General features: G+C 47.3%; 7 protein-coding genes, 2 long non-coding RNA genes and 2 pseudogenes across 22 annotated transcripts; 6 read left to right on the forward strand and 5 right to left on the reverse strand.

Annotated features, from left to right (window-relative positions):
- Positions 1-630: 630 nt before the first annotated feature.
- Positions 631-5,869, forward strand: Prss21 (protease, serine 21). Of its 2 annotated transcripts, none has more exons than XR_003952168.1 (6): positions 631-945; positions 1,047-1,073; positions 1,364-1,529; positions 2,107-2,400; positions 5,119-5,273; positions 5,543-5,869. XR_003952168.1 is itself a non-coding variant. In NM_020487.4 (6 exons), the coding sequence occupies exons 1-6, from the start codon at positions 843-845 to the stop codon at positions 5,780-5,782; spliced, it is 975 nt and encodes a 324-aa protein (NP_065233.2). In that variant the 5' UTR covers positions 820-842; the 3' UTR covers positions 5,783-5,861. The 2 variants fall into 2 exon arrangements, 1 of the variants encoding a protein (NP_065233.2); NM_020487.4 differs by having other exon boundaries at positions 820-945; positions 2,107-2,390; positions 5,543-5,861.
- A 7,547-nt stretch (positions 5,870-13,416) lies between these two features.
- Positions 13,417-15,601, forward strand: Dcpp1 (demilune cell and parotid protein 1). 2 transcript variants are annotated; one of them, NM_019910.2, is made up of 4 exons: positions 13,624-13,657; positions 13,747-13,827; positions 14,119-14,221; positions 15,203-15,601. In NM_019910.2, exons 2-4 carry the CDS (start codon positions 13,755-13,757, stop codon positions 15,540-15,542), a joined length of 516 nt encoding a protein of 171 aa, NP_064294.2. In that variant the 5' UTR covers positions 13,624-13,657; positions 13,747-13,754; the 3' UTR covers positions 15,543-15,601. The 2 variants fall into 2 exon arrangements, with proteins under 2 accessions (XP_017172711.1, NP_064294.2); XM_017317222.2 differs by having other exon boundaries at positions 13,417-13,827.
- Positions 15,602-25,627: 10,026 nt separating this feature from the next.
- On the reverse strand, positions 25,628-31,271 carry LOC115488811 (annotated as a pseudogene).
- A 198-nt stretch (positions 31,272-31,469) lies between these two features.
- Positions 31,470-33,536, forward strand: Dcpp2 (demilune cell and parotid protein 2). 2 transcript variants are annotated; one of them, NM_001039238.2, is made up of 4 exons: positions 31,470-31,498; positions 31,588-31,668; positions 32,054-32,156; positions 33,138-33,535. In NM_001039238.2, exons 2-4 carry the CDS (start codon positions 31,596-31,598, stop codon positions 33,475-33,477), a joined length of 516 nt encoding a protein of 171 aa, NP_001034327.2. In that variant the 5' UTR covers positions 31,470-31,498; positions 31,588-31,595; the 3' UTR covers positions 33,478-33,535. The 2 variants fall into 2 exon arrangements, with proteins under 2 accessions (NP_001034327.2, XP_017173087.1); XM_017317598.2 differs by having other exon boundaries at positions 31,495-31,668; positions 33,138-33,536.
- Positions 33,537-40,941: 7,405 nt separating this feature from the next.
- Positions 40,942-45,600, reverse strand: Gm50059 (annotated as a pseudogene).
- Positions 45,601-45,856: 256 nt separating this feature from the next.
- On the reverse strand, positions 45,857-58,104 carry Gm41545. The gene is made up of 3 exons (XR_876668.3): positions 57,862-58,104; positions 53,890-54,003; positions 45,857-48,708 (listed from the first exon to the last, which is right to left on the reverse strand). It is a non-coding gene; the product is annotated as a predicted gene, 41545 (long non-coding RNA).
- Positions 50,167-52,189, forward strand: Dcpp3 (demilune cell and parotid protein 3). Of its 2 annotated transcripts, NM_001077633.1 has the most exons (4): positions 50,206-50,235; positions 50,325-50,405; positions 50,709-50,811; positions 51,794-52,189. In NM_001077633.1, the coding sequence occupies exons 2-4, from the start codon at positions 50,333-50,335 to the stop codon at positions 52,128-52,130; spliced, it is 513 nt and encodes a 170-aa protein (NP_001071101.1). In that variant the 5' UTR covers positions 50,206-50,235; positions 50,325-50,332; the 3' UTR covers positions 52,131-52,189. The 2 variants fall into 2 exon arrangements, with proteins under 2 accessions (XP_030105796.1, NP_001071101.1); XM_030249936.1 differs by having other exon boundaries at positions 50,167-50,405.
- On the forward strand, positions 55,299-78,351 carry Sbp (spermine binding protein). 5 transcript variants are annotated; one of them, NM_001384098.1, is made up of 4 exons: positions 55,299-55,327; positions 75,128-75,248; positions 75,360-75,465; positions 77,755-78,349. In NM_001384098.1, exons 2-4 carry the CDS (start codon positions 75,194-75,196, stop codon positions 78,191-78,193), a joined length of 600 nt encoding a protein of 199 aa, NP_001371027.1. In that variant the 5' UTR covers positions 55,299-55,327; positions 75,128-75,193; the 3' UTR covers positions 78,194-78,349. The 5 variants fall into 5 exon arrangements, with proteins under 5 accessions (NP_001371027.1, NP_001371026.1, NP_001371023.1 ...); NM_001384097.1 differs by lacking the exon at positions 55,299-55,327 and adding an exon at positions 58,034-58,047; NM_001384094.1 differs by lacking the exon at positions 55,299-55,327 and adding an exon at positions 74,426-74,515.
- A 7,481-nt stretch (positions 78,352-85,832) lies between these two features.
- Positions 85,833-88,021, reverse strand: Sbpl (spermine binding protein-like). Its single transcript, NM_001077421.1, has 4 exons — positions 88,011-88,021; positions 87,557-87,662; positions 87,339-87,444; positions 85,833-86,485 (listed from the first exon to the last, which is right to left on the reverse strand). Exons 2-4 carry the CDS (start codon positions 87,654-87,656, stop codon positions 85,993-85,995), a joined length of 699 nt encoding a protein of 232 aa, NP_001070889.1. The 5' UTR covers positions 87,657-87,662; positions 88,011-88,021; the 3' UTR covers positions 85,833-85,992.
- Positions 88,022-100,012: 11,991 nt separating this feature from the next.
- Positions 100,013-110,464, forward strand: Gm41546. Of its 2 annotated transcripts, none has more exons than XR_876669.1 (3): positions 100,013-100,291; positions 104,130-104,253; positions 109,555-110,464. It is a non-coding gene; the product is annotated as a predicted gene, 41546 (long non-coding RNA). The 2 variants fall into 2 exon arrangements; XR_003952236.1 differs by having other exon boundaries at positions 104,196-104,253.
- Prss30 (protease, serine 30) lies at positions 104,874-113,319 on the reverse strand. Of its 5 annotated transcripts, XM_006524382.4 has the most exons (7): positions 113,186-113,319; positions 107,877-107,976; positions 106,968-106,994; positions 106,689-106,854; positions 106,325-106,596; positions 105,786-105,946; positions 104,874-105,615 (listed from the first exon to the last, which is right to left on the reverse strand). In XM_006524382.4, the coding sequence occupies exons 2-7, from the start codon at positions 107,926-107,928 to the stop codon at positions 105,361-105,363; spliced, it is 933 nt and encodes a 310-aa protein (XP_006524445.1). In that variant the 5' UTR covers positions 107,929-107,976; positions 113,186-113,319; the 3' UTR covers positions 104,874-105,360. The 5 variants fall into 5 exon arrangements, with proteins under 5 accessions (XP_006524445.1, XP_011244786.1, XP_011244785.1 ...); XM_011246484.2 differs by lacking the exon at positions 113,186-113,319 and having other exon boundaries at positions 105,786-105,898; positions 107,224-107,970; XM_011246483.2 differs by lacking the exon at positions 113,186-113,319 and having other exon boundaries at positions 107,224-107,970.
- Positions 113,320-126,060: the final 12,741 nt, after the last annotated feature.

A 126,060-nucleotide genomic window follows, 5' to 3' on the forward strand; every position in this document is an offset into this window, starting at 1 on the left:
AGGCAGATCTCTGTGAGTTCCAGGCCAGCCTGGTCTACAGAGTGAGTTTTTGGATAGTCAGGGCTATGCAGAGAAACCCTGTATGGAAAAACAAAATAATAATATCTCTTCATAATCTTTTGATAGTCTTAAAATCTTTTGATAGTCTTTACGTGTGTGTGTGTGTGTGTGTGTGTGTGTGTGTGTGTGTGTGTGTGTGTGTGTGAAGAAATTCTAGGAGGCACATGTCTGTAAACCTAGTCGAATCATAGACTTGTGTCCAGTGTGGGATGCAAAATAAATCACTGACTCGAAAAGAAAAACAAACAACGACAAAACCAACAAAGATAGAGAACAAGAAAAAAGAAAAGAAACTATATTTAAAAAGACGCGACAAGGAGGAAGGCTATTAAAGAGAAGCAGCAGTAGCCGAAGGCGGCAGGGCTCAGGGCTGGCCTGCTAAGGGAGAAAGCACAGGTGCCTCGGTTTTGCCAATATAGTCCTGTGAAGGAGCAAGTTCTTGGCTGATCCCAACAGGGACAGGCCTCAGAAGTATTACTCATGGACCTAACTGAGGGGATCTCTGGCTAAGCTTGATCCTGAAGGAAGTCGTGGGCAGGGGGCAGAAGGCAACAGGGGAGGCAACCGCCACCCACTGAGCTCAGAATACACAAGGACTGCTCCCGTTCACTAAGGTTGCTGTGCCATACCAACAGCTATAATGGATGCCCTGGAAGACAGTGTTAGGACACCACGGTCCCCAGACAATCCTTGGGCCTAGGGATTGGCGTCTTCTTCAGAGTGGGCGCGGGCCTGGCGTAGCAGGAAGTAAGAGGGGGTGCCAGGTGGCAGGAGAGGTGGCCATGGGCGCGCGGGGCAAGACGTTGGTGCCACTGCTGGTGGTTGTGGCGACTGCGGCGATGGCCTTACAGTCAACCTATTTGCAGGTGGATCCTGAGAAACCCGGTGAGCTGCTCTGGGGGTACTGTTGTGAGACTGGGGGCAGTGACAGGCAGATGGGGAAGTGAGGGCGAAGTGTCGCTTATTCTTCTCTCCCTTCCACCCAGAACTGCAGGAACCCGACCTATTGTCAGGTAAGGTGCTCAGAACGTGTTTTCCTGCGTGGTGGGCCTGCGTCGGGGGTGCACCTCAAGTATTCCTCTCCTTTGCCCCAGGATCGAGAACTCAACTGTGTTTGATAATAACGCACACCCCTGCCCCGGGGTGGGGGTGTTGGGGGCAGGTGCACACCGATCATATGGAGGGTGTCCCAGCAGACCCTCAGGAAGTCCCTCCCTTTCCTTGCCCGTGGCTTAAAAAGTGTCAGTGGTGGTGGGTGGGAGGGGAAAAAAAAATCTCTGCTCCGGTCTGATCCTCCTCACAGGGCCCTGCGGTCACAGGACCATCCCTTCCCGTATAGTGGGTGGCGATGATGCTGAGCTTGGCCGCTGGCCGTGGCAAGGGAGCCTGCGTGTATGGGGCAACCACTTATGTGGCGCAACCTTGCTCAACCGCCGCTGGGTGCTTACAGCTGCCCACTGCTTCCAAAAGTGAGTCTGGAGTCAAGCCTGGGCAGCTGAGGGGTGGGAAGGTTAGTAACCTTGGCCCTGAGTTTGACACCTGGGTAAGCTTTTTAGTGCAGCCTCAGGAGTAGCTGAAATGGGTTAGATCTGTAAGATTTACATTACTGCCCCTGAAAGGGAATCCTCTTCCAGTTCTTCTAGAATGTTCTTTCAGGACATTCTCATTCCCTTTGAGTGCTTTGACTGCTCTTTTTTTCCTTCAAGTCCTTCCCAAATATCCCTACACTAGTCCCCACACTTGCTCAGCTCCTTTGGGGACTACAGCTCCTTTGGGGGCTCCCCTAGGCTGACTCACCTTCTGTCTTTAGGACTACTCCAACAGACACAGGACCACTGGGGTAGCCACTCTTCTGCTTCTTCACTCAGTGCCCGGGAGCAAGGGCTCTCTTGCCCAGCCTCTCTGGGTTCTGTGGCCCCTATAGGAGGCTTTTTGGCCCATAAGGACTGGGCAGTTATGCTAAGGATGAACGTGAGGTAGTCGTCGCCTCAGAGAGAGGCCCAGCTGAGCTCAGGTGGCTTGAACTGCTCTCTCCTTCTCTGTCAGGGATAACGATCCTTTTGACTGGACAGTCCAGTTTGGTGAGCTGACATCCAGGCCATCTCTCTGGAACCTACAGGCCTATTCCAACCGTTACCAAATAGAAGATATTTTCCTGAGCCCCAAGTACTCGGAGCAGTATCCCAATGACATAGCCCTGCTGAAGCTGTCATCTCCAGTCACCTACAATAACTTCATCCAGCCCATCTGCCTCCTGAACTCCACGTACAAGTTTGAGAACCGAACTGACTGCTGGGTGACCGGCTGGGGGGCTATTGGAGAAGATGAGAGTGAGGCTGGGTACAGACGGGTTGGGGAGAGGGGCACTACCCTAACCTTTCACATTAGCCCTCCCTCCCTGGGCTCTGAGGCCCCACGGAGCCCCCTCTCGCTCACTCAACGTTTTCTTGTTTATTTTCCTTACTTCTGCTTGCAAGAAGGACAGGAGCTAGTCCTTTCCTCCCAGACAGGAACTCAGAGGTGCCAGGGAGGCCTGAAGGGGTGGGGACCTCATAGGGCCTGTAGGATGGCTTCTACAACACAGCTTTTATGATCTACCCACTTTGGCAGGCACCAATCAATCATCAGTGAGAGACAGGAAACACACTCACTCTGCCTGCTCCACCCACCCAAAATTCCGACTGTGCACACTCCTTCTTGGTGCACCCCTGAAATCCCTTTGGAGGTCTAATCACGTGCCTGCCTGCAGCTCAGCAGGAACCCTTGCACAAAGCCCCCACCCCCACCCCAAGGAGCACTGAGAACGGTTTCCCTCTAGGTGCCCTAGCTCTTACATCCTGGAGTGACCCTGCTCAGTTCTCTCTGACCTGGTCCATCTCTGCAATGCCCCCTAACCAGCGTCGTAGTAATAGATTCGGCTCCTTCCCTGCAGGTCACGTGCTTGGCTTGCAGGCTTGGGGACCCTGGTGCATCAAGGCAACGGCATAATTTAAAAAAAAAAAAACTTCATTTTATTTTATTTTTTTTTATATATATGAGTGTTTTGCCTGCAGGTGCGTGTCTCAGATTCCCCTAGAGCTGGAGTTATAGGCATTAGTGAACTGCCATACGGGTGCTGGAAATTGAACTTGGGTCCTTTAGAGCTAGCTCCCTAGCCCAAGAGTGTAGGTTTAAGAAAGGGATTTGAAGTATTTGATTTGATTTGTATGTGTGCACGCATGTCTCAGTGATGTGCGTGTGTGTGCAGATGCCCACAGAGGACAGAAGAGGGTGTGGGATCCCTAGGAGCTGAAGTTAGAGGTGTTTGTGAACCTTTCAGTAATACCGGGATCCTAATTCGTCCTCATGATGGAGAAAGTGTTCTTAACTTCTGAACCATCTCTCCAGCCTCCTTTAGAGGGATTGCATCTATTTATTTTGTTTTAAGAACATTTATTTAAAAAGGCGGAAGGGACAGGCAGTGGTGGCACCTTTAATCCCAGCTCTCAGGTGGCAGAAGTGGGCCTATCTTTTTGAGTTCGAGACCAGCCTGGTTTACAGAGTGAGTTCCAGGAGAGCCAGAGCTACAGAGAGAAACCCTGTCTTGAAAAAAAAAACAAAACAACAGCAAAAAATTTATGTGTGTTTGTGGGCTTGTGTGTTTGTGGGCTTGTGTGTGTGTGTGTGTGTGTGTGTATGTATGTTTACCGCATGCATGCAATTCCTGCAGAGGCTGGTAGAGGGCGTTGGCTCCCTTGGAACTGGAGCTGCAGGTGGTTGTGAGCTCCCTGTGGGTACCGGGAACTGAACCCATGCTCTCTGAAAGGGCTGTAAGTGCTCTTCACTGCCGAGCTGTCTCTCCAGCCCTATGCTTTGTAGGTGATGGGGGTACAATCAATGGCCCATGTGGAAGAGTTGTCCTCTCCTTTTACCATGCGGGTCTTGAGGATCAAAATTAGACCTAATGGCAAGAACCATTACCCACTGAGGAAATTGAGAGCGCTATGGAAAGTGTCCAAGGCCCCAGAACTAGTATCGGAGGCAAGACCAGGTTCCATGGCTCAGACAACATAAGGGAGTTCCCCAAGGTCAGACAGTTGGAACTGGCAGGGAGAAGAGGATGCAGTGGTCAGTCTGCCTGTTTGGTAGGAGACCATTTCCTTCTCCTAGAAGGGTGAGCCCAGGACCCTTCCAGGCCTTCTTTGCTGCCCACGTTCCAGGTGCAGAATGGATGGGCATGGCAGTGGTGGTTGTCTCCTTGATTCCTGGCTTCATTCTTAATTTTGGTTCACACGAGACAGGTAGCACATCTCTGGTGTGAATATACTTCTGTTCACCCTGGAACTGGGGCAACGTTTTCTTTGCTGTGTGCTGACTGGGACACTTTGAACAAGACACTTGGCTGAACTGTGCCTCAGTTTCCTCTTCTGTGAAGTAGATAACAATCTTGCTGGCTTGGTAGAGCACTTCTGAGATCTGAGATCTCAGAGGACAGGAAACAGCCACTGTGGCTCCTGTCATCCTCTGCAGAGTTGACAATGCCTGAAGCCTTGACTTAGGGATCCAATGATGGGAGTCACACCAGGAGCTGACAGTTCCCTAGTGCATGCTAGTAATGGGGCTCTCCCCCAGAACTGTTCTTTAAATTAATATGTTCTGATACTGTTGTATTCTAGAGCTGCTTTAGGGCCCTTGGCTCAGGCCTAAGGACATCCCAGAAGGAAAGGGCACCATAGAGCTGATTTCTCTGGTCCCTGGATGTCTCGGCAGGACTTGGCTTGCTGCATCCACTCCAGCTCCTTCCCCTGTACATAACTTGGTTGCCAGCCCAGCAGTGACTTCATGTACATTCTATACACAGCCTCAGTGAATGGTATTGACAATGCCTCCATCCACTGAATCCTGTGATACTGTTGATTGCCTGTGATGTTAGCATGGGGCTGCAGCTGGGAGCTATTGACAGTGATGTCTCAGGCACATTAGGTGCCCCAGGACACCCCTGTTCCCACACCCTATGCCATTCCTCCCAGGAGAGGAGGATCCAGGGGTCTGTCTCTCTGTCTTCCATCCCCCACACAGGTCTGCCATCTCCCAACACTCTCCAGGAAGTGCAGGTAGCTATTATCAACAACAGCATGTGTAACCATATGTACAAAAAGCCAGACTTCCGCACGAACATCTGGGGAGACATGGTTTGCGCTGGCACTCCTGAAGGTGGCAAGGATGCCTGCTTTGTAAGTGTCACCTCATACCACCATGCTCTTCTGGGCCCAGTACCCTAGCTCCAACTTCCACCCAACGGAGTTTTCATATAGGGCCTCATTTCATCTCAGGATTTAGACAATGGCCCCACTTTGCAGATGAAGAAATTGAGGGCCTACTGCTGTCAGGGCTAGGAGTAGTATCCTCACCCAGTCTGTCAGCCCCATAGCACCTCCTTCTCCCCTAGCCCCTCTGCTGGTCCTACTTGTCATCTCCCAGGCTTACCTATGTTGCTTCTCAGGGTGACTCGGGAGGACCCTTGGCCTGCGACCAGGATACGGTGTGGTATCAGGTTGGAGTTGTGAGCTGGGGAATAGGCTGTGGTCGCCCCAATCGCCCTGGAGTCTATACCAACATCAGTCATCACTACAACTGGATCCAGTCAACCATGATCCGCAATGGGCTGCTCAGGCCTGACCCAGTCCCCCTGCTACTGTTTCTCACTCTGGCCTGGGCTTCCTCTTTGCTGAGGCCTGCCTGAGCCCACACGTGTACGTCACACCTGTGAGGTCAGGGTGTGTCTCTTTTGTATCTTGCTTGCTAATAAACCTGTTAATATTTTCCTATCTTTCCTTGAACTCTGATGGCCTCCTGTTGAGGCCCCTCCATTTCTCTCAATCCAAGACCTCTATCTAACAGTAACCTCTACAATCCTGACCCACCTACATTAGCCACGTTTTGGTTGCAAACAGTAGCATCCTCTCTGTTTAGTGCAATTACAAAAATCACTATTTGTGGTTGGGTGTGGTGGCACCTGCAACTCCAGAACATGGGAGACGGAGACAGGAGGATCGTGCATCTTCTGCAAGCACCAGTACCCAGGAGAGTGAGGGGTTGTGGTCCCTGCTCCTAACAGCACAGGCTGAGTTCTCTTAGTACATCAAATGGGCGCTCACAGCTACATGGTGGCTCACAACCATCTGTAATGGGATCTGATGCCCTCTTCTGTCATGCAGGCAAACATACAAATAGAACACTCATACATAATAAAATACATAATACATAAATAATTTTTTTAGATGGTGGCAGGGGCTGGGGAAATTGCTCAGTGAGTCTTTCCTGTTTTCTTTTTGAGACATGCTCTGAGGTTCTCTGGCCACCTCTCCTTCCTGGTCCTGGAATCACAGCACCCACAAACCTCATCTTTTGTTGATGAGGGACCAGTACATAGTGTGCCTGGCACTGCACCAACACAGGACGAACGCTCAGACTCCTCGGGACCCGGCCATGCCTCACAGCACCGATCAATCCCCATAGGGGCAAAGCCAAGGAGGTTCACCTTCTGTTCTGTATCGAAGTGTCTAAGATCAGAAGGAGATGGAAGGCAACAAGAGGGACATGAACTGAAGTCCCTAGGAAATTCTAGGAGGTTCCCTGACTAGGCAACCTCACTCTGACCCATCAACCATCCATGTGTAAGCCAGGGCCTGAGGTCATGGGAAAAGCCAAATTCCCTGCTGGGTGACCACATAGATTAGCCTCCTGCATGTCCATCGCTGACCACCAGGGGACAGCCATGGCCTTGCATATTTACATCTAATAGTTAATTTCTGGAAAAGTTGGTGAGGCCACAGGGGCTAAGTGGAAAAGAGGCAGATGGTGGCTCAAGGGAACATGTCAAAAACAAAAGGAAGATCACAGCTACCAAGTGATCCTTATGTGTACGGTCAGGAGCCAATGGCATGCTGCTGAGAGACTGGAAAGGGCAGCCTTCTAAGTAGAGAAGTTTACGGGAAGCAGAGAGCTGGGAGCCTAGGGGTGGGGTGGGGAGGGCAGGCCCCCACAATGGAGAAGATGGTGATCTGGACGGGGCAGATGTCTGAGGAACCCTCAGTGGATGGGATGTTGGTAGTGAGTCGGGCATGGGGATAGATACATTAACTAGAACAGGGCTTTGGAACTTTCTGCACTTTTGACCTTTTGACTATTTTTCCCTGAATGGGGTGGTGTTTTTGTCTGTTTGTTTTAAAGAGATCTATCTGTAAATTTTAATTATGTGTATGCATGTGTCTCCATGTGGAGCTATGTACGTACATTGGAGGACAATTGCGTGCAGAAGCCGGAAAGAGTGTTGGATCTCCAGGACCTGGAGTTACAGGCAGTTTTAAGGAACTGCCATCTGGTGGAAGTGCTGGGAATTGAACTTCCTTGGCTAGAAAAGCAATTATGCCCTAACCACTGGATTATCTTCCCAGGCCCTCAATGGGAAATGATTATGGGACTCTAGTATATGAGTATGTAAAATAGTTGTACAAATGCACTGATAATAGATAGCAAAGAACCATATTTTAAAACAGTTATTTGGTATATGCAAGTTTTACCATTTAAAACTATTTATTCACGTGTGTTTGTGTGTGTTCTTAGGGAGGTCAGGAGGAGGTCTCAGATCCTCTGCAGCTTGTGAGACACTGATGTGGGTTCTGGGGACAGAACTCTGACCCTCTGGAAGGGCAACAAGAATTCCAGCCCCCTTTCACCATTTAAAAATGATTTATTTGTTTATTATGTATTTTATTGTGCACAAGTGTTCTGTTTGCATATATGCCTGCATGACAGAAGAGGGCATCAGATCCCATTATAGAGTGTCATGAGCCCCCATGGTTGCTGAGATTTGAACTTGGGACCTCTGGAAGAGCAGCCAGTATTCTAAACCACTAAGCCATCTCACCAGCCCCCTTTCACCATTTTTAAAAGAGTGCAAATCTGTGTGCTAATTGAGATACTTATTTCTCTACAATCCAAAGATACAACTCCTGTATACCTAACATGCTGAAGAATGACATGGGAAAATATTTTGTTTCCTGTAATTAAACTATTACTTTTCCATAAGAGCAGAGCACATTGTGTGCACAGCAACAACCATTGCAGTTAAGAGCATACAATAGTCTTGAATCTGAGCCCAGGCACTTCAGGCAGCTTTTCTTGATGTTGTGTGGTACAACATGTGCAGGACTCAAAGCACATTGTGTGTTTAGAATGGAGACTACAGTGAGGTCCCAGGATACGGTGTGGACAAGGGCCGCCAGAGGTCCCAGGATGCAGTGTGGACAAGGGCTGCCAGAGACACTTCACCTTCCTTATGAGTTTCATTATTTAGTCATCACACTCTCAGAAATCTTTTACGTGTGACACCCCCACTCTCACATCCAGTTCCACCTAGCTAGGTGTTTGAATGTGCTAAGCATTGTCCCCCACTGTCCCTTTGTTCCCAGTTGATCTTGGGCGGCTTGGGAGCAGGGAGGTGAGTCTAAGGCCTTGTCCTGAGGATTGGAGACCCAGTTGGGGTGAAAACAGATTAGAAGAAAAATGTCAGAACCTAAAATCATGTTCCCGAGCATCTCCATCTTCCTAGCTGCTGGAGCAGCATCTTCAGAGCTCCTTTTGTCTTATCCTCAGCTGAGCTTCAACACCAAGCACCCAGACTCCCCCTCGCAAGGGTGCAGGTGGGCCTATCCCACCTCTTATAACCTAGCTCTGACCTACATGCGCTCCTCCATTTCATATTTTGAACTGAGGATAGCTTGTAGGAATCAGTTCTTTCCTCCTATCATGTGGGTCCTGGGGATAGAACTCAGGTTGGCAGGCTTGGTGGCAAGCACTATTACCCACTGAGCCATTTCACTGACCCACAAATGGAATTTTAATTATGTTAATGATGATGCAATACATGCGATTGGCACTTTAGTTTTCTAATACAGTGTTTTAAAGAGTTTTCTGGGTCAGAGTGTAACAAAAATGCTTATGACAGAGAGAGGCACCCAGTAGGGATTTTGGCGAAGGTTGCTGGGTTTTTCAGTGATATAGAAATAACTTGCCCTCCCAATCTTCTTAGTGTCTTTTCCTGGCAGCATTGACAGGAGTCTATGTACAAGGATAGCCTCTGTCCCTCACTGTACAGATATGCCATTTGACTTCTGGTCCTTTGCCTTCCCCTCCCATCAGTCTCGTATGGTTCCTGTGGTGCCAGGGATCAGCTGGGGATATGTGGAGGAGCCAGCTTCCTTCTTGGCCCCAGAAATCACACCCTGGCTAGAATTTCCCAAGACCAGAGCTATGAACCGAAGATCTGGCCTCCTAGTAAGGACAGAAGCTTGCTATAGTTGGCTGGCATGGGGTTGTGGATATGGCTCTGAGTGGGTTGCAGATGGAGACCCAGTTATCTAGTGTCTAGAGGAGTCTTTTCTAGCCCTATATCAGGAGAGGGAGGAGACCAGAGCCATGTGTTATAACCATCTCCTACCACACGGACTAAGCAGGCCAAGGCCCACCTCTGTTGAAGGAGAAGGCCCCATTGTTCCATCCCTGGCACAGTGCACCCTGGGTTGTGCCCAGGGCAGTTGATAAATGCCCAGTAAATCCCTCTTTGGGGGAGTCCTGATCCCGAGGGACAAAAGGCCTGTGTTGAGCATTCCTTAGTGTAGGCTCAGGGCCAGCTCTGTAACTGAGGGGTTACAGAGACTCTTTTGAGATTGGACTCCCCCATACCCCGTGTGCTGTGAGGACTATATCTGTCCAATGTGGGTGTAGCTAGGAGAGTGTGTATTTTCAAGTGTAGGTGTATGAATGTGTGATAGCCATTGCTACATACCATCACCATGAAAATGTTCCTTACCTGTGAAGCTGGGCATGTCCCACAATGCCCTCTGGCCAGGAATAAAGTCTATTCCTTCTACCTTACCCTTCACTCAAGGGGTACTTCCTTGAACCTCAGCCAGCCAGACCCTCCTTTTGGCATTTGAAGTGACAACAAGCCCACAAGAGTGCCCTTGGGCTGGGTTGGGACAGAACACAGCCCCCTTTGTGTCCCATTTCAGGCCCTGAGCTCCAAGAGCTGTCTGCCAAGAGCTTAGGCCCTTCCGCCTCCACGCCCCCACACCCCTCCAAGGATCCTCCTGGGGCATCAGGAGGGGATCTGTTACCCTGCCCCCAGCCAAGCCTCCACTGTGTCTGCAGGGTAGAGGTGGAAGGAGGGCTGGAAAGATGAGTGAAATGGGTGCTCCCCTCCACAGCATCCATCCATCAATGGAGCTTGACAGTCTACAAGCCTCCCAGGGAGACAGAGCAGATCCAAGTGCAGGTATTCGTGTCAGAGAGCCTCTTCCTAGCCCCCATTAAAGATAGCTATTGAAGAGAACTCCCTACACTCTATTTTGCCCTGCCAAGCAGGGATCAAGCTGTAATTGCTCCAGGTTAAGGAGTCCATACAGGGTCAGCAGATTGCGTGAGAGAGCAGATAACACCGCCATTTGCTTTGTGAGCCAGAAGCGGTGCAGACAGCCAACAAGTACTCTTCGACTCCTGACCTTGGGACAAGAAAGGCATACAGATTACAGAAATCTTTTTCTTTTTTTCTCTCATGTGTGGTAGTGCAGGCCTTTAATCCCAGCACTGGGGAGGCAGAGGCAGACAGATCTTTGGGAGTAGGAGGCTAGCCTGATATATATAGTGAGTTCTAGACCAGCCAGGGCTACATAGTGAGTCCCTGTATTCAAAAAGGGAAAGGTTTATTTTTAATTACATGTACACGTGCATGCATGTGCGCATGTCTGAGTGTGGGTGGGGTTTATATTCATGTGAGTATAGGTATCCTTGGAAGCCAGAAGAAGACATCTAATCTCCAGGAGCTAGAATTGTAAGTGGTATGAGCCACCTGATGTGGTTTCTGGGAAATGATTCTGGTCCTCTGTAAGAGTGGTTCATGCTCTCAATGGCTGAGGCACCAATCACTCCAATCCTGAAAACTAACATGAGTCACAAAACATCTTTCTGCTTTTAAATTTTTTGATGATTATAATACCTGAAAAACGTTTTCAGCTCAGAAACACATGGCAGGCTAGTGTGGCCTTTGACTACTCTCTAGCGTTCCCATGCGTTGTGTAGGTATTAGTAGCTCCTGGCTCAGGAAATGGAGGTCCCTCCCAATTCTGTAGGCCATCCCTCATGGCCATTCCCTCGAGACCAGTGTCTCTAGCTCCTGGCAATTCATTCACCAAGGATGGAGGCAGTGCATAGAGAATCATGCTCCTCCTTATGACCCCTCAGTGCTCCCGAGCCGGGGATCACCATGGTATTGGCCCTCTGTTACCTAAGATCCATGCATCTGTTATTTCTAGGCTTTTGTCTTTTCCTTAGAATGACCTTGACCTGTTCAGCATAGACATCTGGTACTTAGGGGAAAAATCTCTGTGGATTCTCACAGCAACACTGAGGGTAGAGTCTGTGATTTTTCTAGATATAATAGATGAAAAGCTCAAAGCACAACAGAGACTCAGTTCACCCATCACATCCCTTATGAAGCTGGGCTTTCCATCAAGTCTGACTTCCATACCGTATCAGCAGTCGTGACCTTATACTATTTCCAGAGACCCTGAGGATGCCCTTTCTAACATTGTTCTCTGCCCCAGGTCGGGCAATAAATAGCCTTTATCTCCTCCATCATTAGCCTCCTCCATCCCATCTTCCCAGAACATTCCAACAGGATGCTTTTAGTCACCATTGTGAAGTCTTGACAAATACATCTTTGTGTTCCTTTCATGTGTCTTCCTTCAAGAAGGGGCTGAGCAAGGACAGATGAGAATAGACAGAAGAAAGTACATCAGAAAGACAGAAAGTGGGAAGCTACCCAGGACCCAGCCCTGGAGAATATCACCACCCAGATAAAGACAGGGCTCCTGGGGCTTGAGGAGGGGATAAGGAGATGGCTCAGCTGTAAAACATTTGCCATCAAGCAATAAGGCTCTGAGTTTGATTCCTAGCACCCACATAAAAAGGCTGGGTGCAACAGTGCATGCTTGCAATACTCGTGCAGGAAAAGCAGGAGACAGGAGATCCTTGGGGCCTGCTAACAAGCCAGTCCAACTGAATCAGTGAGCTCGAGGTTTAGTGAGAGATGGTCTCAAAAACATAGGCATAAATGTCTGGAGAGGTGGTTGGGCAACTGTGAACACTGACTGCTCTTCCAGAGGTCCTGGGTTGGACTCACAGCACCAACACAACTGTCTATAACTCCAGTTCCAAGGTATCTGTTGCCTTCTTCTGGCCTCCAAAGGTACCAGGCATAAAAGTAGTGTACAGACATGCAGGCAAAACTCCCATATATACATTTTTTAAAAATTAAAACATAAAAAAATTCCAGGTGTGGAAAACGAGGCCTTTGGTGACAGCATTTGGGAAGCAGAGGTTGATCTCTATGAATTTGAGAAAAATCTAGTCTATGTTGTGAGGTCCTGGCCAGTCAGGGTCATAATACAAAGATCCTACCAAAGAAGAAGGAGAAGGAGGAAGAGGAGGAAAAGGAGGAGGAGGGGGGAGGGGGCAGGGGAGGGGGAAGAGAAGGAGGAGGAGGACGACAAAAAAGAAGACATTTGATGTTCATCAACATGTGCACACACATTCATGTACCCCCGCTCCTCATGCACAACACAGTGACAAGGAGGAAACAGTCCTTAGATAGCTCAGTAGTAGAGCACTTGCCAAATGTTTTGGTAGTCTGTGTTCAATTCCCAGTAATACACACAGACACACACAGACACACACACACACACACACACACACACACACACACACAAGTACGCATACACACACATGCACAAAAATGCAGGAACACACCTCACACTGGTCCTAGGTGCTGCCAGATGAGTTGGCCGAGAGATTTTACTCTCTGCCTTTTATGGCTCCTGTTACATCTTGGATGTCTCTCTCTATCTCATGACCTCTGAGTCCCTTCCCATCTGTTCTATAGCTAAATCCTGCATAGGAGAGAGACCACCACAGATAGCTGAGTGACAGGTCGAGCAACTACTATCAAAGTGCCTCTTCTTTGTTCTTCAAGCAGGGTAGAAGGAGCAACACTTGTCTCTAGCTCTCTGAGGTTGGTAGGGAGCTCACAGGGGTTCTGTGAAGTGTGCCAGACTAAGGACATGCCTAGGCCCCTCAATAAGAGGCCCTGGTGCTCTGGAGTGTTTCTGAGACTAGTACCTGTGCCACTCAGAGGGTTGAAATCTGCCAGGCTGAGCTGGGGAAGGGCTCTCAGCAAACCTCTCTAACTTCTAAAGTCAAGTTCTGACCAGGTTCCCGTGAGAGCCCAAAGGTGACAATGGAGATAATGCCTGTCACTGTCAGCAGCCCTGTTGACGTAGGCTGTAGTGCCAAGTTGGCAAACACAGAGTGTCCGGGAGCCTCCCCAGATGGCTTTGAGAACTCCCCCAGGAAGAGACCCCCTACCAGCTCCTTCCTGTCTCTCTGGTGGCCTGTGGCTTCTGCCTTCTGGACAGGGGCCCAAGAGGCCCCAGAAGCATATAAGGGGAGGGGACAGAGGTCCAGGAACAAGACACCCAAGGCGAAACCTCTCAGCCAGGTAAGCTGTGTGCCTCCCAGGGATGGACATGGCAAAATGCAGCTGGTTCCCTGTCCAAGACTTGGGTGGTCTTTGCTCTTTCCCCTCAGACTTTGAGATGTTCCAGCTGGAGGCCATGCTGGCCTTACTGATTCTTGCCTTCTTGGGCACCCCCACCGTTTTGACACAAGGTAAGTCAAGTCTGAAGTCTGCCTCTCTCTCTCTTTCTCTCTCTCTCTCTCTCGCTCTCTCTCTGTCTCTCTCTCTGTCTCTCTGTCTCTGTATATCTCTCTCTCTGTCTCTCTCTGTCTTTCTCTCTCTCTCTAGTAGCCACCTCATCTCTCACAACCCAGGAGACATGGGGGCTACTCCCAGCCCTTTGCCACAGACTAAATATTGTCACGGGACTATTCTTCAAGGTGGGAAGACATCCTCTGTGTGGCTGAGTGGGTTTTCTCCCTTTGGGTTTTTTATCCACACAGATTATCATGGTCCAGAAGTTGGAAAACATTCCTGCACTAGTGCACCTGAAGGAAAAAATATAACAAGTATCCGGGTATTTCTTAAGGGTAGATTGATTGTTGGGTAAGTAGGATCGGGGTCATGGCCCCTACCACTGGGTCCCAGTTCTTCGATGGCTTCATGGGCCCATGTAGATGCTCTGCTTATATTCTACCCATGGAATACTCACCTGGCTTTTAATGAATCATTAAAGTTATTTGATTAACAGAGTCACAGAGCTACCAGCCAAACCTTTGGCTTGTCCCTGTCTCTAGCCACCTCCCCTGCACACAGGCCTATCCTGGCAGATTCCATTTGTAAATTCCTACTGTTGCTTCTTGGGTTGATCAAAGAAGGTTGGAGATGATTCTCCTTACTGAAGTCAACCACAAAAGGCCCCTCAGGCCTCTAACTTGATAGCAAAATCTGGTCTGTCAGGTTAGAGTCTAAAGAGGCAAGGGTCAGAGTGAGTCTCTAATAAGATATTAGTGGTAAGATATGTTGGAAGCAGAAAACCCAAAGTCAGTCCTTTGATAGTGGGGGAGTGGGGGTGGGTAGCCCTGCTTGAGTCCTGGACTGGATTTCTGCTTTGTACTTAGAGAACACCAGACACACACATAAAAAAACAGGTAGAGTGTATGAACAGGGAAGAGAAAGCTCTGGAACACTATCAAAGATGGGGTTGCTGATGATCTTAGCAGTTGGGCTGGTGAAGTCCTCAAGGGGCATGGAAGGCACCTAGTCTGTGACCTGCTGCTTCTAAGTGACCTAGGCTGAGGATGTCCCAGCAAGGCCAGGGGCAGCTCCCCATGGCAGTCGAGCTCCTTTTGAAGGTCTCAGTGAGCAGCTTTCTAAGGTCCTCCCTGTTGTGATGTCTTCTGTGCTCATGAGGGAACTGGTTCCTCTCATACTGAGTAGTGAGCTTTAGATCACAGTGTCTGAGAGTGGCGTTTTCTTTTTCAGTATGTCTTAAGAAGCCAAAAGAGCGGGGAGGGGTACCAAGGAGCCAGGAAGTTGGGTCATGCACTGTCGGGATGAGTATTCAAGACTTTTCCTCTCTCCTAGAATTCAGCTCAACTATGATGACAACAAGGACGGTCAAGTGTATGGCTCTACTGCCGGGAAGGAAATGGTAGCCAGACTGTCTAAGGAAGAGCACATCATTGCAGCCCAGGGCACATACACTCCTTCGGCTTTAACTCAGATAATCTTTACGACCAACCAGCCTCGCCAGCTAATGGTGGGGTATTATGTGGGCAATTCTGAGTACTCTAGCTTCCCTAACGATCCCAGCCATGTGCTCAAGGGAGCTTGTGTCTCTTGGAGGGCAGGTGGCATAAAGAGTATCTTGTTTTTGTGGGGAAGTGAAAACAGTTCATGTGTGAAATATGGCCACTCAGGCTGAAGTGGTCTGTGTCAGGTACTTCCAAACTGAACCCATGAATAAATACAACATCTGCATGAGCTGTGTGTCCAAGTGCAATCCTTGGGTCTGAGAGGCTTCTGTGATCTGAAATGAAGGGTGGGTAGAAATGGATCCAGCAAGGGTTTGGGGCCTGCCTACAAAGACCCTAAGCTACAATCTCTGAGGTATTAGCTCAGAGACCATCACTGTGCACTGTGCCCTGTACCAGGGCCACACCTGGCACATCTGCTGGCCCTGCATTGCTCCAGACTTCTCTGGTGACACAAGGGAGGCCATTAGTCATCTGCCAATAGCTTGTTCTTATCAGGCTTTTCTTTGCAGTAGGGGATCAAAAAAAGTGGGCCCAGAGGAGTTACAGAGATGGTTCAGTGGGTAAAACGTTTGCTGTTTAAGAATAAGAAGCTATGTTTGGGTCCCCAGAACCTGCCCAGAAGCTGGTGCAAGTCCATAACTGCAGCACAGGGAGAAGGGCGGAGGGGTGGAGACAGACTTACCCTCAGTGCTCCCTGGCCAGCTACTCAAGCCAAATCTTCGGCTCTAGCTTCAGGAAAGAGATCTTGCTTTACAAAATAAGTAATAGAGACCCCCCCCCAAGCCACCCAAGGTCAATCTCTGGCCTCCACATGTATGTATACATATATGAGTGTATGACTTCATTAACATGCATGCATGCACGCATGCACACATACAAACATATACAACACACATACACAACACAGACACACAGACACAAAAAGGGACCAGCAGTTCAGCAGATGGACTGTTTGCCAAGAGGGGTCAATGCAGAAGCTCGTGGTGACTGCTGAAGTGCCCGCGTCCCTGGGCATCTGTACAGGCAGATGAGTGACAGCATCTCCAGGGGGTGAGGCAGGTTGAGAGAGCTTCAGAGATTCTTCCCTGAGGCAATGGGATCTGAGCTTAGGTTTCAGAGAGGAGGGAGAAACAGCCAAGTAGATTCAAGGAGAAGGAAGCTTCAGGCCCAGGATCAAATATAACAAAGCAGAGGACAGGCCTCTCTCTATCTGCACCTCTCAGGTTCTCACAGTACCACTTGCAAAATGAAGGCTTGACTGGGTGTAGTGGCACATGTCTTGAATTTCAAGGTTCAGGAAGCAGAGGCAGGAGAATTTCTGTGAGTTCAAGGCCAACCTGCTCTTTAAAGCAAATTCCAGGACTACTACATAGAGAAATCGCCTCCCTCCCAATGAGGAAACTGAGGCACAGAGGACAAAGGTCACACAGAAGTAGCAGCATTGAGGTCCAGCTGGGAAGTGTGAACCCTGATCCCAAACTAAGGTAAAGATTTCACAAGTAGGTTGGAGAGCTACCAGCATCTATGAAGCCTGGGTTCTATCCCTAATAGCACATAAAACCAGGGGTGACGGTTTGTGTCCATAATCCCACTCTGGAGGTGGAGCCAAGAAGAGCAGAACAGGAAGTTTCAGGACATCCTCTGCTACATACTGAGTTTAAGTATAGTCTGGGCTACATGATATCTGGCTCACACACACACACAACCACACACACACACACACACACACACACAAGAAAAGAAAAAATACTAATAAGCACTGCTCATCTGTCCATGAAATTACAGAGTAGCACTAATTCCATTTATTTTTCTAACATTGGGCATTGAGTCTAAGACAATGCTTTAGCTGCCACTGAGCTATATCTCCATCCTTAGGAAAAAACTTTATAATTAAAAAAATAATTTATTGCTATATATGGTATACACACCTTCAATCTCAGCACTCCAGGCAGGAGTGGCAGGCAAGTCTCCATGAATTTGACACCATCAATGAGATTCAAGTCAGCAAGGGTTAAACTTTGTGGAAAGTGTATATCAGGAGCTGTACAGAAGAAAACAGAAGCCACTGGGGTTAGCTGTGGCTCCCACAGGACCTTAGTGGTCCACCTTACTGGAGTTGTATCTCCTGGCTTGCTAAAGAAGAAACATTTTCTGTGCCCTTTACCTTTCCTTGAGGGTGGCAGTGCCTCCCAGAATCATCATCACCATCATCACCATCATCATCTCCTCTTCCTTCTCCTTCCTTCTCTTCTTCTATAAATTGATTTTACCCTCTCTTTTCAAAAATGATTTATTGATTAATATATTCTATGTATGAAGGCTCTGTCTTCATGTATACCAGAAGAGAGATTTAGATCCCATTACAAATGGTTGTGAGTCACCATATCGTTGCTGGGAATTTAACTTAGGACCTTAACTTAGTACTCTTAACTTCTGATCCATGTCTACAGCAAACCCCACCCCCAGCCCCTTGCACATACACATACACCTCCCCCATGACTATCTTTAGCCTGGTCAAGTGTTATAGGCAGGCCTGGTCTGTAATCTTAGCCACTCCAGAGGTAGCAAGTTGTGAGGAGCTACCATCTTGCACAAGCTCTGAATTAAGCTCCAGTGTGGCTCAAGAGAATAAATATATAAATTAAAATGAAATAAATAGACTATCTTCTCAGGTAGCTTCTGCTTTGTGAGGGAAGATGGAGGCCAGGCCAGGAAGATGGGGAGCAGGAGGTGCCTGGAAAAGGACCTGGAAACGCAAGGGAGGCAGTAACCCCTCACCCCTTTTCAAGTCTAGCTGTCCCCATCTTTGTAAGGCTGTTCCTGCCATCCTTGGTTGTATCTACACTAATCACCTTTCAAGCCCAGCACTGCTTTGAGGCTGTTGATGCTGACCTCAAAGTTCTCAGGACGTTGGAACTTCTGCCTAGTGAGCCTCTAGGGCCCAATGTGAGGGCAGTTAAAAAAGTTCTAGGGAGTCTCAGGTGACAGGAACCACACAGGCTCCCATAAATGCATAAACTTTATTCAACAAAGGGATTCAGAGCCTCGTCAGCCTTGCCCATATTAGCTCAGGGTCATCCTGTCCCCCTGACCCTGCCAAGTGAGCGCTGCTGGCCACAGGACAGGCTTTGCTCTAGTGTCTAGTCTGCTGCCTAGTTAGTCTTCACCTTCTAAGAAGCAGATCCCCAATCTGTACCCAATGTCATTGACCATCATCACCTGCTGACCAGGGCCCGCACAAGACTTCAAGGCGTGCTAACCAGAGCTCCCTGGAGATGAGCTTGCAGCCAGAGCGGGGCACCCAGGGCAGGTACAGCCAGCAAGTGCCTGCTGCCCTGCAAGGTGCCATGCAAGCCATTCTGCAGCAGGAGGAGCACAGGTGGTCAGTAGGGAGCACTACAGTACCTGGAGCTCCAGTTTGCACTACGTGAAGCCATGCCCTGCCCTGGTTCCTAGAGCCAGCCTTTACCAGCCTGACCCGAGACTGTGTCTCCTTCCCTCTTCTTCCCTTTAGGACACAACCCTCAGCCACTTCCTGAAGACATTTTTTTTTAATAAAGGTAATTTTCTGTCTCTAAAGCTTGCCCTGAACAAGCTATGTAACCAAGATGATTGATCATGATCCCAGATTTTCCCCCCTCGGCCTCTTAAGTGTTAATATTACAGATATTCGTGACCATCTCACCTTTTTTGATATGTGTGTGTGTGTGTGTAAGTGTACAATGTCTTGAATGTGGATGTCACAAAAACAACTTTAAGGAGTTTTTCCTCTCCCTTTCCAGTATGCAGTTCCCAGGGATCAAATCCTTTATGTTGGGGGCAGATGCCTTTAAGTCTTCACATGCTGAATTGTCTGTGCCAGTTCTTGATGATGATGATGAGGAGGAGGACGACGATGACGATGAGGAGGAACAAGGAGGATGACAAGGAAGGACATCATGACGATAATGATGATAGTCTGTGGTATACAAGATTGGATCGAGGAAAGCACTGCATTGAACTATATCACCAAGTCTCTCTCTTTCTCTCTTTTTTAGAGATCTTGTTTTAAAAGATTAATTGAATAAAACAAAATTAATCAATTTTGGTTTTTCAAGATGCGGTTTCTCTGTGTAGACTTGGCTGTCCTCCAGTTCTCTCTGTAGACTAAGGCTGGCCTTAAACTCACAAAGATCCACTTGCCCCTGACTTTTGAGTGCTGGGATTACAGATATGTGCCACTGCCACCTGGCTCTGTTTTTATTTTTTATTTATATGAATTCTGGTCCTCTACAGGCAGCAAGTGCTCTTGACTGCTGAGCCTTCTCTTCAGCAACCCTTCCCCAGAATTCTGTCCTTTACTTACTCACTTGGCAACAGGATTCTTGGCAGACACTGGTGAGGACGGTCAAGATCTGCCTGTTAGAACAGCAATCACAGGGAAGTCCATTTCACATCCTGTGACAGTAGGCAGGGACATCTCTCAGCTCACATGAACCGATTTTGTCACTGCCAATGGGCTGTAAGGTCACCAGAACTACTTGGAAGAGGAACCCTTCAAGGCTCTGTGATCCTACCTAAACCAGGAGTCTGTCTCTTGAAGATGAGCCCCACCCTTACCCAAGCCGGGGATTTCAGCTTAGTGGGCTTTCCCAGGTCAGGCTGGGGAAAGCAGAGGCCAAGGGACTGCTAGGTAAAGTTAGGCGTATGAGACCAGAGCCACAGGAAGTGGGCACAACTGGATGTGTTGTGGAGAAGCCCAGGAGCCAAAGTTCTCTCACCAATGAATTGTGCTTGTGGTATCCATGAAGCCTCGAATTCCCTGAGTCTCCCCCTGCTCGTAACCATTATGGGGAAGAAGCAGATGCCCTCATTCTCACCACTCTCTAAGGAATGTGAAGCAACAGCCAACAGGAGAGTTCTCAGGCTAGCCCTGGACCTCTGGTCTTGAACTCCTGTAATGCTAAGGCTGGCTCTGGGCTCTACAGGAGTTACTGGTGAGAAGAGTCAAGGGAGACATGGTTCTAGAAGATCAGTTCTGAAACTGTGGGTAGTGACCACAGAAAAACATGTATTTTCAATGGCCTTTTGAACCCTCAGCCACGAATTTATTTCCTTGCTCCTTGATAACTATAATTTTGCTACTGTGAGGTGTCTCAGTTCCTAAGACCATCTGGAAATATGTTTCTGATGGTCATGACCCACAGGTTGAGAAGTGTAAAAGTAGCTTTTATTCGGCAGCAATATCTCTTATCTCTGAGATTTATTGCCTCTGTCTGCTAACCTAGGCCTTGGAAGCTTCTCCCTCCATACACTCTAATCTAGACCTAGAATGTTTTCAGCCTCTGATACTTGATGTTCAAAAAGCTCACCCTTCCTAGTTCCTTCTGATTCTGGGCAGGCTTGTACAACTCATTTCCTCTGGCTCAAATTCCTCTCCTACCTGACTGGTTCAGTCTTCTCTCTCTCTCTCTCTCTCTCTCTCTCTCTCTCTCTCTCTCTCTCTCTCTCTCTCTCTCCCAGTCTTCTCTCTCTCTCTCTCTCTCAATCTGTTTTATAATCTTCAGGGTCCTTCTCATTCTCTGGCTTTTTCTGTCTTCAGCTGCTTCTAGCTTGTTCTTTCTTCAAGCTGTCTCTGTAAAACTCTCCCAGGAAACCTACCTTCTCCCTTTCTCTCTGCAGTGCTTTCTCAAGTAGCTTCCCTTTCCTCTCTCTTCTCATGAGGGTTGAGCATAGCCTATTCTGTCAAATCTTTCTCTGGTCATCACTTTGTCTGCCACACAATTAGACATCACTTTCAACCATTGGTGCTTCCTGTTACAACCTAACTTTACCTTTATTGTTTGGGCTAAAGGTGTGTGCAAAGGACTGAGCCAAACCACAACTAGTTTTTGTCAGTAAGTAACAATCTCAGGGTTCACAGTGTGATCAAATATTCTGCAACAGAAAACCACTGTTCTAGAGGATTCGGGAGCCATACACAGGTGGCAAGACTTTGTGGCATCTCGGGGAAACATCCGATGTAAAATTGAAGATCACCAAAGGTGGGTCAAGGGGACATTGTGGAAACTTCTTTTCCCACAGGCTTGCTTATATGGCTTAAGAAGGCTCTAGGGCTGCTCTCATCACATGCATGTAACATGTAAAATGCATTGTGGTTCAGACCATGCACCTGTGTAACACTCCAACGTCACTGCTGTTCACTATTCACCAGATAACACTGCGTAGACATGGGTTCAAGCCAATAGAAAGTCTTCATTAGCCGACCTGTGACTACACTACATCAGGTGTTTGAGATCCCAGTGTAGCCCTGAGCCTTTCTCAGGATGAGCTTTTAAGCATAGAAACCATGTTTTGGGTTGACACACTTCAGTTAACAAGTACAGTTAGCCAGAAGCAGACCTACAAAAGCCCCAAAGCAAGGTTAGTATGTTTTGAGAGTTTCCCAAAACTATCTGGACTTTGATGAATTTGACCTTTATTTATATTTCTTTAAATTTTTTTTCAGCAGGTGGTGCTGTCCAAGTGTTGAATGACACTTCTGTTACAGTGTCAGTTGTGCTAAGGTCAGGCCCTGTTACAGTCATGTGAACTGTCTCTGAAAACAAGCAAAAACAGCAAGAGCAGCAGCAACAAGATTTTCCCTCTCTCTGCTTCTGCTTCTTCTTCTTCCTCTTCTTCTTTTGTTGTTGTTGTTTTTCCTTTGAGTCAGGATATGAATGATGTCTGTCTGTCTGGCCTCAGACTTACAGCAATCCACTTGCTTCTGCTTCCTGCAGGGTTGGTATCAAAGTCATGTTCTAGGATGCCCAGCCTATTTAGGCTGTCGTGAAACAGAATCTCACGGACCACAGACTGGCCTTTAACTTGAATGTAGCAAAAGAAGATGGCCTTGAACAGCAACACTTCTCCTCCTCTTCCCAGTGCTAGGATTACAGGGCTTTGATGTCATATCCAGTTTAAAATGTTTAATCTTGATTCATAACAAAGGCAGCACACTACAGATGTTCAAACCTTAGACAGCACATAATTTGTATCAATGTGTATGTAAAATAGCCCAAGGTGAACTTACTTGACTTTCATACCTCAAGTCAGAGATAACTGTTAAACAGAATCTAAAGACAAATGTCAAACCAGGTTAAAGAGAGCAGCAGACAAACTGCCTAAGAAGAGCTGACTTTTCTTGTCACAGACCCAAATAACCACTGGGCCTGAGGTTTGGTCCAGACTTCAAACTAGGAAGCATTTCTTTTTTCTTTTTTAAAAGATTAATTAATTAATGACATAAGTACACTGTAGCTGTCTTCAGACACACCAGAAGAGGGCATCTGATCTCATTACAGATGGTTGTGAGCCACCATGTGGGTGCTGGGATTTGAACTCAGGACCTCTGGAAGAACTGAGCTTTCTTGTCACAAAACCCAACAACCACTGGGCCTGAAGCTTGGTCCAGACTTCAAAGTAGCACGCATTTCTTTTTTCTTTTTCTTTTTCTTTTTTTTTTTTTAAATTTTGTAATTATATTTAGGTACAGAAAATTTAGTGTATATTTAACCCAATTTAGTGGCGAGTTCTTTACCCTTTGCTTTTTTCAGCTTGGCAATGCGAGCCCCAGGCTTAGGACAAGGACGTTGCATCCCCAGTGTCGAAGGATGTTGTCATATCTTGTGAGGAGCAGGTGTGGCAGCAGTCCCAAGATGGCGCCTGGGATTGCAGCTAAGTCTTATGACTTACACCTTATTTCCTCATACAGCTGAATAAAAGCCACAACCATCGCGAGAGCTGCGCAGGTACACCAGGATACTGGCGAATCCATTTTGGTGGAGACATGCCCCTGCTGCCCTGATTAGCTAAAGCTGTGTGCCTGGTGAGGTGACATGTCCTGCCGTGAGTGGATGGGGGCTGAGAGTATATAAGAGTGAGAGGCCCGGGTTAGAGGGAGAGAGAGAAAGTAGAGAGAGATAAAGTTGAATTGAGAGAGATGAAAACTGAAGTTTGCTGAATAAACTGCTGTTAGAAGGACTGGTGGTCGTGTCGTCCTTGCTGGTTGAGAGCAGATGCGACAATTGTTGGCCCTTAATGGGAATCGACTCCCCCACCAACGAGTTCAGAACTTTCAGCAGGCAGTGTTTGCCGGGAGGGTAAGTTCACGGTAAGTGAAACTTATGACCCCAGGAGTTTAGGAAGGAGCTCAGATAAAATAGAGGCGAATATAAAGTTGCCAGGGAGCAGGCACAAAGTAACGATAAGGTTCCAGGTCTTGGGACAAGTTAAGGTTCCTGGTTTTGGGACAAGATAAGGTTCCTGGTTTTGGGACAAGTTAAGGTTCCTGGTTTTGGGACAAGTTGCACCAAGCACCATTGGGACTTGAGGTTTGCAGAGGAACAGAGGGTTTTACTAAAAGGGGTTTTGCCGGTCTGGAAGTTAGTGAGAAATTGCATAGAAGATAAAGATGTGACGTAGAACTCCAGAGAGGTAATGAGGCGCTGAATCACGTGAGAGAGGAGCACTCTCAATTGGTTTGGGTAAGAGGGTTTGTTTCCTCAGGATCACCTACAACAGCTGTGGGTCCCAGAGCGGCTGACCAGAGCAATTCAAAACAAGAGGAGCTATGAGGACGTGGATGTTCCTGTGGCTGGGGGTGCTCCCGCTAGTGAGAACTGAAGAGCTCTGTGTTCCTGAAACCCATGCCATTGACGCATTCAAGTGTTTCCTCAATTCTTTACATCTAATGCTTCACTACAATTGCCTTTTTTCTATGTTGCTTCAGCTAAAGGGATTGTTGTTTTCAGATGATTCGAAATATTTCACAGATGAGTGATTGTGTTCAGCTGTATCTACTAAAGCTAATGCTACCTGGATTTGAGGGGTGTGGCCTGCCAGTATATCCAAAGGCAATGGCACTATACCCTCCCAACCTAGATGGTCCCCCCTTCGTTTTTGTAGGAGTGTTCCTGATTCCCTTCCACCTTGGGCAGTGCCCCTTATATGTATGGTTGTTATGTGGGGTGAATGGTAGTTGCACTGATCTTTCCCCCTTAAGCCAGGTGGCGGGAGGGGCCTGGGGCAATGCAAATTTTTATTGGAATGGTTCTAATGTGTTTGAAACTTCTGTATTTCAATTTGCTGGAGGAAGGAATGTTTCTTTTCCGGCTACCCCTGTTTGTATGTGACCTCCTTTTGTGTTTATTGTTTATAAGATCCCTTGCCTCAGGGCTGATGGGAGCCCTGGGATGTATGCTTGTAATAGTGTGTGTGTTGTGTGTTTGGCGGGTGCAGTGTGTGCAGGCCCGCACATCCTCCATGGTAGAGCAGGCTTTTGCCGCAGTGGAGGTGGGACAATCTCCTCAGATTCGGTTTGCCGCTCTAAAGAAATAATGCTGCGTTATGCCATGGGTTGCGAGGCTAAGCACTGCACAGAGGATAGCTTGCTGTTGGCATCCTGTGGAAGGCACGTCTGATTGCATGAAGGTTCAGTGTCCTAGTTCCCTTCCCCCAGAAAAAACGGCACGGGAGCTGGCCAAGACCTCTCTGGGTGATGAGCCCAAGGGATGGTTTTGTGTAGGGCCCCTATGCTTGCACACTGGGGATCAGACCTCTACCTTCACCCATGAGGCTTGCTTGCAGCAATCAAGATCTGGCCATAGATTAATCAGCATCCTGGCCTTCTGATGCACCTGCCGCATGCAGACAGGACAATCTCCCCAAGTGTGGCTTGGCATGATAGAGAAGTAGTCAGTGACTGATAAGACTCCCTGGGCGTGTCACCAACCTAAGACCGGGATCAAACCAATGCTGTTTGTCTCCCAAGGACAGGTAAGGGGCATTGCTGCAGGGGGCAATCTAAGACAGACATTCTCTCTGCCAAAAAAGAAAAAAGGGGGAGATGTGAGGAGCAGGTGTGGCAGCAGTCCCAAGATGGCACCCAGGACTGCAGCTAAATCTTATGACTTGCACCTGATTTCCTCATACAGCTGAAAATAAGCCACAACCATCGTGAGAGCTGCGCAGGTGCACCAGGATACTGGCAAATCCATATTTGGTGGAGACTTGCCCCTGCTGCCCTGATTAACTAAAGCTGTGTGCCTGGTGAGGCGATGTGTCCTGCCGTGAGTGGATGGGGGCTGAGAGTATATAAGAGTGAGAGGCCCGGGTTAGAGAGAGAGAGAGAGATAAAGTAGAGAAGATAAAGTTGAAGCGTGAGAGATGAAGACTGAAGTTTGCTGAATAAACTGCTGTTTGAAGGACTGGTGGTCGTGTCGTTTCTTGCTGGTCAAGAGCTGATGCGACAATATCTGTCATTATAATTGTTCCTAATAGCTTCCACCAGCTTAGCCAGAGCACCCTTGTCTTCCCAGTTAACCTGTGTGAAGGCAACCGTGGTGCATGTCTTCCTGTGGACCTGGTGCCCCAGCCTGGCTGTTCCCTTGATGATGCAGTAGGGCACCCCCATATTTCGACACAGGGCAGGTTGGAAAACTGCCAGCTCAGTGGGGTCTATGTCATGGGCAATCACCACCAGCTGAGCCTTCTTGTTCTCCACCAAGGTGGTGACTGTATTGACTCCTGCTCAGAGGACAGGCCGTCTCTTAGTTGGGACATCACCTTTGCCAGCAGCTTTCTTCAACACGGGCCAGTAGCCTTTGCTGCTTCTCTTGCTTTGTCTCTGGCCTGTACTTGTGGGCAAGCTTAAGCAGCTGAGTAGCTGTCTGCCTGTCCAGCGTCTGGGTGAACTGGTTAATGGCAGGAGGGACTCTGAGCCGCTTGTAGAGGATGGCTCTTTGCTGCTGCAGCCTGATGTAGTGGGGCCATTTGAAGAAGCGCGTTGAGTCTCTTTTGGGCTGGATGTCCTGTCCAATGCCAAAGTTCTTGGGCCTCTTCTCGAACAGAGGGTTGACCACCTTCTTGGCCTCCTGCTTCTTGACGACAGCAGAAGCCGGGGCCACCTTCTTCCCCTTTCCCCTTGGCCTTCTTCCCTTTGGGCATCCTGCTCGGCTGCAGGAAAGAGCTCTTTTTCTTTTTATAAAGCTCAATTAAGATTAAGCTCTTAACTTCTGAGCCATCTATTCAGCCCAAAAAGATTTATTTATTAATTATATGTAAGTACACTATAGCTGCTTTCAGACACACCAGAAGAGGGCATCCAATCTTACTACCGATGGTTGTGACCCACCATAAAATTTCACGGATTTGAACTCAGGACCTCCACAAGAGCAGTCAGTGCTCTTAACCACTGAGCCATCTCTCTAGCAGTAGCAAACATTTCAAGTAAACCTTATGAACAAATTGTTCCCAGCGGCACAAAAGAATACCTGGACTTGGAGAGTTTATCAGCCAAACAACCTGAAACTTTCTAGGGATCTCACCAGAAACCTCACTTACAGTAAGAGGACCTGCCTTAAATACTCCGTGGCTCTTAGTTGTATTGGTCAGATAGTAATTCCATCCAAGGCACCTCTAAAGCCATCGTAGAATCTCATTGACCAAAAGAGAGAATGAAAAGGAAAAGGAAAATTGTTTTCACCACCCTTTGAGATGCACATTGAGAACCCCAAAATGGAATATGTGGTGGCTGCCTTAGTTAGGGTTTTACTGCTGTGAACAGACACCATGACCAAGGCAACTCTCATAAGGACAACATTTAATTGGGGCTGGCTTACAGGTTCAATGCATTATCATCAAGGCGGGGAACATGGCAGCATCCAGGCAGGCATGGTGCAGGAGGAGCTGAGAGTTTATGTCTTCATCTGAAGGCTACTAGCAGAATACTGACTCATGGGCAGCTAGGATGAGGATCTGAAAGCCCACACACATAGTGACAAGCCCACTCCAACAAGGCTACACCTCCTAATAGTGTCATCCCTGTACTGAGCATAATGAAACCACCATTGATGTATAAACTGATGATGTCACTTCAAGGTGTGGATAAGGGGAAGGAGGGAGAGAGACACAGAGAGAGAGGACAGTCGGAGACATCCAGGAGAGAGAGAAAGAAGCAGACTGAACATGGTCAAGAGAGAAGCAGGTGCAGAGCCCAGAGAGAGGAACATGGAAAGAGGGAGCCCAGGAGGTCAGAGGGAGAGGAGGAGAGGAATACAGAGAGAGATGGGGCAGGGGAGACAGAGAGTCAGAGTGAACTATCCAGAAAGAGCAGGCTTACAAGGAGAAGGAGTAGCTGGGGGAGGGAAACCCTGGAGCTGGATGGAGTTTAGCAGGGGAGGGGATGAGAAGGGCTGGGGGGCCTGCCTGGACTCTGAAATGGGCAACAGATACTTGAGATAGGAGGGAGCCTGAGAGCCAGGTGTGCTTTGCTATGTTAATGGGCAACAAGGGTAGCCATTTGCCCCTTCTGCCAGTGATATTGGAAAGGACTTCTTTTAGTAGAGGGAGCCAGCTTCACAAGTTCCTGAGGAATGGTGACTTTTATCTAACCACCTCCTACAGGCCAGGCCAGGCCAGGCCTTCTAGATGTCTGACTGTCTTCTGCAGTTTTAGGGTCTGCAGTTTCCTTTGGATCTACCTGTGGAGGAAACGGCAGTTAAATGTGACTGTGCTCTGAAAAGTCCACATCCACATTCCCAAGGCGCTTTAGTCTTTCTCTGAGCAGCTCTCTGTTCTGAATGAAGACCGACTCTGCTTCATAGGGACTTCTCCTGAACTTACTTTCTTCACTGAAGCCAAAGATCTGGTTTTATGTGAGTCAAGGTCCCCAAAAGATTAAAGGAACTCTTCAGGTGTGCTTGCCTCTCTCTTTGCTACTCCTGCCAAGGACAAATGTTTGCATAGATTACTTGATGCCACAGAGTGCCTTCAGGGACTTGACGTCTTGATGGAACCAGGTTTCTCATTCAGATGATAGCATCTGGATCCTAGGCATCTCACTGGTGTGGCCTATTATTTCTTCTCTTCAGGAGGATGAGGAAAACCCCACTGTGGTTACAATAACCTTGGAATTATCTGATAGATAGAGACATGTCTGTTTCTTTAAGAGTTAATCCAGTGTGTAAGCTAAAGGCTACTCCTCAGGAAGCCTGGCTCACCTGAAGCTGGATGAAAGAGGTAGGAGGAACATACTGTTCTTTTAATGAGGTGAACTTTTCCTTCCCAGAATTCCCTCCTCTGGGCAGATGCTCCAGGGCTGTCCAGGAGGACTCTGCTGGAGCAGCCTCCCTTTCTGAGTTGTGCCTTCTTTTTCTCTTCTTTTGAATGTTAGCCAGAGCTAAGTACAATTTCCTGGCACTCAGGGGCTTCCTTATGCTTTCTCTAAAGCTCCCTTCCTGGCCATGTGGCCAATCGTCACCATGTGTCTGCTCTCTATGGTGGCTTAACTTTTATGTCTTGGTTCACTATCTTGGATGAATAGACATTTGTTCATGTTCCCCAAGGACACGTCTCACACAATACTTAATTCTCTACCTCCCAGGTTTTTGATTACAGATGTGATACTCTGCCCAATTTATATAGTACTGGGTATTGAATCCAGGTGCATGCTGGGAAAGCACTCTGCCAATGGAGCTGCACCCCTAGTCCAGTAATGGACTCTTGAATTTTATACTTCATCTGGAACTGGCCTTGTCTAGGAACTTTGTATAAGTGTCATAGGGGCAAACAAGGAAATGAACAAACATAACCTCTATATCAGGCCTGGGGATGAGGCTCAGTGGTAGAGCACTTGCTGCACACAGTGAGGTCTTTGGTTTAATCCTGAGTACCAACAAATGAAAAGAAAAGAGGAGAAAAGAAAGGAAAGGAAAGGAAAGGAAAGGAAAGGAAAGGAAAGGAAAGGAAAGGAAAGGAAAGGAAAGAAAACGAAAGGAAAGGAAAGGAAAGGAAAGGAAAGGAAAGGAAAGGAAAGGAAAGGAAAGGAAAGGAAAGGAAAGGAAAGAAAGGCCTCCATGTTGTGGTTTCAGTGATGCTGTTTTCTAGGTCAAGTCTTTATTCATACTTCAATCAAACAGAATTATATATAAAATATTTTCTTACCAGCTGTTTTAAAGTGTCTTAAATTATGTAAAGAATAGCCTAAAGGCTAGCACTCAGGGATATATGTCTGATTATCCATAGCTGTGTGTCATCCCTCGATTTACTTGGATATCTAAAATAAAAATTCAAGTGTGACTTGAGACAGGCTTTTGGGTTTTTTCTTTTTTCTTTTTTCTTTTTCCTTTTTCTTTTTTGTTTTTTAGACAGGGTTTATTTATGTAACTCTGACTTTCCAGGAACTCTCTAAGTAGCCCTCTCTATGTGAAAAATCTCTGGGGATTCTCACAGCAACACTGAGGGTAGATACTGTGATTTTCTAGATGTAATAGATGAAAAGCTCGAGGCACAGCATCGACCCAGTTCACCCATCACATCCCTCATGAAGCTGGGCTTTCCATCAAGTCTGGCTTCCATACCGTATCAGCAGTTGTGACCTTCTACTATTTCCAGAGACCCTGAGGATGCCCTTTCTGACATTGTTCTCTGCCCCATGTGAGGTAATAAATAGCCTTCATCTCCTCCATCATTATCTTCCCCATCCCATCTTCCCAGATCATTCCAATGGGATGCTTTTCAGTAGCCAATGCGAAGTCTTGACAAATACATCTTTGTGTTCCTTTCATGTGTCTTCCTTCAAGAAGGGGCTGAGTAGAACAGATGAGAATAGACAGAAGAAAGTACATCAGACAGAGGGAAGCTACCCAGGACCCAAGCCCAGGAGAATATCACCACCCAGATAAAGACAGGGATCCTGGGGCTTGAGGAGGGGATAAGGAGATGGCTCAGCTGGTAAAACATTTGCCATCAAGCAATAAGGCTCTGGGTTTGATTCCTAGCACCCACATAAAAAGGCTGGGTGCAACAGTGCATGCTTGTAAAACTCATGCAGGAAAAGCAGGAGACAGGAGATCCTTGGGGCCTGCTAACAAGCCAGTCCAACTGAATCTGTGAGCTCAAGGTTTAGTGAGAAAGGGTCTCAAAAACATAGGCATAAATGTCTCGAGAGGTGGTTGGGCAACTGTGAACACTGACTGCTCTTCCAGAGGTCCTGGGTTGGACTCACAGCACCAACACAACTGTCTATAACTCCAGTTCCAGTGAGGTCCTGGCCAGTCTGGGTCATAATACAAAGATCCGACCAAAGAAGGAGACGGAGTAGGAGGAAGAGGAGGAAGAGGAGGAAAAAGAATATGTGTGATGATCATCAACATGTGCACACACATTCATGTACCCTCACTCCTTATGCACAACACAATGACAAAGAGGAAACAGTTCTTAGATAGCTCAGTAGTAGAGCACTTGCCAAATGTTTTGGTAGTCTGTGTTCAATTCCCAGTAATACACACAAACACACACAGACACACACACACACACGTACACATACACACACATGCACAAAAATGCAGGAACACACCTCACACTGGTCCTAGGTGCTGCCAGATGAGTTGGCCAAGAGATTTTACTCTCTGCCTTTTATGGCTCCTGTTACATCTTGGATGTCTCTCTCTATCTCATGACCTCTGTGTCCCTTCCCATCTGTTCTATAGCTAAATCCTGCATAGCAGAGAGACCACCACAGATAGCTGAGTGACAGGTCAAGCAACTACTATCAAAGTGCCTCTTCTTTTTTCTTTAAACAGGGTAGAAGGAGCAACACTTGTCTCTAGCTCTCTGAGGTTGGTAGGGAGCTCACAGGGGTTCTGCGAAGTGTGCCAGACCAAGGACCTGCCTAGGCCCCTCAATAAGAGGCCCTGGTGCTCTGGAGTGTTTCTGAGACTAGTACCTGTGCCACTCAGAGGGTTGAAATCTGCCAGGCTGAGCTGGGGAACGGCTCTCAGCAAACCTCTCCAACTTCTAAAGTCAAGTTCTGACCAGGTGCCCGTGAGAGCCCAAAGGTGACAATGGAGATAATGCCTGTCACTGTCAGCAGCCATGTAGACGTAGGCTGTAGTGCCAACTTGGCAAAACAGTGTGTCCGGGAGCCTCCCCAGATGGCTTTGAGAACTCCCCCAGGAAGAGACCCCCCACCAGCTCCTTCCTGTCTCTCTGGTGGCCTGTGGCTTCTTCCTTCTGGACAGGGGCCCAAGAGGCCCCAGAAGCATATAAGGGGAGGGGAAAGAGGTCCAGGAACAAGATACCCAAGGCGAATCCTCTCAGCCAGGTAAGCTGTGTGCCTCCCAGGGATGGACATGGCAAAATGCAGCTGGTTCCCTGTCCAAGACTTGGGTGGTCTTTGCTCTTTCCCCTCAGACTTTGAGATGTTCCAGCTGGAGGCCATGCTGGCCTTACTGATTCTTGCCTTCTTGGGGACCCCCACGGTTTTGACACAAGGTAAGTCAAGTCTGAAGTCTGCCTCTCTCTCTCTCTCTCTCTCTCTCTCTCTCTCTCTCTCTCTCTCTCTCTCTCTCTCGTTCTCTCTCACTCGCTCTCTCTCTGTCTCTGTCTCTCTGTCTCTGTCTCTCTCTCTCTGACTGTTTCTCTTCTCTCTCTCTGTTCGTCTCTCTGTCTCTCTCTCTGTCTCTCTGTCTCTGTCTCTCTCTGTCTCTCTCTTAATCTCTAGTAGCCACCTCATCTCTCACAACCCAGGAGACACGGGGGCTACTCCCAGCCCTTTGCCACAGACTAAATATTGTCATGGGACTATCCTTCAAGGGTGGGAAGACATCCTTTGTGTGGCTGAGTGGGTTTTCTCCCTTTGGGTTTTTTATCCACACAGATTATCATGGTCCAGAAGTTGGAAAACATTCCTGCACTAGTGCACCTGAAGGAAAAAATATAACAAGTATCCGGGTATTTCTTCAGGCTAGATTGATTGTTGGGTAAGTAGGATCTGGGTCATGGCTCCTACCACTGGGTCCCAGTTCTTCGATGGCTTTATGGGCCAATGTAGATGCTCTGCTTATATTCTACCCATGGAATCCTCACCTGGCTTTCAATGGATCATTAAAGTCATTTGATTAACAGAGTCACAGAGCTACCAGCCAAACCTTTGGCTTGTCCCTGTCTCTAGCCACCTCTCCTGCACACAGGCCTATCCTGGGAGAATTCATTTGTAAATTCCTACTGTTGCCTCTTGGGTTGATCAAAGAAGGTTGGAGATGATTCTCCTTCCTGAAGTCAACCACAAAAGGCCCCTCAGGCCCCAAACTTGATAGCAAAAGTCTGGTCTGTCAGGTTTGAGTCCAAAGAGGCAAGGGTCAGAGTGAGTCTCTAATAAGACATTAGTGGTAAGATATGTTGGAAGCAGAAAACCCAAAGTCAGTCCTTTGATAGTGGGGGGCGGGGGGGCAGCCCTGCTTGAGTCCTGGACTGGATTTCTGCTTTGTACTTAGAGAACACCAGACACACACATAAAAAAACAGGTAGAGTGTATGAACAGGGAAGAGAAAGCTCTGGAACACTATCAAAGATGGGGTTGCTGATGAACTTAGCAGTTCGGCTGGTGAAGTCCCCAAGGGGCATGGAAGGCACCTAGACTGTGGCCTGCTGTTTATAAGTGACCTAGGCTGAGGATGTCCCAGCAAGGCCAGGGGCAGCTCCCCATGGCAGTCGCTGCTCCTTTTGAAGTTTTCAGTGAGCAGCTTCCCAAGGTCTTCTCTGTTTGTGATGTCTTCTGTGCTCATGAGGGAACTGGTTCCTCTCATACTGAGTAGTGAGCTTTAGATCACAGTGTCTGAGAGTGGCGTTTTCTTTTTCAGTATGTCTTAAGAAGCCAAAAGAGCGGGGAGGGGTACCAAGGAGCCAGGAAGTCAGGTCATGCACTGTCGGGATGAGTATTCAAGACTTTTCCTCTCTCCTAGAATTCAGCTCAACTATAATGACAACGAGGACGGTCAAGTGTATGGCTCTACTGCCGGGAAGGTGATGGTAGCCAGACTGTCTAAGGAAGAGCACATCATTGGGGTCGAAGGCACATATAATCCTTCTGCTTTAACTCAGATAGTCTTTACAACCACTCAGCCGCGCCTGCTAATGGTGGGGTATCTCGTGGGTAATTATCAGTACTCTAGCTACCCTGATGATCCCAGCCTTGTGCTCAAGGGAGCTTGTGTCTCTTGGAGGGCAGGTGGCATAAAGAGTATCTTGTTTTTGTGGGGAAGTGAAAACAGTTCATGTGTGAAATATGGCCACTCAGGCTGAAGTGGTCTGTGTCAGGTACTTCCAAACTGAACCCATGAATAAATACAACATCTGCATGAGCTGTGTGTCCAACTGCAATCCTTGGGTCTGAGAGGCTTCTGTGATCTGAAATGAACGTTGGGTAGAAATGGATCCGGCAAGGGTTTGGGGCCTGCCTACAAAGACCCTAAGCTACAATCTCTGAGGTGTTAGCTCAGAGACCACCACTGTGCACTGTGCCCTGCACCAGGGCCAAACCCGGCACCTCTGCTGGCCCTGCAATGCTCCAGACTTCTCTGGTGATACAAGGGAGGCCATTAGTCATCTGCCAATAGCTTGTACTTATCAGGCTTTTCATTGCACTAGGACATGAAAAAAAAGGGGTCCCAGATGAGTTACAGAGATGGTTCAGTGGGTAAAATCTTTGTTTGCTGTTCAAGAATAAGAAGCTATGTTTGGGTCCCCAGAACCTGCAAGTCCATAACTGCAGCACAGGGAGAAGGGAGGAGGGGTGGAGACAGACTTACCCTCACGGTTCTCTGGCCAGCTACTCAAGCCAAATCTGCAAGCTCTAGCATCAGGAAAGAGATCTTACTTTACAAAATAAGTATTAGAGACCTCCCCAAAGCCACCCAAGGTCAATCTCTGACCTCCACATGTATGTATACATATGTAAGTGTATGACTTCCTTAAGATGCACGCATGCACACATACAAACATATACAACACACATACACAACCCAGACACAGAGTCACAAAAAGGGGTCAGCAGTTCAGCAGATGGACTCTTTGTCAAGAGGGGTCAATGCAGAAGTTTGCAAGAGGAGTCAATGGCGACTGCTGAAGTGCCTGTGTCCCTGGGCATCTGTACAGTCAGATGTGTGAGAGCATCTCCAGGGGGTGAGGCAGGTTGAGAGAGTCAGAGATTCTTCCCTGAGGCAATGGGATCTGAGCTTGGCTTTCAGAGAGGAGGGAGAAACAGCCAAGTAGATGCAAGGAGAAGGAAGCTTCAGGCCCAGGATCAAATATAACAAGGCAGAGGACAGGCCTCTCTCTATCTGCGCCTCTCAGGTTCTCACAGTACCACTTGCAAAATGAAGGCTTGACTGGCTGTGGTGGCACATGCCTTGAATTTCATAGTTCAGGTAGCAGAGGCAGGAGAATTTCTGTGAGTTCAAGGCCAACCTGGTCTTTAAAGCAAATTCCAGGACTACCAGGATTACTACATAAAGAAATTGCCTCCCTCCCAATGAGGAAACTGAGGCACAGAGAACAAAGGTCACATAGAAGTAGCAGCATGAGGTCCTGCTGAAACATCTGAACCCTGAACCCAAACTAAGGCAAAGATTTCACAAGTAGGTTGGAGAGCTCCCAGCATCTATGACGCCTGGGTTCTATCCCTAATAGCACATAAAACCAGGGGTGACAGTCTGTGTCCATCATCCCACTCTGGAGGTGGAGCCAAGAAGAGCAGAACAGGAAGTTTCAGGACATCCTCTGCTACATACTCAGTTTAAGTATAGTCTGGGCTACATGATATCTGGCTCACACACACACACACACACACACACACACACACACACACACAAGAATAGAAAAAAATACTAATAAGCACTTCTGATCTGTCCATGATATTACACAGTAGCACTAATTCCATATATTTTTGTAGCATTGGGCATTGAGTCTAGGACAATGCTTTAGCTGTCACTGAGCTATATCTCCATCCTTAGGAAAAAACTTTATAATTAAAAAAATAATTTATTGCTATATATGGTATACACACCTTCAATCTCAGCATTCCAGGCAGGCAGGGCAAGGCAAGTCTCCATGAGCTTGACACCATCAATGAGATTCAAGTCAGCAAGGGTTAAACTTTTTGGAAAGTGTATGTCAGGAGCTGTACAGAAGAAAACAGAAGCCACTGGGGTTGGCTGTGGCTCCCACAGGACCTTAGTGGTCCACCTTACTGGAGTTGTATCTCCTGGCTTGCTAAAGAAGAAACATTTTCTGTACCCTTTACCTTTCCTTGAGGCTGGCAGTGCCTCCCAGAATCTTCATCATCATCATCATGATCATCATGGTCATCATCATCATCACCATCTTCATCATCCTCATCATCACCACCACCACCATCATCATCATCACCATCATCATCACCATCATCACCATCATCATCATCACCACCATCATCATCATCTCCTCTTCCTTCTCCTTCCTTCTCTTCTTCTATAAATTGATTTTACCCTCTCTTTTCAAAAATGATTTATTGATTAATATATTCTATGTATGAAGGCTCTGTCTTCATGTATACCAGAAGAGAGATTTAGATCCCATTACAAATGGTTGTGAGTCACCATATCGTTGCTGGGAATTTAACTTAGGACCTTAACTTAGTACTCTTAACTTCTGATCCATCTCTTCAGCAACCCCACCCCCAGCCCCCTGCAATACACATACACCTCCCCCATGACTATCTTTAGCCTGGTCAAGTGTTATAGGCAGGTCTGGTCTGTAATCTTATCCACTCCAGAGGTAGCAAGTTGAGGGGAGCTACCATCTTGCACAAGCTCTGAACTTAAGCTCCAGTCTGGCTCAGAGAATAAATATATTAATTAAAATGAAATAAATAGACCATCTTCTCAGGCAGCCTCTGCTTTGTGAGGGAAGATGAAGGCCAGGCCAGAAAGATGGGGAGCAGGAAGTGACTGGAGAAGGACCAGGAAACGCAAGGGAGGCAGGAACCCCTCACCCCTTTTCAAGTCTAGCTGTCCCCATCTTTGTAAGGCTGTTGCTGCCATCCTTGGTTGTATCTACACTAAGCACATCTTTCAAGCCAAGCACTGCTTTGAGGCTGTTGATGCTGCCCTCAAAGTTCTCAGGACTTTGTTCCTTCTGCCTAGTGAGCCTCTAGGGCCCAATGTGAGGGCAGTTAAAAGAAGGTCTAGGGAGTCCCAGGTGACAAGAATCAAGCAGGCTCCCATAAATGCATAAACTTTATTCAACAAAGGGATTCAGAGCCTCGTCATCCTGGCCCGTATTAGCTCAGGGTCATCTTGTCCCCCTGACCCTGCCAAGTGAGCGCTGCTGGCCACAGGATATGCTTTGCTCTAGTGTCTAGTTTGCTGCCTAGTTAGTCTTCACCTTCTAAGAAGCAGATCCCCAGTCCGTACCCAATGTCGTTGACCATCATCACCTGCTGACCAGGGCCCGCACAAGACTGCAAGGCGTGCTAACCAGAGCTCCATGGAGGTGAGCTTGCAGCCAGAGCAGGGCACCCAGGGCAGGTACAGCCAGCAAGTGCCTGCTGCCCTGCAAGGTGCCATGCAACCCATTCTGCAGCAGGAGGAGCACAGGTGCTCAGTAGGGAGCACCACAGTACCTGGAGCTCCAGTTTGCACTATGTGAAGCCATGCCCTGCCCTGGTTCCTAGAGCCAGCCTTTACCAGCCTGACCTGAGACTGTGTCTCCTTCCCTCTTCTTCCCTTTAGGACACAACCCTCACCCATTTCTAGAAGACATTTTTTTTTAATAAAGTTAATTTTCTGTCTCTAAAGCTTGCCCTGAACAAGCTATGTAACCAAGATGATTGATCATGAACCCAGATTCTCCCCCCTCGGCCTCTTAAGTGTTAATATTACAGATATTCGTGACCATCTCACCTTTTTTGATATGTGTGTGTATGTGTATGTGTACAATGTCTTGAATGTGGATGTCACAAAAACAACTTTAAGGAGTTTTTCCTCTCCCTTTCCAGTATGCAGTTCCCAGGGATCAAATCCTTTATGTTGGGGGCAGATGCCTTTAAGTCTTCACAGGCTGAATTGTCTATGCCAGTTCTTGATGATGATGATGAGGAGGAGGACGACGATGACGATGAGGAGGAACAAGGAGGATGACAAGGAAGGATGTCATGACGATAATGATGATAGTCTGTGGTATACAAGATTGGATCGAGGAAAGCACTGCATTGAACTATATCACCAAGTCTCTCTCTTTCTCTCTTTTTTAGAGATCTTGTTTTAAAAGATTAATTGAATAAAACAAAATTAATCAATTTTGGTTTTTCAAGATGCGGTTTCTCTGTGTAGACTTGGCTGTCCTCCAGTTCTCTCTGTAGACTAAGGCTGGCCTTAAACTCACAAAGATCCACTTGCCCCTGACTTTTGAGTGCTGGGATTACAGATATGTGCCACTACCACCTGGCTCTGTTTTTATTTTTTATTTATATGAATTCTGGTCCTCTACAGGCAGCAAGTGCTCTTGACTGCTGAGCCTTCTCTTCAGCAACCCTTCCCCAGAATTCTGTCCTTTACTTACTCACTTGGCAACAGGATTCTTGGCAGACACTGGTGAGGACCGCCAAGATCTGCCTGTCAGAAGAGCAAGCACAAGGAAGTCCATTTCACATCCTGTGACGGTAGGCAGGGACATCTCTCAGCTCACATGAACCGTTTTTGTCACTGCCAATGGGCTGTAAGGTCACCAGAACTACTTGGAAGAGGGACCCTTCCAGGCTCTGTGATCCTACCTGAACCAAGAGTCTGTCTCTTGAAGATGAGCCCCACCCTTACCCAAGCCTGGGCATTCCAGCTTAGTGGGCTTTCCCAGGTCAGGCTGGGGAAAGCAGAGGGCAAGAGACTGCTAGGTAAAGTTAGGCATGTGAGACCAGAGCATTCTCTCAGGGCCACAGGAAGTGGGCACAACTGGATGTGCTGTGGAGAAGCCCAGGAGCCAAAGTTCTCTCACCAATGAATTGTGCTTGTGGTATCCATGAAGCCTCGAATTCCCTGAGTCTCCCCCTGCTCGTAACCATTATGGGGAAGAAGCAGATGCCCTCATTCCTACCACTCTTTGAGGAATGTGAAGCAACAGCCAACAGGAGAGTTCTCAGGCTAGCCCTGGACCTCTGGTCTTGAACTCCTGTAATGCTAAGGCTGGCTCTGGGCTCTAGAGGACTGACTCTTGAGGAGAGTCAAGGGAGACATGGTCCTAGAAGATCAGTTCTCAACCTGTGGGGGGTGACCACTGAAAAACATGTATTTTCAGTGGCCTTTTGAACCCTCAGCCACGAATTTATTTCCTTGCTCCTTGATAACTATAATTTTGCTACTGTGAGGTGTCTCAGTTCCTAAGACCATCTGGAAATATGTTTCTGATGGTCATGACCCACAGGTTGAGAAGTGTAAAAGTAGCTTTTATTCGGCAGCAATAACTCTTATCTCTGAGACTTATTGCCTCTGTCTGCTAACCTAGGCCTTGGAAGCTTCCCTCCATACACTCTAATCTAGACCTAGAATGTTTTCACCCTCTGAAACTTGATTCTCAAAAAGCTCACCCTTCCTAGTTCCTTCTGATTCTGGGCAGGCTGGTACAACTCATTTCCTCTGGCTCAAATTCCTCTCCTACCTGACTGGTTCAGTCTTCTCTCTCTCTCTCTCTCTCTCTCTCTCTCTCTCTCTCTCTCTCTCTCAGTCCTCTCTCTCTCTCAGTCCTCTCTCTCTCCATCTCTCTCTCTCTCTCAATCTGTTTTATAATCTTCAGGGTCCTTCTCATTCTCTGGCTTTTTCTGTCTTCAGCTGCTTCTAGCTTGTTCTTTCTTCAAGCTGTCTCTGTAAAACTCTCCCAGGAAACCTACCTTCTCCATTTCTCTCTGCAGTGCTTTCTCAAGTAGCTTCCCTTTCCTCTCTCTTCTCATGAGGGTTGAGCATAGCCTATTCTGTCAAATCTTTCTCTGGTCATCACTTTGTCTGCCACACAATTAGACATCACTTTCAAACATGGGTGCTTCCATTTACAACCTAACTTTACCTTTATTGTTTGGGCTAAAGGTGTGTGCAAAGGACTGAGCCAAACCACAACTAGTTTTTGTCAGTAAGTAACAATCTCAGGGTTCACAGTGTGATCAAATATTCTGCAACAGAATACTACTGTTCTAGAGGATTCGGGAGCCATACACAGGTGGCAAGACTTTGTGGCATCTCGGGGAAACATCCGATGTAAAATTGAAGATCACCAAAGGTGGGTCAAGGGGACATTGTGGAAACTTCTTTTCCCACAGGCTTGCTTATATGGCTTAAGAAGGCTCTAGGGCTGCTCTCATCACATGCATGTAACATGTAAAATGCATTGTGGTTCAGACCATGCACCTGTGTAACACTCCAACGTCACTGCTGTTCACTATTCACCAGATAACACTTCGTGGACATGGGTTCAAGGCAATAGAAAGCCTTCATTAGCCGGCCTGTGACTACACTACATCGGGTGTTTGAGATCCCAGTGTAGCCCTGAGCCTTTCTCAGGATGAGCTTTTAAGCATAGAAACCATGTTTTGGGTTGACACACTTCAGTTAACAAGTACAGTTAGCCAGAAGCAGACCTACAGAAGCCCAAAAGCAAGGTTAGTATGTTTTGAGACTTTCCCAAAACTATCTGGACTTTGATGAATTTGACCTTTGTTTACATTTCTTTAATTTTTTATTTTCAGCAGGTGGTGCTGTCCAAGTGTTGAATGACACTTCTGTTACAGTGTCAGTTGTGCTAAGGTCAGGCCCTGTTACAGTCATGTGAACTGTCTCTGAAAACAAGCAAAAACAGCAAGAGCAGCAGCAACAACAAGATTTCCCCTCTCTCTGCTTCTGCTTCTTCTTCTTCCTCTTCTTCTTTTGTTGTTGTTGTTTTTCCTTTGAGTCAGGATATGAATGATGTCTGTCTGTCTGGCCTCAGACTTACAACAATCCACCTGCTTCTGCTTCCTGCAGGGTTGGGATCAAAGTCATGTTCTAGGATGCCTGGCCTATTTAGGCTGTCGTGAAACAGAATCTCAGGGACCACAGACTGGCCTTTAACTTGAATGTAGCAAAAGAAGATGGCCTTGAACAGCAACCCTTCCCCCTCCTCTTCCCAGTGCTAGGATTACAGGGCTTTGATGTCATATCCAGTTTAAAATGTTTAATCTTGATTCATAACAAAGGCAGCACACTACAGATGTTCAAACCTTAGACAGCACATAATGTGTATCAATGTGTATGTAAAATAGCCCAAGGTGAACTTACTTCACTTTCATACCTCAAATCAGAGATAACTGTTAAACAAAATCTAAAGACAAATGTCAAACCAGGTTAACGAGAGCAGCAGACAAACTGGCAAAGAAGACCTGAGCTTTCTTGTCACAGACCCAAATAACCACTGGGCCTGCAGCTTGGTCCGGACTTCAAACTAGGAAGCATTTCTTTTTTTCTTTTTTAAAAGATTAATTAATTAATGACATAAGTACACTGTAGCTGTCTTCAGACACACCAGAAGAGGGCATCTGATCTCATTACAGATGGTTGTAAGCCACCATGTGGGTGCTGGGATTTGAACTCAGGACCTCTGGAAGAACTGAGCTTTCTTGTCACAGAACCCAAACAACCACTGGGCCTGATGCTTGGTCCAGACTTCAAAGTAGCAAGCATTTCTTTTTTCTTTTTCTTTTTTTTTTTTTTAAATTTTGTAATTATATTTAGGTACAGAAAATTTAGTGTACATTTAACCCAATTTAGTGGCAAGTTCTTTAACCTTTGCTTTTTTCAGCTTGGCAATTCGAGCCACAGACTTAGGACCCAGGACGTTGCCTCCCCAGTGTCGATGGATCTCGTCATATCTTGTGAGGAGCGGGTGTGGCAGCAGTCCCAAGATGGCGCCCGGGACTGCAGCTAAGTCTTATGACTTGCACCTGATTTCCTCATACAGCTGAAAATAAGCCACAAACATCGTGAGAGCTGCGCAGGTGCACCAGGAAACTGGCGAATCCACATTTGGTGGAGACATGCCCCTGCTGCCCTGATTAGCTAAAGCTGTGTGCCTGGTGAGGTGACATGGCCTGCCATGAGTGGATGGGGGCTGAGAGTATATAAGAGTGAGAGGCTCGGGTTAGAGAGAGAGAGAGATAAAGTAGAGAGATAAAGTTGAAGCGAGAGAGATGAAGACTGAAGTTTGCTGAATAAACTGCTGTTAGAAGGACTGGTGGTCGTGTCGTTCTTGCTGGTCGAGAGCGGACAGGACAATTGGTGGTCCGTATGGGGAATCGACTCCCCCACCAACGAGTTCAGAACTTTCAGCAGGCAGTGTTTGCCGGCAGGGTAAGTTCACGGTAAGTGAAACTTACGACCCCAGGAGTTTGGGAAGGACCTCGGATAAAATAGAGGCAAATATAAAGTTGTCAGGAAGCAGGCACAAAGTAACGATAAGGTTCCCGGTCTTGGGACAAGTTAAGGTTCCTGGTTTTAGGACAAGTTAAGGTTCCTGGTTTTAGGACAAGTTAAGGTTCCTGGTTTTGGGACAAGTTAAGGTTCCTGGTTTTGGAACAAGTAAGGTTCCTGGTTTTGGGACAAGTAAGGTTCCTGGTTTTGGGACAAGTAAGGTTCCTGGTTTTGGGACAAGTAAGGTTCCTGGTTTCGGGACAAGTTAAGGTTCCTGGTTTTGGGACAAGTTAAGGTTCCTGGTTTTGGGACAAGTAAGGTTCCTGGTTTTGGGACAAGTAAGGTTCCTGGTTTTGGGACAAGTAAGGTTCCTGGTTTTGGGACAAGTAAGGTTCCTGGTTTCGGGACAAGTTAAGGTTCCTGGTTTCGGGACAAGTTAAGGTTCCTGGTTTTGGGACAAGTAAGGTTCCTGGTTTTGGGACAAGTAAGGTTCCTGGTTTTAGGACAAGTTAAGGTTCCTGGTTTTAGGACAAGTTAAGGTTCCTGGTTTTGGGACAAGTTAAGGTTCCTGGTTTTGGAACAAGTAAGGTTCCTGGTTTTGGGACAAGTAAGGTTCCTGGTTTTGGGACAAGTAAGGTTCCTGGTTTTGGGACTAGTAAGGTTCCTGGTTTCGGGACAAGTTAAGGTTCCTGGTTTTGGGACAAGTAAGGTTCCTGGTTTTAGGACAAGTTAAGGTTCCTGGTTTTAGGACAAGTTAAGGTTCCTGGTTTTGGGACAATTTAAGGTTCCTGGTTTTGGGACAAGTTAAGGTTCCTGGTTTTGGGACAAGTTGCACCAAGCACCATTGCGACTTGAGGTTTGCAGAGGAACAGAGGGTTTTACTAAAAGGGGTTTTGCCGGTCTGGAAGTTAGTGAGAAATTGCATAGAAGATAAAGATGTGACGTAGAACTCCAGAGGTAATGAGGCGCTGAATCACGTGAGAGAGGAGCACTCTCAATTGGTTTGGGAGAGAGGGTCTGTTTGTTTCCTCAGGATCACCTACAACAGCTGTGGGTCCCAGAGCGGCTGACCAGAGCAATTCAAAACAAGAGGAGCTATGAGGACGTGGATGTTCCTGTGGCTGGGGGTGCTCCCGCTAGTGAGAACTGAAGAGCTCTGTGTTCCTGAAACCCATGCCATTCACGCATTCAAGTGTTTCCTCAATTCTTTACATCTAATGTTTCACTACAATTGCCTTTTTTCTATGTTGCTTCAGCTAAAGGGATTGTTGTGTTTTCAGATGATTCGAAATATTTCACAGATGAGTGATTGTGTTCAGCTGTATCTACTAAAGCTAATGCTACCTGGATTTGAGGGGTGTGGCCTGCCAGTATATCCAAGGGCAATGGCACTATACCCTCCCAACCTAGATTGTCCCCCCTTCGTTTTTGTAGGAGTGTTCCTGATTCCCTTCCACCTTGGGCAGTGCCCCTTATATGTATGGTTGTTATGTGGGGTGAATGGTAGTTGCACTGATCTTTCCCCCTTAAGCCAGGTGGCGGGAGGGGCCTGGGGCAATGCAAATTTTTATTGGAATGGTTCTCCTGTGTTTGAAACTTCTGTATTTCAATTTGCTGGAGGAAGGAATGTTTCTTTTCAGGCTATGCCTGTATGTGACCTCCTTTTGTGTTTATTGTTTATAAGATCCCTTGCCTCAGGGCTGATGGGAGCCCTGGGTTGTATGCTTGTAATAGTGTGTGTGTTGTGTGTTTGGTGCATGTGTCGGGTGCAGCGTGTGCAGGCCCGCACTTCCTCCATGGTAGAGTAGGCTTTTGCCGCAGTGGAGGTGGGACAATCTCCTCAGATTCGGTTTGCCGCTCTAAAGAAATAATGCTGCGTTATGCCATGGGTTGCAAGGCTAAGCACTGCACAGAGGATAGCTTGCTGTTGGCAACCTGTGGAAGGCACGTCTGATTGCATGAAGGTTCAGTGTCCTAGTTCCCTTTCCCCAGGAAAAATGACACGGGAGCTGGCCAAGACCTCTCTGGGTGATGAGCCCAAGGGATGGTTTTGTGTAGGGCCCCTATGCTTGCACACTGGGGATCAGACCTCTACCTTCACCCATGAGGCTTGCTTGCAGCAATCAAGATCTGGCCATAGATTAATCAGCATCCTGACTTTCTGATGCACCTGCCACATACAGACAGGACAATCTCCCAGTTGTGGCTTGGCATGATAGAGAAGTAGTCAGTGACAGATAAGACTCCCTGGGTGTGTCACCAACCTAAGACAGGGATCAAACCAATGCTGTTTGTCTCCCAAGGACGGGTAAGGGGCATTGCTGCAGGGGGCAATCTAAGACAGACATTCTCTCTGCCAAAAAAGAAAAAAGGGGGAGATGTGAGGAGCAGGTGTGGCAGCAGTCCCAAGATGGCGCCCGGGACTGCAGCTAAGTCTTAAGACTTGCACCTGATTTCCTCATACAGCTGAAAATAAGCCACAACCATCGTGAGAGCTGTGCAGGTGCACCAGGATACTGGCGAATCCATATTTGGTGGAGACATGCCCCTGCTGCCCTGATTAGCTAAAGCTGCATGCCTGGTGAGGCGATGTGTCCTGCCGTGAGTGGATGGGGGCTGAGAGTATATAAGAGTGAGAGGCTCAGGTTAGAGAGAGAGAGAGAGAGAGATAAAGTAGAGAAGATAAAGTTGAAGCGAGAGAGATGAAGACTGAAGTTTGCTGAATAAACTGCTGTTAGAAGGACTGGTGGTCGTGTCGTTCTTGCTGGTCGAGAGCTGATGCGACAATATCTGTCATTATAATTGTTCCTAATAGCTTCCACAAGCTTATCCAGAGCACGCTTGTCTTCCCAGTTAACCTGTGTGAAGGCAACAGTGGTGCATGTCTTCCTGTGGACCAGGTGCCCCATCCTGGCCGTTCCCTTGATGATGCAGTAGGGCACCCCCATCTTTTGACACAGGGCAGGTAGGAAAACCACCAGCTCAATGGGGTCTACATCATGGGCAATCACCACCAGCTGAGCCTTCTTGTTCTCCACCAAGGTGGTGACTGTATTGACTCCTGCTCGGAGGACAGGCCGTCTCTTAGTTGGGACATCACCTTTGCCAGCAGCTTTCTTCTCAGCACGGGCCAGCAGCCTTTGCGTCTTCTCTTGCTTTGTCTCTGGCCTGTACTTGTGGGCAAGCTTAAGCAGCTGAGTAGCTGTCTGCCTGTCCAGCGCCTGGGTGAACTGGTTAATGGCAGGAGGGACTCTGAGCCGCTTGTAGAGGATGGCTCTTTGCTGCTGCAGCCTGATGTAGTGGGGCCATTTGAAGAAGCGCGTTCAGTCTCTTTTGGGCTGGATGTCCTGCCCAATGCCAAAGTTCTTGGGCCTCTTCTCGAACACAGGGTTGACCACCTTCTTGGCCTCCTGCTTCTTGACGACAGTAGAAGCTGGGGCCACCTTCCTCCCCTTTCCCCTTGGCCTTCTTCCCTTTGGGCATCCTGCTAGGCTGCAGGAAAGAGCTCTTTTTCTTTTTTTAAATCTCAATTAAGATTAAGCTCTTAACTTCTGAGCCATCTATTCAGCCCAAAAAGATTTATTTATTAATTATATGTAAGTACACTAGAGCTGCTTTCAGACACACCAGAAGAGGGCATCCAATCTTACTACCGATGGTTGTGACCCACCGTATGATTTCTGGGATTTGAACTCAGGACCTCCCGAAGAGCAGTCAGTGCTCTTAACCACTGAGCCATCTCTCTAGCAGTAGCAAACATTTCAAGTAAACCTTATGAACAAATTGTTCCCAGCGGCACAAAAGAATACCTGGACTTGGAGAGTTTATCAGCCAAACAACCTGAAACTTTCTAGGGATCTCACCAGAAACCTCACTTACAGTAAGAGGACCTGCCTTAAATACTCCGTGGCTCTTAGTTGTATTGGTCAGATAGTAATTCCATCCAAGGCACCTCTAAAGCCATCGTAGAATCTCATTGACCAAAAGAGAGAATGAAAAGGAAAAGGAAAATTGTTTTCACCACCCTTTGAGATGCACATTGAGAACCCCAAAATGGAATATGTGGTGGCTGCCTTAGTTAGGGTTTTACTGCTGTGAACAGACACCATGACCAAGGCAACTCTCATAAGGACAACATTTAATTGGGGCTGGCTTACAGGTTCAATCCATTATCATCAAGGCGGGGAACATGGCAGCATCCAGGCAGGCATGGTGCAGGAGGAGCTGAGAGTTTATGTCTTCATCTGAAGGCTACTAGCAGAATACTGACTCATGGGCAGCTAGGATGAGGATCTGAAAGCCCACACACATAGTGACAAGCCCACTCCAACAGGGCTACACCTCCTAATAGTGTCATCCCTGTACTGAGCATAATGAAACCACCATTGATGTATAAACTGATGATGTCACTCAAGGTGTGGATAAGGGGAAGGAGGGAGAGAGACACAGAGAGAGAGGACAGTCGGAGACATCCAGGAGAGAGAAAAAGAAGCAGACTGAACATGGCCAAGAGAGAAGCAGGTGCAGAGCCCAGAGAGAGGAACATGGAAAGAGGGAGCCCAGGAGGTCAGAGGGAGAGGAGGAGAGGAACACAGAGAGAGATGGGGCAGGGGAGACAGAGAGTCAGAGTGAACTATCCAGAAAGAGCAGGCTTACAAGGAGAAGGAGTAGCTGGGGGAGGGAAACCCTGGAGCTGGATGGAGTTTAGCAGGGGAGGGGATGAGAAGGGCTGGGGGGCCTGCCTGGACTCTGAAATGGGCAACAGATACTTGAGATAGGAGGGAGCCTGGAAGCCTGGGAGCCAGGTGTGCTTTGGTATGCTAATGGGCAACAAGGGTAGCCATTTGCCCTTTCTGACTGTGATATGGGAAAGGACTTCTTTTAGTAGAGGGAGCCAGCTTCACCAGTTCCTGAGGAATGGTGACTTTTATCTAACCACCTCCTACAGGCCAGGCCAGGCCAGGCCAGGCCTTCTAGATGTCTGACTGCCTTCTGCAGTTTTAGGGTCTGCAGTTTCCTTTGGATCTACCTGTGGACGGAACTGCAGTTAAATGTGACTGTGCTCTGAGAAGTCCACATCCACATTCCCAAGGTGCTTTAGTCTTTCTCTGAGCAGCTCTCTGTTCTGAATGAAGACCGACTCTGCTTCATAGGGGCTTCTCCTGAACTTACTTTCTTCACTGAAGCCAAAGATCTGGTTTTATGTGAGTCAAGGTCCCCAAAAGATTAAAGGAACTCTTCAGGTGTGCTTGCCTCTCTCTTTGCTACTCCTGCCAAGGACAAATGTTTGCATAGATTACTTGATGCAACTGAGTGCCTTCAGGGACTTGAAGTCTTGATGGAACCAGGTTTCTCATTCAGATGATAGCATCTGGATCCTAGGCATCTCACTGGTGTGGCCTATTATTTCATCTCTTCAGGAGTATGAGGAAAACCCCACTGTGGTTACAATAACCTTGGAATTATCTGATAGATAGAGACATGTCTGTTTCTTTAAGAGTTAATCCAGTGTGTAAGCTAAAGGCTACTCCTCAGGAAGCCTGGCTCACCTGAAGCTGTATAAAAGAGGTAGGAGGAACATACTGTTCCTTTAGTGAGGTGAATTTTTCCTTCCCAGAACTCCCTCCTCTGGGCAGATGCTCCAGGGCTGTCCAGGAGGCTCTCTGCTGGAGCAGCCTCCCTTTCTGAGTTGTGCCTTTTTTCTCTTCTTTTGAATGGTAACCAGAGCTAAGTACAATTTCCTGGCACTCTGGGGCTTCCTTATGCTTTCTCTAAAGCTCCCTTCCTGGCCATGTGGCCAATCGTCACCATGTGTCTGCTCTCTATGGTGGCTTAACTTTTATGTCTTGATTCACTATCTTGGATGAATAGACATTTGTTCATGTTCCCCAAGGACACGTCTCACACAATACTTAATTCTCTACCTCCCAGGTTTTTGATTACAGATGTGATACTCTGCCCAATTTATATAGTACTGGGTATTGAATCCAGGTGCATGCTGGGAAAGCACTCTGCCAATGGAGCTGCACCCCTAGTCCAGTAATGGACTCTTGAATTTTATTCTTCATCTGGGACTGGCCTTGTCTAGGAACTTTGTATACCTCTCATAGGGGCAAACAAGCAAATGAACAAACATAACCTCTATATCAGGCCTGGGGATGAGGCTCAGTGGTAGAGCACTTGTTGCACACAGTGAGGTCTTTGGTTTAATCCCGAGTACCAACAAATGAAAAGAAAAGAGGAGAAAAGAAAAGGAAAGGAAAAGGAAAGGAAAGGAAAGGAAACGAAAGGAAACGAAAGGAAAGGAAAGGAAAGGAAAGAAAGGCCTCCATGTTGTGGTTTCAGTGATGCTGTTTTCTAGGTCAAGCCTTTATTCATACTTCAATCAAACAGAATTATATATAAAAGATTTTCTTACCAGCTGTTTTAAAGTGTCTTAAATTATGTAAAGAATAGCCTAAAGGCTAGCACTCAGGGATAGATGTCTGAGATGTCTGATTATCCATAGCTGTGTGTCATCCCTCGATTTACTTGGATATCTAAAATAAAAATTCAAGTGTGACTTGAGACAGGCTTTTGGGTTTTTCCTTTTTTTTTTGTTTTTTTGTTTTTTTGTTTTTTTGTTTTTTGGACAGGGTTTATTTATGTAACCCTGACTTTCCAGGAACTCTCTAAGTAGCCCTCTCTATGTGAAAAATCTCTGGGGATTCTCACAGCAACACTGAGGGTAGATACTGTGATTTTCTAGATGTAAAAGATGAAAAGCTCGAAGCACAGCATCGACCCAGTTCACCCATCACATCCCTCATGAAGCTGGGCTTTCCATCAAGTCTGGCTTCCATACCGTATCAGCAGTTGTGACCTTCTACTATTTCCAGAGACCCTGAGGATGCCCTTTCTGACATTGTTCTCTGCCCCATGTGAAGTAATAAATAGCCTTCATCTCCTCCATCATCATCTTCCCCATCCCATCTTCCCAGATCATTCCAATGGGATGCTTTTCAGTCGCCAATGCGAAGTCTTGACAAATACATCTTTGTGTTCCTTTCATGTGTCTTCCTTCAAGAAGGGGCTGAGTAGAACAGATGAGAATAGACAGAAGAAAGTACATCAGACAGAGGGAAGCTACCCAGGACCCAAGCCCAGGAGAATATCATCACCCAGATAAAGACAGGGCTCCTGGGGCTTGAGGAGGGGATAAGGAGATGGCTCAGCTGGTAAAACATTTGACATCAAGCAATAAGGCTCTGGGTGTGATTCCTAGCACCCACATAAAAAGGCTGGGTGCAACAGTGCATGCTTTTAATACTCATGCAGGAAAAGCGGGAGACAGGAGATCCTTGGGGCCTGCTAACAAGCCAGTCCAACTGAATCAGTGAGCTCGAGGTTTAGTGAGAGATGGTCTCAAAAACATAGGCATAAATGTCTGGAGAGGTGGTTGGGCAACTGTGAACACTGACTGCTCTTCCAGAGGTCCTGGGTTGGACTCACAGCACCAACACAACTGTCTATAACTCCAGTTCCAGTAAGGTCCTGGCCAGTCTGGGTCATAATACAAAGATCCGACCAAAGAAGGAGACAGAGAAGGAGGAAGAGGAGGAAGAGGAGGAAAAAGAATATGTGTGATGATCATCAACATGTGCACACACATTCATGTACCCCCAATCCTCATGCACAACACAATGACAAAGAGGAAACAGTCCTTAGATAGCTCAGTAGTAGAGCACTTGCCAAATGTTTTGGTAGTCTGTGTTCAATTCCCAGTAATACACACAGACACACACAGACACACACACACACACACACACACACACAAGTACGCATACACACACATGCACAAAAATGCAGGAACACACCTCACACTGGTCCTAGGTGCTGCCAGATGAGTTGGCCGAGAGATTTTACTCTCTGCCTTTTATGGCTCCTGTTACATCTTGGATGTCTCTATCTCATGACCTCTGAGTCCCTTCCCATCTGTTCTATAGCTAAATCCTGCATAGGAGAGAGACCACCACAGATAGCTGAGTGACAGGTCGAGCAACTACTATCAAAGTGCCTCTTCTTTGTTCTTCAAGCAGGGTAGAAGGAGCAACACTTGTCTCTAGCTCTCTGAGGTTGGTAGGGAGCTCACAGGGGTTCTGTGAAGTGTGCCAGACTAAGGACCTGCCTAGGCCCCTCAATAAGAGGCCCTGGTGCTCTGGAGTGTTTCTGAGACTAGTACCTGTGCCACTCAGAGGGTTGAAATCTGCCAGGCTGAGCTGGGAAAGGGCTCTCAGCAAACCTCTCTAACTTCTAAAGTCAAGTTCTGACCAGGTTCCCGTGAGAGCCCAAAGGTGACAATGGAGATAATGCCTGTCACTGTCAGCAGCCCTGTTGACGTAGGCTATAGTGCCAAGTTGGCAAATACAGAGTGTCCGGGAGCCTCCCCAGATGGCTTTGAGAACTCCCCCAGGAAGAGACCCCCCACCAGCTCCTTCCTGTCTCTCTGGTGGCCTGTGGCTTCTTCCTTCTGGACAGGGGCCCAAGAGGCCCCAGAAGCATATAAGGGGAGGGAAAGAGGTCCAGGAACAAGACACCCAAGGCGAGTCCTCTCAGCCAGGTAAGCTGTGTGCCTCCCAGGGATGGACATGGCAAAATGCAGCTGGTTCCCTGTCCAAGACTTGGGTGGTCTTTGCTCTTTCCCCTCAGACTTTGAGATGTTCCAGCTGGAGGCCATGCTGGCCTTACTGATTCTTGCCTTCTTGGGCACCCCCACCGTTTTGACACAAGGTAAGTCAAGTCTGAAGTCTGCCTCTCTCTCTCTCTCTCTCTCTCTCTCTCTCTCTCTCTCTCTCTCTCTGTCTCTCTGTCTCTCTGTCTCTGTCTATGTCTCTCTCTCTCTCTCTCTCTCTCTCTCTCTCTCTCTCTCTCTCTCTAGTAGCCACCTCGTCTCTCACAACCCATGAGACATGGGGGCTACTCCCAGCCCTTTGCCACAGACTAAATATTGACACGGGACTATTCTTCAAGGTGGGAAGACATCCTCCGTGTGGCTGAGTGGGTTTTCTCCCTTTGGGTTTTTTATCCACACAGATTATCATGGTCCAGAAGTTGGAAAACATTCCTGCACTAGCACACCTGAAGAAAAAAATATAACAAGTATCCGGGTATTTCTTCAGGCTAGATCGATTGTTGGGTAAGTAGGATTGGGGTCATGGCTCGTTCCACTGGGTCCCAGTTCTTCGATGGCTTCATGGGCCCATGTAGATGCTCTGCTTATATTCTACCCATGGAATCCTCACCTGGCTTCCAATGGCTCCTTAAAGTCATTTGATTAACAGAGTCACAGAGCCACCAGCCAAACCTTTGGCTTATCCCTGTCTCTAGCCACCTCTCCTGCACACAGGCCTATCCTGGCAGATTCCATTTGTAAATTCCTACTGTTGCCTCTTGGGTTGATCAAAGAAGGTTGGAGATGATTCTCCTTACTGAAGTCAACCACAAAAGGCCCCTCAGGCCCCAAACTTGATAGCAAAAGTCTGGTCTGTCAGGTTAGAGTCTAAAGAGGCAAGGGTCAGAGTAAGTCTCTAATAAGTTATTAGTGGTAAGATATGTTGGAAGCAGAAATTCCAAAGTCAGTCCTTTGATATAGGGGGAGTGGGGGTGGGTAGCCCTGCTTGAGTCCTGGACTGGATTTCTGCTTTGTACTTAGAGAACACCAGACACACACATAAAAAAACAGGTAGAGTGTATGAACAGGGAAGAGAAAGCTCTGGAACACTATCAAAGATGGGGTGCTGATGAACTTAGCAGTTCGGCTGGTGAAGTCCTCAAGGGGCATGGAAGGCACCTAGTCTGTGACCTGCTGCTTATAAGTGACCTAGGCTGAGGATGTCCCAGCAAGGCCAGGGGCAGCTCCCCATGGCAGTCGAGCTCCTTTTGAAGGTCTCAGTGAGCAGCTTCCTAAGGTCCTCCCTGTTTGTAATGTCTTCTGTGCTCATGAGGGAACTGGTTCCTCTCATACTGAGTAGTGAGCTTTAGATCACAGTGTCTGAGAGTGGCGTTTTCTTTTTCAGTATGTCTTAAGAAGCTAAAAGAGCGGGGAGGGGTACCAAGGAGCCAGGAAGTCAGGTCATGCACTGTCGGGATGAGTATTCAAGACTTTTCCTCTCTCCTAGAATTCAGTTCAACTATGATGACAAGGACGGTCAAGTGTATGGCTCAACTGCCGGGAAGGAAATGGTAGCCAGACTGTCTAAGGAAGAGCACATCACTGGGGTCGAAGGCTCATACTCTCCTTCTGCTTTAACTCAGATAGTCTTTACAACCACCCAGCCGCGCCAGCTAATGGTGGGGTATCACGTGGGTATTTATCAGTACTCTAGCTACCCTGATGATCCCAGCTTTGTGCTCAAGGGAGCTTGTGTCTCTTGGAGGGCAGGTGGCATAAAGAGTATCTTGTTTTTGTGGGGAAGTGAAAACAGTTCATGTGTGAAATATGGCCACTCAGGCTGAAGTGGTCTGTGTCAGGTACTTCCAAACTGAACCCATGAATAAATACAACATCTGCATGAGCTGTGTGTCCAAGTGCAATCCTTGAGTCTGAGAGGCTTCTGTGATCTGAAATGAAGGGTGGGTAGAAATGGATCCGGCAAGGGTTTGGGGCCTGCCTACAAAGACCCTAAGCTACAATCTCTGAGGTGTTAGCTCAGAGACCACCACTGTGCACTGTGCCCTGCACCAGGGCCAAACCCGGCACCTCTGCTGGCCCTGCAATGCTCCAGACTTCTCTGGTGATACAAGGGAGGCCATTAGTCATCTGCCAATAGCTTGTTCTTATCAGGCTTTTCATTGCACTAGGACATGAAAAAAAGGGGTCCCAGATGAGTTACAGAGATGGTTCAGTGGGTAAAATCTTTGTTTGCTGTTCAAGAATAAGAAGCTACCTTTGGGTCCCCAGAACCTGCAAGTCCATAACTGCAGCACAGGGAGAAGAAGCACATGGAGGGGTGGAGACAGACTTACCCTCACGGTTCTCTGGCCAGCTACTCAAGCCAAATCTGCAAGCTCTAGCTTCAGGAAAGAGATCTTGCTTTACAAAATAAGTATTAGAGACCCCCCCAAAGCCACTCAAGGTCAATCTCTGGCCTCCACATGTATGTATACATATATAAGTGTATGACTTCATTAACATGCATGCATGCACGCATGCACACATACAAACATATACAACACACATACACAACACAGACACACAGACACAAAAAGGGACCAGCAGTTCAGCAGATGGACTGTTTGCCAAGAGGGGTCAATGCAGAAGCTCGTGGTGACTGCTGAAGTGCCCGCGTCCCTGGGCATCTGTACAGGCAGATGAGTGACAGCATCTCCAGGGGGTGAGGCAGGTTGAGAGAGCTTCAGAGATTCTTCCCTGAGGCAATGGGATCTGAGCTTAGGTTTCAGAGAGGAGGGAGAAACAGCCAAGTAGATTCAAGGAGAAGGAAGCTTCAGGCCCAGGATCAAATATAACAAAGCAGAGGACAGGCCTCTCTCTATCTGCACCTCTCAGGTTCTCACAGTACCACTTGCAAAATGAAGGCTTGACTGGCTGTGGTGGCACATGCCTTGAATTTCAAGGTTCAGGAAGCAGAGGCAGGAGAATTTCTGTGAGTTCAAGGCCAACCTGCTCTTTAAAGCAAATTCCAGGACTACTACATAGAGAAATCGCCTCCCTCCCAATGAGGAAACTGAGGCACAGAGGACAAAGGTCACACAGAAGTAGCAGCATTGAGGTCCAGCTGGGAAGTGTGAACCCTGATCCCAAACTAAGGCAAAGATTTCACAAGTAGGTTGGAGAGCTCCCAGCATCTATGAAGCCTGGGTTCTATCCCTAATAGCACATAAAACCAGGGGTGACGGTTTGTGTCCATAATCCCACTCTGGAGGTGGAGCCAAGAAGAGCAGAACAGGAAGTTTCAGGACATCCTTTGCTACATACTCAGTTTAAGTATAGTCTGGGCTACATGATATCTGGCTCACACACACACACAACCACACACACACATACATACATATACCAGAAAAGAAAAAACAGTACTAATAAGCACTTCTGATCTGTCCATGACATTACAGAGTAGCACTAATTCCATTTATATTTGTAACATTGAGCATTGAGTCTAGGACAATGCTTTAGCTGCCACTGAGCTATATCTCGATCCTTAGGAAAAAAAACTTTATAATTAAAAAAATAATTTATTGCTATATATGGTATGCACACCTTCAATCTCAGCACTCCAGGCAGACAGGGTCAGGCAGTTCTCCGTGAGCTTGACACAACCAGTGAGATTCAAGTCAGCAAGGGTTAAACTTTTTGGAAAGTGTATGTCAGGAGCTATACAGAAGAAAACAGAAGTTACTGGGGTTGGTTGTGGCTCCCACAGGACCTTAGTGGTCCACCTTACTGGAGTTCCTTGTCCTGGCTTGCTAAAGAAGAAACATTTTCTGTACCCTTTACCTGTCCTCGATGCAGGCATCACCTCCCAGAATCTTCATCACCATCATCATCATCTCCTCTTCCTTCTCTTTCTTTCTCTTCTTCTATAAATTGATTTTACCCCGCCTTTTCAAAAATGATTTATTGATTAATATATTCTATGTATGAAGGCTCTGTCTTCATGTATACCAGAAGAGAGATTTAGATCCCATTACAAATGGTTGTGAGTCACCATATCGTTGCTGGGAATTGAACTTAGGACCTTAACTTATTACTCTTAACTTCTGATCCATGTCTACAGCAAACCCCACCCCCAGCCCCTTGCACATACACATACACCTCCCCCATGACCATCTTTAGCCTGGTCAAGTGTTATAGGCAGGCCTGGTCTGTAATCTTAGCCACTCCAGAGGTAGCAAGTTGTGAGGAGCTACCATCTTGCACAAGCTCTGAATTAAGCTCCAGTGTGGCTCAAGAGAATAAATATATAAATTAAAATGAAATAAATAGACCATCTTCTCAGGTAGCTTCTGCTTTGTGAGGGAAGATGGAGGCCAGGCCAGGAAGATGGGGAACAGGAGGTGCCTGGAAAAGGACCTGGAAACGCAAGGGAGGCAGTAACCCCTCACCCCTTTTCAAGTCTAGCTGTCCCCATCTTTGTAAGGCTGTTCCTGCCATCCTTGGTTGTATCTACACTAATCACCTTTCAAGCCCAGCACTGCTTTGAGGCTGTTGATGCTGACCTCAAAGTTCTCAGGACGTTGGAACTTCTGCCTAGTGAGCCTCTAGGGCCCAATGTGAGGGCAGTTAAAAAAGTTATAGGGAGTCTCAGGTGACAAGAATGATGCAGGCTCCCATAAATGCATAAACTTTATTCAACAAAGGGATTCAGAGCCTTGTCAGCCTTGCCCATATTAGCTCAGGGTCATCTTGTCCCCCTGACCCTGCCAAGTGAGCGCTGCTGGCCACAGGACAGGCTTTGCTCTAGTGTCTAGTCTGCTGCCTAGTTAGTCTTCACCTTCTAAGAAGCAGATCCCCAGTCTGTACCCAATGTCATTGACCATCATCACCTGCTGACCAGGGCCTGCAAGGACTGCAGGGGATGCTAACCAGAGCTCCCCGGAGCTTGCAGCCAGAGCGGGGCACCCAGGGCAGGTGTGGCCAGCAAGTGCCTGCTGCGCCCGTGCGTGGTGCAAGCCATTCTGCAGCAGGAAGAGCACAGGTGCTCAGTAGGGAGCACTGCAGTACCAGGAGCACCAATTTGCACTAAGTGAAGCCATGCCCTGCCCTGGTTCCTAGAGCAAGCCTTTGCCAGCCTGACCTGAGACTGTCTCCTTCCCTCTTCTTCCTTTTTAGGACACACTCCTCAGCCACTTCTTGAAGACATTTTTTTTTCTTTTAAATAAAAGCAGTTTTCTGTCACTAATGCTTGCCCTGAACAAGCTATGTAGCCAAGATAATTGATTGTGAACCTGGATTCTCCCCTCCACCTCTTAAGTGCTGATGTTACAGATATTCTTGACCATCTCACCTCTTTTGATGTGTGTGTGTGTGTGTGTGTGTAAGTGTACAATGTCGTGAATGTGGATGTCACAAAAATAGCTTTAGGGAGTTTTTTCTCTCTCTTTCCACTATGCAGTTCCCAGGGATCAAATCCTTTATTTTTGGCAGCAGATGCCTTCATGTCTTCACATGCTGAATTGTCTGTACCAGTTCATGATGATGATGATGATGATGACACCGATGAGGAGGGAGAAGAAGGAGGATGACAAGGAAGGACATCATGATGATAATGATGATAGTTTGCCTTACACAAGATTGGATCGAGGCAAGCACTCCATTGAACTAAATCACCATTCTCTCTCTTTCTCCCATTTTTTTCTCTCCAACTTGACTGATTCAATCCTCTTTCTCTCTCTCTCTCTCTCTCTCTCTCTCTCTCTCTCTCTCTCTCTCTCTCTCTCTCTCTCTCTCTCTCTCTCCTGAATTGCTCTGACTGACTTCAGAGTAACTCTAATAATCTGTTCTAATCTTCTAATCTTTAGGCTCCTTCTCATTCTCTGGCTCTTTCTGTCATCAGCTGCTTCTAGCTTGTTTTCTCTTCAAACTGTCTCTGTAAAACTCTCCCAGGAAACCTACCTTCTCCCTTTCTCTCTGCAGTGCTTTCTCAAGTAGCTTCCCTTTCCTCTCTCTTCTCATGAAAGTTAAGCATAGCCTATTCTGTCAAATCTTTCTCTGTTCATCACTTTGTCTGCCACTCAATTAGACATCACTTTCAAACATGGGTGCTTCCTGTTACAAACTAACTTTACCTTTATTGTTTAGGGTTAAAGGTGTGTGCAAAGGACTGAGCCACAACACAACTAGTTTTTGTCAGTAAGTAACAACCTCAGGGTTCACAGTGTGATCAAATATTCTGCAACAGAGAACCACTCTTCTAGAGGATTCGGGAGCCATACACAGGTGGCAAGACTTCTTGGCATCTCGGGGAAACATCTGATGTAAAATTGAAGATCACCAAAGGTGGGTCAAGGGGACATTGTGGAACCTTCTTTTCCCACAGGCTTGCTTATATGGCTTAAGAAGGCTCTAGGGCTGCTCTCATCACATGCATGTAACATGTAAAATGCATTGTGGTTCAGACCATGCACCTGTGTAACACTCCAACGTCACTGCTGTTCAGTATTCACCAGATAACACTGCGTAGACATGGGTTCAAGGCAATAGAAAGCCTTCATTAGCCGACCTGTGACTACACTACATCGGGTGTTCGAGATCCCAGTGTAGCCCTGAGCCTTTCTCAGGATGAGCTTTTAAGCATAGAAACCATGTTTTGGGTTGACACACTTCAGTTAATTAGCAGATTTGGACAAGAGCCATTTCAATTGGTTATATCTGAATAGAGCACACCATAATTTAATGGCAGTAGCAAAAATCATTATTTTTCAAGATAGGGTAAGAACGAAAATTTTAAGTAACTTTGACAGGTTGTGTAAGTAGAGAAAAACACATTTTGCATTAGCAGAGAAATATTTGGCCTTGTATTAGTAGAGAAACACTTGACTTAGAGTTGGTGTGGATCAGAATAAGAGAGCTGGCAGCAGTGGCATAAGGTCATGGTGACAGAAAGTGAGTTTGTCCAGGCGGGTTCAGGCCTGAGACAGGAACTGAACAAGCAAGCCAGGCAAGCCGTGGGAATGGATGGACTGTGGAGCTAGAGACAGGCGCATGCGCGAGCGCTTGGGCGGGAAGCGTGTGGAACGAATGCAGCAGCTTGCAGCCTGAAGAGAACAGATCACTAGGAGCCGCAATAATGGCGTGCACCCCCAGGGAGCGTGGGGCTACAGAGCTGCTGAGTGGCTGAGGCAGCGGCGGCCTCAGCGGCGGCGACAGTGTCAAGCGGTGGGGGTGGTTCTGTGGCGCTCACGGCTGGGACACAGGCAAGTAGGGCAGAGCTTCCTCCTAGTAACCAGAAGCCCTGGACCAGTGTCTCTGGCTGCGGGCCGGCGCTGCCCCGCCCCGCGGTGGGCAGGGCTAGAGCACTGGAAGTAGAAGTGTTCTGTGTCCCAGCAATGCGCACACTATTCTTGCGGCAGCAGCGGGGCTAGCTGCTCACTTCCTGAGTCCCGGGGGGAAGGGTTTGGGGGGGGGGGGCGGGAGACAGAGACAGAGAGAGTGAGAGACAGAGACAGACAGAGAGGCAGAGAGAGACACAGAGAGAGACAGATAGACAGAGACAGAGAGAGGCTTACTCACGGGCATTTGCGAGCGTGAACAAGCACAGGCAGATAGTCGAGCCTGTGGGAAAAATGGCTTCTCAGTGAACAAGAGTCCACAAGGGACAGGGCGAAAGCTGTTTTTCTTGTGCCTGTGGGCAGGCAGCCAAGTAGGAGCGGTGATGGGCTGAACGCAGGAGCCCGGTGCACAAGAGAGAGAGCACACGTGTAGGGGCAGCAGATGGCACACTCGTGGAAAAGCAAGTCTCACAGAGTCCCTGGAGGACACAGGGGCGGGATCAGACCCGACATACCAGTGGCTGCAGCGATGGGGCGGGCAGGAGTGAGCAAATGAGGGAGGGAGGAGTGGGAAGCATAGCTAGCTAGCAGTGAGCTTTTTGCTTACTGTGAATTAGACCAAGACATTCCAGAAAGTAGGGACAATGAGGCCAAGACAGACCATGGGTGAGAGAATAGTCATTAACTGCCTGGGCCAGTGTCCTGGGGGACATTATCAATAACCAGAGATTTCTAGCATCGGCCAGACCACCAGGTTATCACCTGATAGGCTGGGAGCTAAGCTCTGGACCAGTGCCCTTGAGCTACAGAATACAGTTTATCCAGGCTCGGTCTGGGATTCTCAGCAGTGAGAAAGAAACTGTCTCAAAAGGAAAAAGGAAAATCTCACCCAGGGGAAAACGTCCTAGAACAAAAGTCGGTGAGAAGACTGAACGTCTCCATTCTCAAGGGTAACACCGGTAGCTCCGAGCTCAAGGACTCTACCCTGGGACCATGGGGATGTTTACACTAACCAGTCGGGAAAGGCTTTACCAGTTCTCTGAAGTTTAGGCTAGTGAGCATTGAATCTCCATATGATAGTCTACTGCCCTCTTAACTCCCCTCCCCATGCCCTGAATAAACTCTATTCTATACTATACCATTGTGTGGCTGGTCCCTCAGGAGGAAGGGATGCCTTGGATTTGGGTCCGCTGAGACACCCCCTTCCCCCACACCTCACCACACCTCCATAGAACATATCCCCCCTCCCTTTATCTTTTTTATAAACACATCAGGCCACATTCCTCAAAGGTCTTAATTTACAACATGTTTTAAAGATTATTCAAACCTTAAAATTTAAGTAGTGTTTAAAAGTTAAGTAAAACTAGATGACTTGGTCTGTTTATTTGTTTTTTTTAATCTTAAATAATTTTTTAATGGTAAATGTAAGGTGGTTGTACTTGCTAATTTTACATGAACATGACACAGGCTAGAGTCATTTTTGAAGCCAGAACTTCAGTTGAGAAAAAGTCTCTAGATAATTAGCCTGTAGGCAAGCCCATGGTACATTTTCTTAACCATTGGTGTGCAAGGGCCCAGCTCTTTGTGGGAGGGGCTGTCCCTGAGCTGGTGGTCCTGGGTTCGATAAGAAAGTAGGCTGAGTAAGCCATGAAGAGGAAGCCAGTAGGCAACACCCTCTGAAAGGACTCAAGCAGGCAGGAGCATGGCAAACACAGCTCTGGCAGGCTTTCTCTTCTTCTCCCTTCTCTCTTCCTTGTTAAGAACCATTGGATAACATTTCTAAAGCTAGCTGCCAAAGTCTATTCCCTTATTTGCCCACTTCCCTCTCCTGAGGCCAACCACCCAGGTCCAGCTATCAAAGCATTGAAGTCCAGCAATCAAAGGCCCCCTTTGGCTCACCTAATTAACATGCCCAGTTAAAATTAAACACCTCATCCTAACACAAGGGGTTCTCTCTTGTTCCTTCCCCTTCTCCCTCATCCTGTCTCCTGTCTTTGCCTCTTATTCCCTGTCCTCTGTCCCTCTGGGGCAAATCTCCTTTGTTCTGAGAACTTGGTCTTGGGGTGTCCTGTGCTGACTCTGAACATGGTCTTGGGGTGTCCTGAGAACTTGGTCTTGGGGTGTCCCATGCTGACTCTGCTCCCCCCCCCCCATGGCCTCTGCTTTAATTCCTGCCTCGAGGTTACTCCCCTGAGTCCTTTGATACTGGACCATGAACTGAGCATTGTGGGACGGGATAAACCCTTTCCTTTCCAATCTGCTTTTGGTCACAGCAATAGAAACCCCAATTAAGAGTGGTTTTATGAGATGGACTGTTTAGACTTAGGGTTCAAAGAGGAATGCTAATAGGATAAAACTCAGGGTTACAAACATCCTGTCCCTGAGTAAACATAGCTTATTTGTTGTTTTAGACATTCTGTTTGAGAAGATTTTAGGAAAACATACATTGTCTCTATGGGCAGTTGTGATATTTATTCAAGTCTCTGGAGTCTCAGCAGGGAAAGTTGACTTTTGACGACCTGTGCAGATCCTGTCTGCTGGAATCTGAAAGAACAGGGCAGGCTGCTGTCTGATGCTGTAGACAGTCCTCAGTTTCAGCAAACTTTTATCCTTCCAATTTTGGTATATGTGCTGCACTTTTATATACGAGTGTAGCAAAGAAAGTAATGATTCAAGAACAGCTGTTTGAGTTTAGAAAAATGTGACCATTAAAAACATGTAAATAAATCTGAGTAAGCACATACTAAACGTTTACAGAGCAGAACTTCTCCAGAACGGAGCAATCTAAACACAATTGGGTGCCGCGTACTATAAATTATATCTGGGAAAGCACGAAAGCAAGGCAGAAGGCCATATCCAGATTCAGGGTGCACTGGCTGTTGGCATTTAGTCTAGGCTCTACCCCACAATTACTTGGCAACAGCCAGGTGTGCCTGACTCACTATAAAAGGGGATGCTCACGCCCTCCTCTCTCTCTCTTGTTCTTGTTCTATCATCTTGCCCCTTACCCCCTTTCGCTCCATATGCTCATGGCCAGCCTCTTCTCTCTCTCTCTCTCTCTCTCTCTCTCTCTCTCTCTCTCTCTCTCTCTCTCTGCCTTTCTCTGCCTCTACTCCCTCAGCTCCCCTCTCCATACTCTGAATAAACTCTATTCTATACTATACTGTCGTGTGTGACTGGCCCTCAGGGGGAAGGGATGCCTCAGCATGGGCCCGCAGAGGCACGCCCTTGCCCCACACCTGACTGCACATCCACCAGACATACTCACTCTCTCCTTTTCTTTTTATAAAACACAACACTGTCCAGATTGGGTTCTGTAGATATGTTCTGGCATCCAACAAGAATAAACGTGTCTTATAAATTGAATGTAATGTTTGTCACAGGAGGTACCAAATCACATGCAAGAACAATCCAGGGAATGAAATGTACCTGAGATAAAAGGCTAGGCTAGTCAAGCACTTGCTATGTAGCTCAGGCTGGCCTTGGACTTTAACCCTCAAGTTAGTTTTTAATTATTATCTTATGTGTTTGGGTGTTTTTTTATGCATGGAAGTCTGTGTGTCGCAAGTGCACCCGGTGTCGATGGCCTTGACTTGTGGGTATTCATACTCAGGGTATGAAGAGCTGAGGTGACAAATGTGTGCCCCCACATTTGGCTTTTTAACAACTTTAGTCAGCAAGGTTGTCCCGGAGGGAAGCTTCTGTGTTCCTGGAGTTTTTTAGGATAAAAGCCTGGTCTTGCACCCTTCCCCAGTATGCCGAACAGAGAAGTGATAGCAAGAACAGAAACGGGACATTTAGTCTCTGTCACTACACCGGCCAGACAGAGGTCCAGTGCTGACACCAGGACGTGTCCTACTCTTACCCCACAGTGTGTGAAACAATGGTTCTCAGGCCATTCTTTACCCCGAGAGACCCTGCTTAAGGGCAGATTAAGGTTTTTTAAAGAATTTCATGCCTGTATACAATGTATTTGGGGATTATCCATCCCTACTACCTCTCTCCAATTCCCAGGACCGTCAACCTGTCTCCCTCCCGATGACGTCATGTCCTTTATTTAAAAAATTATGCTCTCATCAATTACATCCCAATCTCAGCTTCCCTCCCTCTTTTCCTGCCAGCACCCCTCCCCCACTCCATCTCTGTTTCCCTACAGAAAAGGGCAGGCCTCCCAGGGATATCAACCGAACTTGGCATATCCAGTTGCAATAAACTAGGCATTACTTTCATTGGCCTTCATATTAAGGCTGGGCGAGGCACCACAGTAGGGGGACAAGGGTCCCAAAAGCAGTCAAAGGCATCAGAGAAAGCCTTCAATGTGGGTTCATGTTCTGCTTCTCCTCTTGGGGTGTCAGGGCGCCAGTACACCAGCTCAGAGAGGACAGGGTGGAATAGTTCCAGAACGGGTGGGTCTGTAGTCCCTCTTTTCTCTTCAGGGCATCAGATGCTACTGTCTGCCCAGCCAGGAGGGGATGAAGCAGAGTCCAGGAGGAGCAGGATCCCAGTGGGGAGCAAGTGGGGAAGGGGGAGGGGAGAAGAGGCCTTCTCCCAGGGTCTCAGTGTCAGGACCCTTTTACATGAAGACCTTCTCCGATGATCTTTAATCAAGCAGAGCTCTGAGATGACCCTAGCTTTTTTGCATTTCTTTATTGGAGGTGGGTTTGAACACACACACACTTTATTAATGATGAACCAAGGATTTTATAGTTTTGGGGGAAGGAGGTGAGACTATCCAGGGCGGGAAAGATCTTTGGCTAAAGGATAAGGCTCTGAGCTGCCTCATTAGCATGAAGAGGCATTCCAGGTGCTGGGTATGTGACTGACTGCTTGTGACTACCTAGTTGGAGGACTTGTTCTGAGGCAGGCACAGAAACAGGGAAGGGACTAGTTCTGCTCCTGTCAGTCTCAAGTTTGAACTTGCTCAACATCACCAGTTCTGTGCCAGTTTCTTTGGTGGCAAGGTCCACGTGCCCTATGCCTAATCCTTCTGTTAGGATCCCACAAAAGCACCAAGCTGTAAAACTACAATATATATGTCGAGGGCCTAGGTTAGACCTATGCAGGCTCCCGAGTGTCCATTCAGTCTCAGTGAGCCCCTACGAGGCGAGGTTTGTTGAATCTGTGGGTGTGCTTGACCCTTCTGCCTCCTAAATCCCTCCTCCCCTCTTCTACCGGATTCCCTGAGTTCCACCTAAAGTTTGGCTGTGGGTCTTTGCATCTGTTTCCATCAGTTGCTAGATGGAGCCTCTCATGATGATTACAGAGTTATAGTACAGAGCATTGGCTAAAAACAAAGAGGTTGATCAATGGCATTGAGTTAAAGACCCAGACATAAGTCCACATATCTATGGACACCTGGTTTTTGATACAGAAGCCAGAATTATACAGTGGAAAAAGGAAAGCATCTTCGACAGATGGTGCTGCTCACACTGGACGGCTGCACGCAGATAGCTCCACCTCTATCATCCTGCACAAGACTCAACTCAACATAAACCAGATACACTGAACCTGATAGGAGAGAAAGTGGGGGACAGCTTTGAATGCATCAGCACAGGAGACCACTTCCTGAACAGAACACCAATAATGCAGGCACTAAGGTTGACAGTTAGTAAATGGAACCTCATGAAACTGAAAAGCTTCTGCAAGGCAAAAGACACTGTCAATAGGACAATACAGCAGTCTACAGATTGGGGAAAAGTCTTCACCAACTCGACATCTGCTAGAGAGTTAATTTCCAAAACATATTTCCAAAGAACATATTTCTAAGAACTCATCAACAAACCAAATAATTTATTTTAAAAGCAGGGTACAGAGCTCAACAGACAATTCTCAACAGAGGAATCTCAAATGGCCTGAAAGCACTTGAGAAAATGTTCGCCATTTTTTTTAAAGACAAGGTTTCTCTGTGTAACCCTGGCTTTCCTGAAACTAGCTCTGTAGACCAGGCTGGCCTCCAATGCAGAGATCCTCCTGCCTCTGTCTCCTGAGTGCTGGGATTAAATGCAGACACCACCCCTGCCCAGATTTAAGAAAGGTTTTCTTTAAAAAGAAAATCAGGCTGGGTGGTGGTGGCACAGACTTTTAATCCCAGCACTTGGGAGGCAGAAGCAGTCAGATCTTTGTGAGTTCAAGGCCAGCCTGGTCTACAGAGTGAGTTCCAGGACAGCCAAGGCTACACAGTGAAACCCTATCTGGAAAAACCAAAAGTAGAAGAAAAAAAGAAAAAAAAAAAGAAAGGAAATCACTGTTATGATTAGTAGTAGACCCCTGCCTCCAACTAGTACACATAGGTGTGAGGTCACACAATGAGGCATGAGCAACCTCCAAAGGCCACACTCCGAAAGAAAATGGACACTCCCTCCCTCCCTCCCTCAACCATCACCAACTAGCAATAGCTCTTCAGCTAGGGCTGGGGTCTGGAAGCCCCTCCCCCATCCTTGCTGGACTGTGGTCTGGCTTGATCTTGTGCAGGAAACCACAGCTGCTGCAGATAAATTGTGTGCCAGTCCTATCCTGTTTACAATACAGCGCTTTGCAGTGTTCCTGCCCGTCCTCCAGCTCATATGTTCTTCCAGACCCCTCTTCTGTGATGGTCCCTGAGCCGTGGGGACAAGGTTGCCATAGGTGTCCTATCTATGGCTGAGCTCTCACGGTCCCTAATTCTGAGCCATTTTGACCAGTATTTTGCTCATTGTAAAGTGAAACTCCTCAGAGCAAGGTTGAGAGTCACCTAAATTTGTGGGTATAAATATAAATATTAAGTAGGTAGTTAGTCGGACGGTGATGGTGCACACTTTTCATCTCAGCACTTAAGATTGGCCTGGTCTACATAGTGAGTTCTAATACAGTCAGGATTTCATAGCGAGACCTTGTCAAAATATAAAATAAAATAAAGTAAAATAAAATAAAATAAGAAGTAGTGTCATTTAACAAAATACCATTAAGTTTCCCCAATGGACTATGGTCTCTTTAGTCATGGGACTCTAACCAGGTTTATACCAGATATGAAATTCCTTCAGTAGAACAGACTTCAAATCTAATTAGAAAATGACTGGCTACCCCAATAATCATAATGGCACTAGTGAGCCCAACTTGCCTCTCAAGTTGGTATTAGTTTTAGTGAAGAGACAATGCAACCATGGCAACTTTCAAAAGAAAGCATTTTGTTCGGGCTTGCTTAAAGTTTCAGATTCGGATAACGGTGCTCTCCACCATTACCACCAATGGTGGGGAGCATGGTGGTGCACAAACAGAGGTGATGAAGCAGTATCTGAGAGTTCTATGTCTGGATCCACAGGCAGCAAAGACAGAGCTACTGGGCCTAGCTTGGGCTTTTGAAACACGAAAGCCCACTCCCAATGAATACTTCCTTCAACAAGGCCACACCTCCTAACCCTTCTCAAGTAGTACTCCTGATGCTTAAGCATTCAAATGTATGAGCTTATGGGGCCTTTCTTATTCAAGCCACCTCAGTACTGCAGCATCCAGTGCTGGTTAGGACTGCTGATGTCTTTGTTTTCATTGAAGCACACATAGCACCATCGAGAACTATGAAAGGTAGCCAGCAGATGGTTACCAGGCTAATTTGTAGTTGTAACAAATAGCTTTTGACACCATTTTGAGGATAAAATTGGCTCTAAACCCAGAAGGACACCTTGTAGCATCATCTGGCACAACTCATGTAACATAGACATACAAGTGACTTATCCATGGAAGGAGAAAGATGCCACCCATCCATTTATTGAGGTAAATTAGGATGGTAGAAGTACATGAGTTCTACGTAAGTTGACCCTAAACACTAACACTAACCCTAACCCTAACCCTAACCATAATGCTAATCCTAACCTTAAACCCTAAACCCTAATTATATCAGGAAAGCCAGGCTCACAAATTTATCAGACACACCAGACCAAGGAAAGGATACAACTCCCTCGAATGAAGAGATGGGTGTCTAACACTGCAATGAGAATATTCCCACCAACCTGTCTTCTAACCACCTGATGTGCACACCTGAGACAGAAGCAGAGAACTGACTGGCCCAGGGCTTGCTGTCTGTGTGGCCCTCCCAGCTCCCATCTGCTCGTTCGTCTCTATGAACCTGTTGTCATTTGTTCACATGAATCATGTCCTGCTGCTTACTCTTGTATCCTCCATGGTCTTTCACCTCATCTCTGCAGCTCTGCTCAAGTGATCAGGCAGCAGCCTGGGTCCTCAGCAGCATTTCTCTAACTACACCCTCTTACTTCTGCAGAGACTCTCTTTGCTTCCCTAACACTTTGCTTGCCTTTCAGACCTCTGAAACATCTAGAACTCTGTTGTAATCTTTTGATCCTTTGAAGCAATTTAATAATGTGTGTGTGTATATATTTTTCCATATAAATATATATGGATTATCTATTGTATATAACAGGTATATTGTGTATCTATTCTATATCTACATATAATATATTACATATAATAAATATATCTATATAATCTCTCTATCTCTCTATCTATCTATTTATCTATCTATCTATCTATCTATCTATCTAGAGAATAGAGATTTACTGTGTGGTATATAATAATTTATAGTCTAAGAGGTAATTTTATAATTAAAATTGGAATGAAAAAGCCTGTATTGACTTGCACAGAACTATCAGGGTTGGAACTACCTGGGAAATTGCTGCCAATGAAGCCACTGTACCTTGTGAAGTTTTTGTTATTCAATAAATTCTGACAATGTGGAAACACAAACATATTTACGTTTATGACCTAGCATACTTATGACATCAGTGGCCCCATTTCCACCTTCAGGGCATTGCCATGAGTTTTAGATCTAAATAGAGAAAGAATGGAGAACTGGTTGAATGTGCTTGCTGTGCAACCATGAGGACATGAGTTCAGATCCCAGCACCCACATAACACGCTGGCATGGTCACAGGTACCTGTAACCCTTGTGTTGTGTGTGGGGGTTCGGGGGAAGGGCAGACATAGGAAAATCACTGGGGCTTGTTGGATGCCAACTTAGCTGGATAAACTGAGCTCCAGGTTTGAGAACAGGCTCTGCCTCAAAGGAATAAGGAAGACTGTGGTAGACAACGTATGATGCTTTTGCCTGGCCTCTGTAGGCACACACACACATGCACAGAGCACATACACAAATGCCCCCAGCTACCCACACATACTAACACACACAGGACCACACACACACACTAACACACACAGGAACTGAGGTGTCTTGGTGCTTAAGGTTTCCACTGCTGTGAAGAGACACCATGACCAATGCAAGTCTTCTAAAGGCAAACATGGGCTGCTTACAGGTTCAGAGGTTCTGTTCATTACCATCATAGTGGAAACATGGCATCGTGCAGGCAGACTTGGTGATGGGGGAGCCAAGAGTTCTACATCCCTGCTTGGAAGGCATCTACAAAGAGACTATGTCTTGGAGGGGGCAGATCTTAAGCATTAGGAGCCCTCAAAGACCACCCCACAATGATGCCCGTCCTCACACACACACACTAACACACACAGGAACTGAGGTGTCTTGGTGCTTAAGGTTTCCACTGCTGTGAAGAGACACCATGACCAATGCAAGTCTTCTAAAGGCAAACATGGGCTGCTTACAGGTTCAGAGGTTCAGTTCATTACCATCATAGTGGAAACATGGCATCGTGCAGGCAGACTTGGTGATGGGGAGCCAAGAGTTCTACATCCCTGCTTGGAAGGCATCTACAAAGAGACTATGTCTTGGAGGGGGCAGATCTTAAGCATTAGGAGCCCTCAAAGACCACCCCACAATGATGCCCATCCTCCAAGACGGCCACACCTCCTAGTAGTAGCACTTTCTATGGGCCAAGCATATTCAAATAACCACACGAGGCAGGCATAATTAAGTCCTCCTTGTCCAGTATTGGTCAGCAGTATCCTGCAAAGTACTGGGAAATTTTTCTTGTTGCTTTAAGGAAAAAACTAGTTCCTTGGGGAAATTTTGCTACAGGGTGCGACCTCATCAACATGAATCCTTATTGGGAACAGTCTGTCCTGTGACATTTCTGGTAACACTGGAATCCAAATTTAGGACCAGAGCACTCCAGGTGCTTTGCAGGGGAATGGAACACCATGAAAACTAAGAAGAGGCCCACTTACCCTTGCGCCTGTATCCTTGGAGGAAGCCATGTACCATTTGCATTTAGAGACAAGCTCACTGAGTGTCCTGGGCCGATGTAAAGAAGTCAACAGGCAATGAGAAGCAAAGGCAGCAGAGAAGCAGAGAAGCCAGGCTCTCATCTTGCTGTTAGTTATTTTGTACACAGAAGTGAAGAGGCAATGTTTTTTAGTAAAGCAACTTCTAAGTGCCTGTTTCAATAGGACAAGGGTGCAGACATCTGGCTACATAGCCATTGGATGCAGAGATATGCCACATATCCCAGACCCAGAGCCACCATGGCTCCTAAACTCTCGCCCCTGGCCCTGGCACAAGTTGCCTTCCTTGTCTGCCACATTAACCTTGGGGGTTATGGACTTTATGAGCAGCAATTCCCATCTTCTGAGCCATCTACAAATACCATCTGAGGAGGGACACAGAAAAAGAAGAGACATAGGGGGTCATAGTCATGCATAGTCAGCATTAGGTTGTAACCACTCTGGAGTGGTTTTGGCTGTGTCAGCCTTTCCCTGTAATCATTGGTGGCAGAGGAGGAAGGTAAGTGAAGAATTGTGTGTTGGATGGTGAAGTCCAGTGTTATGCCTTCTGCTGGGGAGATAGTGATGGGCCCAAGGAACTCACATAAAAGAGACATCACAAGCCAGGTGGTGGTGGCTCACACCATTAATCCCAGCACTCAGGAGGTGGAGGCAGGTGGATCTCTGAATTCAAGGCCAGCCTGGTCTATAGAGCAAATTCTGGGACAGCCTCAGTTACTCAGAGAAAATCTCAGTCCCCCCCTTCCCATCTCAATAAAGAGAGACTTGCAAGCACATACAGATGTGTAGAGATGTAACTGGGATGTAACTGGAATCTTCGGTCCTTGTTATCCTCAGAAGAATCCAGAGAAGACACACAGACCACAATGGAGAAGATAGCTAGAGTTTATTACAGAATAAAGAGAAAGATAGAAGAGTGGACAGTGCCCAAAAGGATTGCTGTCCTGGTCAGGCTCTGTACTATTTCTGTAATCTCTAAAGCAAGCAGCCTTTCCCAAGGGTTGTTTTCTGTGCAGATGGCTGGCAGGCCTGTTTGGTGTGGTTGCATTCGAAGGGGTGATGGTATATCTCCAGCTGTCAGACTACTGAAACAATTGAATCCCAAAGTTAGCAGCCCCCTATGATGGGAACAGCAGGCCCATTCTCATGCAGTGCATTCCAGGGGGCCATGAAGATTCAGACTATGTTGGGTGGCTCCTACTGGCACCCCAGGAATCCTCGGGTGGGAGAACAGACAGGCTGAAACCCTGGTGCTGGCCAGAGGAAGAACTTACCTACCAGCAAGTGATTTTACAGTTCTAATGACCCATTAAACAACCTTGCAAAACAAATCAGAACTGAGGCCGTGGGCTACTTTGATCAGGACTGTTTAATTATGCACACAAATTGCTCTCTCCTTAGACCTAAAACTCATGTCAGGATCCTGAAGATTGACTTGGGGTTGAGGTGCCTCTGGGGCCCTTCATTTGTCCCTTATCACAATGTGACCACGCTGACTATGCATCTCTTCTCTGCTTTTCAATATTACTGCTCTTTTACGTTAGCATCCTAAGAATGGATGGCCTAGTTTGTCAGGACAGAAAGAGTCTAAGCCTTTGTCTTAAAAACATTGGTAAAAGTCATACTCCAAGCTTTCTGAGCATATTCATGGAGAGTCTCAGCATACCAAATGGCATCCTCCAGTCCTATAGGTAGAATAAAAATGAAAGCTGGTGACTGTCTCCGTGGAAAACACAACATCAAGTGGTGTGGTAGCTGGGACAACAGCCAGGCTTTCACTTGTTGTTCCTGGCACCCAAAGCAATTCTGGTTTGGGTCTGTCTGTCTGTCTGTTCTGAGGCAAGCAAGGCCAAGGATTGTTAGGCAGCCATTTGCTTCCCCCAGGAGCTGTCCAGTGTATGCCCTGCCTGATCATGCTGATGGATGATACTGCTTGATGTAACGCAGGAGAGATCTAATTTAGCTGCTGAACATGGCAGGGAGGCACAGGCTAAGGAAATGAGTGTGGTTTTGTTCCCAGTTTAAGGAGATGGGCTGACTGGTGTTTGTTGGGATTATTTGTCCCCTTTCATTCTGGATTTGAAAGCATCGATCCTGATTGCAAGGTTAACTGGCTAATAAGTGAAGGGACTCTAGCCGGCTTGGGCATAGCACACGGGGGTGAAGGGAGTAAATTGGATTCATGTTTGGATGAAGCGTTTCATTTTAATCAGGCATGTTATTAAGAGAGCCAAAGGGGGCCTTGATTGCTGGACTTCAGTACTTTGATAGCTGGACCTCAGTAGTCAGCCTTAGGAGAAAGTGGCCAAATGAGGGACTAGACCTTAGTGGCTAGCTTTAGGAACATAATCTAATAGATTTTTAGCAAGGCAGAGGGTGTTGGGTTCAGATAGAAGCTGGGAAAACTCACGTCAGAGACAAGCTTCAGAGAGACAGTCGGCTTGAGAGCTGAACCTGTACTGCATAGTTAAAGGGAGAAACTGCAAAATGAGAGGGGCTTAGGTGAGCTGTGGGGGTCACCTGATCATATTTTGACATTAAAGGTTAAGCAAAGGCATATCTGGTGGAGACTTTACCAGGAAACCTGGCTTCAATCCCTTAGACACATGGTCCAGAATCCAAGGCCCCTAACTCATCCTCCTAGACACTTGGTCTGCAGCTCAAGGTAGTCAGGGAGAAAAGGAAGCTGCTGAGCTGTGTGTAGTAAATGAGGGCTTGGCAGGCACTGGCAGACATATTTTTACAACTCAGGTACCTTGGCTAAGATAACAGTAAGCTTTATATTCTCTTACCAGTTTAACAGAAAATATTTGGAGGTTCAAGGTAGGATCAGGTTCCAAGCCTGGAAATGTGAATCTAGCTTGACTCTGTTAGAAAAATGGGAGAGTTGCTTTTGAGAAGGCTGGGGTCTGGTGCCTTTCTCCTTACAAGGAAACTGGGGAGAAAGGAGGGCCTGCCAGAGCTGTGTTAGCCATGCTCAGGCTGGCTAGAGCCCCTTCACTTATTACACAGCTAGTCTAGCTGAATCAACAAGTTCATGGTTGGGTGAGAGATCGCTGCCTCCTCACACATATATGCACATGCTCACACATCTACATAAGTACACATAACACATGCAAAACGATGACAATGATGATAACAGTAATACCAAATCTGCTTGCCTGTCAATTTAAGTAACATTTTTAGAGTTGTCAACTATAATTTGTACAAGTGTGTGAAACTATGAGTCTCTGTTCTCTTGATGGCTCCTAAGGGAAATTCTTACTAAATAACCTTTTTATTTATTATTTTATTTATGTATTTATTTATTTATTTTTATATGAGTACACTGTAGCTGTCTTCAGACGCACCAGTAGAGGGTGTCAGATCTCATTACAGATGGCCATGAGCCACCATGTGGTTGCTGGGATTTGAACTCAGGACCTCTGGAAGAGCAGTCAGTGCTCTTAACCACTGAGCCATCTCTCCAGCTCCTTATTTTTTAATTGACACATGAACTCAGGTAGTCCAGGATGGACTCGAACTTGCTATATCGCCAAAACTGAACTGTTTCCATCTCTCAAGAGCCAGGACTGCAGGCTTGAGACACTGTGTCCAGTTTATGTGATGCTGGGGGACCAAACCTTGTGTGTGCCTGGCATGCTCTACTCTACCAGATGAACAAATCCCCAAGCACCACATAGTCTTTTAATGATCTAAGTGTGTGTCCAATGTTATTGTTCCTGTGTCGCTTTGTGTTTTAATGTATGACAATTGCCTGATAGAGGCAGACAATTAGATGGCTGTACCATTAGTGCCAGCACAGATTTATCAATGTGAAGATTCTCAACAAGAGAAGCATGTGCCCCTTGTGTCCCACAGTAGGTGACAAGGGGCTTAACTGCGGTGTTAAGGTGTCTACGCAATGAGAACCCTTTTTTGTGGTTTTATGAATGACTTTCCTGTTGCTATGATGAAACGCCATGACCAAGACAACTCCGAGAAGGAAGAGTTTATTTGGATTAGAGGTCATAATGTGGTGGACAGTGTGACATCAGGCCTCTGGAGTAGCGAACTCAGAGCTTACATCTTCAATTGCAAGCACACAACGAGAAGAATAAACTAGAAGTGTTTTGAATCTTTAAACTCTCAAAGCCCAGCCCAAGGAGCATGCTTCTTCCATCAAGGCATAGCTTCTAAACCTCCCAAGCAGCGTCACCAACAGGGACCAAGTGCGCAAATACACGACCCTCTGGGGATACGCTTATCTAAGGTACCCTAGTGGTAAACATTGCTATGTGACTGGGTATTTTAATATCTACTTTGGCATGCATGAACATTACAAGATTATCAAGGTTTTATGTTTTATTAGAATAATTGCTTATGGGGCTGGAGAAATCACTTGGTAGTTAAGAGAGCTTCCTGCTCTTCCAGGGACTGGGGTTTAGGTCTCGGCCCCCATGTGCAGAAAGAAGCTCTCACCGTCTATCACTGCAGCTGCAGGAGAAACGCCCTCTTTGTGGGCCCCTGCACGACTCCACATATTTACACATAATTAAAAATAAAATAAGTCTTTTAAAAAGATAGTTACTTATGTTTTCTGAAGTTTTTGTAAGGCTTTTGGATAATCAGAAAAGGCTCAAGTACGTATCTGTTTATGTTGAAGTCTTTTAAATGACCACTTTATAAACAACTATAATTTCAAAGAGATTCATGTACATTTAACACCCAGTATAGCTATAATTAAAAATGTATGCACCCATGGAATAAAAATAATAATAAATGAAAAATAGCTTTAAAATGTGTGTAGGGCCAACAAGATGGCTCAGCAAGTCAAGGTGCTGCTGGCTGAGCTCGGAGTTCAGTTCCTGGGACTCGCATGGAGGAAGAGGTTACTGGACTACTGACTCCTGTCAGTTGTTCTCTGACCTGCATACATGCACAGTGGCACATGTGCAGCCTCACGGGTTAAAAAAATAAATTTAAAATATATGTACCTATATGTCTAAAGTCTAGATAAATGCTATATAACACTTTCAATTTAACGGAATTGAAATCTAATACAATTAAAGCATAGGAGAAATGGTCTCTCATACAATATTCCTGGATGGTCAGCATGAAAAATGTAAGGAAAAAAACAGGGGCTGGGCAGTGGCGGCGCATGCCTTTAATCCCAGCACTTGGAAGGCAGAGGCAGGCAGATTTCTGAGTTCGAGGCCAGCCTGGTCTACAGAGTGAGTTCCAGGACAGCCAGGGCTACACACAGAGACCCTGTCTCGAGTTTTTGTTTTGTTTTTGTTTTATCTTTATCTCTATTATATCTAACTAACAACAGTCAGATACAGTCATGCATTTGGAAAATCATAGTAGTTAAAACTTGTTCTGTGTCTATTTTCCATGACTAAATTAGAATTGAGTTATCATATGAGCTACACATGTATGCCAGGAATCGAGTGCTCCAAGCTGTCTTCAATTGATAAGAGGTCTGAAAGCTGGATTTCTGTCTGTGCTGTAGACATATGACCCTAACAAGCCAAAGATTATGAATTTTGCTTTAAAAGAAAATATATATGTACACACACACACAGGTACATGTTTCTTATTCCATAGTAGGACATAAAAAGAGAGCCAATGCCTTGTTAAGGAGTCTGAAGAGAAGGATGTTTACAGCTTAGAGGATGGATTTATAAGAAACATCAAATATTAGTCTTTTTTATCAAATACTATAAAACTTGTATTTACTACAATGACTGTATATATATATAATTCAATCTCCTCACATTGTAAAATATTTACATAAACCTTTTAATGGTCCTCACCTTGTAAGATAGTTATGAAAAATTTTAATTTCCACCATTTGGTAACATGTTTGGAAAACTTAAAAAATAACTTGAGCTTTACGTAAAATGCATATGTGGGTTTTGCCTGGGTGTGTGTATGTGTACTACTTGTGTGACTGGACTCCACAAAGATTAGAAGAGGGCACTGGCTATCAGAGAACTGGAGTTACAGAAGGTTGTGAGCCACCATGTAGGGCCTGGGAACTGAACCCTGGTCCTCTTTGAGTGGCAGGTGCTGTAAACCTCTGCAATCTCTTCAGCACTTTTGCAAGACCTACTAAGAGTTTTGTTTATACAAATGTTGGTACATTCCCAAGACTTGAACACTCACCTGTTCCCTCCTTCCTTCATTTCTTTTGCAGTAATTCTTTAAAAACTAACCAGCCAACCAACCAACCAACTAACCAACTAACCAACCAACTAACCAACCAACCAACCAACCAACCAACCAACCAACCAACCAACCAGGAATTGCACAGATACAGGAACAAGGGAGGGGAAAGACATATGGAAATTTTGTCTTAAGTATCTCTTACCAGACTTTTAGTTTAACAAGGGAAGACATTTCTTTACTGGCCCCTACTGACCCAGTATAGCATCATCATCAACAACAACAACAACAACAACAAACAAACAAACAAACCCTAAGATCATCTACCTGGATTCACAGGTAGTTCCAGCATTTATGATAGATACTTGTTATCTTCAAGGTTGCCTTGAAGCTGCTACTCTTGGCCTTTGAAGATATCAGGACAGGCAAACACACACACATAGCTCTGGGCAAGGGGATGAAAGGGCCCTGAGGGATAAGCAGAAAACAAAGTTCAAGATTAAAACTACTTGTTCAGTTTAGCTTGTAAAACCTGACTACTTGGGAATCCAAGGCATAGTAAGGTTGGTTATATTGTTTTCTTAAAGGCAGGATAAATTTAAACAAGTTGAGTACACAGCAGGAAAGCGGCTGAGTACATTGTTTTAAATGTTCTCAAAGCCTTGGGGGCAAGGTTGGGCAAAGTTAAGGTTCTGAGGACCAGCTGACGAGGCATTGCCAGAAACCATTCCCATAGCAGCCATGGCTCAGTGGCATCAGGATATAAAGGGACAAGCCAAGGGGCTCAGTCCAGAGAGCACAGGTAAGGAAGGAGCCCAGAACCAGTCTGGTGCAGTCAGGGAGGCCAGGACAGAAAAGGGAGAATGGGTTGAGCCAGCTAGAGACTGAAGCATGAAGGACGGATGGAGGGCTTTGGAATGCGTGGTTTCTCCAGGTGCACCTGAAGACTTTGGGAGCCCAGTGTTATATAACAACATGGAGCCTACTGCTCAGAGATTAATCAGAATGTTAGCACAGTGACATTATGTCAGGAAGGTCACAGTGTGGGCATGTGGGTGAAGCCTTCTGTAGGCTCTTCTGAAGTCTCAGGAGCCGATGGGTAAAGAGGGTCTCTGAATGTCCTCTTGTCTCAATCTGGGGTTGGGGATCTCTTACATCTAATGTCTTCTTCTCAGAGTGTCACTGAAATCTTACCATTGTGGCATCTAAGTGCCAGATTGTACCACAAACCCTCAGGAGCCATGCTGCTGTTGCTGACTTTGGCTTTCCTGGCCAGTCCCACATGCAGAGCCCAGAGTGAGTACCTGAGCCACCTTGTGGCCTTCACCTCCCATATCCTGTCCTAAGCATAATGGCCTCTGAGAGAGGGAGTGGTCCTGAACACTCTCCTAATGCTTCACTTTTCAGATGTCCTGGGGAATGCTGCTGGCAAGTATTTCTACGTTCAAGGTGAAGATCAGGGGCAACTCAAGGGCATGCGGATCTTCTTAAGTGTTTTCAAGTTCATCAAGGGGTGAGTAGGGCTTCCTTGCAGGAATGGCAGGTGGTACTCATCTCACACTGGAGCCTTAGAGGACTTCCTGGATTCACAACCCCAGCCAGTACTACCTAGTATCCTCTTGGTCTCTGCTTCTCTAGCTCCATCTCAGTCAGTGTACTCAGGGCTGGGATGCCCAGGCTGGATTAAGACTGGACAGTCCTCAAGGAGACAGGTGGAGAGGGACCTCCAACTTTCTTGTTCAGAAAGAATCACAGAGGCTTGAAGAGTCCCTCTTCCAGGTGGTTCTGGTGGCCTTAGTGCCTCTTGGTAGTGACAGAAACTGCTCACATGTCTGAGAGATCACCCTGTCTTCACAGGGCATAAAATGTGAGTTCTCTCTGCCACTCTGTACCTCTGCTCTGCTCCAGAAAGGCAGGCATTTCCTTGGGACAGGCCAGGTCTTGACTGCCCTCCCCAGTGTCTCCCTCTTGAGATCTGTTGCTCTCCTAGAGTGTCGCTAATTGCCCAGCTTGGTAAACACAAATACAGTCCCCCAAGACTAATAGAATTCCACGGAACAATGAAAATTCTTTTAGTGCACCTCCTGTGCAATTGAGGTTATCTTTTTTTTTTTTTTGTTTTTTTGTTTTTTTGTTTTTTTGAGACAGGGTTTCTCTGTGTAGCCCTGGCTGTCCTGGAACTCACTTTGTAGACCAGGCTGGCCTCAAACTCAGAATTCCACTTACCTCTGACTCCCAAGTGCTGGGATTAAAGGCGTGCGCCACCGCGACTGGCTTGAGGTTATCTTAATCCTTAAAAAAATTTGATGTTGGGTGAGTGGGGAGAAGGCTCAGTGGATAAAGTCTTTTCTGTGTGAAAATGAAGCCCTAAGTTTAGATTCCCAGAGCCCATGTGAGAGCAGAGAGCAGCAGCACAGGACTGTACCCTCAAACTGTGGAAGCAGAGACAGGGGCATCTTGCACCGCCCGCTGGCCAGAGTCTTACCCAAAAGGCAATTCCAGGCTCCAATGGAGACTCTGTCTAAACACATGAGGGGCGTGGCCTGGGGAAACGGCAGGGACAGTAAGAAGGAACACCTGCTCTGCAAACATGAGGCCTGGGTTCAGATTCCCAGAAGCCATACAAAAGGAGAAAGAGCCTGGAAGGATGGAGGTGGTTGTCAGGTAAGCACGGGGGTCAGCGACAGGGAGGTCCCAGGAGTCCTGGACAGCCAGTCTAGCTGTAACACTGAGCCTTCATTCAGTGAGAAAGCTTGTCTCCAGGCAATAAGGCAGGTAGCCACAGAGGAAGATACTCAGTGCCCAGCTCTAGCTTCTACATGCTCACACATGCTCACACATGCATCACAGACAGGCAGACAGGCACATGCAGATACACACACACACACACACACAAACAAACAAACACAAGCACGTACCCCACGTGCACATAACCAGGTGGACAGTGAACAAGGAAGACACATACATACAAGGGCAAGCACACACACACATGCATGCATCATTTACACACACAGTTCATATTGACAACATAGACACACTGCTTATTATTTTATCTTACTGGGGGTTGAACCGACCAACTTTCCACCTCTACTAAGAACTTGGCACATGTGGTCCTACATGGGTAAACATGCACAACTACATATACATACATTGCACAAAATTAATAATAAATCAATGTCAAAAATGAATTAAAAAAAACAGGTAACACACGGTATAGTGTACTGAAAATGACTCATGGTTATCTGAAATTCTAATCTTACATCCTTCCTGCATCCTCTGTCTGATTTGATAAGCAACTTAATATGCAAGAAAGGAAAGAAGCTGGCATTAGGAACAATCCAGAAGATTTGGGGTGGTCATATCACTTCTTTGCTCAGTAGAACAGATTCCAGGGCTCCCGTAGTCTCCCCTGTTCCTCCCTGACTACACAGAGAGAAGAGCCGGTCTCTCTGGTCTCTGCTCATAAGGTCTGTCTCAGGTATACTGATCTTAGCAGTGTGGCTCCTGCCTCATTTGGGGCTGATAAGGTAGAGGGCTCTAGAGGGGAAGCTATGAGTTGAGCAGAACCTGAAAACATTCCAGCTCAGGGTGGGTGCAGTAGCACACATAGCTGCCCTGGTACAGATGCCAGACTCTCTGAGGTCCTATGAGGAGGGATGTTTCTAGAAGAAGAAGGACTGCAGGCTGCCCTGTGAGAGCTGGACACTTCTGGAGCCTGAACTGTGAACTAGGACCAGAATAGGATGCAGATGTGAGAAGGAGCTGGCACCCCTGAGTTTGTGCTGACTTGATTTCTCTCCAGCTTCCAGCTGCAGTTTGGCAGTAACTGGACTGATGTCTATGGAACCCGGTCAGATAACTTTATAGACTTCCTTCTGGAGGACGGAGAGCACGTGATAAAGGTAGAGGGCAGTGCAGTGATCTGCCTGACTTCCCTGACCTTCACTACAAACAAGGGGCGTGTGGCCACCTTTGGTGTTAGAAGGGGTCGATACTTCAGTGACACTGGAGGTTCAGACAAGCATCTAGTGACTGTCAATGGAATGCATGCACCGGGCCTCTGCGTCAGAGGGATTGGCTTCAAATGGGGAAATATCAATGCTAATGGCAATGACCATTATAATAACAAGGAAGATAAGGCTGACAACAAAGATGCTGACAACAAAGATGCTGACAACAAAGATGATGGAGATGAGGATGATGATGGAAACGATGATGATGACCAGAAAGATGAAAGCTGAGTAGCATGCTCAGAGCTCAGTCCTGCATCTCCACATGGCAGCGCCTCCTCTCAGCCAAGCTCTCCCACTGGAGGAAGTAATATACCAGGAGACTCCAGGCTGGGGGGAGCAAAGCCCAAATGCCTTTATCTCTCTGTCTAATAAACTATGTGCATCTATGTGAGCCTGAGTGGTCCTCACCAAATAGGATTCCCCAAGAACTTCCTTTAACCCCACCCCCTTTGGATCTAAACCCACATACTGAGTTACAGTTAGCACAGAGACCCTTGGCCAAACCAGTAGGACCAAGATCCCCAGAATGAGGGCAGTACCAGCCACTGCCTGTCTCAAAGCAGCCCAGGGCTGCAAGGAGAGCTCAGTGTGTGCTGACCAAGCTGTCAGCAACTGGCTCTGCAGTGGTCCTGTCTAACTGTGTTTGAGCAGGTGTCATAGACTCCTGCTCCTCTGCAGAGACATCTGTTCTCCAGCCTCCTCCTCCTCTCTCTAACTTCCTGCTCACCCTCTTCCTTTACACCTCTAGGATGCCTGGAAGGGGTTCCTCACCCAACTAGGGATTAAACCCAGGGCCTCCTGCATGCTAGACAAGTGCTCTACCACTGAGCCACATTCTTAGCTGACATCTATCTAGTTGTTTGTCTGTCTGTCTGTCTGTCTGTCTATCTGTCTGTCTATCTGTCTATCTATCTATCTATCTATCTATCTATCTATCTATCTATCTATCTATCTATCTATGAATGAGACAGGCTCTCACATAGCCCTAGCTGGTCTACAAGGAAGAATGGCAAGCCTGCTTAGCAAGAAAGCAAGTTTCAACAAGTCAGGCTCAGGCAATCATCAAAGCCAGTGCTAGGTGCCCTGCCAAGGTCAGAAGAGGTCTCCAGCCAATCGCCATGGCTTCCTTTCTCCCTGCACAGCAGCAGGTCCACAGGTTGAAGAACGTTAGAAATGAGTCTCACAGATACTCCAATTTTGATTATAGTATCTCTGACAGCAAGTTGCTGGGGCCATAGATTTCAGGTCAGTGAGTATAAATCTCAAGTGCAGCTGTGACAGATGTGGCACCTTTGTGAGAGGTGTGAGGTGACATTCATGGCAAGGGAAGTTTGCAGAAGAGGGTGAGTCAAATGAGAGGAACTTCCTTCTCCATCTCAGTTAAGTGTATTCCCTGACTGCTGTCCACAGACTCCAGGCCACTTCAAACCTTCAATTGGCATTTAAAATTCAATGACCTGGGCAAGGCAGCACAGGCCTATATAAGTCCAGGCTACTTGGGAGACTGAGGCAGGAGGATTCAGAGCTTGCTAAGCATCTTAGTGAGTCCTTGCCTCAAACATGGTTTTTTTAAAAAAACATTATAATTTTTGGCAGTTTAAAACTCTTAACTTTTATATTGCACGCATGATTGTTGCCTGGGTTCATGTAAATATGCCAGCTTCAATTTTTAAGTTTTTTTTTGTTTTGTTTTGTTTTGTTTTTTGTTGTTTGTTTGTTTGTTTTGGTTTTTTCGAGACAGGGTTTCTCTGTTTAGCTCTGGCTATCCTGGAAATCACTCTGTAGACCAGGCTGGCCTCAAACTCAGAAATCTGCCTGCCTCTGCCTCCCAAGTGCTGGGATTAAAGGCATGTGCCACCACTGCCCTGCTCATTTTTAAGTTTTTGTTTAAAGTGACAAAGAGAGAGAGGGACAGACAGACAGAAAGACAGATAGAAAGAGAAGAGCTGGATAGATGGTGGACTCGCTAGGAGAGCTCTAACTGCTCCTGCAGAAGACCTGGTGTTGTTGCAGCGCCCACACGGGGCAGCTCACAGCCTCTGTAGCTCCAGCCCCAGGGCACCTGACACCCTCGTCTGGCACTCGGTGTGTATGTGCTATATATACATAGACACGTGCAGACACATGCTCATCCACATGTTATAAAAAGAAAGGAAACAGCCTGAGACAGCTGGGCATGCTGGCCCAAGCCTGCAATGCTGGGATTTGGTAGAGGTAGGAAGGTCAGGAGTTCAAGTCTATTGTAATGCTCAGGGCACTCTAGAGTAGCAGAACTTACAGAATGCATCTCTCTCTCTATGTATACATATAAAATGGGGATTTCTTAGAACAAGTTAGAGGCTATGGTGCAACTAATTCAACAATGGCCATGCAAGAGAAAATCCAAGAATCCAGAAGCTGCTCAGCCCACGAGGTTGGCTGTCTCAGTGGGTCTTCTGTAGATCTTGGAATCCCAAAGAAGTAGGCGCAAATGCCAGTGGAGGAAGGGACTTGGCAGGCGAGAGAAAGCAGGCAATGAGCAGAGGCTTCCTTTCCCCATGTCCTTACATAGGCTCCTACCAGAAGGTGTGCAACAGAACAACGTGAGTCTCCTGCCTTAAGATCTGGATCAAAAGTGTGTGTGTGTGTGTGTCTGTCTGTCTGTCTGTGTGTTTGTGTCTGTCTGTCTGTCTGTCTCTCTCTCTCTCTCTCTCTCTCTGTGTGTGTGTGTGTGTGTGTGTGTGTGTGTGTGTGTCTTTCTACCTCAAAAATCTGGAACAGAAGTGGACTCATTACTTCAAACTGAGCAAAAGAGTCAGAGATGTGGCTACACACTAGGCAGTGCCAGGCTCATGCCAAACCTCACATGGCGAGTACTTTCTAACATCAGGAAAGACGGCTGCCAGCCATGGCCCTGCTTACATCCTTGTGAGGTCATCAGACGGGATGGAGGAGAGCTATGGGTTTGCTATTCAAAACATCTGTTTTCCTAGGAGAGCTGTAATTTTTTTAACGAATGAGAGTTGAATCCAAGTCACACACACACCCCCACACACATACATGCTAAAGAAGAGTTGAATCATAGATTTATTTATTTATTTATTTATAAATCTTTTGTTATACGTTTAAAACCAATTTTGTTAAAAATTTTATAGATTTTGAACCATACACAACTGAACTTGGGAATCCTGAGACAGAATTTATAGCATAGTTTAAGGGATTATTTTTGAGAGACGCACACAGAGAAAGCATAAAGATAAAATATTTTCAAGAGTGAGAAGCAGAACCTTAGAGATAAGCATCTTTGGGATCATTCATTTATGTGGAGACAGAAGTTGCCAGAATCTTTGAGAATTTGGAAATCAAGTGTGTCAAGTTTTTGGCTATTGATCTGCATTGAGGCCAAGCTGCAGTAATAAAACTGGAGTTTCCATGGAGGAACTATACACACACACACACATGTGTGTGTCTTTATATATGTCTATATACATATATATGTTTATATATATAAACCATATATGTGTGTATGTGTGTATATATATATATATATGTATATATATATATATATATGGCTGGGTATGATGGCTCATGCCTTTAATTCAAGCACTTGGAAAACAGAGACAACCCAGTCTACAAAGTAAGTTCTAGGCCAAACCAAGGCTACACAATAAAATACTATTACAGCTGGGCAGTGGTGGCAAATGTCTTTAATCTCAGCACTTGAGAGGCAGAGACAGATGGATTTCTGAGTTCGAGGCCAGCCTGGTCTACAGAGTGAGTTCCAGAATATCCAGGGCTACACAGAGAAACCCTGTCTAAAAAAAAAAAAAAACAATAAGAAAAAAGAAAGAATAATATACTATTACACAAAACAACAACAAAACCCCTTAATTTTACTTCCAATACTAAATGGAGCCAAGCAGTAATAGAGAAACAGCTGTGGAGCGTGGGAATCTGACCTGTCTTCCAACTCTTTCCTATTGTTATCAGAGGTTTTAGGGTCAAAGCCTATACTGTCAGGTCCAACAGCTGGCTTGGCTATCTGTCCCCATGGCCAATTAAAGAGCCAACCAATGGTGGAGAACATGGAAAGTGTGTGTGCAGACACCTACTTAGAGCTGAGGGGAAGGGAAGGGACTATCAGTAAGGCTTCCCGGAAGACTGGACATCTGATCTTGTCTTCAAGGAGGAGAGAGGATCAGCTGTGTCAGGGAGGAGAGTGTCCCAAGCAATGCTAGACACAGCAAGGGCAGAGGCAGACAGCCATGGAGACGGGCCTCCACATCACACTTTCTCACAGTTACCCACCAGCCTGCAAGCAGGAGATTCTGTGAGAAGGAAGCAAACTAAAAACATTTTAAATAAAACTTCCTTTTTTTTTTTAAAGATTTATTTTTTATATCTAAGTACACTGCACCAGAAGAGGGCGTCAGATCTTATTAAAGATGGTTGTGAGCCACCATGTGGTTGCTGGGATTTGAACTCATGACCTTTGGAGCAGTCAGTACTCTTGCCCGCTGAGCCATCTCTCCAGCCCTAAAACTTCCATTTTTAATAAGCATCAAATTAAGTTCAAGTTCACAAGACTTCTCTGGGTAACTGGCATCCTGCTAAAGAGAGAGACATGTATGTAGTCAAACTGACATCATGCTTAGAATGTTGAGACGTGAATTTTAGACAAGATGCCTGCCCCATCACCTTTGAAAAACTCACCCATGGGAACAGGATAAAAGTACCACAAAGCCATGTTCTTGAGGAATCCCCTCTCCCTGACTCCTTAATGGAAGGACAACTTGGCACAGCTGTTGTGGATTGCAGGCTTAAAATTTCTGTAGCATCCTAGCTTGGGGTCCCAGTTCAGCACCTGGGTCTTTTATGTAGCCCTGAACAATGAGTAATGGACTGACTAGGATACATGTTTGTTCTTTATGTAAATAGTTATTAAGATGAACATTCAAAGACCCTGTCAGGTCCTGAGCCTGTGCTATTGTTCCTGGCCGGCAGTTTCTGCTGCATAATTCAAATAAAGATCTGCTTTGCTAGTCTCTTGTGACCACTTAGGTTGTTTTGTTTTTTCAGGCACCAAAAAATCACATAAGCATCATTCTATTATTTTCTTTACTTCCATATTTAAATTTTGGGGGGGGGCTAAGAAGATGTCTTAGATGTTAATAGCATCCACCTCAAAGGATCTAAAAGAACTCACATTTGCTTATAACCACCAGGTCCAGGTGATCTAATATGTTCCTCCCTCCAAGGACCCCTGCACTGACTTGAATGGACCTGATCAGACACAATTATACATAACTTCAAATTTCAATAATTATTATAAAAAATTCTTTCTCAGACTGAGAAGTGAACCCAGTATGTTGTGCAGTCTAGACACTACGCCTACACACATACACACACACATACACACACACACAGAGTTATGTCACCTGCCTTTGTTTTGAGACACAGTCTCATGTAACCTAGAGTGACCTTCAAACTTGCAAGTTGAGGGTAACTGTGATGGATAACTTGAATCCTTTTAGATTGAATTACAATCCATAAATGGAGGGTACTCCTGGGAAAGGACTCTTTTGCTCAGTTTGAAGTGGATGAATCCACTTCTGGTCCAGATTTTTGAGGTAGAAAGACACACACTCACACACACACACACTTTTGATCCAGATCTTAAGGCAGGAGACTCACGTTGTTCTGTTGCACACCTTCTGGTAGGAGCCTATGTAAGGACATGGGGAAAGGAAGCCTCTGCTCATGGCCTGCTTTCCCTCGCCTGCCAAGTCCCTTCCTCCACTGGCATTAGCGCCTACTTCTTTGGGATTCCAAGATCTACAAAAGACCTACTGAGACAGCCAACCTCGTGGGCTGAGCAGCTTCTGGATTCTTGGATTTTCTCTTGCATGGCCATTGTTGGATTAGTTGCACCATAGCCTCTAACTTGTTCTAAGAAATCCCCATTTTATATGTATACATAGAGAGAGAGATGCATTCTGTAAGTTCTGCTACTCTAGAGTGCCCTGAGCATTACAATAGACTTGAACTCCTGACCTTCCTACCTCTACCAAATCCCAGCATTGAAGGCATGGGCCAGCATGCCCAGCTGTCTCAGCCTCTTTCCTTTCTTTTTATAACGTGTGGATGAGCATGTGTCTGCACGTGTCTATGTATATATAGCACATACACACCGAGTGCCAGACGAGGGTGTCAGGTGCCCTGGGGCTGGAGCTACAGAGGCTGTGAGCTGCCCTGTGTGGGCGCTGCAACAACACCAGGTCTTCTGCAGGAGCAGTTAGAGCTCTCCTAGCGAGTCCACCATCTATCCAGCTCTTCTCTTTCTATCTGTCTTTCTGTCTGTCTGTCCCTCTCTCTCTTTGTCACTTTAAACAAAAACTTAAAAATGAGCAGGGCAGTGGTGGCACATGCCTTTAATCCCAGCACTTGGGAGGCAGAGGCAGGCAGATTTCTGAGTTTGAGGCCAGCCTGGTCTACAGAGTGATTTCCAGGATAGCCAGAGCTAAACAGAGAAACCCTGTCTCGAAAAAACCAAAACAAACAAACAAACAACAAAAAACAAAACAAAACAAAACAAAAAAAACCTTAAAAATTGAAGCTGGCATATTTACATGAACCCAGGCAACAATCATGCGTGCAATATAAAAGTTAAGAGTTTTAAACTGCCAAAAATTATAATGTTTTTTAAAAAAAAACCATGTTTGAGGCAAGGACTCACTAAGATGCTTAGCAAGCTCTGAATCCTCCTGCCTCAGTCTCCCAAGTAGCCTGGACTTATATAGGCCTGTGCTGCCTTGCCCAGGTCATTGAATTTTAAATGCCAATTGAAGGTTTGAAGTGGCCTGGAGTCTGTGGACAGCAGTCAGGGGATACACTTAACTGAAATGGAGAAGGAAGTTCCTCTCATTTGACTCACCCTCTTCTGCAAACTTCCCTTGCCATGAATGTCACCTCACACCTCTCACAAAGGTGCCACATCTGTCACAGCTGCACTTGAGATTTATACTCACTGACCTGAAATCTATGGCCCCAGCAACTTGCTGTCAGAGATACTATAATCAAAATTGGAGTATCTGTGAGACTCATTTCTAACGTTCTTCAACCTGTGGACCTGCTGCTGTGCAGGGAGAAAGGAAGCCATGGCGATTGGCTGGAGACCTCTTCTGACCTTGGCAGGGCACCTAGCACTGGCTTTGATGATTGCCTGAGCCTGACTTGTTGAAACTTGCTTTCTTGCTAAGCAGGCTTGCCATTCTTCCTTGTAGACCAGCTAGGGCTATGTGAGAGCCTGTCTCATTCATAGATAGATAGATAGATAGATAGATAGATAGATAGATAGATAGATAGATAGATAGATAGATAGACAGACAGGTAGACAGACAGACAGACAGACAGACAGACAGCTAGATAGATGTCAGCTAAGAATGTGGCTCAGTGGTAGAGCACTTGTCTAGCATGCAGGAGGCCCTGGGTTTAATCCCTAGTTGGGTGAGGAACCCCTTCCAGGCATCCTAGAGGTGTAAAGGAAGAGGGTGAGCAGGAAGTTAGAGAGAGGAGGAGGAGGCTGGAGAACAGATATCTCTGCAGAGGAGCAGGAGTCTATGACACCTGCTCAAACACAGTTAGACAGGACCACTGCAGAGCCAGTTGCTGACAGCTTGGTCAGCACACACTGAGCTCTCCTTGCAGCCCTGGGCTGCTTTGAGACAGGCAGTGGCTGGTACTGCCCTCATTCTGGGGATCTTGGTCCTACTGGTTTGGCCAAGGGTCTCTGTGCTAACTGTAACTCAGTATGTGGGTTTAGATCCAAAGGGGTGGGGTTAAAGGAAGTTCTTGGGGAATCCTATTTGGTGTGAGGACCACTCAGGCTCACATAGATGCACATAGTTTATTAGACAGAGATAAAGGCATTTGGGCTTTGCTCCCCCCAGCCTGGAGTCTCCTGGTATATTACTTCCTCCAGTGGGAGAGCTTGGCTGAGAGGAGGCGCTGCCATGTGGAGATGCAGGACTGAGCTCTGAGCATGCTACTCAGCTTTCATCTTTCTGGTCATCATTATCATCGTCATCATCATCGTTGCCATAATTATTCTCATCTTCATCATTGTCATCCTCATCTTCATCATTGTCATCATCATCCTTGCCTCTGCCTTCATCTTCCTTCTTGTTGGAACTGTCAGAGCTGTCCTTTGGCTCTTTCACAGGCTCTGGGGACCCCAAGTCCTTTGCATTATCTTCCCATTTGAAGCCCATCCCTGTGACGCAGAGGCCCGGTGCATGCATTCCATTGACAGTCACTAGATGCTTGTCTGAACCTCCAGTGTCACTGAAGTAGCGACCCCTTCTAACACCAAAGGTGGCCACACGCCCCTTGTTTGTAGTGAAGGTCAGGGAAGTCAGGCAGATCACTGCACTGCCCTCTACCTTTATCACGTGCTCTCCGTCCTCCAGAAGGAAGTCTATAAAGTTATCTGACCGGGATCCATAGACATCAGTCCAGTTATTGCCAAACTGCAGCTGGAAGCTGGAGAGAAATCAAGTCAGCACAAACTCAGGGGTGCCAGCTCCTTCTCACATCTGCATCCTATTCTGGTCCTAGTTCACAGTTCAGGCTCCAGAAGTGTCCAGCTCTCACAGGGCAGCCTGCAGTCCTTCTTCTTCTAGAAACATCCCTCCTCATAGGACCTCAGAGAGTCTGGCATCTGTACCAGGGCAGCTATGAGTGCTACTGCACCCACCCTGAGCTGGAATGTTTTCAGGTTCTGCCCAACTCATAGCTTCCCCTCTGGAGCCCTCTACCTTATCAGCCCCAAATGAGGCAGGAGCCACACTGCTAAGATCAGTATACCTGAGACAGACCTTATGAGCAGAGACCAGAGAGACCGGCTCTTCTCTCTGTGTAGTCAGGGAGGAACAGGGGAGACTACGGGAGCCCTGGAATCTGTTCTACTGAGCAAAGAAGTGATATGACCACCCCAAATCTTCTGGATTGTTCCTAATGCCAGCTTCTTTCCTTTCTTGCATATTAAGTTGCTTATCAAATCAGACAGAGGATGCAGGAAGGATGTAAGATTAGAATTTCAGATAACCATGAGTCATTTTCAGTACACTATACCCCGTTTGCTGTTCAAGCCTCTGTGATTCTTTCTGAACAAGAAAGTTGGAGGTCCCTCTCCACCTGTCTCCTTGAGGACTGTCCAGTCTTAATCCAGCCTGGGCATCCCAGCCCTGAGTACACTGACTGAGATGGAGCTAGAGAAGCAGAGACCAAGAGGATACTGGGTAGTACTGGTTGGGGTTGTGAATCCAGGAAGTCCTCTAAGGCTCCAGTGTGAGATGAGTACCACCTGCCATTCCTGCAAGGAAGCCCTACTCACCCCTTGATGAACTTGAAAACACTTAAGAAGATCCGCATGCCCTTGAGTTGCCCCTGATCTTCACCTTGAACGTAGAAATACTTGCCAGCAGCATTCCCCAGGACATCTGAAAAGTGAGGCATTAGGAGTGTGTTCAGGACCACTCCCTCTCTCAGAGGCCATTATGCTTAGGACAGGATATGGGAGGTGAAAGCCACAAAGGAGGCTCAGGTACTCACTCTGGGCTCTGCAGGTGGGACTGGCCAGGAGAGCCAAAGTCAGCAACAGCAGCATGGCTCCTGAGGGTTCAGGACCCAGAGGGAGGTGCCAAGACTTCATGAAGCTCTGAGGAAGACATGGGGTGTCAGAGGTCTCCAGGCCTCAGACTGAGACAAGAGAACACCGGGGAACCCTGTTTCCCATCGTCTCAAAGGCTTCACGAGAGCCCAGGGATGGCTTCATCCCATGCCCAAACTGTGACCCCACAGTGTCACTGTGCTGACTTCCTTGACTAAGCTCTGAGAAAGACAACCATATTGTCACAGTACACCGGGCTCCCCATGCCTAATTCTGTATGCACTTGGAGAAACCCCGTATTCCAAAGCTCTCCATCCGTCCTCCATGCTTCAGTCTCCACCCATTCCCCCTTTCCTTCTCTGGCTGCACCAGGCTAGGTCTCTCCTCCATTCTTACCTGGGCTGTGTGATCTGAGTCCCTTTGCTTCTCCCTTTATACCCTGATGCCACCCAGTCATAGCCATCGTGGGAGCTCTGTACTCCCGCCCCTGAAAGGCTTTCCTGCAATGTGGGGATATATCCAGGACACGCTGGGACACTATTTGTTTTCCTCTCCAGTGCCTTTGAACAAAAAACCCCACAGTCCATGCCATCCTCTGCAAATGCAGGGACTATCCTGTTGAATCTCAGTGGGGCACAGGATGGTTTTAGTGCGGAAACAGGGAGACTTGTGGTCACACTTGGTGATTTCCATAAATTCAGGTAAAGCAGGTGTCCAGAGCCAAGAAACAAGCTTGTCTTCAGCAAAGGAAATGTGCAGTCATGAGCATGTGTGTGTGTAGAGCAGACGAGTCTGCCCATGACTTCATTGGGAAGGATGGCACAAGTCCCATCTCCCTCCCACCTCCCTCTCTCTTATGGATTGTTATCTGGGATCTTTTCAGAGTCTTCACCTAATACCTGCTTCGTGAACGCCCCTTCCAAACACTGCTCATAGCAGCTTCTACCAATGAGCAGCCTGAGTTCTCAGCACAGCCTCGGTCCTCCAGGCAGCTCTGAGGCCAACATCTCTCTGCTGTCCATTTCACAGTCAGACAGTGAGAACCAGGCGGTTTAGCCCTGACATGTCAGCCTGGCTTGGGACCCACAGATTCTTCCTGTTCCCACCTCTCTATGACACACACATGCTCCCTAGGGTCCCCACAAAGTCTGACCCCAGGTTGGGCAGTTGCTCCAGGGTGAACAACTCTGCCATGACACCCCTTCTCAGCTTGAATCTATGCAGGGTCTACCCAGATCAGTTTCTAAGCTCTGTGGCATCCCTTGTCTATGACAAACAAATCCATAGCCACACTAAGAATCTTTTGCTCAGGCCAGCAGACCAGAGATGGATTGCAGCCTAAATAAAATGGGTGATTCTCTGGGGCCAACGAGAAAGCATCCACTCAACCCGGTGTTGTCAGGTGGGGGTTGGAGCACTCTGGTAACTGCTCTTCCAAGCAATGAGAGGACATCCCCTCTCCAAGTCTTCTAGACTGTTCCCAAGCTGCTCTTCCAAGCAATGAGAGGACATCCCCTCTCCAAGTCTTCTAGACTGTTCCCAAGCCCGGGCTTTGCAGTTGCTGCTCACAAAGATGCCAACTCGGCCTCCACATGAAACCTAGGAAGGATATCCAACTCAGTTTGCATTTTAGATTAAATAATGCATACTTTTTCTGTGTAAAGTATAGGTCAGAAGTTTGTTTGTTTGTTTGTTTGTTTATTTATTTTGTTGGCATTTGTTTATTGTACAGAGAGGCACCTTTGTGACATGGTGTGCTTACAGAGGTCAGCGGACAAACTTGCTGAAGCCAGTTCTCTCTACCCATCATATAGGCTCAGGTATCAACCTCAGAGTACCAAGCTTAGCAGCAAGCCCCTTACCTGCTAAGTTGTTGCAGGCCTTCATCTGCTTATTAGTAGTTCTGAGACCTGAGTAGAGTCTCAACCAGTCTATCAGATATCTGTCTGTCTATCTATCTATCTATCTATCTATCTATCTATCTATCTATCATCTATCTATCACCTGTCTATCTATTAAACAGGATCTCACTCTGTAACCCAGGTTGTCCTTGAATTTTTTGATGCTGAAAATCCCCCTGACTCAGCCTCCTGAAAGCTGATAGTGTGCTCATGAACCCCCAGGTTACTCTCCAACCCTCTTTTTACTTTGTATTGAGACAGAGTTTCACCATTTTGTCCGGGTTGACCTTGAAGTGACTCTGTAGCCAGAATGGTCTTGAATTTGTGGTCCTCTTGAGCCATGCTCCTGAGATTACAGGACAGGACTGGGGTTGCAAGCCAGGCTTCAAACATTTTATATTTTAAAGTAGCTGAGTGTAGCACTGCCTGCCTGAATCTCCAGCACCTGTGCAGATGAGATGGATCAGTTCCAGGCTTAAGGCCAGTTTGAGTTACACATTGAGGCCCTGTCTCAAGGAACTGATGGCTAGACACAGCCCAAAAATAAAATAGACTTTCTGTTGTCATTACTGAAGTGTGCCTGTGCATGCATGCATGTCTGTGTGTGCATGTGCACATGTGTGTGCACGTGCATGTGTGTGTGTCTGTGTGAGTGAGTGTGTGAGTGTGTGTGTGTGTGTGTGTGTGTGTGTGTGTGTGTGTGTGTTACAAACACATGCTTGTGAGTATGCAGATGTCAGAGCAGGACACTGAGTGTCTTCTTCATCTCTATCCACCTTATTGCCTGAAGATGTGTCTCTCACCGGGATTCCAGCTCAATGCTGGGGCTGGCTGCCCAGAACGTCCATGGCTCTGCCTGCCTTTTTTCTGCCTTGCCACATATTGTGGCTACACTCACAGCCTTTCAGGGTTTTGTTTTGTTTTGTTTTGTTTTTGTAAACCTGGATTCTGGGTATCCCAACTCAGGTGTTCAAGCTTTGGAGCAATTGTTCTTACCCATGGGGCCCACTATCCTACCTGACCTTTGGGGCGTAGGATCACTGAATCTAGAGTTTTCTATTTGGGCTGTCATCTGGAGAGCAAATCCATTGGACCTCTCTGTCTCTGCCTCAGTGGTCCTGGGTTCAGTGGACCTCAGCACCCATCTCTTATATAGGCGGTTGGAACCTAAACCTAGGGCTCACACTTACACAGCAAGCATTTTTACTCAGAGAACTGTCTCCTTGGTGCCCTAATATGAAGTTTCTAAAGGATAAGGACACATTAAATGTTGTACAGGCTGACACCTTTAAAGAGTCTTCATTGTTTATCTGCAGTTTAATTAAGTTGGGGGGGGGGCAGGATGACTGTGTTTGTGTTTGTGAAACTTGACAATAGTAACCCAACATTAGGGTGCTGTAGGAGAATGACAGAGCCTAGGAGCAAGCACTGGTGAGGACAGTTGAGACCTGGCCTGTCCTGAGAGACTGGCTGACCTTTCTTGAGCAGAGTTAAGGTCCCGAGTGGCAGAGGAAACTGAAGATGGGGTCTGTGTGCCCTGGGTGTATGCATCTCTCCACTCATGCCGTAGTTTCTGTCACTACCAAGAGGCCCTAAAGCCACCGGAACTATCTGGAAGAAGGCCCTAAGCCTCTGTGATACTCTCCTCCCACTGCCTACCTGGAGAGGAGCTTCACCCTTTCCTGGGCATGCCAGCCTGAGTGGACCAGTGCAGGCCACGCTGGAGAAGCAAAGGCAAAGAGAACACTGAGTAAAGTTGTAAGCGTGAGACCCGTGAATGTTCTAAAGACCCCAGTAGATAAGCCACAAGAGATTGGCACAACCAAGGCATGCTACAGGGAAGCCCAAAAATCATAGCCCTGCTCACTCCAACGGTGTTCTCATAACCCAGAAAGACAGGGGTATCCTGGACTTCCCTGCTCTTCAGATCTGATTACCCTGCATCCCTGAACAAAGGGAGTCAGAAGGGAGAGCAGTAGGAGAGTGCTCGCAGTAGGTGAGTGCTCACAGTAGGTGAGTGCTCACAGTAGGTGAGTGCTCACAGTCGCTCCTTCATCTCCAGTGATCCTCTTGCCTGGATCAGGACTTGGGAGATTATACACCAAGTGTGGGAATTCACTCTGGGCTCTGCAGATGAGACCAGCAAGGAGAGCCAAGGTCAGCAACAGCAGCATGGCTCCCGAGGGTTCAGGACCCAGAGGGAGGTGCCAAGACTTCATGAAGCTCTGAGGAAGACATGGGGTGTCAGAGGTCTCCAGGCCTCAGACTGAGACAAGAGAACACCGGGGAACCCTGTTTCCCATCGTCTCAAAGGCTTCATGAGAGCCCAGGGATGGCTTCATCCCATGCCCACACTGTGACCCCAGTGTCACTGTGCTAACACTCTGACTAAGCTCTGAGAAAGCCAACCATATTGTCACAGTACACCTGGAGAAACCCCACATTTCAAAGCCCTCCATCCATCCGGCACAGTTCAGTCTCTAGCTGGCTCCACCCATTCCCCCTTTCTTCCTCTGGCGTCTCCTGCTGCACCAGGCCAGGTCTCACTCAGCTCCTGCCTTACCTGGGCTGAGCCCCATGACTTGTCCCTTTACAACCTGGTGACACCCAGCCATGCATCATGTGGGACTTTGGTTCAACCTTGGGAAGAATGTGAGGTGTATCCAGGACATTGAGGACATTGCACTTCTGTCCCACCCACAGTCCCTGAATAAAGGAGCCTCTTATTTGTGCCATCTGTTAAAGTGATCTGTTGTTGAGAATCCCAGTAGATAGCTGCCTTTGGAGACTATCCCCGAAGGACACAGCCCCCTATGTCCTCTGCTGGGCTGCAGTCTGCTGCACCCCATCCCCCACTTCCCAGAACCAGTCCTTCCATCTCCCACTGATTGGCCAGGGTTCCCAGCACAGCCTTAGTCCTCCAGGGAGCTCTGAGACTGGCCTTGCCATGATACCTATTTACAGCTGAGACACCAAGTGCTTTAGGCCCTGATAGCAGTCACAGTGGCTCAGTTTGGTCAGCCTTGAGACTCTTCATGGGATAGTGTGATGCATAGGAGCTCCATGGAAATGCAGTCTGGGAGCCCAGGAAAGGAAGCCAAGAAAAAGCACAGAGGGCTGACTTGGGCTGGGTCAGGAAGCCTCACCTTCAGGTTTACTGCTGCTGTAAGCCCTTCCTTCTGTTTGTCTAAGGCAGCTTCCTGGGAAGAGGAGGAAGGGTCGGGGCTGCAGAAAGCTTGTCTAGGGATTTATGTAGATCAAGCAGGGAGACAGCATTATTTGTCCATCTTGGAGCTGAGAACAAAGGATAGACTTTTATTTCACTGAACACATGAGCAAGCTCAGAGGGAAGATGTGGCTCAGGTCCTCCATGGAGACCTGGAAACCAGGCTGAACAAACATCTTCTTCCAACATGGCCTTTCCCTTCCAAATAACGGGGTCAGAACCCAGCAGTCACCTGGTCTCCACTGGCTAGATGGGCCACTTTCCCATCAAAGGGCTCTGCTGTGTTTCCAAGGACTGCTCTCCAAGAAAGGGCTGCGGACAATGGTCCTGAAGGTTCCCAAGAACTGCAGATTAGCTAAGAACACTTTCTGCCCTGCTCTAAAGAAGGTCCAGCTCCTGGAAGGGAGGAGCCTGTGAGAGATCAGTGATCCCTAGGTGGCTTCTTGTCAGGGAGGAAATCTGAACTTGAACTTGTCCAGGGAACTAGGTATTACCCAGAGCATGGGCCTTTGTTCTGGGAGCTAGTTGGTGCCATGATGCTGTGGAGTGTTACTGCCCTCTAGTGGAGAAAGGCAGAGATGCGGGTACACACTAGGCAGTGCTGGCCCTGACTTCCTTCTTTGAACTTCATTAAGGACTAGAATTCTTGGCCTGGAGGACCAAGCTAGAGCAGAGGCAGGGACAGAGCCATGGCAAGATTGAGTTTAGTTAAAATATGGCTCTGAGGAGTATAGCTGGGGTTCCTCACCCTGCCCAACTCCTCTCCCATTCTGCTCACTGGATTCCCAGATGATCTAGTGGGTGTCAGAGCAGGGTCTGTTTGCTAGGGCTCCAAACCTAGGAGCCAAGAGTCTGTACTCCCTATAGACTCTATAACCCTGGCCCCAAATCGCTCTGGGGTCATCCAAATCCATTTATATATTGTGGGAGTTTAGCAAATATGAGTTTATTATTATAGCAAACATAACAGTAAATTCATTATTTAAGAAAAATTACTATTTAACCTATTTTATTTTATATATGATTAATTTTAAAATAATTTTTCATGTTTTATTCTTATGTGTAGGAATGTTTTACATACATTTTGTGCTCTCATCCCTGTGCTCTCAGATGTCAGAACAGGGCATCTGATCCCACTGAAACTGGAGTTACAAATGGTTGGGTGCTGAGAACTCAACCCAGTCTTCTGCAAGAGCAATAAACGCTCTCGGTCACTGAGCCATAGCTCCAGACCCCCTTTAATTCATTTTATTTGCTTATTCTCTTTTGAAATAGTGTCACTATGTAGCCCAGGGTAGCATGAAACTCATGGCAATCCTTCTGCCTCAGGTTCCCAAGTACTGGGATCATAGGAGTGAAATGTCATGCCCGGATCATTTAAACCATGTTAAAGTGTACATTCAGTCCTGTGTAGCCATTGTTTTCAATAGATTCTGGAACTTTTTGTTATCCCACATGGAACACAATAAACAGCCTCAGTATTTCATCTCCGTTCTTTTAATGAGGTATTTTTTAATTTTATGTGTGTTTGCTCTCTTATCTGGCTGACCTTTACACAGGGATATCTTCCGCCTCATTGCATGCACACAGCCATTTGTGCAGTTTGCTTTATAGCTTTGTCTAGCTTTCTGGGGCTTAGTCTCCCTTCCTTCTTTTGACTTCGTTACTCAGTTGTATTTTCCCGTTCAGGCTTAAGCAACTTTATTGTGGTTATGGCTCACCAGCAGTAAAAAGTGTGTATGAGTCAGGTGTAGCGAGTACAGATGTTTTCCCAGCATTCAGTGGGTCAAAGGGGGAGGAGCTGAGTTCAAGACTAGCCTGGGCTACAGAGTGAAACCCTGTCAAAAAGAAACAAAACAATAAACAACAAACGCAGCTATGATGACTGCAGTCAGAAGACTTTTAGTAAATGTCCACACTCCCATATCTTCTGCTGCCATTAAAAGTGGAAAAGTTACCTCCAAAAGTCTCCCTGACATTCAGTGTGCCCCCATCAGAGTTCCAGGCAGCCAACAATCTGTTTTCTGCCACCTCTTGTATTCAGAGTCCTTCATCTGATACTGTGTGTCTGAGAATCTTCTGTTTTGTAGTTCTCTTGTGTCCTAACTAACTCTCCTGCTGCTGTGACAAAATACTCCACAGAAGCAACCTGAGGAGGAAATGGCTTACTTTAATTCACAAACTAAGGTTCTGGGGAGGTCAAGGTTTAAAGCTGCTAGTCATATTCCATCCATAACAAGGTTGCAGAGAGCTATGAGTATAAGCCGCTTCTCAGTGCCCTGCCTCTATTTTATACAGTCTGGAAACCCCCTGCACAGAGAATGGCACTGCCCACAGTGGGCAAGATTTCCAGTATCAGTTAGCATGATGAAGATCATCTCTGGAGCTTGTCTCCAATCTCCCTGTGATTTTAGATCTCAACAAGTTGTTGATTGAGATTAACTGTCATAGGTAATCTTTTGTCTTTTTTTTTCTTAATTTATCACCCATTTTTAAAAATTCATTTATTAGGTGGTGACCATGTGCACTATTTGTTGGGGACTGGTAAGTCTTGGAGGGAGAGAGGTTTTTACTCTTCTTGAAGTGGAATTAATGCTTCCTACTGAAAGTGAAAATGTTTAAAACCAGCTGGGTATGATGACACACACCTGTAATCCCAGCGCTCTGGAGCTAGAGGCTATAGGTCAACCTCAGCTACATGACAATTTCAAGGCCAGCCTGACCACATAAGACCTAGACTCAACTCCCACCCTAGCCACAAAACAAAGGGGGGAAAGAAACTGCCAACCAGCTCTCAAAGCAGCAGGGCTTCTGGCGCTTCACACAGAATGGAAGCTCTTCGCAGCCACTCGCCATCCTGGCTAAAGTTGGTGTCATTAGTGTTTCTCACTGTGTCTTCATTAGTCCCTTTCCCATAGTTGTGATCTGAGAGTAGGACCAGCAAGGCGACTCAGCAGATAAAGGTGTTTGCTACCAAGCCTGAACGATCCCTGGGACCACATGGAAAGAGAACGCTAACTCTCACTCTGCCTTACAGTCGTGGGTATGACCCAGACACACTAACTCTCAGAGATGTTCATAGACATACATTAATCCAACAGCCTCTTCTTGCTTCCGCACCCACCTACAACCTCCCCCCCACCCACCACATGCTCATACACATAATTTAAAATAAAAAAGTACTTTTAAGTAAATCTTTAAGATCACATGAGAGGTGGAGTAGCAATTGGGATATAAAGTAAATAAATTAATTATTTAATGGAAAAAAAATCATATGAGAGGCCAGGTGGTGGTAGACTTAGGAGGCAGATGCAGGTGGATCTCTCAATGCACAAAACAAAGAAACAAACAAGCAACCAAGCAAGCAAGCTCATGAGAGAACGTCTTCAGGGACGGCTTTGTCGGCTCACAGTCTGGGAGCTCACAGTTCTCGGTTGCTTAATCCCGCAGGCTTGAGCCGAGCATCACAGCAGTGACTGTGACGTTTTTAATTGTCAACTTGACACAATCTAGAATCACCTGAGAGACACACCCCTTCAAACATTAACTGAGGCAAGAAGTCAAAAAGCCTTCTCTCCCTTGGGTTGTTCTGGACAGTGTCAGTCAGCACAGAGAGAAGTAGAAGGCAGACGGTGGCCAACGTCCTCCAACAAGCTCCCATGCTGAGTGTTCTGCGCAAGCGCCCTCCGGACCCTTCAGATGGAGATCACTAATGACAATAGGAGTCACTTTCTGGTGCATGTGTTGTCTACTAGCATGGCTTCTTTCCCAAGTCTCTGCCCAGCTGTCTGGTGCTTTTGTTAGTTTTAATACGAAACCCCTGTCTTGGAGAATATGATGAGAAGTCTAAGGGCCGTGTGCAACGTGAACAAGCAAGGGGTCCCCGGAGGTAAAAGCATTTGCCCCCAAGCCTGATAACCTGATAGAACCCCTGGACCTACATATCAGAAGAAACAAATCCACTCCCAAAGCTTTTCCTCTGATTTTCACAGAAGCACGCTGGTGCACTCGTGAGCACAACCACGCATGCACACACATGACAGATAAATAAATAATTTAAAAATACTGAAAAAGGGAGTGAAGAACAAAAAGAAGATCTCTCCCTTCCAGGTTCTGCTTGCTCTGGCCATTGCTCTCACAGGGGGGTCAGACATATGTAGTAGGCTGGTGTGGTGATAGGCCTGCCTTACTCTAAGAGTCTCACTTTTTAAAATTCAAAATAAAAACTATCCCTTGAACTTAATACCGTAAAGCATGCAGACATGGTTTTTGTTTGTGTTTTGTTTTGTTTTGTTTTGTTTTGTTTTCTAAAAGCCAGGCATGTCAGGGTGCACCTGTAATCCCAGAGCAGATGGCAGACACAAGCAGAGACCCCCAGAGCTTGCCAACCAGTTAGCCAATCTAGCCAAATCAGCAAGCTCTCTCAAAAAAAGAATGTGAACAGTGACTGAGACATACACCTCCCCACACCTCTACACACATGCACACATGTGTACACACACAAAAATACAGTCTCAGCTTGGGTTTTATTGCTGTGAAGAGATACCATGACCAAGGCAACTCTTAAAAAGGACAACATTTAATTGGGGCTGGCTTACAGGTTCTGAGGTTCATGGCAGCATCCAGGCAGGCATGATGCAGGAGGAGCTGAGAGTTCTACATCTTCATTTGAAGGCAACAGAAGACTGTCTCCCAGGCAGCTAGAAGAAGGGTCTCAAAGCCCACCCCCACAGTGACACACCTACTCTAACAAGGCCACACCTCCTAATAGTGGCACCACCTAGGCCAAGTTTATATAACTACCATGTGCTAACTAATTGTGTCACTAAACTCATGGTTATAAACACCTGCTGTCCCAGCATTTGGAAGGAACAAGGCAGGAGAATCAACCTTTGCTACATAACAAGTTCAAGGCCAGCCTGAGATAGATGAGACCCTATCTCATCAAAAATAAATAGATTGATAGATAGATAAATAAATACATACATGCATAAATAAATACAAATTCAACAGGAAGTGATGGTTCATACCTGCAATGGCAATATCCTGCAGACTACAACAGGAGGATTGCCACAAGTTCAAGGCCAGACAAGGCTAAAGAGTGTGACATTGTCTCAAAAATCAATCAATCAATCAATCAATCAATCAGTTCCATTAGCCACATAGTCACTGGGGTGTCTCTGTATGTGTGTGTGTGTGTGTGTGTGTGTGTGTGTGTGTGTGTGTGTGTGTGTGTGTGTGTGTGTGGTGTGTGTGTTCATGTGGGTGTGCAGGCAGGCATGTAAAAGCCAGAGGACATTGTTAGGAGCTATCTATCTTGCTCTTTGAAACTTATTATCTCCGAGCTTGCCAGTTCAGCTAGGATCCTGCTGCCTCTGCCTTTTCAGAGCTGGGAGTTCAAGTCTAAGCCACCACATCTGTGTTTCACTTGTTAGTTTTGTTGTTTTTTGAAACCTGTGTTCTGGGACCGGACCTCAGGTCCTTGTGCATGCAAGGCAAGCACTTCTTCCCCGACCTGTCACCCTAGTAGCCATTTTTGTTTTCAGTCAAACTCTTCCTTATTAGCCCAGGCTGGCCTTGTACACAAGACAATCCTCCTGCCTCACTCTCCCGACTGCTGGGATTATGGGTATAAGCTATCATGCTGGTAAAACTTGAAAGACACGAGAAGCCAGAACCTGTGTCCCTGTGGCTGGGATGGGGACAAGAAGCCCGGGCTCCCCAAGCATGCTGCCCATCCTTAATGAGAAAGTAATCTCTGTATCATAAGCAAGCCTGCAGAGGGGCCTTCCTACAGCCTTGAGATCAGTCTGTGTGGAGATGACTGCCACCTGGCCTTCCTGGTCAGCTGTCAAATGCCAATAGTGAGGATGTTAGGTCAGCCTCGGCACAGGCACACTGAGCAGGCGCTCAAGCAGACAGACTGTGAGCAGGAACATAGACTGTGGGCAGGAGGAACACAGGCAGACTGTGAGCAGGAGCACAGACCATGAGCAGGAGCACAGACTGTGAGCAGGAGCAGGCTGCCTCCTTGCATTGTTCTAATGCCAAGTTCCAAGCTATGCCACAAACAATAGCACAAGCCACTTGCCAGGCATTCACAGCTTGCTGGGAGAGCAGACCTAGAGTGTATCCCATGACCATCTTACGCTTGAGCACAAGCCCTGAATAAAGGCCTTCTTCCAATGCTGTCCTTGGTCTTTTTTTGTGACGTGTATCTGTGTTTGAGTGAAAGAACACCTCCTGCCCCCCGCTGAGCCAGTGACAGTAAGAGGGAGGAAGGAGGTCGAAACAATGGGTAGGAAATCTGTGGTGACAGAATTGCTTTCCTGGTGCTGCACAGGGAGGCTGGGTCCTGCTGAGGGGCCTGGGAATAGTTTTGAGGAGGGATGCTATGGTCTGGATGGGGGTTGTTGTTGTTGCTGTTGTTGCTGTTGAATGAGGGGATCAATGGGTGGGTGGATAAGTGTATGTGTATGTGAGAAGATGGATGGACTGGAAGATAGATCGATGGACAAACAAATTAATGGGGAGATGAATAAATGGGTGAGTAGATAGTTGCATAGACTTATAGGTTGGTAGGTGATATTTGGATGAATGTGTGGATGAATTTGTCAATGGATGTACAAATAGCTAGGAGGGTGGACATGCCAGTGAGCAGAGAGATGTCTGAATGAAGGGGGGGATGGAAGAACAGACCAGCATTCACCATGTATCAGATTTGAAGCCCTGGTAATACTTACACAACTGTTACTCATTTAATCATTTTAAATACTTTAGGGGGGACGTTGATTCTGATTTTTTTTACTGCAGAGGAAACGAAGGCCAAGAAAGCAGAAGTAATTTTTGTGGCGAGGCATGTTACTGAAATCCAAATCCCACACCTCCTATCCCCTCTTGTGCCCAGCCCATCATCATGAAGGGAAGGGCCCTGTCTGAAGCATCCCGCACGCATCCACATCATGGAGGGTCTTTGCTTTGGAAGCCTGGAGCTAGCCACCTATGGTGCCACAGGCACAGCCCACGTGTCCCTGAGAATCACCGCTCACCAACTTACTCAAGTGCAGAGCAGAAGCCATGGTACCCGCAGCCCTGGGCTACTGCTGGGGAAACCCCTCTGTCCTACACTTGGCTTAGTTCCTCCTCTCAGCCACTCATTCCCCAATTTGACCTTTGGACAGAAATGAGCTTGTGGGTCTTCCGGAACATTTGAGTAAATTGTAACTACTTCCTTATCCTTGTTCTGGCTTGATCCTGCAGGGAGTGTCTGTGTGCTGTCTGTGTTGGCCATGAACTACCTCCTCTTGAGCAACACGGAACTCCAAGTTCTGTTACAGACTGTCCAAGAATGAACTTGTCACTAGATCTGTGTCTGAGGGATGCCACCCAGATCATATGGACAGTGCAGCCAGAGGAGGTGCCTGAGACAAACCCCTGTGCAGACAAGGATGTGCAGTCAACAGGGTGCCACAACCTTTGCTCTCTCCATTCCCAGCTACCCCCAACCCAACCCCAGCACCTCCTTGCCTGCTACCTAAGCTGGAAGCCAGGTGAGAGGGCGCTATAAGTAGAAATGTCCATCTTGGCACTATCGTCCTGGGAAAAGAAGGGGCTCTCAGAACTGGGCTGTGAGGTCACCTGATGAAGGGATAAGGGCTGCTGTCTAAAGAGGGCTCTTGTTTGGACACCTCCTAGGGCTTCACTCCTGCAGGGTAGGTTTGCCGATTGTCATGGGTTAAGCAGGGATGCAGGGTGAAACCGGGCTTAGTGGCTCGTCCGTCTAATGCCAGCACTCCAGAGGTAAAAGTTGGGTGCTCTGGAGTCAAAGTCACTGGAAGCTACATAGTAAGCCAGGTCCAGGCTGGGCAACATGAGATCCTGCTTAGGAAAATAAATTGTGAAACAAAATTGGAGGGCAGAACTGGGGCTTTTTCGTTTGTTCCACTCCGCTGTCCTTTGCTGACTCGGGATGCAGATATCCTGAGGCACGAGGGGACAATGTATTAGCAAACTACTTGACCCTTGACATCGAGAGAAATTGAGAGACAAGGTGGGCTCCGAAAGACCAAAGGACAAATGGGAGAGCAGGGTGCAGGAAGGGGGAGCACAGAGAATTCTGTAAGGAGGGAGGTCGCATGGAAATAGACTCAGGGGCAACAGAATGGTAGACATTTCTTCCCAGGCATAACTAAGAGGCTGTCAAGGGTGCCTCTCCTCTGAAAAGGCAGAAGGTCTAGGGCTGACAGATCTCTTACATGTTCTCTACCTCTGCCCTGGGCAGTCAACAATAGCTTTGGGTGTGATGTGTGTGCATGCATGGGTGCATGTGTGTGTGTCTGTGTGTACATGTGTACATGTGTGTGTGTGTGAGTGTGTGTGTGTGTGTGTGCATGTTTGTGAGTGTGTGTGTAAATGACTCTGTGTGTGTGTGTGTGTGTGTGTGTGTGTGTGTGTGTGTGTGTGTGTGTAGGCCGGAAGCCAACCTTGAGTGTTTTGCTCCAGGTGTTAGCAGTCTTATATTTTGATGCAGAGTCTCTCTCTGGCTTGGAGCTCGACTTGGGTCAGGAAACCCCAGAGGTCTTCATCTCCTCCTGCTGCACCTGACATCTTCACGTGGGTGCTGGGATTCAAGCTCGGGCCCCCATGTTTGTAAAACAAACACTTTACCAACCAAGCCATTTCCAGTCTCTCCCTTGGCTTTGACAGTCTTCTCTGGGCTGGCTTCACAGTGCTCTCTGGGGAGTACTCCAGCCAGCCACCCGGAGTGAACAGAGTTTCAGGAAGTAAGGTGCTGACTCTGAGAGGTTTGGATGGTTCTCTCAAGGAGGGTGGCCATCCCTTCCGTGGCCCTTGCAGCCACAGAGACAGTGGGAGCTTATGAAACTTGCTGCAATGTGCAAAGGTCTCTTTTGTCTTTGTCAGGCACCCTCTGTGCATCTGCTGAAACCCAGGTAGAGGGCGCTCACCAGCCAAAGGAGGTGATGGCACCCACAGCTGTTATAGACTGCACCTACAGTCTAGGTTAGGAGTATGAGGTAGATGTTCCATAGGTCACTGAGACTGTCACATCAAAGGGTTCCTGGCTCATGGTTTGACTGAGACACTTTCAAGAAAGAATGAGAGTTTTGCTAATAACCACACAGAAGAAGGAAGGTGGCCATTCTTACTGTGAAAGCACAGGAGAAATGCAGGCAAACTACTCAGGCTGAGGTGAAAGACTTTTTTTCTTCCTTCCTTCCTTCCTCTCTCTCTCTCTCTCTCTCTCTCTCTCTCTCTCTCTCTCTCTCTCTCTCTCTCTCTCTCTCTTTCTCTCTCTTGATTTTCCAAGATTTTTATTTATTTTTATTTTATGAATATGGTGTTTTGCCAGCATGTATGTACATGCACTACATACATGCAGTGCCCACGAAGGCCAGAAGAGGGAGCCAGACTCTCTGAAAGCACAACCACAGGCCATTGTAAGCCACAATGTGGATGTAGCTGGGTACTGGGGATTGAACCTGGCCCTCTGGAAGAGCAGCCAGTCTCTTAACCACTGAGCCAGCTCTCCAGCCCCAGGAAGGGCTATTTTATTTATTTATTTATTATATGTAAGTACACTGTAGCTGTCTTCAGACACTCCAGAAGAGGGAGTGATTTCTTTATGGATGGTTGTGAGCCACCATGTGGTTGCTGGGATTTGAACTCAGAACCTTCGGAAGAGCATTCAGTGCTCTTACCCACTGAGCCATCTCTCCAGCCCAGGAAGGGCTAATTTTAAATCTACCATAGTGTTCTTTACAACTTGGAGAATAAGTTATGGCAGCCATGCTTGTAGTTTTACGTGCGTGAGATTATTAAGTAAAGCAAATCAAAGTCAAAGACTAAACAGCAAGTGATGAAGCAAAAGCAGGACCGGCTGTGGCCCCAGTGCACCCCTTCTCTTGACTTGGGGAGTCTGGTCAAGGGGCTAGAGTTCCTGATAGAGTGAGTCCTGGCACAGCAGAGCATTTCCTCCAAGTAAAAGAACAAATAGAGATGACATCACAAAGTAGCTCTTCATGCTGGGCAGTGGTGGCGCGTGCCTTTAATCCCGGGACTCAGGAGGCAGAGGCAGGCAGATTTCTGAGTTTGAGTCCAGCCTGGTCTACAAAGTGAGTTCCAGGACAGTCAGGGCTACACAGAGAAACCCTGTCTCAAAACACCAAATATAGCTCTTCATGACATCCAACAGGAACTGGGGAAGTTAAGACCACAGCTGGATTCCCAACTGAACTGTACGTCTGTGGTCAAACTCGCACCTCTCTCTCCCACGGCAGGTGCTTCTGTGGCATGGGGTTAGCAAGAGAAGCCTCTGTTGACAATGCTGCTCTTTCTACCAGTTCTGAACAACACAAGATTGTTACTCCTGCACTGTCTGCTGTGTTATCCTCCCTGTCACAGAGTAACAGGACCTTGGAGACAGACATGCTTGGGTCTTAAGTGGATGGGGTCAATCCTGTTCCCAGAGCCAACTACTCAGAGAGCTCAAATAGCACACAACAATTTTCCAATTTGATGTACATTATACACGGTCAGATACTTCTGGAAAATACGATTCAACTGAATTGCTTAAAAAAAAAATGTGAAAGAAAGGAGGTCACATGGTCAGACTGAACAGGTGTCAAAGGGCTTCTTTCAATTTGTATCTTATGGGGGGACTGGAGAGATGGCTCAGTGGTTAAGAGCACTGGCTGCTCTTTCACAAGACTCAGGCTCAATTCCCAGCACCCACCTACACGGCCGCTCACAACCATCTGTAACGCTAGTCTATAGCTCTAGTTTCAAGAGATATGAATGAGCACTGCACAGACAAACCTATCTGCCTAAAATAAACAAATTTTGTTGTTGTTGGTTTTTTTTTGTTGTTGTTGTTTTGTTTTTTGAGACAGGGTTTCTCTGTGTAGCCCTGGCTGTCCTGGAACTCACGCTGTAGACCAGGCTGGCCTCAAACTCAGAAATCTGCCTGCCTCTGCCTCCCGACTGCTAGGATTAAAGGCGTGCGCCACCACAGCCCAGCAAATAAACAAATCTTTATAAAAGTTATTTTATCTTTAATTGTGTGTGTGTTTGTGAGTCACATGGGTATGACCTCAGAGGCCAAAAGCAGGACCCTCTGTAAGCTGTGTGAGGTGGGTACCAAGACTCAAGCTCTGGTGCTCTGGAAGTCTCTTAATTGCTAGGTCACCTTTCTAGATCCATACCAAAGGATTTTTTCTCCCAGAGCAACAATGCATTGTGAATGAAGAATAAAAGCCAAGTATGGTAAGGCATGCTTCTAATGCATGCATGGAGGAGGCCAGCTTGGGCAGTGTACCTAGGCCAGAGCACAGGTTCTGAAACATCCCTGTTTAATTATTTCTACCCTAGCAGCTAGCTGTGTGACCTTAGGAAGCTCACACGCCCTCTCTGAGCATCTCTACTTGCCCACTGCAGCGCTGTGGTGTGACGAAAGAGTTGGCCCAAGCACAGCTGAACCGGGACCAGGCCTGTGGTAAGTGACATGTAGGTGGCTGCCTGAGTGTGACAGGATGTGTCCCTGTGTTGCAAATTACTATGTCCTTAAGCTCTTCGAGTCACTGCAGCCTTCAAACCTCCCAGGCTGCAAAACTGTAGGATTATGGGTCGCCTGCCTGCTTCTCCACAGGGCTTGGCCGCTTTGGGAGGCAGGGGCCGCTGGAAGTTGACCCCACACTGTTGCGGGGCCGGTGTTGGGCCTTAGTGAAGCCCTGGGACACCGTTCCAGGGGTGGTGAAGCGCAGTCTGAGGCATGGGACAGCCGGAGCTGGCTCAGGGGTCCCCAGGCCTGCAAGGAGGCCGGGCCATCTGGGTCTCAGGATCTCGGACACCCACGCACTGCTGGAAGCTGCGGAAATGCTGAGAATGGTGTGGGGGGCTCAAAGGCTGGATCTAGCCTGGGGCCCGGGGAGAAAAGGGGGCTCTGTCTGGTCCCACTGTGATAGTTCTTGGCTTGACGGGGTGGTGGGCTTGAACTTGGAGTTGGTGGCAGCCGTGGCTGGGAGCAGAGAGGCCTTCTACAGGAGACTAGATGGCAGCTCTATAGGCAAAGGCCTCCATGGCTCCCTACAGTGGCTCAGTAAAAAGAGGCAGTCCATGGTTTTAAGGAATTTATTGTCATGGCAGAAAGTGGATGAGTAAAACTGTACCCCACTTTCTCAGGGCAGGCCTGAGGTTAAATATTTTTTTCTGGAAGGAGTGTCTGGGAAGGAAAGCTTATTGGCTAAGCCCTCCAGTCCTTTAGGTACCTCATTAAAATGGAGATCTGTCTTGAGCCTACATGACCACGGGTCATATCCTCTACATGTGGAGGGGCTTGGGACGTTGTCCTTATGTGACTGATGGCTACAAATCTATGGGGGTCTGCAGCTAGTGACCGGGGCCTGGTACCCCAGTACAGGTGAAGCACCTACTGTTCCTTCAGAAGTACTAGGGCTTCAAGCCTTAGCTCAGCTGGGGACCAAGCTACCTTTCACGGTCCCACACAAAACCACCATTGGAGATTCATTTTCTCCGTGTCTATGTTGAGCTTCTGAGTCTCCGAGCCCAGCAGAAGAGGATCTAGAACTCTAGAGCTCACAGTTCATAGGGACCCTGGCAAGGCAACGGCCAGCAACACTGGCAGCAGCATTTGGTATGCTGCAGAGGCACTGGAGTGGTACCCATAGGCATCAGAGTGGTTCTCTGCCAGGATCCTTTGAATCCAGTCCACATAGGTGGGCACCCGAGTGTAGACACCAGGCCTGTATGGCCGAGCGCAGCCAATACCCCAGCTGGTGATCCCGACCTGGGTCCAAGAACTGTTGATGGAACAAACGAGCGGTCCTCCAGAGTCACCCTGAGGGAGAAGGAAGAGGGCCCAGTCACGAAAAATCTTTTTAAAACACCTCTGCCAAGGCCACAGAGCCTGGGAGAGTGTTCCAGTCCTCCTAGAGTCTCTGGGACATGGGGCTTGAATATGGACTATATGACAGGAGTGCCAGGGAGAGCCAGAGGGCTTGTTGTTACCTGGCAGGAGTCCTTCTGGCCTTCTACGTAGCCTGCACAGAGCATGTCCGACTGGATGATTCGCTCCCCTGACAGGCTGCTCCCCTGGGTGTGGTACATCTTTTCACAGTCCTCTGAGTCCAAGAGAGGCACAGCTAACTCCTGGAGGACACTTGCCATGTCTGGACCAGAGAAAGGTCTGGCCTGAGCACAGCCTGACCCACTGGAGCCCTGCCCATCATGCAGACAGCTTGGACCTCCTTCCATCTCTCTGTTCTCTAGTCCCACCCATGTCCTTAAACCAGAAAACAGAGTCAGGGGACAGGGTTCACGTCCTGTCTGCCCCTGTGAGCTGTGCCAGCTTCTATAATCTCATGGTTGCTGAGCCTCAGCTTACCTGTTTCTGCAATGGGCAGAAACCTGGACACTGGGTGGGCTTCTCCAAATCCATCATGAGTGGGCACCTTGGCCAAGATGAAACCCATAATTTGGCAGCACATGCCCTAGCCAGGTCATCCCCTGGGCAGGAGTGGGGGCTGGTTATAGACATATTCTCTTACCTCTTTCCTGGGTGGCTCCCCAGCCTGTCACCCAGCAGACAGTCCCAGGGGTGAGAGGAGTCTGGGCTGCTGGGAGGCAGACAGGAGTGAACTGAGAGGGCCGCAGAGGAGTATCCAGCTGCACCAGGGCAATGTCTCCGCTAGACGCATCTGCCCAGAGGTAGGTGGGATGCACGAAGATGTTCCTCACGGCCACTAAAGTTGAGTGGGGTTCCAGAAGGGAAAGTGTCAGCCCTCCAACCTTCACATGGTAGAAGCTAGGGTTCAGAGACCTAGGAAGAGACAGGCCCAGCCGGTTGAGGCATCTGCTGAAGAGCGGCAGAGTTAGGAGAACAGCTGCCACTCTCCACCCTACCTCACTAACCTGCGGAAGCAGTGGGCAGCCGTGAGCACCCACACCTCGTGGATGAGGGAGCCCCCGCATATGTGGCCATCCTCGGTTATCCACAGGCTGACTTGCCAAGGCCATTGTCCTTCCAAAGCATCTTGACCACCCACGATCTTTCCAGCATCTCGGGAGTGGCCACATACTGCAGAGGGACCTTCTCAGAAAGCCAGTCCCTCTTGGGTCCCACCATCTCCAACAACTCCTTTCATCCCCTGCCCTGGACTTTTCCCTGGGAAACTCTGGGCCGTTCATTACCTGAGGGCAATATATCTCCACGTGCCCCTAAAAAACAAGAGAAGGTTTCTCAATGGGCTCTGACAGATACTTACAAGTGACCAAACCACTAAGAATAAGCAACCACGGGCTCAGCCTTAAATGGGACAATCCACAGCCACATCAACACCCTCCCAAGCTCCAGGACATCACGGAAGAGGAGGCAGAGAGAATGCATGCAGAAGGAAATGCTGCCTTCTGGACACGGCGTGGTGGGTGCATCCATGTAGCTACTCACAGCCGTTATAGAAGAAGCCTGCATAAGACCTGCGCAAGGTCAGGCCGTCAACAATCCACTGTGGATGGGGAGTGGATCCCAAGGCCCACCCCTCACTGAGGAGCCATTGCAGTTGTGACTGAGAGTAACTTTTTGGGGATGTGACCACCGGTGGGTTGCCCATGCTCCACTGGGTGGTCCACCCCCATGGGCGTGTGGACGGCAGTGGCTGGACTCAGAGTTGCAGCAAAAGAAGAAGAGGGGGAGAAAGGAGAGATGAAGACGATGTTGGAAGTGCTAGGTCTCAGGGGAGGTGGGGGGGGGGCAGGCTGTGGATATAATCAAAATAGATTGTATACACAGAAAATTCTCCAAATAGAATTTAAAAAACAACAACAAATTCAAAACAAGAGAAGGAGCCTGGCTGAACATCTCATTCATGAAGTTCTTATCATGAGACCTGACTCATGATAAGACAACAGCCATCTTCTCTTTTCCCCTTCCCCTGTCTTTCTTGGAGGATCAGTGGACACATGAGGTTTGGCCTCCTACTCTCAGCCCCCTCCAGGTTGTCTAGGGAGAGCGGCTAAGGATGATAAGGAAGCAGGAAGATGGAGGAAGGGTGTGGAAGCCATCATGGGAGGAAGGAGTTGGAAGGAATCAACACTCCTTACTTGTCAGGATCTGCAGCAAAAGAAGAAAGATGCACCTTGCCCGGGACTCCATGGCTCCTCTCCGGTCCACAACGCAGTGGGGTTAGAGTCCTTGAAATATCTAGGGGAGGGTTGCATTTCAGTGTTTAGAGGCAATCAAACTGGAACTTAATTGCCTGACAGGACCCGCCCAATCAGACTCCTATTCTGCATGCAGTTCCAGGGATGTGGTTTAGTGAAGGCCAGGAAACTCAGGGGCCATCAGGAGCCAGAGGCGATAGGAGCCGCCTGCCTGTCAGTCCACCTGTGAGGTTGGTACAGGAAAGTCTCACCCAGGAAGCCAGAAGACTCCTGCCCTACCTGGCCCCACACCAAATGCCAAGATGAGAGAGGAACACCAATGCCCAGGCTCCCTTCTCAACACTGTGGCTCAAGGCCCTCACTTGGCCAACCTTATTTAAGAACTAGGAGCCCATGGGAGTCCTGTTGGTCACTGTGGAAACAAATGTAGCCAGGGTTTGCCCTCCAGTCCAGGAAGTATCAACTCAGAAATACTCAATGGTTTTTTAGGAAGATATTTCCTTCTGCCACTATGACGACTTCAAATTCCCCACTACCACGCAAGGGACAAAAGACAGACTAGGGTCAGCCTCCAGCCTTGCTGTGCCCGCCCTTGCTGCTTCTCAAGGTCTCAAACCACGACTCCAACGAACCCCTCAGTGGGTTCTTGAATCTGGGTGTTTGAGGTGTGTCTTCCCTCTGCCAGCTGCACTGCCCTTGTCCAGTGCTGGCCTCTGACTTCTAGTGGCCACAGAGGTTCCTGGCCTCTGACTTCTAGTGGCCACAGAGGTTCCTGGCCTCTGACTTCTAGTGGCCTCAGAGGTTCCTGGCCTCCTGTTTGCTGTTTTCTCAGAATTTCTAGGGCAGACCTGGCCCTGCCTCATCTCGGATACAGGAATAAGCAGCCTAGTGCTTCCGGCTCATGGCTTCCTCTCCAAGCTCACTGCTTTTCAGACCACAGGACTGGCTCCACAGGCCCTTCTGCATCTCTAAATGTTAACAGTTCCTGGCTCTCACTATTCTTATAGCTGTAGTTAACTTCTTAAACATTTAAAAATCTTTTTGCTTTTTCAGGTATCTGTTTAACTTTAGACCAAGCTGATAATTTGCAAAATTTTTCATTTTCCATGTAACAGGGTTTCTGTGACCTCCTGGCCCCTTGCTGGACACGCCTGGGTTGAAGTATGGTGCTGAGTTTACTCTGCTACATGTGTTATTAAGTCCTCACCTCTAAGCACCAGGCACTCACTAATCTGTGACATGAATAGTCCCCTCTCGGAATTCGATGACACGAGCCTCATTTTGAGCCTCAGTATAGGCAACATCATTAAGTGATTAAATATAGCAAATAAATATGGAACAATGAGTTCCTAATGATGCTACTAAAAAAAAAAAAAGACCTGATTTGTCTTTTTTTTTTTTTTTAATCTTATTAGGGAAATCACTTATTATGTTGAGGACAGCCAAATAGTAAAGAAAGCTGTCTCCGTGTAGAATTCCCCGCAGTGAAGGAGGCGCAGGAACATGTTGCAATCTAATGAGTTTCTCAGTCAACTAAAGCGGGGAAGATGAAGGTTTATGCTCACAGATCAGCACTAGGGCAGCCTGGTGCATTAAGTTCAAGGGTTGGTCTTTCCAGGGAAGGAATGTAAAACCTGTTACCCACCCAGAAAGCTGTGAGCGGACATGCTATCCAGGCTGGTGACCTTTGCTCTGTCTGTGTGGCAAGATTCTGGCCCTGGATCATCCCCTAGGCCCTTATGGTAAGTGTGCTTTTCAACCTGTCTTTATGGATTTTACACAGAGATGGCTTGCTTTATTTGCTTGTTGCTTTTGTTTCTTTTGTTTTTGTTTTGTTTTTTGAAACAGGGACTTGTTACAGTTGCCAATTAACCTCTCAAGTAAACCAACAGTAGCAGCAGCAGCAGCAGCAGCAGCAGCAGCAGCAGCAAGTTCCTCACTCCCTGCCCCAAAGGTCTGAGTTCCCGAATGAAAGACACACACACACACACACACACACACACACACACACACACACGGCCTTAGATTTTAATATGCCTTAAACAGCTCAATGGTTAGACCACTTCAGAATGTCCATGTGGCTAGCACCTCCCCTTTGATACTCCTATATTCTGTCTTTGCTGCCCTAGACCCAAACAGAGCCCCTGGGGCCGCTCTTCCCCCTGGGGCCGCCCTTCCCAGACTCTTACATGATCTGTGTACTCTGATCTTCTGCACCTCTCCAGCCTGAATCTTCTTTCCCATTGTAGTGGTTCTCCCTCCTTCCTCTCTCGGTCCCTTTGCCCTAAAGTCCCACCTCTGTCTTCCTGCCTAGCCTTGGCCACCGGCAACTTTATTTACCAATCAAAGCCAACTGGGGGCAAGGACCCTCAGTGAGCGCTTTGCATGCAGATTCTGGTGCAGTTTTGGGAATCCAAATAACATGATACAAGCGGTAGACCAAATCCTCAACAGATCTCACTACATAGCTCTAGCTGTCCTGGAACTCACTCTGTAGACCAGGCTGGCTTCAAACTCACAGAAATCTGCCTGCCTCTGTCTCCTGAGTGCTGGGATTAAAGATGTATGCCACCATGCCTAGCTTACAAAGAGTTTCAGTGTAGTATTAATCCCAATAGACTAGAATAAGACCACTACCACAAGTTTTGAGCCAAATTTGAAGCAAGCCTTATTAAATACTGGCCAGAACAACAGACACTAGTCTAGTCCATACCCAGAATTCTCAGAGAATGGTGCCAAATTGTTAGTCAGGTTTTGACTTTAAGTCAAAACCCACAAGGCTACATATTTCTTGCCTTCGTTCAGTTGGGGTCAAGCATACATCCTGGTGGACTTCTTGCCTACAAACCCCCAGCCTATATGTGATCAAGTAGATCCTATGCAAATGGGGAAATTGACCTAAACACATGGCTTGCTATCTTACATCAACAGTTCCCAACATTCCTGGAACTTATCTGTCTCTGGGCAAGTGGGGCTAGACAGTTAAAGAGGCATTCTCTCTTCTCTCTCTCTCTCTCTTTCTTTCTCTCTCTCTCTCTCTCTCTCTCTTTCTTTCTCTCTCTCTTTCTCTCTCTCTCTGACAGGGTTCAGGGTTTCTCTGTGTGGCATTGGATGTTCTGGAACTCACTCTGTAGACCAGCCCTTCCTGGAACTCACATCAATCCACTTGCCTATGCTTCCAGAGTGCTGGGATTAAAGGTGTTCACCACCACCACCTGCACAGTAAGTTAAGCCTAAAACACAACCTTAGCCCTCACTGTAACCATGTTGGGTCTATATTTAGCTTACTTCATTCTTGGAGGAGATTTATATATACTTTTGTTGTACACATGGGATTGAATTAATTATCACCAGAAAAGTTTTCACCAAATTGTGCTGTGCTTAAATATACCTAAAATAAACCGCCCAGGGTCAGACTCCCAAAGTTTGAACCTCAGCTACTGAGGTGCATTGAACCAGCTGACTTCTTCCCTCTGTGGATCATCTCTCTGCAGGCCTCTAAAGGTTTCAGAGACCCACACACACTCAAGTTCTAAATTCGGGGCTTCATGGAGCTGGCATTATTGCAATCAGCCTATGCAGATAGAGCATCCTGGTAGAAGGATGTGTGGCTGAAACAGGCTGCTGGGGGTGCCAAGAGTGTTTGCAATGCAAACAGGAGAAGCTTAGCTGGAGTCTCATGCAAATGTCTATAATCCAGTGTGCCCCTGCTGGGAGAAGGGAGATGGAGACAGGAAGCATAAAGGCCTGGCTAACCCAGTGGGAAGAGATCATCTCAGATCAAACAAGGGCTGGCAAGAACCTATCCACAAAGGTTGACCACCGACCTCAACCAGAGTGCCATAACAGCACACACGTGCCCCTCACATACACAACACATACATTTTCAGCTCCCTCTCCCTCTCCCTCCCCCTCTCTCTCCCCATACACACACACACACACACACACACACACACACACACACACACACAAGCCAGGCATGGCCTGCAAAGCTGTCATGTGGAGAATGGAGGGAAAAGGTCTTTAGGGCTTGCTGCCAGCCTAGCTCTAGGTTTAGTGAGAGACCCTGTTTCACCTGTGCCCATGTGTGCCTTCTCCCTCTTTTAGAAAACAAAACAACAACAACAAAAACTATGGATCTCTTCATTCTGCTCATCCGTTTTACAGATAAAAATGAAAAACAAACTCTCTAAAATCCAGAGTAAGGAAGGGCTCGGGATGTAGCTCAGTTCGTAAACTGTCTAGCACACAGAGGACCTGGATTTGATTACTGTGCCACACAAATTGGTTGTGGTGGGCAAGCCTGTAACCTCGGCCTCTGAGTAGAAGTGCCAGGAGGGTCAGGAGTTTAATGCCATTGGCTACACAGAGAATCTGAGTCCCATCCAAATAATAAATAAAGTATGACTTAAACCAAAACAATAGACTTCAGAGTGGAGATAGCCAGGCTCTGAGTCACCCAGTTAAAGGGAGATGACAGGAGAAGCCAGGTGTTCCTTTCGCAACTGGAGGAAGATAGGGTGACCAGCTTTATGACGAAGCCAGCTCCCACTAAGTTTGCAAATGGAGACTTCCTTCCCTGCAGTCAACAGCCTGAGTGAGCTCACAGCTTCCCTGCTTCCCCAGGATAGATCACACTGCCCCACCCACAGCTCCCAGGCACAGCTCTTCAGACTCCAAGTTAGGTTCTCTTTGCTTCAACAGTTTCTGAGTTTAAACCAGTTAAGGAGAAGGAGGAAGGAGAGGAGGAGAAAGAGTTACTAATAATAAATTAATAATAACATATAAGGCAACAAAATAATACTTAATAATAAAATTATAAATAAAGTCAATCCCATAGGAGAGACTCTGAGGCAGTTTAGCCATGAGTGAGTTGAACAAGGGAAGGCTGGAATCGCATCTAGTCAGAAGACATTAACATCCAGGCCGGCTGGGGTGCTGCTTTGAGCAGAGAGAGGGGTAGGCTTTTATTGATTTTTGAGGAGAGGGTAGCTTATAGTATTTTTCTGCTAGCCAAGACAGAGTGTCAAAAGATGTTTTCCTTCTTGTGTGAGACACTGGTCAATTGGACGGATGGTCACCCTAGAAACTGCCGAACTCCCCTTACTGCTGATGCCATTGTTCTGTACAAACATCCTGGCCCTGTGGTTTGCTCTGAGGCTGTTGTCAGGTGAGGACAGCTGAAGGACTGTGCACAGGGCGGGGCAGAAGAAACTCACTAGCTCCAACATGCAGCAGGCCAAACTCACCGTGTGTCACAGCGTGGGACAAAACATTCCTCCGGTGATCCATCCACACATCTACATACAGTTCCAAAGGTTCGGCTGGGAAGGGGAAAGACACGGTATGGAGGCAAAGATGTCACCCATCAGGCCTCTGGAAACCAAAGTGAAGGCAGTGCCTTCAGCTCCACGAGAGGTAACCAAGGCAACTGTCACCACAGTCCATCCACCGCAAACCGAGTGGGAAGTTAGTGATGTTTCCCAGCTGTGTAACTTTCAAAATCAGTCACTTAAAAAAAAAAAAAAAAAAAAAAAAGGTTTGAAATGGGGACTCAAGTAACCCAAGGTAGCCTCAAACTTGTGTAGCAAAGGCTAGCCTCCACATTCTGCCTGAGTTCGGGGGGTTAAGGGCCTGCTCTGCAGAATCTGGCTTAGAATAGTGTACTGGCTGGTTTTATGTGTCAACTTGACACAGGCTGGAATTATCACTGAGAAAGGAGCTTTAGCTGGGGAAGTGCCTCCATGAGATCCAACTGTGGGGCATTTTCTCAATTAGTGATCAAGAGGGAAAGACCCCTTGTGGGTGGGACCATCTCTGGGCTGGTAGTCTTGGTTCTATAAGAAAGCAAGCTGAGCAAGCCAGTGGAAGCAAGCTAGTAAGGAACATCCCTCCATGGCCTCTGCATCAGCTCCTGCTTCCTGACCTGCTTGAGTTCCAGTCCTGACTTCCTTTAGTGATGAACAGCAGTGTGGAAATGTAAACTGAATAAACCCTTTCCTCCCAACTTGCTTCTTGGTCATGATGTTTATGCAGGAATAGAGACCCTGACTAAGACAAATAGGAAGGATTTTCCCCCCTAGGTCAGTGAAGGGCAAGCGATGCTAATGGATTTTCTAGTTAATTTTCCCTTGGGAACTAACACCTGAGTTGATGTGTTTCTGGGGCTCCTTTTACCAGAATGAGGTGTTTTGTTTTGTTCTCTTTTGTTTTTGTTGCCAACGTACTGAGACCAAATGTTGACCAAACTAATGGACCTGAACTACTGAAAGGACAGCTTTGTGAACTGAGCATGAAATACACTCACACGCTTGTGTTTCATTAGCTATTTGTGTGTGTGTGTGTGTGTGTGTGTGTGTACATGTGTGTGTTCCTGAACACACATATGCCACAGTGTACATGCAGAGGACAGAGAACACCGTGTGTCACTTCTGTCTCTTCTGGGTTTAACTTGGGTCTTCATGCTTGACAATAGATGAGACATGTCTGCAGCCTGGTTTTAGAATCTTTAAGAGGCGAGACTTAGCTGGGGGAAGCAGGTCACAAGGTGGGTCCTTTGTGGGTGCACTATCCTTGGCTCAGCTTCCATGAGGGGCACCGGTCACAAGCTCCTGCCACCATGAAACTTAAAAACTGTGAACCAAAATGAATCCTTCGTCCTCCTCTAAGGTGTTTCTGTCAGGTTTCGTCATGCTGATAAGAAAAGTAATGGATGCAGATGGTTTTCCCAGTTCCCACGGGGAACCCAGTTCTCGTGGGGAATCCAGTTTTCTCTGGGTCTCTGGACCTGGTCAACCGCTAGGGCTTGGTTAATCCCTGGACAAGGCAAGGTCTCAATAGAAAATAGACTTCTGCTAATGAGAGAATGTGAAAAGACAATAGAGAGATCTGCACGGTTCACCAAACAATCAAACATGTTGTAGCAACTGCCATTGGCCAGCAGCCTCTTACTGACGTTTGTGACCGACAAGGACATATTCTGGGATAGCAACTGGACCAAAAGAAAAGATAAAGATTGAGCCCCAATAAACTAGGATTATTTTTCCTTCGTTTTTTAAAAAAGAGGTTCTACATTTTATTACTGGACAAACCACATCCCCAATTTAGACATGAGCAAGTCTCCAAGTTCAAAATGTTGAACTCCGTTTGGTAGGACTGATGGGTGACTGTGATGCAGTATATATCCTCAGCCTTGCAGCTGTGTGACTCCTTACAGACCCAGCATCACCTCCCACAGTGTCTTCGCTTGGAGTTGGACCTGATCTTGTTACCAGCTTTCATCCGAGTCCGTTGTGATTTTGCTTGTGGTCAGGAATTGATTCTGAAAGTCTTATGAGAAGACATGGCGGGAAGCCAAATCAGGTGTAGGCTCATGATGTCGAAGGCAAGGAGAAGAGAGAATTTCTTAAGAAAGATAATCAGGGCTGGTCAGGCTCAGCAGCAGGGAAGGGTGCCTGCTGCCAAGCTAGAAAACTCAATCAGAGCACCAGGACCCACAGCAAAGAATGGATTCCTTCTAATACTTCTCTGACTTCACATATCCGCCACGGCTCATGTACCACTACCCTGACACACAAAATAAATAAATGATTGTGAAATTAAAAGAGCCCAGACATGGTGGCACATGCCTTTAATCCCAATACTGGGAAGGCAGAAGCAGGCAGTTCTGAGTTCCCAGACAGCCAAGGCTACATAGTAAAACCCTTCCTTAAAACCGAACAAACAAATAAACCACTCCCACCAACAGTAACAACAACAAACAAGGAGTCCAGACCATGTTAAATAGTAATAAATTTTCTGAGAGAAACAGAAAGGACTGAAGAAGTGAGATGGAGGGCTGGGGAGCCCCAGCTATAAACAGACAGTGACCTGTGGTCAGAGGTCAGAGGAAGTGTACCACAGGTCCCAGAGGGAGGAAGGAGCTACAAGGGCAAAGGTCAGAGGCAAAGGCCTGGCTGTTGTGTGAGGTAGGGAGCCCGGGGCCATAGTGAGGTGTCAGGAAGAAGGCTCACAGTATGTCATTGCCTCTGAGTTGGACGAGAAGCCACCACAGGGTTTCAGTAGGAGAGTGATGTCATTTACCTTAATGCTGCGCGTTCCTTTTTCTTTCTTCCTTCCTTTTTTTTAATAGTCAATATTTTACTAATCCACAATATAAACTGATGCATACAGTGTTTTTATGATCTGATAGGACTTAAGTTAACTCATCATATAATTCTTAATCACCTGTGGATTCCTAACCTCTGCTCCTCTTCAGAATTGCTTTTGCTGCAGCCAGTAAATGCTCCCAGCTTTACTTTCACAAGTGGTTGTCCTGGACTCTTCTGCCCACCAAAGGACAAAGGGTAAGCAATTCAAATGAATCAGGAGGTTGTAGCGTGCATGTCTCCTGACAGAGTGTGGCCTCCTCTGCTTGAGGAAGCTGGAGAGCACCATCTTCGATACAGGTCACACTTCCCTCAGCTCCCGGCTTCCTCCTGCAGTCTCTGGTCAGTTCACCTCAGACTAACACGCCACTCCCCTCACCCACCCCACCCCTTCTTTTTTTCTTTTTTGAGTAGAACTCTAGGTGATCATTTGTTCACTCAATAGTTAATAGACATTTGGGATGTTCGAGGTTTTTGTTGATTATAAATAAAGTTGCCATAAATATTTGCCTACAGCGATTTGTTTGAATCTCCTTTCTTTCCTCATGGCTAACTCTGAGCCGAGTTGCAGCAGGTGTAACCTTACAGGACCTGAAGAAGCCTGAGGGGCTCTTGGCTTTCACTGTGTGTTACCTTTGTGCCACTGGGACAAAAATACCTGTTGACAAGTTATAAGAGGACGAATTTATTTTGGTTTCTTGGTTTCAGAGAGTTTGAACCACAGTCATTCGACCTTATATGTGGGCCTAGCATCATGGCACTATGGAGTTCCTGACCCCTGGGAAAAAAACCATAGGCTCAATCTAATTATAATTAAAAGCCCAAGTTAAAATGGGCTGGAGGGATGGCTCAGCGGTTAAGAGCACTGACTGCTCTTCCAGAGTTTCTGAGTTCAATTCCCAGCAACCACATGGTGGCTCACAACCATCTGTAATGAGATCTGATGCCCTTTTCTGGTGTGCTTGAAGACAGCTACAGTGTATTCATATACATAAAATAAGTAAATAATTCATTTTTTAAAAAGGTTTATTAATTAGATGCCAACATAACAAGAATCTCTGGGCCAAGCTTGAAGCTGTCTCACCAAGTGGGGTGAGGGAAAGATTTTTTTCAAAATTGATTATTTGGGAATCTCACACCATGCACCCTGATCAAGTCTTCCATGTCTGCCCCCCTTCTTTGTGACCCATCCACCCCCTCAAAAGAACAGGAAAAATCAAGCTCACCTTGTGTTGTCCATAGACTCAATGGAGCATGGTCAAATTCCTAGTGTCTAGGCAGCACACTCTCACCCCGTAGGGAAAATGAGTCTCTCTCTGCCTGCATCAACAGCAGAAGCCATCACCTGAGGGAAGCCTGCAGTGACTGGGAAGGGATGAGGCCAGCTTTCCCTGGATGGGTCTAGGGAAGGATTTTTAAAGGCAAAAACCACAAGGAGACCTTGAGTGTCTGTACAATCGAGCCAAGAGTCATTCTATTCTGCCTAGACTAGGTAGTCAAGGCAACCACAAAATAGTCCTTGAATGCATGCGCAAGCAGGTTACAGAAGCCAAAAGTCACATCATAACAAGAGGGGGTTCAAGAAATTGTCTTCCATGGACTGCAGTCTAGTGGGTACCAAGATAGATGCCCAGCCTAAAATGGAGTTCCTTTCAATGTCACAATGGCTGTGGAAGTGTGTGACAGGGTAGAGCAGGTCACTTCATTGCTGATCATGAGCCAGGAAGAATTGCTGGCCCTTCCTCCTTTTCCCTGGTTATTCCCACAGGGCTCCCCAGCCCATGGTGATGCTTCACACCCTGGAGCTGTCTCCCCCTCTTACTTAATCCTCTCTGGATGTGATCTCACCCAAGGGCATGCTTTACCAGTCTCCTCGGTGACTCAAACTCTGGCCAAGCAAATAGGGAAGATCAGCCATCCATCAGCAGTGTGAGAGTCCCAGTCACTACACAGCCAAAGAGGAGCAGTTGCAGAGGTGGACTCTTACTTTTGTTAAGATGTGAAATGAGCTGTGGTGGGGATGCCTTAGGAGGGAGTGGTAGGGTTTGGTCAGATTGGGCTAAGGTTGAGGTTCTTTGTCATCTGCATGGAGGGGTTAAGTGGCTGACACACACATGGGAGAGCATTCATTTTGGAGCCACCTGTCCATGGACAGTATATGATGCTGTGACATCTCCACCCAAGGACTGAATATAAATCAGTGAGGCAGGACAAAAGCCCCAAGGGCTGAGTGAGACTCTGTCACTAGAGACCAGGATGAAGAGGAATGACCAGTAGGGTAGATTTTGTCCTTTGAAGGCCAGTGTTGGTGTTTCTTCTAGGCCCTCCCACAGTTACCTGGCAAAAGCCAGGTATGCCTGTCTCAGTATAAAAGAGGCTGTTCACCCCCTCCTCTCTCTCTTGCTCTTCTTCCTCTTTTCCCCTCTTCCCTCTCTGTCCCTTCTCTCCCCCACCCTCCATGTGTTCATGGCTGGCCTCTATTCCTCTCCTCTCCTCTTCTTCTCTTCTCTTCTCTTCTCTTCTCTTCTCTTCTCTTCTCTTCTCTTCTCTTCTCTTCTCTTCTCCTCTCCTCTCCTCTCCTCTCCTCTCCTCTCCTCTCCTCTCCTCTCTTCTTTCTTCTTCTTCTTCTTCTTCTTCTTCTTCTTCTTCTTCTTCTTCTTCTTCTTCTTCTTCTTCTTCTTCTTCTTCTTCTTCTTCTTTTCTTCCTTTCTCTCTCTCCCCGCACCCTCCCTCTCTCTCTCTCCCTCCATCTTTCTCTGTCTCTACTACCTCCTCAACTCCCCTCCCCATGCCCTAAATAAACTCTATTCTATACTATAGATGGTATGGCTGGTACCTCAGGGGAAAGGGATGCCTCAGCATGGGCCTGCAGAGGCACCGCCTTCTCCTCCACCATACGGCACCTCCTCCAAACATATCCCTGGCTTTTGTTTTGATTTTATAAAACACAACAGCCAGTGTAGCTCTTCCACCTAAGTGGAGGCGATTGTGTTCTGTATGCTCGTGCCTACCTTGTGTTATGTATGGCTATTTGCAGAGGCTCACAGGAACCAGTCCTTGGTCCCCTGGATAGATGACCCATGAACACAAGGGTCAAAAGAGTGACTCAGGAAGAACAAGCCATTCTTCTGCCACCCTCTGCAGCCCACACAGCCCAGCCAAATCTGTAAGTGGCAGTTCAGGGAGCTTGACAACACAAGACTCCCCAAGGACAGCCGGGAGACTCTTTCCCATGGTGTCCTGTGGACTGGGATGTCTACAGGAAGAGAGAAAAGTCAAAGGCGGTCTCTTGAATTAGGATGAGATGAAAACCAAGGACACCTGAATACAACAGGACAATTTGAGAGTCTACAATTTTAATGAGCAAGCTGAACCCCAAATCCTTACCATCTGGGTAATTTATTGCGACTTGATATGAGGATCACATCTCACTGTGCCTCTCCCATATCTAGCAGACCTCTGTGAGGTTTTTCTATAGCTGTAGACCTCTGTGAGGTTTTTCTATAACTGTAGACCTCTGTGAGGTTTTTCTATAACTGTAGACCTCTGTGAGGTTTTTCTATAACTGTAGACCTCTGTGAGGTTTTTCTATAGCTGTAGACCTCTGTGAGGTTTTTAGGCCAGCTTTTATGGAGCTGCAAATTCAAAATTATTATGAGATGGAATGTTTGAAGCAAATATGTCACTAGGAACACACTGATTATATAGAGAAGGATAAGACAACCAGCTGTCAGGTTCAAAGGATGTCTCCCCAAATCTGGGTGTTAGGCAAAAGCCAGCAATCTTCAAGAATCTGTGAAGCTGGTTCCTCTCTACCAAAAGGAGCCATTTCCCATACCAGTGGCAGAGGGAACAAATGGCTCTCTGTGGTGCCTATTAGCACGCCACAGCACGCTGGCCTCCAGGCTCCCTCAGTGTCACAAGTGCTTGTCACAAGGTTTAGAGTCCAGGCTAGCATCCCAGCCCTTCTCTCACCTCCTCCCCTCCCTTACTTAATCCCCTCTCTTCTGGGCTCCCCTCCCCCCAGCTACTCATCCTCCTCATAACCCTGCTATGTTAGCAATGAGCAAGCATGCTCTCTCTCTCTCTCTTTCTCTCTCTCTCTCTTCTCTTCTCTCTCTCTCTCTCTCTCTCTCTCTCTCTCTCTCTCTCTCTCTCTCTCTCTCTCTCTCTCTCTCTCTCTCTCCAGTTCTCTCTTCCTCTTCCCTCTATCTCTTTACTCTGCTCCTGTTTCTCTCCTGCCCAGGTCCATTCTGCTGGCCATGTTTCATTTACTGCTTTCTTGCTCTGCTGTAGACCCTCCACCCTCAGGCTGATCTCTCTCCCCTTCCCAATGGAGGATGGAGTGGCTTTGCCAGCAGTCTATACACCAACCACTGGGAATAGCGTGAGAAAAGGAAGCTAGACAAAAGGGGCCTCCCTCAGGTGTCACTTGCTCCTTCTCACCCACGGCTTTGGAATCTTCCTTTGTAGCCATTGGACTGTTATTTTAGTAACTTTCCTCTTCGTGGCAAATTAGCTGACCTAAGAAATTCAAGGGAGAAAGGGCGTATTTTCCCTCCTGGTTTGAGGTTATAATCCATCTTGGTGGAGTTGGTGGGTGGTGGGTGCTTGAAGCAGCTGCTCATGTTGTAAAGAAGCACAAAGCAAAATATGGTAAGTACTCAGCTCATTTGCTCTATTTATACCTTCCGGGAGCACAACCGAGGGAATGGTGCCACCCACAACAGGACTTCCACCTCAATTAATCCAAGATAATCCCCCAGAGACATGCTCAGAGGTCCGTCTCCCAGGTGGATCTCATCTAACTCTCAGCTGAGATTAACTATCCCAGATGTCAACCTGTAGCCTCATGATCATCAGGTGACTGCTCACATGGTGGCATTGCATCTGGATCCACGACTAAAGGCAAGCTGATGGGAAGGGATGTCCCCAGCTGAGCATCTTCTATCAGAGGCAGTGGCTTACTAAGAAACCACTCATCTCATTGTTCAACAGTCCCATAGAAAATGAGACTTAGTGACCAGGAGAGAAACTTGAGGAATTGTAGTGTCTGCGGTGGAAGAAGCAAGGGAGAAGGATGGGGAGAGGTGTTGGTAACCAGTGGAGAAGCCCTGTGGCTAAGTGTGTGTTTTAAAATCCTTGTTCTGTGTATGAGTGGAGGACAGACTAGGAGACAGACAGAGACCCTGGTAGACAGACAGAGAGAGGGGCCATGGGTAGGCAATAAAGATTGTGAGCTTCAGGGTGGCCAGCTTCTTCATCACCCTCCCAAGCTGAGACAAAGGCCTGGCAGCTTGAACAAAAGCCTTGTAGGCTTTTGGCTCTCACCAGCAAGCCCACTGCTGATGGACTGACCGACCCTGTTCAAGGGCTAGGTCAGAACAAGCTTGCACACAGTTGTAAGTCAGCCTCCTGTCTTTCCTCAAACTGAACAAACTTAAACTAGGGGAAGGAGATGTTAAAACCCCAGGCCACGAGAAGAGCTGGATGTTTTTGACTTTTGAGTTCCCTGCTCTGCTTTTGCTGAGGGTCTTTTTCTCTGTGTGTGTCTGTGACATGCCTGTGTTTTACGCCCAGAATCTTCAGTCACTGATTCTGTCTGCTCCTGTTTGCTATACCCAAGATTTCTCTGCTACCTGTTGTGCTTCAGATTTTGTGTGTGGGTGTGTGTATGTCTTTTAATCCTTTGACTGAACCATTTCTTCACTGGGTACAAGAGGTTGAAGTACAGAGGCTGAGATACTGAGGCTGAGGTCCAAAAGGCTGAGGTGCAGAGGCTGAGGTACAAGAGGCTGAGGTACAGAGACTGAGGTACAGAGACTGAGGTACAAGAGGCTGAGGTACAGAGGCTGAGGTCCAGAGGCTGAGGTACAAGAGGATGAGGTACAGAGACTGAGGTACAAGAGGCTGAGGTACAGAGGCTGAGGTACAGAGGCTGAGGTACAAGAGGCTGAGGTACAGAGGCTGAGGTACAAGAGGCTGAGGTACAGAGGCTGAGGTACAAGAGGCTGAGGTACAGAGGCTGAGGTACAGAGGCTGAGGTACAGAGGCTGAAGTACAAGAGACTGAGGTACAGAGGCTGAGGTACAAAAGGCTGAGGTATAGAGGCTGAGGTACAGAGGCTGAGGTACAAGAGGCTGAGGTACAGAGGCTGAGGTACAAGAGGCTGAGGTACAGAGGCTGAGGTACAAGAGGCTGAGGTACAGAGGCTGAGGTACAAGAGGCTGAGGTACAGAGGCTGAAGTACAAGAGACTGAGGTACAGAGGCTGAGGTACAAGAGGCTGAGATTCAGAGACTGAGGTACTGAGGCATTCTGAGGTAAACCGTGGAGAATCATCCAGGATGCATCTGCCTTCAACCCTGAAACCAAAATTTTGCACTAAGTTGGAGAAAAGGTTCCTTTAACCTGTCTGCCTCAATTCTGGGTGTGTTATGGCCATTCAGGGGAGGCAGAACACAGTCTGTGATAGGGGTCTCCAGGTGTTGTTCTCCAAGGAACCAGAATGGATAAATTCTGAGGACCTCTGGTCCTGTCAGGACAAAAGGTTCCCTGAGGCTCTGGTCTGGCCTGAACAGCCAGCTCTCTGAAGGGAAGTCCTACAGCAGGTAGCCGAGATCTCTCCCTCTCCTTAGCAGCACCAGTGCCAGCAGCAGCAGGGGTGGCTGGCTGCCATGAGAGTGCTTGAAAGAGAAAACTCTTCCCCAGAGTGCTACAGCTCAGCAAAACAGCCACTCTTAGACGATCCTGGGTGAAGTAACTCCTGTACTTTATTCCATGAGGAGAGGGACTTTATAAACATTTTGTGAGTAGGGTGGGACCAGGAGTAGATGCTTCCTGTTGGCTCAGGCTGAGGTATTAGGGATGCTCTCTTTGCATGGGGAATGACTTCAGGTGTTGTCTCTTCATGGCTGACAGGGAGCTAGCTCCACATCTGCCATTCTCAATTCTGAGATTCCCTGGGGTATGAGCCTAATTAACCTTAATAATATTTCTAATAAATCCAGGTGTGGGGTTACTGCCCACATCAATGGTTTTTGTTCCGGAATGAAAGCCACACACACAGCCTTAGGTCTTAATCTGCCTCAAGCAGCACAATAGCAGGCCTAACCTCCATGCTGCCGAAATCACCGCCCACCCAGAACTCCGAGTTACTACTTTTTAGTTTCTGTGTTCCATCTTGGCTGCTCTTGACCCAACTGAGCAGCCCTTTGGGCCACGTTCTCTTGGCCCTTTTACATGGAGGCCCTGCTTCTCCCTCCCGCACAGTCTTCTTCTTCAGTGGAGGCCTTCATGTCTCCCTCCTTCCTCCTCCTCCTCTTCTTCCTCCTCCCAAGCCTGGGGACCCCACACTCTGCCTCTGTCCCTCCTCCCCAGTTATTGGCTGCTGGCATCTTTATTTACCAATCAGAATTAACTTGGGCTAGGTTCCCAGAGGCTAGCAGTGCAGCAGGCTCTCCCATGCAAACAGTTTTGGGGACCCTATTAGCATTAGAATGCAAGCAGCTAAGCTTCTTCTGTCTGGTGGCACAGTCCCACTTGCCCCACATTCAAGAGTTCAAAAGTCAAGGAAAGAGCCAGGAGCAGAGTGGGAGGGGAGCACCCAGACCTCAGGGCCAAGGTCTTCATCCCCAGCCCTCAGCAAGTTTTATGTCCCCTTATCCAGAGCAGGACATGCTCAGACCACTCCCTTTTTAGGCCAGAGGCACACGTGTCCAGTGAGTCCTGGAGACATGATCTAGCACTCTGAGCTGGGCAGGAACCACAGGAACTGGTGGACTGTGTAGGACCTGAGACTTGCTAGAGAGTCCCTATGTGGGGACAGGTCAAGAAAATCCCAGTGCACCAACTCCCCTTTGTATGTCCTACGCTTCCCTGAGCCCTGGACTCGCAGGACCCCTTATGCCATCACCATCTTGGCAGAAGTGTCAATACTCTGAAGAGAAAGTTGTTATCCTCCCTTTGACTATCAGACCACTGAGGCAATGGACCTCAAAGTGAGGATTTCCTGGGACTGAGGTTGGGAGAAGCAAAAGCCTAAAGCCTGGTGCCAGACCAAAAGGGGCATGTCTCCGGAAACGACAGTTTACAGTTCTGACAGTTGGTCATCTCTTGGGGTATCTTGCCTGAAAGACTGGTGCTGAGCCAGTGATGGGCAGGACTGAAAGCTTAGGAATTCTGGGGTAGATGAGATGGGCAGGGAATCCTTCACTGGAACCTAGGTAAGACCTCTTGCCAGCCAGGATATAAAACCCAGAGTAACTAAGAAGCAAGTCTGAGTCCTTTCTCACGTGCCAGTCGTAAACCTTCAATGTTCTAGGAATTTCTTCATAAACCCCATTCAGTGAAGGCCATGTCCTAAGCCCCTAGGGCTTGCTTTTCTTTATTAGATTACAGTTCCATTTGAGGCATTGCAGAGCCCCCTATAATCTCAGTTACCAAAAGAGATTTCCCGTAGACAAATATCACCAGCCTATCAAGCTACCAGGTGGGGACTGCAGGTAGCTGTTGAAGGTACTTCCTTCAGTAAGGATGATATTGGAAGAAAGATGTGAGAGACAGACACACAGCAGTTGGGGGAGAGAGGAACAGGATGGAGAAGGACATGAACATGTGAGAAGGACAGAAAGGGGGAAACTAGAAGAGAAGGAGATATATAGAGGTGCGTGGGGGATGGGAGGTGGGGAGCCTGGAGAGACGGCTCTGTGGTTAAGAGCACTGGCTGTTCTTCTAGAGGACCTGGGTTCAATTCCCAGCACCCACATAGAGATGCACAACTGCCTGCAACTACAGTCCTAAGACAGCCTATGGCCTCTCATGGTCTCTTTAGGTACCAGCCATGCCCATGGTGTATACACATACATGCAGGCAAAATACCCACATACTGTAAAATAAAACTAAAAATTAAAAAGAGGGCCAGAGCCAAGATAGGGCAAGGTAAGAGCCTGAGCTCAGAATGAGCAGGAACCAGCAGGAGAGGGAGAGGGCCCTGGGGGAAGAAGAGGGGGCCAGCAAGGGACAGCTGGGAGATACTTCAAGGTGGGTACTTCAAGGTGGGGAGTCGGGGGACAAGGGACAATTGCAGACAGAGAGCACTAGGTCACAAGCAGAGAGGCAGGTGCTGGGACCTGGGACAGCTGAGTCTCCAAGCACTCCCAGGCTGTATCCCTTATAAGCAGGTAGCCAGTTTGAGCTGTTTGTTTTTAAACAACATCCATTGCTTTCTAACAACAAAATAAAAGAAATCAAAACAGCACAGGCAGGTGCGGCTCAGTGCCTCATGTGGAAAAGGCCCTGACTTCCTCCTCTAATGTGCGTGGGTTGGAACAGTGGGAACAAACGTTTCAGGATTGGACTCTCCTCAAAGCATGAAACACTCACAACCCTGGACAGTGTTCTCATTGTCACCTCTGTTATTCCTGGTGACATTGTTTCGTGAAGATTGTCTTAGTCAACTTTTGGAGCTTGGAGCTGGCTGTTTTCTGGCCTTTGTTTTGGTTGAATCTCCAGGTATCAACCACTATAAAGTGCACATTCAACCAGTTTTAGTGGCTTAGCAACCTCACGGAGCAGATGGGGAAAGTCCACAGCCCCAGCCTGGGGAGGGGGGCAGGATGCAGGGCTGAGCGCGTCAGACTTTGGTCCCAGACATTCTGGAAGTCACAGACCCTCTCATAGCCTCGATCACTGTGCTCCAAGGGGGAGAGGAAAGGTGACTCAGGCCTGCCGCCTCAATGTTTTCACCTCCTTGGTGGAGAGGAATTTATGGACTCAGCAACCAGCAAGGTGTAGCCGCTCACCCTAACCGGGAGACAAGGTCTGGCAGAGGTTGGCCTGGACAATTTGCTTCAAGAGCAGCTTGCTTTGAGTCCTGCAGTGGGGGAGAGGTCCAGATCTGGCCTCAAGAGGAGCCAACACCCTTCCCCCACCCCCACCCCTGGTAGCCAGTCCTTCTTTGATGGGTACCCCAACCCT

Source organism: Mus musculus, chromosome 17 (genome assembly GCF_000001635.26).
Source record: "Mus musculus strain C57BL/6J chromosome 17, GRCm38.p6 C57BL/6J".
Taxonomy (NCBI): Eukaryota; Metazoa; Chordata; class Mammalia; order Rodentia; family Muridae; genus Mus; species Mus musculus.

Excerpts from the sequence above, each read along its gene's own strand:
- Prss21 (NM_020487.4), top strand. The coding sequence starts at position 843 with ATGGGCGCGCGGGGCAAGACGTTGGTGCCACTGCTGGTGGTTGTGGCG. Across the intron at positions 946-1,046 it reads GGTGGATCCTGAGAAACCCG|AACTGCAGGAACCCGACCTA; the intron begins GTGAGCTGCTCT and ends CCTTCCACCCAG. Across the intron at positions 2,391-5,118 it reads GGCTATTGGAGAAGATGAGA|GTCTGCCATCTCCCAACACT; the intron begins GTGAGGCTGGGT and ends TCCCCCACACAG.
- Sbp (NM_001384098.1), top strand. The coding sequence starts at position 75,194 with ATGCTGCTGTTGCTGACTTTGGCTTTCCTGGCCAGTCCCACATGCAGA. Across the intron at positions 75,249-75,359 it reads TCCCACATGCAGAGCCCAGA|ATGTCCTGGGGAATGCTGCT; the intron begins GTGAGTACCTGA and ends TTCACTTTTCAG. Across the intron at positions 75,466-77,754 it reads GTTTTCAAGTTCATCAAGGG|CTTCCAGCTGCAGTTTGGCA; the intron begins GTGAGTAGGGCT and ends ATTTCTCTCCAG.
- Dcpp1 (XM_017317222.2), top strand. The coding sequence starts at position 13,680 with ATGGACATGGCAAAATGCAGCTGGTTCCCTGTCCAAGACTTGGGTGGT. Across the intron at positions 13,828-14,118 it reads CCCCACCGTTTTGACACAAG|ATTATCATGGTCCAGAAGTT; the intron begins GTAAGTCAAGTC and ends TTATCCACACAG. Across the intron at positions 14,222-15,202 it reads AAGGGTAGATTGATTGTTGG|AATTCAGCTCAACTATGATG; the intron begins GTAAGTAGGATC and ends CCTCTCTCCTAG.
- Dcpp2 (XM_017317598.2), top strand. The coding sequence starts at position 31,521 with ATGGACATGGCAAAATGCAGCTGGTTCCCTGTCCAAGACTTGGGTGGT. Across the intron at positions 31,669-32,053 it reads CCCCACGGTTTTGACACAAG|ATTATCATGGTCCAGAAGTT; the intron begins GTAAGTCAAGTC and ends TTATCCACACAG. Across the intron at positions 32,157-33,137 it reads CAGGCTAGATTGATTGTTGG|AATTCAGCTCAACTATAATG; the intron begins GTAAGTAGGATC and ends CCTCTCTCCTAG.
- Sbpl (NM_001077421.1), bottom strand. The coding sequence starts at position 87,656 with ATGAAGTCTTGGCACCTCCCTCTGGGTCCTGAACCCTCAGGAGCCATG. Across the intron at positions 87,445-87,556 it reads TCCCACCTGCAGAGCCCAGA|ATGTCCTGGGGAATGCTGCT; the intron begins GTGAGTACCTGA and ends CTCACTTTTCAG. Across the intron at positions 86,486-87,338 it reads GTTTTCAAGTTCATCAAGGG|CTTCCAGCTGCAGTTTGGCA; the intron begins GTGAGTAGGGCT and ends ATTTCTCTCCAG.
- Dcpp3 (XM_030249936.1), top strand. The coding sequence starts at position 50,258 with ATGGACATGGCAAAATGCAGCTGGTTCCCTGTCCAAGACTTGGGTGGT. Across the intron at positions 50,406-50,708 it reads CCCCACCGTTTTGACACAAG|ATTATCATGGTCCAGAAGTT; the intron begins GTAAGTCAAGTC and ends TTATCCACACAG. Across the intron at positions 50,812-51,793 it reads CAGGCTAGATCGATTGTTGG|AATTCAGTTCAACTATGATG; the intron begins GTAAGTAGGATT and ends CCTCTCTCCTAG.
- Prss30 (XM_011246483.2), bottom strand. The coding sequence starts at position 107,386 with ATGGGCAACCCACCGGTGGTCACATCCCCAAAAAGTTACTCTCAGTCA. Across the intron at positions 106,855-106,967 it reads TGGAGATATATTGCCCTCAG|TATGTGGCCACTCCCGAGAT; the intron begins GTAATGAACGGC and ends GTCCCTCTGCAG. Across the intron at positions 106,597-106,688 it reads GCTGCCCACTGCTTCCGCAG|GTCTCTGAACCCTAGCTTCT; the intron begins GTTAGTGAGGTA and ends GTCTCTTCCTAG.